This window comes from Ambystoma mexicanum, chromosome 7q, assembly GCF_040938575.1.
Source record: "Ambystoma mexicanum isolate Mex_15411 chromosome 7q, UKY_AmexF1_1, whole genome shotgun sequence".
NCBI lineage: Eukaryota > Metazoa > Chordata > Amphibia > Caudata > Ambystomatidae > Ambystoma > Ambystoma mexicanum.
In genome coordinates, this window is record NC_090941.1 from 315,051,869 (window position 1) to 315,196,047 (window position 144,179).

The window sequence follows — 144,179 nt, forward strand, 5'->3', positions numbered from 1 at the left end:
CGTGTTAATCCACAGGAGCAGTCACCGGCGGCAAAGTGGGACTTGACGGGGCTTCATGGGTGCGCGCGCGCAGTGCGCGCACGCCCACGTATTTATAGCCCTTCCCAAAAGGCGTGTGACAGAAGGCCTGATAGGCGTTGTAGTCCGCAGTTCCAAAACGCTGATTCCGTGTTAATCCACAGGAGCAGTCACCCGCGGCAAAGCATGATTTTGTCTAGCATGGCATGTTGGATGTTATCGCACCATTTTTTGTCTTTTTCTGAGGATTGGGTGGAGGTGGGAGGATTGATCAGCTCCTTATAGATGGTGAATAACTCTTTGGATTGGGAGTTGGCTTTCTCAATTCTATTGTTATAGGTGGCGCTTTAGCTTTAGCGATGGCTTTTTTGTCGTTTTTGGATGCTATGAGATAGGTGTCTCTTGTAGTGGCGGATGGGTTGGTTTGCCATATTGTTAGTGCTGCTTGTTTAGTAGTTCGGGCCTCCAAAAGTTCTTGTGTGAACCATGAGTTCAAGTGGAGATTTTGTTTGGCTTGTTTCTTTTCTAGCGGGGCTACAGCATCTAGTACCTCTTTAAGAGTGGTGTTGTAAATCTCCACAAGTTCAGTGGGGTCATTAGACATGGGATGGGCCAGTGCAGAGGTTTCAAGGAGGGGGAGGATTCTGTCCGCCGTAAGCAGTTTCTTTGACCTTGCCATAGTGGCTGGCGCTGGTTTGTTAAGGTTGCCTGCTATTTTGGAGGGTATGAAGAAATGCAGTAAGTGGTGGGCAGTCCAAGGACGAGGGGTGTTGGAGCTGATATCGGCTGCACAGTTGTGATCTGCAATCCAGTCAAGTATCCGCCCTTTGGTGTGGGTCGGGTCATCGACTCGTTAAGTGAAACCTAGGTCCTGGAGTGCTTTGGCGAGGGCTTTGCCTTTCCTGTCTTTTGGGTCTTTGAAACCCAGGTTGAGGTCTCCTAGTAGGATGACTCTTGAGTTTGTTTTGAGATTTTCCCCCTAGGGTGTGAGTGATGTTGGCTTGGAAGTCCAGGGTTGGGCCTGGGGGGTGGTAAACAATGTGTAGAGTTAGTCTGTCTTGGGTGAAGGAGATATTTTTACTGACAGAGTGTCAAAGTTGGTGGCCTCAGGGGTCTTTAGTTGCCTGGCGTTAAGGTTCTCTCTGATGATTAGGACGACCCCTCCACCTTTACCGGTGGTTCTGCCTTGGTGAAGGATGAGGTACCCGGATGGAAGGGTTTGGCAGATTGCTGGGCCTGAAGCTTCGTGTAGCAAGGTTTCGGTGATTGCTAGTATGTCTAGGTTAAGGTCTGTAATGAGGTCGTGGATTTCTGTAGCGTGGGCTGGTAGGCAGCGTACGTTTATGAGTGCGCATTGGAGTTGTGTGTTCTGGTTGTTTCCTGGTATACATTTAGTGGGAGTGTTCTTGGAGGTGGTGGTTTTATTGAGTACTTTTGGCGTGGGGATGGTGGTGTGTGCACACAAGAGATGGGCTTGCTTCCTGTGTTGAGTGATAGGTGAGGTAGAGAGATAGGAGGAGCGCAAGCTTAGCCTAAGATTTCTTTGGTAGAGAGGCATGGGGTGATTGTGTGCAGCTTGAGTACTGACTGAGGGTTTGGGCAGAATGCTGGAGTGGATCCGCAAGGGGCCCGAGACGTTGGGTTTAGCATTGGGTTCATGAGGGCTTGTGGTAAGTACAGGTAAGAATGGTGTATGCGGTACGTTGCTGGAACATGGGAGTGTGTGTGACATGTTTTTAGAATGGGTACTACTGCGTGGTGCAATGGTGAATTAGTCAGTTGTCTTGAGCTAGGATCTAAGAGTAGGCTGTTGGATAGGTGCGTACTGATGGTTGAGATAGTGAACTAAACAGCAGTATTACACAATTTGGCAGTGGTAAGGCATAATATGGCCGTGGTATTTCTGACGTAGGTTATAAGCATTTTAAAAAGAAACAGAAGGCAGTTTGTGTGTTAGCGTATGAGCTACACATTAAGCAATTGTAAGGAAAAAGTGGACAGCATACAAATCGGATACAATACACATTAAGCAATTGTAAGGAAAAAGTGGACGCATACAAATCGGATACAATACAGATTAAGCAATTGTAAGGAAAAAGTGGACAGCATATAATTCGGAAGTAGGCGCTGTTCCTCTACACTGGGCGCTATTCATCTGTAGGGGTTGATAGGGTTGTTGGCGGCAAAAACAGTTCAGAGCATGCCACTTACGTTACCAGGAGGTGTGCAATGGTAGCCTGCAAGTATTTTAGAGTGGGTAACAACGCAGCTACTTGTGGCAGGGCGGTTATTATTAGATCTTCGTCTAACCTTCGTGACGCTGCTAGAGGCAGATAGCAATGGGGGAAATGGTGGCCCTGGTGTATATGCACTCCAGAGTTCTGCAGCAGATTGATATGCTGAGGAGGGGGGTGGTTGGGGCGTGCAGAGTGGAGATAGGCGCGAGTGAACAGTGTTTAGGCTGCTACGGTGGCAAACCTGATTATGCACATGATAAATGGGGCCAAAGCTGATTACGGTGGCGTACTTGTATGCGCTGGATGGGGGTGGTGGACTTTGGCGCTTGAGTGTACCTTAGTAGCGTTGGCGTCCGGTTGTTGGTGCACTCCAGCATGGTAGTAGCGGGTGGTGCCACTAAAGTTGCAGAGTTTCTGGCTCACGGCGTGTACGGCTGTGACAGGCTAGGACAGGCACCAGCCTTTCCGATGTAGGCCGTCCATTAGGTGGGCCGGCTCGCGCCTCCGTTCACGAATTGGTGCAAAAATGGGCAGCATCAGCCAATGGCTGTGCGGTCTCATGAGTTATGACTGCAGCTGTTGTTCGGCAAGTCAGAGGCAGCCATCTTGTAGTGGGTAGAGCCTCGTGGAGCCTGATGGTGGTGTAGACACTCACGGCGAATAGGGCAGATGGTAGCAAGAGATAGGGAAATTAAGCAGACTTGCTTAATTGTGCTTCATGCAGTGGGTGATTACCGCGAATGGAGCGCTAAGAGTAATCAAGACAACACTTTTCGTTGGACGACGGGTATAGCCAGCTGGCTAACCTCTATCAGCTGGGCTTGGATGCGGGCTGATCGACGCTGCTCCTGCAGCGTACAGGAGCTCCTGCTCTTTCGCGATTCACTGAATACAGATGAGCATTGTGGAACCCCACAGGTGAATGTGCGTGATGTTGAGCCAATGGGTGGTAGCCAGGTAGTTTCCATTCTTTCTGTCAGGAAGGATTTCATCCACTGTAGTGTGGCGTTGCTTATCCATAGTTCTTGTATCCTTGACTGTGTCAAAAGTCCTTCAGGTGCAGGGTCACATGGTCTCCTGTGGCTAACTTGTCCCTTGGGCTCAGTTGCATTTGAGGCCCCTGCTGTTCCACCTCCACAGGTCCCAGAGGATTTTCCATTCAGGACATTTGCAGGGCAGCAACCTGGGCTAATCCAAACACTTTCATTTGCACCATCAGGAGGCAGGGGCCTTTGGTACTGTGGTGCTGATTGTGGCACTGCTGTAATTTACTGGACATGGAGCAGTTGTCCGTTGGTTCTTGAATAAATCTGGCGATGATGGGTGTGCAAACCTCAACCTAGTCTGGTGACTTCTGTTCCAGGCCCACTCGTTAACCAGAGTTGGTATACCTCAAAGGTAATTACTAGGAAGAGGGACGTGGAGGTAACGCTCGGATTACATACCAGTAATCTTCATTATTTCATCCCAACTCTCCTCCTTAACTAATACTATGGCGAATGGGCCTTCCAGGGCAGTTGATAATAACTTGCTGGTCGGAAGGGGAGGAGGGTTATTATACCCTGGAGAGAAAAGGGTTTGCCGGAAGAAGAATGAAAAGTGGTTCCTGAGGAGACATAAGGCATATCATAGGTAACTACTGGGTCGAGGAAGGGTAGAATTTGGAGTAATGGAGATTACTGGTAAGTAATCTGAGCATCAGTTACAAAGAACAGAAGAGATATCTGTATCTTGCCCGTTCAGATGTCATTTTCGGGCTCAGCATGGATAGTACTACAACAATCAATTGCTTGAAAGCTTCTAGAATGAAGGCATGCGAGAGGGAAACGATAAAGTGCCATTGACGAAGTGTTTCACTTGGAAGGCCTTCTCTGCCTAAAAAAGTATGAGAAAGTATCCAGTGCTCACTCCAACCGCCCTCCCCCGCCCCCAGACAAAGCGTGTGGCTGCGAAGATTCTCGGGTACTCACTAACTTTGAGTCACGGACTCAATGAGGACGAAGGCCTGACTGGATCTGTCGGTGAGCGCTTTAGCGAATCTTTCAGTGCGTGCTTTCGGCGGGCTCGTCTGGCCGCGCGCTTTCCTTGCCAAGTCTTAATTGTGACCACAAGAATCTGAGGAAGCTGCTTTCTATAAAACATGGGAACGCAACCAAAGTACTGCAAACCGGAGGCCTGCGAACGAGGCCAGAGCTTTCAACTCCACTTCAGCATAGGAGAGTTTCCAAAGAAGGCAGGCAGAATGGCCCGGCTGTCTCTCCGTACATAAACACGCAGCACCCTGCAGCTCCGCGCATAGGCAACCAACTACCCACCCCCTCCCAGGGACAACATACTGTGCGGGTTGCATAGCTGCTGACAGGCGCTCGCGGGATCGGTGGTTCAGTTCTCTTCCGAGTTTTTATTGCGCCTTCTAACAGAATGAGAGAGCTCCAACTCTTAACCCGCGCTAAATAGGGGTATTTGATTTCCTAGTCAGTTTTTGCTTCCACTGCACTTTAATCTTGGGGGGCGAGTTCAGACTTCACTCATCTGCTATTCCTGCACAGAAATGTGTGGCTTCTTGTCACGCATGCCGACGAATTACAAACACTTGAGACCCTCCCCCTAATTGAAACATCATTCACGCAAGAATACCAGGTTACAGGGTTTAGGCATTCCACTGGGAAACTCACATTCATTTCTCACCCTTTTAGTTTGAGCTATTGGGTGTGCTACTGCTACACCTATACACCGAAACTAACGCATTAGATGAGGGAGACGCACTGCCTGTAGGTGTTGTTTGGTTATGTGCCCACCCATTGTCTGCCATGGCCATGCTAATCCCTATGGCCATTCCCACCCAGTTCCTGCCCCTGTCTGCCCAAAACATCTCATCACAGGAACTCTTTGAGCTCCCTTTAATCAATCATTACCATTGTACTTTGCAGTCCACTGTGCCTGCCAGTGTTTTTCCAAAGCAGCCTTCTGAGAGTTAATGACTTAATTGGAGTTGTAAACTCGCTACAGGTCTGCCTCCTGCCACTCGATTTATAAACACTCTGCATGGCCTTCACTGAAGTTCTGTTAAAATCAAGCATTGGCAAAGCCAACAGTTTTGGCTTGTGTGCAACTATTAGGCATTTGCCAGGTACTGCTATTAGATGCCCAGGCGCTCGCACCATTTGCAACTGCTACCAGCAATGGGCAGTTAATACCTCTACCGCTTTACCTAGCAAGTGCCTTTCCCACACCTACACAAAAGCCCAAACTGTTGGCATTTCCAATGCTTCTTTGTATGGAATTTGGACTATAATAAATTCCCACCACCATGCATTTGGCTATTAGCACTGTGTATAGTTTCATTACAGCAGCTTTAGCATCAAGAAGGTGCAGCGCTTTAAGTGGCCCAGGGCTAGCTGGGGCAGAGCCCCCCCCCCCCGGCAGGCTCAGAAATATGGTTCTGAGACGGCATGTGCGATGGCTTCACGCTTTAGGAAACAAGGCATTTTCTTTATAATGGTGGCACCGGCACCTGCGAGGCATCCCTTTAACCAAGAGATGCCTGTGGACCGTTGCCACCATTATTGAAGAAAGGGTGAGGCCGCAGGTAGCCGAGACCTTTTTTACTAAAGCCTGTAGCTCCCACTCATTCGCGCCAGCTTCATGCTTTAGGAAAAAATGCCTTGGCTTCCCGCAACCTCTCCTTTTCAGCCTTAATGGTGCCGCTGTCTCTCGCCAGGCATCCCTTTAGCTAAGGGTTGCAGCGATTACCCTAAGGGTGATCGCTGCATCTTTTAGCTAAAGGAACGCCTGGCAAGGGGTAGTGCCAGCATTAAGGCTGAAAACATGTGGGTGCTGTCCCCCGCCAGGCTTCCCTTTAGTTAATAGATGTAGAGATCAGCACCCTCTCCCCCAGGGGGAAGAGGGTGCAAATCCCTGCACATGGCTACAGAGAAGGGGTGACTGTAGCCCATTAAGCCAGGGATCATCAAGGGGGAGTGACCTAATGAACTGGCAGGTGAGCTCCCCAGCCCCCGTCGATAGTCCACACCCCCTTGATGAGCAGCCCTGGCTCCTTTTCCCTTGCAATTTAAGGCACCGTGAAGGGGCATATCTCCCACCTGCACCCCTTCAAAGGAAGAGTATCGACTTTAAGGAGACAATTTGATCATGTTTTTTCATGCAGTTTCATTTTGTGTGCCTCTTTAAAAATCCATTCTGCCCAATGCATTTCAAGGAAGAGTTGCAACATCTCCTTCTTTCTGATCCCAGATGCTCCTCATTCCAGCATACTGCTGTTGGGGTGTGTGACAAAATGACTTCTGTTCTACACGAGTAAAGGGATGAGTATTGGTTTCTAAACACTTACTAGTCCAGCCATGATCTCAGCCATAAAGGTGAAACAGGCACAACATGAATGTTAGTTACCCTTTCACCTCTTATGGAAACATGGGCCTAAGGTAGGCTCTACGCTTCGAGGGGGTGTAAGTAAGCACAGAAGCATCAAAACAACGATAGTAGTATGGTATCAAAATAAAAGAATGTCCAATCAAGTGTCTATAAAAAAAGAGTCTTTAATCCAGCTAATTAAACAAATACAATAATAAACACAATAATAACCCACCCCCCAACAGGAAGACACATAATGTGCAGACTTTGTAATGAAAGGGGTCACTCTGGGTTTCAAGACAGGGGCAGAGAGGCAATAGTCCCTGCAGCAATGTTCAAGTTCAAAGTATATGACTTTTAGAAAGGTAACGAGAGACGTCCTAAATATCATTGGGGTTTTTAAAACGAGGCCAGGGAGGCAGAACCCCCACAAATACCTTTCAGTCTAGTTCTTTGGGCTCAACAGTGTCGATTTGGGAGTCCTGAAACTTTATAAGGCGGGGCTTTGGCATTGGTTGGCAAGCAGGTCAACTGTGTCCAACACGCAGTGCCGTTCAACAAGCATCAACAGCACTTGGCACAAAGAATCTTGGGACTGTCAGGCGATGTCAGGGTCGGTGTACCTCACAATCGGGTTGAGCCAGGATCTAGAGGTGCTCCTTTATCCCTGGGTTGCTTTGAGACACAGCCTATAGTCTCGAAGGATAAGGTGAGTCGTTCTACCCTTAGAAAGGTTGCCAGAGAGCACTTTCTGGGGTGGCCACTTGCAGTGGACAAAGTCTTGGTTAACAGTGTCCAGGCAGCAGACAAGCCTTGTCCAAACAACAGGTCACCCCAAATGGTCCTCTGGGATGGGCGAGGGGAGGCTCTGGCTCCCTCCTTGGAGTTTTTATCATCATCTCCATGTCAAAGGAATTTGCACAGACTGTACCCCAGAACATTTCCAGGTGAAACCTTTTCTGATGTCCAAAGAAGATTCAACTAAGGGGTTGGGGGTTCAACCTCTTATATAGTCAATTTGCCACAACAGATCGGTCCATATTAAGCTTTCTGTAAGGTCTCAATCCTGGCTACTGTGACCAAAGTCTTTTCCTGCAACAGTGCGCTGTGCATGAACCTTTAACATAACATAGCATAACATAACATAACATAACATAACACAATGGCCCTCATTACGACCCTGGCGGAAAGCGACTGACCGGAGCGCCACAGCGTAAATAGCGTTTCCGCCATTGCACGAAGGAGCAAAGTGCGGCCCATTCCGACCCATCGGGCACGAGCACCACGGCATGGCGGAAGTGCAAAGTCCGCGATGGCGGAAATGACCCCAAAACTGCCCACACCGCCGCCGTACGGCGCCCTAGGTGCAATACCGCCACCCCTCTTAGCGGTCACCGCAGTGTGCGCCTACCGGAAAGTACGGTGGCCGGAAATATACGGAAACGGAAGTTAAAACATGGGCCCGGAACGGGAAACATCCCGGCGTACACCCATAAATACACTAAAACCACACAACCACTAAAATCACTACCCTGAAACACACCCCAACCCGTCAACCACCCTAGCGAAACCAAGAAAAATGGGAAAAGTAGCGAAGAAAGCGTGCGACCGCAAGCGGCAGGTCCACTTCTCCCGTGAGGAACTCACCGTGCTAACAGAGACCCTCCAGGAGAATGCTGCCGTCGTCTTCTGCACGCAAATGACCAGGACGGCACTTGCAAACAAGAAGGCCATATGGGCTCTGGTGGCACAGCGGGTAAGTGCGGTGGGGACCGCACCCCGCACCCCACAGCAATGCCGCAAGCGATGGGACGACCTGCGGATACGCGTCCGCAGCATACTCTCTGCCAACCGCAACATTGCCACAGCCACCGGGGGAGGTCCTGAATCACCCATCAAGTTGACCCCCTGGGAAGAAATCTGTGCCTCCACCATCGGAATGGAGAGCATAGAGGGAGTCGGAGGGATGGAGAAAGGAGTGCAGACATCCGAAGATTCAGGTAGGTGGGCCAGATAAAACAATGCCAAATCCACACAGTCCATCCATGTGAAGTACCATGCGTCCACATAGTGCAACAGAAACACATGTCCAGGAGAACGTCCACACACATCGGCCTGCAAGCGCACGTTAAAACCCACAATAAATACATAAATAATTAAAAACCCCTAATACACGCACTACATGTGCAGCAGGCACACCCTAACTGCAGGCTGCCAGACAACTGCACCCTCACTCCACACACAAATCAAAGCACCTCCAAGGCCCCGACCCAAATCACCCTCAGGTACCACCCCAATGCATGTGATACAATGCCATTCCAATTCCCACAGACCCATCAATAACCCTCGCCCTCCTTTACTCCACCACAGGGTCCGATCCAAACGACGAGCTACAGGACACCCCTACCAGCACACCTGCAAAGAGGGCCAAGACCAACGGCCAAAGACCCTCCACCTCAGCTGCACGCATCAAGACACGGCAGCAGCACAAATCAGGTGGCAGCACAGAGGAGGGAACATCAACAGGCACCCCAGCAGCCAGCATGCCCACAACACCACCACCACAGGTCCCCCCAATGGATGCCACAGAAGGCACTGCCTCTGGTGGCAGCAGCACCATAGGTGACACCCCATTGATGGCAGCATGCTCCGACACAGAAAACGGGGATGTCGAAGTCAGATCCATCCATGACCTGTCCCAATCCCCCTGTCTGTCCCATCCCGTACAACATGAGGATACCACGCAGGGGCACCCACCAGACGACGACTGGCCATCCCCCACAAGCCCTGTGGCAAGGCAACATGAGGACAACAGCCCCTCTGTGACACCCCCGCAAATGGCCATGGCCCAGCAGAGGCAACAGTCCCTCGACCAGTTGATCGAACAACAGCAGCAACTGGCCACACTCCTCAAGGACCATGCCGATGAATGTGGGGGCACTAAGGCAGACATAGAAACATCAACTGAGACACTTAGGGCAGAAATGGCGAGAGGTACAGAGACGCTAAGGGCACAAATTGAGAGAAGCACCGAGAGCCTGAGGGGGGAACTGCATGCGACGTCCAAAGACGTATGTGCCGAACTTGCCGCAGTGCGCCGTGTGCTCACTGAGCTCTCGCAAACCCTTAGGGACATGCATGGACGTGAGCAGGCAGACACATCATCCGTTGCAAGTTCCGTCCAGGGCAGCCCCCAACGTAGATCTGGGAGGAACCTGCGCTCCACAGGCAGGGGTGCCCCTGATACCCGCAGAGGGGGCTTGCAATAGCGACAGCCCACTGACAATGAGCATCTTTGGACACTGGTGTTCGGGGGGGAGGTAGGAGGGTGGAGGGGGTGTGTTGGGCTCACTTGGGTGGCGGGTCGATAGGGTGTTCAACATGATATCACATATGCCATAAACAGTGCACGATCAACCAATGAGATGTGTGGACATTGATCTTTGTGTACTAGGCCATCATAGGCGTACAGTCCATATTGTGCATGTCCCAGACACACACAGTGCCACGAGTCCCGTGTCCATGTATCAGCCACCAGGCGTGAGTGCTAGAAGCATGCATCAATGAGATGCTGACGAATGTCACGGGCCTCCGATGCCTCGCAGACTCCATGAGGTGCTGCCACATCCCCACCCTCATCATGACCATCATCAGGTGCTTGCAGTTCTGCGTCAGGGGGCATGGGCACATTTCTACGTACGCACATGTTGTGGAGCATGACACATGCCATGACCATCTTTGCAACCTTCACATGGCGGTACAGGAGTGCCCCGCCAGACCTGCTGAGGCAGCGGAAACGACCCTTCAGTAGGCCGAATGCCTGTTCAATGACTACACGGGTACGTGAGTGGGCATGGTTGTAGTCCTCCTCATGCTGGTCCCGTGGGTTCCGGACTGGTGTGAGGAGCCATCTCTTCAGTGGATATCCAGCATCACCTGTATGTGGACGAGAAACGTATGATGTGGAATGCCATTGATACGTACGCACACCCCCCCCCCCTTCCTGGCAGGTCAATGCCAATTCACATACCCCACATCATCATGCATGTAATGAGACTCACCGAGTAGCCAGGATCTGTTCCCTGCGTGTCGCTCCATGTAGCGTGGTATTGTAGAGTTCCTCAAGACCATAGAATCATGGGTTGATCCAGGGAATCGGGCACAACAATGTGTAATGATCCTGTTGGAGTCACACACCATCTGTACATTCAGGGAATGAAATTGTTTTCGGTTGCGGTACTGGGCCTCCATGGCATGTGGGACGACCAATTCAACATGGGTGCAGTCGATGGCACCAATGCAACCCGGTATGCCGGCAAGTGCATGGAATCCCACTTTTGTGTTGGTTATGTCCTGCTCCGAGCGTGGTAGAGAGATGTAGTCGTCTGCGTGCTTCAGGAGGGCATCGAGCACTTGCAATAGTGTCCGTGAGAACAGTGGCTGAGAAATGCCATGCAACTGTCCGACTGTGTGCTGGTAGGTGCCTGTGGCCAGGAAGTGTAGTACAGACACCACCTTCAGTAGGGGTGGGATGGCGGTTGGGCTATCTATCATGCTGACAAGGTCAGCCTGTGTCATGTCCACAATGGCGGTTATGGTGTCCCGGTCCAGACGGTAGAGGGTGTGGATCTGCTCATCAGTGAGGTTGAACGGATGTGCTCGGAGGCGTGGGATTGCGGGCTGCCTGCGTGGTGGTAGTGGCTGTGCTGGCAGCCCTTGCTGGCCCTGCCTTGGCCTCCTCCTCCTCCTGCGTCTCCTCCGTGCGGCTGGTTGTAGTTGGTGTTCGTCTTCTTCTTGGAGTCGGAGCGCTTGCAGTGCTATCAGGTCCCCCAGGGCCAACATCGCGAGTCCTGCCGGTAGCATTTCGGTGTGGTTGTGGGAGGAGACTGGCTGTGCAATTTATGTGTTTTCAGGCTGTATGGCCTCCACCTGTGGTGATTGATTCCACCTGTGCAAACTGCTCTCCCCTTTGGCCGAGCACGTCCCGCGCACAACGCTGCAAATCGGGGAATTGTATCTTGCTATTGCAACCATGTATTTGTACCCGATGGCCGTGTAAGATTGGTTGATATGTTCATTCTGCTGTGGTCCCATTGTTTCACATACTATCTGTGCAGTCGCGAACTGACTTGTGAGGGGTCAGTGGAACGTAGTACTCGAGTAACGGTGGACCCTCATGCATCACTGCACCGAGGTTCAACGACGGGCGGGGCGTCCCATTCGTGGGTGAAGGCAGTTGCCATTTTCACACACAGCCGCACTCGATGGAATAATTAGTGATTTCAAACGGCCACAGATGCCTTTTCGACGTGATGTTGCAAATGAGGAATTCGAGGGGCGGCGCTTTCGGTTTCCAGCTAGCGGCGAGGAGATGCCCACAGGTCTGACTGCAAATGTAACGTTCTATTGTTCTATGTCCTTGAGACAGGGCCCATGGCGAGGGAGCAATGATTGATATGAATAGTTTGGGATGCGCAATAGCTACGTGGGCGATGAGGCCGTCCGTTCCCAAAAACATGTTACTTCACAACACTGGAATTACGGGCTGGGGCACTGTGGATTTAGCAGGCTGCATAACGCACGGACTCAATGGATGTTTCTAATGTTATGTGAGTAATTATTCAGGCATTTTGATCCCGGGATGAGGGAATGATGGATGGATGCATGGGCAGGTGATTTGATACAGAGTTTGCCATGTACAGGGCTTCTTGGGATCTATCCGCCTCCCCTACGCTATGTGATGCAGGGCTGCCATTGTGGGACCATCGTCCATCTGGCCTTGTTGAGCCCTCCCTGTCTCGAGGCGCCCTCAGACACTTGTGTCCATGCACGTTATCATTCCCATCTGATGGAATCTGTTTTGACAGACGCATGCACAGGTACACTCGTTTGTGATGGTGTTTGCACCTCGATATAGATGGCTATGAGTCGCAAGTGGTTTTGGGGTGGTGATGATCCTTTTGGTTGGGCTAGCATGCATATGGCTGTGGATTTCGTGTGATCATTGAAGTGAGTAGTTGGAATGTAGTTCTGATGGCCATTCTGTTCTTTTTCTTTTCTTTTGGTTGACAGGTATCTCCTCCCCTTTTGCCACTGCCATCTGTATGCCACTCCTGCAGATGGATTTTACTCCCGACACCTGCTGCTTCGTGTTAATCAGTGGAGCAGCATTATGATCTTATGGGACGATCGCCAATGGCCCACATGCCCTTACGCAGTACTGGTGGCTCGGAGCAACATTTCGGCCTTTCAGCTGGACTAGTGCCTCCCCATTGGGACGGGCATGCGGTTCTGTGCGCTTCCATGTTGCCTTTTCGTACGTGATTGTGGCTCTGTGTACCATGGGGGAACAGGGCGACACACAGGTAGTGGCTGGTCATTTCTTGCGGAAGCAGCCCACAATGGTGATTGGTGTTTTGGAGTTCATGGCCTGATGGCTGTATGGGCTTGGTGATTTTGATGTGCATTAAATTTCTATTCGGATTTGGCCCGTGTAGCGTTTTCTTTGCAAGTGATGTGGCATATGCCAATTTGGGGGGCGATGTATTGTGAGGAGATCTGCATCGGGTTCCGGCTTCGGGGTTTAGTTGCGTGGTACTGTACTGGCCGCGTTTGCCTACGAAGCCCAGTGAGGTCAGGGATGGGGGCTGGCAATATGACAGTTTGAATGTTGTCATGCTCAGGGGCGGGGGATTGGGTTTTGTGTGACAGATGCCGGTCAGCCAGGTGGACTGGTGGAATGATGTGATTTTCGGAATATTGCTGGTCACAGGTGCCTGTGTTTGCGTGCGTTTCTTGGTGGGGGACTGTGGTCATGTCCATTGGGATGGCTTCTGTATTCGTGCCATCTGTGCCCTGCAGCTCCCATTGGCCCCTGTTGTGTTTCTTTTGTTCGTTGGCATGCATGGGTGACTTGTACATTTCAATGGTTGCATTGTGGCTTCATTGCACCTACGGGGAGTTGTACTTTGTGGGCAGGGAGCGGTGTACAGGCACTCAGTGGGGCCGTTTACGGTTGATTCGCGATGCCGTACTTCTCGCCATGGCGGAATGGTACATTACGCCATGCCTGATGGCGTTAGGTACATGTCCGCTAGGGTCGGAATTGGCGTACCGTTGCACCATGGTGGTGTTTGCGGTTTGGCATGGCGCGCGCGCGCGTGCTTGGTGCAGTTAGCGTTGGCGTTCACTACGGTGTCGCTAATGGCTTCGTACTTTGCGGTGACGGGTCATAGTCGCACCGAGCGCTATTCGATGGCGGTATTGCATTTCCGCCATCGTTTTTCGATTTCCGCCAGGGTCGTAATGAGGGCCAATGTCAGTCCCAGAGTGCTTTGGCTGCAGAACGTGTGTGTGTAGGGGGTGGGAGGGAGATACACTCGAAATTTGAGTGGCCAAAGAAATCTAGATATGGCGGTACCCCTCTTTTTGCTGCAACCACTCTCCCGGGCCACTGTAACCCAGCCCTCTCCCATGTCTGCCCTGCATCAAAGGGACTCCAGGAATTACCCCCCTGTCCCCTCCCCCGGCGTGAGCGCTACATTTCACTGGCAGTCACTGGTTCCCAGCTAACCCAATGGGGGTATTTTCTATCATCTCAGGAAGGTGATAAGTCTTCCCAGAGAGAACAAAAGGGGGTTTCTAGAGCTGGCCCCAAATGGTTTGTTTTGGGTGAACCTCAGCCCCAGACAAGGACACGAAAACACTTACTATTGATTGAGTCACTAGAAACCAGATTGACAATAAAATTACATCAGTAGGGTTTGGTCAGTATAACTTTTTATTTCTGTACACCACCATATCAAACCAGCTATGGATTATTTGCATTTGTTAATCAAACTGCCACGAGCCCTAGGAGATGTACACTTATATTGAAAACTGTTTGTTTTCTTTTAAAGGGATTCGTGTTTTTATTCCAAAAAAGGCTAATACAACATTTAGAATAACTTTGGTTCTATAAATGCCAGCAATAAATCATCCGGATTGGGTATCCCCTAAGTAGCTGTGAATATCCCCTCCCATTTATAGACTGCTACCCATTGTCTAGTCGATTTGGCAGCCAAGAACGGGTTTACACGTTTTAGTGAACAAGTCGGCTGTGCACTTTCTAATAGTGAAGCCCTATTGATTAACATGCTGCTGGCATGCCATTTGCTGATGTATACATAAAGGTCTGGGAACCCCCTTAATGAGAACGAACACAGACAAATACCTGTTTTGGGGTAGGTTCCCACTCGGGAGGGTCAACAAACAAGTTTTAGCTTACTGTACCTTTCAGCTGTGACCCCTGTGGTCTACCTTGCAACCTTTTTGTTTTAACGAAAGCTGGTATTTCCAGATTCATGGCTGTTTTGTTAGGGCCCAGGTTTCCGTAGTCCAGTATCCGTGCAAGACTACGTGGATCTATACTAGACAGTTACGTTCGTGATGTGTGGTCACTCCACACTATGCACACACATAGGGCACGATTCATATAATTATTTGCGTGGAAAATCGGGGACTTGTGCGCAAAAAACCTGTTCGTCGATTCATGGAACACAATGTGCGGGGCTTACCTGGGACTTGTGAGGAATCTGCACCGATCCAACACGTAACTGCGACACCATGAACACCTTGCGTGAGACTCCAAGCGAAGGGCCAGCCGGGTCTGTGCAGCCACCCAAAAAAGGGGTGGAACACGTGGAATGGGGAAGAACAAGTGAAAATGTGGGCATTCGAGGGAGGTTACACAGTCAAACAATCGCAACGCCCATACGTGTGCAAAAAAAACATATTCATGGATTTCAACAGGGGCATAAGAAATAGTATGCGCAAATCCCGAAACACCTACGCCACGTGATAGCAGGTGTAAACGTCAATGCGCACACACAAAAATGCATAAAAAGCACAAGCAAACTACAAACGCACGTATACGGCCACGATGAATGTACCATTTTTTGCAGCAGTGATCGTGGGAAACCACAGGAGGAGGAGGATGCCCAGGGCCCAGATATTCCACCCAAGGCCAAGCCTTTTTGGGATGCCTGATGACCAGGTCTATGCCATGTATAGGTTCCCCCCCCTCATATCATCTTAGACCTGGTCACAGAGTGGGAAGATGACCTTACATCACCCACCCTGTGCTCCCAAGCACTGCGCCCCTTGAAAAAGGTGCTCAGTGTACTGCATTTTTTGGCCACTGGCTCATTCCAGCGGACCAACGCCATAGTTGGGGGCATTTCACAGGCCACGCAGTCACGCTGCCTACACCAGGGGTTGGCAATAATGACTGCATGCCCCTCAGTCCGCTGGCATATCTATATGCCCAGAACACCTGCAGAAAGGCAGGCCATAGTCCAGGAGTTTTATGGGGTGGTGCACTTACCAAAAGTGCTCGGTGCCATTGTTTGCACCCATGTTGCTCTACGTCCACCTCAAGCAACAGAGCATATATATCGCAACCGGAAACACTGGCACTCCATCAATGTTCAGGTTGTATGTGATGCCAAGGGCATCATTACTTCTGTCTATGCAAACTATCCTGGCTGCACCCATGATAGTTACAAATTCAGGATGTCCCTCCTACACCGGGCCATGGAAGCTGGGAAGCATGGCAACACATGGCTCATTGGTGAGTATCAATGGTCCTGCACATGCATGCATGTCAGACACAGACAAATAGACACTGGCAACTAATGACAAACATTCTAACCTCTACAGGGGACAGGGCCTACCCTCTGAGCACCTACATGATGACACCAATACAGAAACCCACCACACCTGCCCAGGTGAGATACACCACTGCACATATTGCAACTCAGGCCATAGTGGAGCACACATTCGGAGTGCTCAAGCCATGTTTCCGCTCCATTGACCACTCTGGTGGTGTGTTTCTATATGCACCACCAGTAGTCTGCAGGATCATTGTGGCAGCATGTGTCCTGCACAATGTTGCAACACAGGGTGGCATCCCAGTGGACATTGTGGTGGCACCCTATCCACACACACAGGCTGTTACGCTCACCTGGTCTCTGCAGAGGCGTTGGGGCATGGTTGCAGCCCTCCCGGGAGTGAGGTCGCTCGGGTCCGACTTTGCCCTCTGCGCTTATCTGGTGACTGGTGGTAATAGGTGATGCTGCTTGGAACTGCTCCTGTGTGGAGAATAGGGGGCGTGAGTATGCCAGCTTGTGCGCCTGATCCCCTTCCTGACCCCTTCTCCCAAACTGTGGTACCCGTGTGATGCGCTGTCCCTGGAAAGCTCACCTGTTGATTAGTTTTGGCGAGCACTCCATCCTGCTGCTTCTGGCAGGGGCGCTTGTATGATCTCGACCGAGTTCCTTCACTGGTCCCTTGTACGTGATAGTTCAGTCCTGCTGCGACTAAGCTACTATACTTCAGGCAAGTGTTCCTGTTTGCCTTTGTCTTTCCCTGTCTGTTTTTGTTGTATTGTAAAGTTTGTTGTCTTGTATTGCTGTCCGTTCCGCTTTTGATGTTTCCCCTTTTGCTTTCTTCCCTTGCAGGTGATGTTGCTGGCCCGGCAGAAGCTGCAGAGCTCGAGGCGGCAGCCGGAGGGAACAAGGAACGAAGCTGCAGCAGTGCAGTAGCTGGTAAATTGTTAACTAGGGGGAGCGCATGGTTCAAATGCGGCGCAGCCCTAGGACGGATGTTCTAACCTTGTCTTTCTTCTTCTTCGCAGGGTCTGAGTTTGTGTATGCGGAGTGCAGTGCTGCGGCATCGGGATCAAGATCACTGGATGTCAGGAGATGAGTCTGCAGATGAAGCGATCAAGCACTGGTTTCCTGGAGGTGAGTATGCAGGAGAACGCCTGGTTTCAAAGGTAAGTAAACTGGTCCAAGCGGCGGTGAGCATCACGTTGCATGCAAGTGCATGGTAACGTGAAGCACCGGGCTTAAGGATGGAGCAGCTTATATAGCTGTGCTTCTGAAGCCACGCCCACCAGGTTCAGCCTGCCTGCCACACCCTGCCACACCCGATGAGTCAGCAGATGAAGACCAGGCCTAGGGAGCCACACCCGATGAGTCAGCACATGAGGATGTTCTCTGGAATAAAGGCTTTCAGCCCCAGGAAAGTTCTTGTAAAATAAAAACACTCCTGCACTGAAATAAAGTAAAAGCACTCCTGCACTGAAATAAAGTGTTCCTGCTCGCATCTCTATATGAGCCTGGTGCCAAAGGCGCCAGGACTTAGTCCAGCCAGGGCCCCTGTGTTTATGGGTCCTAAAGGGACATAAGTGAGTCAAGTGACCCATTGCCCCCATCACTAGATGGTGTGGTTTTTGTGTTCTGGGGCCTGTGGCCATGACAGCACTCACCCTCAAGGCCCCGCTCATGGGTGGTTTCCCCCCTGGCCCTGGTTTAGTGGGGTTATTGTGGTGGACTGCTTGATTAATCGTGGAGTGTGGACATGCTCACTGGGTTCCCAGGTCCGATCTTGGGGTCCATAACCTTTCCAGTCTATAAGGTAGTATAACTTGGACCAGACCATCTTAGAGTCTAGGATCCTTTTAACTTCATATTCTGGTTCTCCTTCAACTATTTCGGGATACGGTGGAGTATCGATCCGCTTACCTGGTCTCAATGGTTTTAGGAGGGAGACATGAAACACCTGGTGGATCTGAATGTGGGCTGGTAATTCTAATTTCATGGCCGCAGGGTTGATCACAGCCTTGATAGTGTAGGGTCCAGATATCTGGGACGGAACGCCTGTGGTCCTTTCAGGGGGATGTTTTTGGATGCTAACCAAACCTTGTCTCCAACTTGGTAGTTGGGAGCTTCCCTTCGGTGTCGATCCGCAAACTGCTTCTGTTTCTCTTTGGCTCTGGCAAGATGCTCTGCTGCTTCCTTAAGAACCTGGGTGATGGTTTTGTGTAAGGTGGTTACAGCGGGCATTTCTAATGATTCGACTGGGTCGAAAACGGATGTCCATGGATGTCGACCGTACACTATGTAGAATGGGCTTTGTCCCGTACTGGTGTGAATGGAGTTGTTCTATGCGTATTGCGCTAACCAAAGTATGTCCTTCCAGGTATCCTCGGTTTGTTGCAGCATACACCTTATGTATTGCTTGAGGGTCTGGTTAGTCCGTTCGGTCTGGCCGTCGGTTTGGGGGTGATGGCTTGTAGATAACCGGAGGTCGATTTTGGCAATTTTACAACACCTTTTCCAGAATGCAGAGACAAATTGAGTTCCTCGGTCTGATATCAATATTGATGGGAACCCGTGTAGCCGGACAATCTGTTCCAAAAACACTGTAGCCAGAGTAGAAGCAGTTGGGAGACCTTTCAGGGGAATAAAGTGGGCCATTTTGGAAAACAGATCTACGACGACTAAGATGGTATTGTATCCGTTACAGGAGGAAAGGTCTGTAATAAAATCCATTGATAGCGTATGCCAAGGTGCTGGGGGTACTTCTATAGGACGTAGCAGACCTGCAGGACTTAGGTTTTGGGACTTGTGTTGTGCACAGGTGCCACAGGTTGCGATGAACGGGACAATGTCCTTTCGCCAAGTTGGCCACCAGTAATTTTTCTTTATTTTAGCTAGAGTTTTGGCTATTCCCGGATGCCCTTCTACTAATGAATTGTGATAGTTTGCGATGATTTGATTCTGTAATTTCTTATCCGGGATGTATAATCGTCCTTGGTAGTATGGTAGATTGTCCACGATCGTATACCGGTCTCCCTTCCCTAGCAATTCCTGTTGCGCTGGTGGACTCATCAAGTGTTGCAGGTCAGATTTTAAGTTGTCTAGAGTGGTGGTTGCGGCAATCATGCCTTGGATTCGTCCTTCCGGGATGATGGCCACGGGGTCTGGTGTAGTGAATCCCTGTTCTCCCTCACTCATGCAAGACAGGGCATCTGCTTTTCCATTGCATACTCTGGGTCTATCGGTGATGACGAAGTCGTATTCTGCAAAGAAGAGAGCCCAGCGGAGTTGGCGTGATGATTGCGCTTTAGAGGTATTCAGATATTGTAGATTGCGATGATCCATGATGACAGTGACTGTGGCCCTCATTACAACTCAGGCGTTAAGGGTTAAACGGCGCCATCGGCGCCATTAACCCTTAACGCCTGATTACAAGTGTCCCTTTGCGGGTTGGTGTTTAACGCCTGCTTTTAGCAGGCGTTAAAAATCCAACCCGCAAAGGGACTTTGGAGCTAATTACGGCACCGTAATTTACGGTGCCGTAATTAGCGCCTTCCCCATTCCCATTATGCCCTATGGGGGCAAAAATGGGAATGGGGAAGGGCAAATGGTGAATGGGGAATTACCGCCCCACTCACCTTGGAATGGGGCGGTAATTCCGCCATCCACCATGGCGAAATCGTAACCTTAGCGGCATGGACCATGGTGCTAAAAGCACCATGGTCCTCCGCCAAGGTTGTAATGAGGGCCTGTATGTCTAACTCCAAGAAGATAATGTCTCCAGGCTTTGAACGCTGCCTTCATTGCTAGCAGTTCTTTATCAGTAATTGCATAGTTCAATTCAGGGGCTGAAAACACAAGCATGCCAGGGGATGCAACTGACCTGTTTCAGGGTCTCGTTGTGACAGGACTGCTCCCATTGCTATGTTGGAAGCATCAGTTTCGACCACGTATGGCAGTTCTGGTCGACAATGCCATATAATTGGTGCTGTGGTAAATGCTTGTTTTAGCTCCTGAAAGGCTTTGTTTGCCTCTGCGGACCAATTAAATATTTTTTTTTTTCCGTAGTAAAGAAGTGATTGGGTGGACGATCTGGGAGAACCCGGGAATGAACCAGCGATAAAAGTTGGCGAACCCGAGTCCACTCTGTACTCCCTTTATGGATGTCGGTGAGGGCCAGTTAAGGATAGCGTCTACCTTGCGCATGTCCATACGTACGCCCCGTGGTGTGAGAATAAAGCCGAGGAATTCTACCTCTGTCACATGAAAGAAGCATTTCCCCAATTTGGCATATAGCCAGTGTTGCCGCAGTTTCTCCAAAACTGCCCGGACATGGTTGATGTGGTCCTCCTTAGTGGTCAAATAGATAAGAATGTCATCAATATAGACAAGAGCGCAGAAGTCCAACAGTTCGCGGAGCACGTCATTCATGAAATATTGGAACGCCGCCGGGGCATTATATACTCCAAAGAGCATAACCTGATATTCATAAAGGCCATATTTCGTGCGAAAGGCCGTCTTCCACACGTCTCCTTTTTTGACTCTTACTAGATGGTAGGCCCCTCGTAAGTCTAGTTTTGTATATATCTGAGTGTTTTTGACTTGATCCAAGGGCTCAGGGATAAGTGGTAACGGGTACCGTTTTTTTACCGTGATCTGGCCAAGTGCTCTGTAGTCAATGCAAGTTCTCAGTTCTCCCTCCTTCTTAGGCACAAAAAAGAGGGACGAGGATACAGGCGACTTGGACGGAAGAATGAAGCCATTTGCCAGATACTGATCGAGGTAGGGTTTTAGATGTTAGTTTTCCTTTTCTGTTAGGGCGTAAATCCAGCGGCAGGGAACTTGAGCTCCAGGTACCAGATCAAGTTGGCAGTCATACGGTCTGTGCAGAGGTAGGGTGTTCGCTTGCTCTTTTTGAAAGACATCTTGGTAATCCAGGTATTCAGGTGGTAGTGTCACAACCCTCAGCCCTGATCCCCACTGGCAAGCCCATTGGCCAGGTGGAATCAGACTTCTGATCGCAAATAAGGCCTGGCATCCGCTTCACAGGCCCTCTTGGGGCAAGTCCAGGCGCCTTTGGCGCCAGGCTCATAAACTGTGAAAGACATCTGCTTAAGGAACTACTTTATTTAGGCTTTCAGCCAACATGGAGGCATCCACATAGCTTGATTCCTAGAACTAAGCTATGTGGTATAGTGTTTTGGGTGTGGTGGCCTAGGGACTACTTTACCTGGACTACTTTGCAGAGGCTATTTAAACCACACCCGAACAAGACAACACGCTTCGCGTTACTTTGCTACTAGCAACGTGACGCTCACCATGTCCAGCTTCTCACGAGCCTGGCAAGATCCGGACCTGCAGAAAAAACAAAGAACATCATTAGCAGCAGAATTTTACCTGCAATCTCCATCCTTCACTGCTCGCAGCTCCTGGGCAGCTCCATTTGGAGGGTTCGCCGCCCGGATCGAAGGACCTGAGAAAGGAAGAAAGACATCATTAAAGAAGGTAGTAGAGATATTTCAACCACGAATTGCTTAGAGACTTACCTGGCTGGTTGTTTTTTGACCGGTATAGCTCCGGAACTCCACCCGCACTGGGAGCACACCGCGACCTACGAAAAAGAGAAAACACAGATCAGTGAAGACAAGACATCACCGCGCTGCGCAAAGCACCTACTTACCACATCATAGCGCTATTGTGCGCCATCATTTACCGGTGAAAACCAGCCTACCCAGTTCGCCAAGCGGACGCTCCGTGCACCTAAGGGAGAATAAAAAGAGACATTATCGAACAGAGAAAAGGCATGCAAGAATAACAACGCCATAAATCGCAATAAGACCTACCTGAAAGACATTACTTGGGCCGTTGTCATGAAGTAACTGGACCTCAGGCACCCACGAAAGACAATGCTCCCCTGCCCAGAAAGCAGGATGGAGAGCCCACCAACTTTGATAACAAGTTGAGAAGAGAACCCGGAGGGGCTGAAATCACAAGGGAGGTGGGGGAAAGCTTACCTTGGTCCTCCAATCCTAAACATAGTCTTCATTTCCAGGCAGAATTCCACCGAGAACCGCACCAGGGAATCATTGAGAAGGGCATCAGCAACCAGCTGGCTGGGTGGCGTCCCCGTGGATACCAGGTGAGCGTAACAGAACGCAAAGCATACCATAAATAATCCACCTGGGTGCCATGGAGACATCAGAAATCGACTAATTGGCCCAATTGTTGGGGGACCTTCCTGCCGAGGTTCATTCAACCCGACAAGAGACTAATGCACTCCGAAGAGACCTAATAGTGACCAAGGATCGCACCGAGGAGATCGGCAGATAGTTCCTGCAATCGCAGGCAGGTCAGACTCCTCTGCCTGGGGGAAAACCCCCATGCAAAATCCTATCTCATCATCTCATACCCCCACACCAGTACAGATCACGCTGCCTGGAACAGTTCCCCTGGCACCACCAGAAAGGTTTTCGGGTGACCCACGGAAGTATGCAGCGTTCATAAATCAGTGTCGCCTTCATTCCCTTTGTCGCCCGGGGGCATTTCCAAATGAACAAGCTCGGGTAGCTTTCGTCCTATCATACTTGAGTGGAAGCACAGCGGATTGGTCGGTGCCGTTGGTGACCCATAATGATCCATTGTTACAGGACAATGGGGGGTTCCAGAGAGAAATGGAAAAACATTTTGTTCGCCATACCCAGGAACAAGCAGTGGATAACTGTTAGGCAGAAACCTGTGCAGTTCCCTCTAGGACCACTGCAAAAGATTTAAGACTACAGGTGGTTGGCAGTAAACCCAATTGGTAGCAGTCTGTACCACCCAGATTTACCTGGTAGCTGTGGCTGAGCAGTCAGACTTCTCTCAAGAAGAGTTAGGCAGTATACAGAGTATTCACAATAAGTCAAAAGAACACCGTAGAAGAGATATAATTATTTATTTAAAAACACATCTAGTTAAGCACACTGGCACCAATTTTAAGCAGTTCCGAAACACGGTCACTAAAAGATATACACTCCCTTCACCGATTATTAGACAAGTCTTAAGTAAAGCAACACTTATTTTCAGACAGCGGTGAGCGCTTAACGAAGATGGCACTCTAATCAATCGGTTAAAAAGGGAGAGAAAGGCAGAGCAAAGATAGAAACAGATCCCAACACTTTCGGAAGAACACAGTAGGAGAAGAAGGCAGATTAAAACCGTAAAGTCAAAGTTAACGAGGCCGGACCCACTTTAAGAGGCTCCGGACGAAATGTGTCCAAGGTCACACGGTTGAAAGTGCCCAAAAGTCTCGCAAGGGTTCAGAAAGAGTTGGACCAATAGAAAGGGACCAGTTAGATGGTCAAGGCGGCCAGCCCAGTCCAGAAGGTTAAGGGATTATTGTTACCTTGTAGCAATCTTTAGAAAGGGAGGCCTGGCGGACACAGTACCTTAAAAATGGTGAGAAACGCTCCAGCGGGGGCAGTTGTTCCAGGCAGCAGGTGCAAGTCGGTGCTTCATCCGGGGGAAGAGAGGATCTCGTCGTGGAGGAAAACAGGAGTCAGTTGCACTGCCAGGGAAGAAACCAGCCACGGAGTTCTCAATTAAAAGGAGCGGTCCTTTTATTCGCGGTCCAGTGGTAAGTGGCTATCCGGTTGCCGGGGGTGCTTGGCACAGGCAATTCGACCACAAGACATCCTGGGATGCGAGCAAAGAAGGTAAACTGGTTGTGCCCACCAGTCAAGGGAAGAAGACTCTCCAGCCGGGAGATCTCCTCTGTCGTCGGGAAGTGGTGAGTCGGTTCAGCAGGGCTCCACCGGTGGTGTCGTCATAGCAGGTCAGCTCAGCTTCTCCCTCGTCGGATTTTCAGGTCCTGTGGCAACTTCTGAAGTTCCAGTCCCAAAAGCCCTGCTTTTATGCAAGAAACCCCCATTCATTCAGCCTAGCTGTCAATCAAACACGCTAAGTGGTGAGCCGGCCGGCTCACCACTTGGGCCAATCACACAAGAGTGCGACTTGAGTTGCCAAGGCAACTCAGTCCAGGGTGCCTAAAGCCCCTCCTACACCCCCTGTGGTACCCAGACAGAGTGGCACCACTTTGGAGGGCTTCTGTGTAGAAGCCCGCAAAAAGTGGAACAAAGGGCTCGACCTTTGGTTTGGAGTTACAGAGGCGAACACAAATGCCATTTTAAAACCGAGTTCTGGCAGAAAATACCAACCGGTGAATTAATATTAAATAAATAAACCGGCGGTATGTTAGAGGCTATGTTAAAAAAGTATTAGCCTCGAACAATGGGAAAATCCCATAGAGATATATTCGCGGTTGAATATAAAAAGTAGTATCCACTGCCACCAGCCAAAACTCGACGAGGGGGGACAGGACAGTACTCCCTCGAACAACAGACCCAGGGGCAATCAAATTGCCCCTACCAGTACATCCACAATATAATGGTTTGTACTGGTTCTGTTAGTAATTTGGGGCAAGTTAAGCCAATGGTGACTTTACATGCCCTGGGAGACAGTAGTCAGTCCCAGGGTATGGAGTCTATGGTGGGGGGTTACTATAACACCCCGGTGTTACTGCACGGAGGGTGCGGTGTAACACACATAGAAAAAAACATATCAGACCCTATGGAGTAAAAGACCCCATAGCCCATGAAACACATTAACATTCAATGGAACACCACACATCATGTCCAAGAGTGGGAGAAAAAGAGTCTCACTCTTGGCTGGAGAAAACAACAAACTCCAGAAATCCAGCAAAGCTGCTGGGGGACTCACTAGGTTAGGAAATTCAGCCTAAACAGAGAATTCTCCCTAACAATAACGATCTCTTATCCCTCCGGCAAGGGAATCAGGATTTATTAACATACATTGCTTCCTTCAATAGACTGGTTGCTGAAGCCAGGTGGCCAGAAAACAAAAGAACCACGTTATTCCATCAAGGCTTACGAGGCGAATTAAAGGACGTCTTGGCCCAGGTAGTTGATCCCCCCAGAGACTGTACCGAATTCATAAATTTGGTCGTGCAACTGGACCGAAAAGCAGACCGGTCTAAAGCGGACTCTCGAGTAGTTTATGTTTCGGTCTAGAGACAATGCACCACGGGTGCCATTCAACGCCGGAGAACCCATGCAGATCGGAGGGATCCGACCTCCACTAACAAAACAAGAGCAGGATAAAAGAAGACAACAGCAACTTTGTTTGTATTGTGGAAAACCCCCAAGGAGGACATTCGGGGCCACAGAAAACAATGAAGTTAAGGAATCGGAAAACTACCAAGCTAGGCAACTGTAGAGGTCAGTTTGTTGAGTGATAAGAAAGAGCCACTGACCTCGCACTTTGCAATACCCATGATCTTAATAAACCACCAACAATCGTCAAAGATGCATGCCGTAGAAGCGTACATTGACAGGGGAGCAGTTGGGAATTATATAGATCTAGAGTTGGCAGCAGGGATGGGGCTCCCTTTGTGTTCTAAGTCTACCAGGGACAAGTGACTACCGTGGATGGGACAGAAATTGCCTCCGGACCAGTAACCCAGTGCACAGCTGCAGTACCCCTTGCTGTGCCAGGATGGACATAGGGAGTGCATTTCGTTCGATCTCATTAAGGCACCTCAGTTCCGGTTAATACTAGGGATGTCATGGTTAGTTGCTCACAACCCTTCGATAGACTGGGCGGCACGGAAATTAACCTTCTCCGGCAACTGCTCCCTGGCCTGCTACTCTCCAGAACCGGAACCCGACTCCTGACTCCTGTATCTCCAAGCTCCCAATACAGTAGCATCTACCCTAGGAGTAACTAATACTTTGCCAGATGAATATCATGACTTTCAGGACCTATTCTAAAAGGACCAGGCTAACACATTGCCGCCGCATTGGCCTTATGATTGTCAAATTGACCTTGTTCCTGGGGCACAAATCCCATGCGGCAGGATCTACGCTCTCACCGAACCAGAAAACCTTCACTTGAAATCCTATTTGGACCAGTACCTTGCAAACAGATTTGTCCGCCTATTAAAGTCCCCGGCAGCCAGTCCTTTGTTCTTCGTACTGAAAAAAGAAGGGGACTTGAGGACCTGTATTGATTACTGCACAATAAACCAGATCACCGTGAAGAACCACTGCCCCTTACCCCTTCTCCCGGAAATGCTAGACCAAGTCAAAGATGCCCAGATTTATACCAAATTGGACCTTCGGGGAGCATACCACCTGGTCCGGGTCAGAAGCGGAGATGAGTGGAAAACCGCTTTCCGTACCAAATATGGCTTGTTTGAATATAAAGTCATGCCTTTCGGCTTGTGCAACGCTCCTGCAGTGTTTCAATATTTCATGAATGACGTCTTGAGAGAACTGATTGACGTTTGCGCCTTAGTGTACATAGATGACATCTTGGTGTACTCAGCCTCAAAACAAGATCATATCAGGCACGTTCGTTCAGTCCTCACCAAGCTCCGCCAACATCGTTTATATACAAAGCTGGAGAAATGTTTTTTTCACGTCACCGAAGTAGAATTTCTTGATTTCATCCTTTCGCCAAAAGGCATCAGAATGGACGTACATAAGGTTGACGCCATTCTAAAATGGCCATCACCAACATCCCTGAAAGGGATACAGAGCATCCTAGACTTTGCGAACTTTGACTGCTGATTTATCCCAGACTTCTCTCAGGTTGTGCACCCGATCACAGTACTGCTACGGAAAAGCAATACAAAGTTTGCTTGGACCGAAGAGGCAGAAAGAGCCTTTCAGGAACTGAAACGAAGATTCACCTCCACTCCAATCCTGCGACACCCTCGTCCAGACCTCCCTTATGTCGTAGAAACTGATGCTTCCAGTATGGCAATGGGAGCGGTCCTTTCACAGAGGGACCCAGAAACTGGCCAGCTGCATCCTGTGGCCTTCTGGTCAAAAAAGTTCCCACCCCCGGAAATTAATTACGCCATCACGGACAAAGAACTCCTGGCCATCAAGTCCGCTTTCAAGACGTGGCGACACTATCTTCTGGGAGCTAGACACACCATTACAGTCATCACAGACCACCGGAACCTGCAATATCTCAAGACAGCCAAAGCCCAGTCCTCACACCAGTTACGATGGGCCCTTTTCTTCGCTGAGTATGATTATGTGATCAAATTTCGACCAGGGTTCAAGAATGGAAAAGCTGACGCCTTATCTCGAATGGGCATCGATGAAATGGTGTGTACAGCCCCAGACCCGGTAAACATCATACCCGAAAACAAACTCTTGAGTATCACGACAACCTTATCACAAGCAGAATTAAGAAACGAAATTCGACAGTCAATGAACCCAGATGCTTTCCTCGCATTGCAAACTAAAGGAGAACAATATTGCATCAAGGATCAGTTACCTTTTTTTAGGGACTGGCTATATGTACCCAAGAAGGAGTTACAACAGCATTTCATTTCAGATTATCATGACTCTCTGATTGAAGGACACCCTGGGATCGAAGGTGAAAAATAACTTTTGGTGGCCTACCTGGCGTAAGGATATTGTCCAGTTTTGTTCAGTCCTGTGGTGTCTGTGCACAAAATAAATCACAGAAACAGAAACCATCGGGTCTCCTACAACCATTGGACATCCCTCCTGCTCCATGGCACACTCTCTCCCTTGACTTCATCACTGATCTGCCCCCTAGTCAAGGCTTTAACACCATTCTTGTAGTCGTGGATTTGTTCTCTAAGATGGCACATTTTATTCCTCTCAAGGGCCTCCCGGACGCATCCACCTTAGCAAATGTATTTCTGGAAAACATTGTCAAGCTACATGGTTTCCCATCAGTTCTGGTCTCTGATCGAAGCAGCCAGTTTGTATCCAATTTTTGCAGAAGATGTTGCGCAATGGCACAGATTGACGTCCGGCTATCTACCAGTCACCACCCCCAAATGGACGGCCAAACCGAGAGCACCAACCAGACCCTCGAGCAGTATTTACGGTGCATTCTGCACCATGAATTAAGAGATTGGAAGGACTTACTTTGGATAGCCGAGTACGCATACAACAATTCTGTACATTCTAGCACGGGACAAACACCTTTTTATACCCTGTATGGCAGACATCCACGTACCTCAGAACTCGACCTTCCGTCCAGCTTGGAAATGCCTGCAGTAAAGACTCTTCACACAACCATCACTCAGGCTTTCAGAAAGGCAAAGGAACATCTTATTCATGCTAAAGAAAAACAAAAGCACTTCGCCGACCAGCATCGGAAAAAGGCCCCAGACTATCAAGTGGGAGACAGGGTTTGGTTAGCCGCCAAATATGTACCCATCAAAGGGACACGGACCTTCCATCCTCGATACGTAGGACCCTATACCATCAAGGCAATTATCAACGCGGCTGCCGTCAAATTGGACTTACCACCTAATCTACAAATCCATCCGGTATTCCATGTGTCCCTCTTAAAACCAATGCAACCCGGTACACGAGTTAAGACACCACCTAAACCCATACTTATTGATGGAGAACCAGAATTCGAAGTCAAAGGCATCCTGGACTCTAAATACTCTAGAGCCAAGTTATATTATCTCGTTGACTGGAAGGGATTTGGACCCCAAGATAGATCCTGGGAGCCCAGTGAGAACATCCATGCACCACGTCCGATCAGGAAGTTTCATCAGAACTTCCCAACTAAACCTGGACCAGACAGGAGACACACCATGGGAGGGGCATTGGGGGGGAGTGCTGTCACGACCCTCAGCCCTGATCCCCACTGGCAAGCTCACAGGCCCTCTAGGGGCCAGTTCTGGCGCCTTCAGTGCCAGGCTCATAAACTGGGAAAGACATCTGCTTAAGGAACTACTTTATTTAGGCTTTCAGCCAACATGGAGGCATCCACATAGCTTGATTCCTAGAACCAAGCTATGCTGTATAGTGTTTTGGGTGTGGTGGCCTAGGGACTACTTTACTTGGACTACTTTGCAGAGGCTATTTAAACCACACCCGAACAAGACAGCACGCTTCGTGGTACTTTGCTACTAGCAACGTGACGCTCACCGTGTCCAGCTTCTCACAAGCCTGGCAAGATCCGGACCTGCAGAAAAAACAACACAAAGAACATCTGTCATGATACCTTCCCCCAGGCATCCGGATTGTGTCCATCAGCCCCGGGAGCAGGCATCCAGATACTCATTAAAACCCCAACAGCCCCGGCTGGGGGCTGTTTGGATTCAGTCCTGGCGCCTTAGGCGCCAGGCCCATAGACTTTACTTACCTTATGCAGACCATGCTGCAAATGAGTCCAAGCCAACGTGAGGCCTGGATGGGACTATTTTATTACAGGGACTATTTTTCACTCGGGTGTGGTTCTGGGGAACTTCTTACCTGGGACTACTTTGCAGGCTATTTAAACCACGCCCGAACAGCAATCCATGCTTCGCGTTATTCTGCATCCAGCAGCGTGACGCTCACCGTGTCTGCAAGTCAGCATCCAGTCTTCTGCCACGCCCGCCTCGAATCCGGAGCTCCTAGACAAAAGGAAAAGAAAGGAGAAGAGGTTAGATCACGGACATTATTTGATTCCTTACCTGATTCCGGACCCAGCACATCTCCGAGCCTGGAAAGGACATTATTTCAGCATGCATCGCTTCGCCAGCAGCAGCGCCACTTTATACTCACCAGTCCACCGCATCTTTCGACTCGGCGCTGCCTCCATCATTTTCTTTGTCGAAATCCAGCACCTGGGGGGAAAACAAAAGGAATAACAAGGTGAGCCGAGAAAACCGACAAAGACAATCTCTTTGCCACCATAGGCTTACCTGCTTTACCACCGGAGGTATTATTCTTTAATTTGCCGCATCTTCCTATGCCGCACCTATAAAGGGAGAGAAAACAGCAAGTTAAACTCATGCAACTTTTACCGGACAGCGTTTGGTAATACAGACTCTTACCTGAACGCCATCAGCTGCCTCCAGGCAATATTCTTTTTGTCCCAGCTGCAACCTAACGAGGGAATGGAACAAGAGTGAACATCGGACATATTGAACGCTTTGAACTTTATAGACACTGGAGTTAATATGCCTCCAGAACTCCTCCAGTACCTTCAACCCAGTGAAGTAACTGGTATCTATGCACCCCTGTATGCCATGCAGGATGGAGAGCTCATCATTTAAAAACATAAGGTGAGATTACCAAAAGGGGATATCGGAGGTGATTAGTGGGGAGAACGAGAACTGTTGGGGGGCCATCACTAAAGTCCACGGGTGGCTAAATCCCTTTCTCCACTTGCTGGAGAATACTTCTACAAGTCCAGCAGACAAGATTAGGCGGGCCAGTCCAGACTGTCATCTCTTCACTACGCATCACGTTGGTGGAGACCGCAGCTGTCCGGGTCCGATGGACGCCCCTGTGGGAACCAGGTGAGCGTAACAGAACACGAAGCCTATCTACAAATCCCCACCCTGGCGTAATGGAGAACTCAGAAACCGACCAACTGGTTCAGGAGAACTTAGGGCAGAAGTGCACTCCGCGTGCCAAGAAACTAATGCCCTCAGGAGAGAACTGATTGTGTCAAAGGAGCGCACTGATGATCTTGCCAGACAACTGCTGCAAAACCAAGCCGGGCAAACACCACTACCTGGACTTGGGGGGAATTCAACCCCCGTTTCATCGAGCAGCCCTGTGCAAGTGGTTCTACGAGGGAGCATTCCTTTAGCTCTACCCGAACGCTTTGCTGGGGACCCGAAAAGGTTCGCTGTGTTCATGAACCAATGACGCTTGCACTTTTTATACAGACCAGGAGCTTTTCCAAACGACCAAGCCAAAGTAGCCTTTGTACTGTCATACCTTAGTGGCAGCACAGCGGATTGGTCAATTCCATTAGTCAACCAGGATGACCCTCTTCTTCGGGATTTTCAGAGTTTTCAATTGAGCATGGAAAGATTATTCGCCAGACATTCACAGGGACAGGCCCTGGATAACGAACTTCTATCCCTACGACAAGGAAACCAGGACCTGCTAACTTATATCGCAACCTTCCATAGGTTGGTGGTGGAAACCGGATGGCCAGAGGTAAAGCGAATTACATTATTTCATCGTGGACTTCGGGGTGAACTCAAAGATGTTTTGGCCCAAGTTGTGAACCCAGCTCAGGATTGCGCAGAATATATAGACTTAGTGGTCCAGCTTGACCACCGACTTCAGAATAGAAAAGCTGATCGAGCTAAGTTCGAGAATCGGGCATTGGTTAAACCCAATGTTACTCCCAAAGGAACAGATGCATCAGAACCAATGCAGATCGGGGGAGTTAAGGGACCCTTAAGTCAAAAAGAAAGAGAAAGGAGATGATAGATGCAGTTGTGTCTGTACTGTGGGGCCTCAGGACATTTTCTACGGGATTGCCCTATAAAACCATCCAAGAAAGTAGTCGGAGTTGCTGATAGAAATCAAACAGAGCCTGATTCGGGAAACGACCACGCCCGACAAGCATAGAGGTCCGCTTGCCGAGCTTAAAGAAGGACACTCAGACCTTGCACCTAATCATACCAATGGTCCTTATTGATCCAAGGCAGCCATCACGTGTGCACGCAGTTAGGGCATACATTGATAGCGGGGCCGTAGGAAACTATGTGGACCACGAATTGGCTTCTAGGATGAATCTACCTCTCTGCAAAAAGACCACTTTGGATGTTATCACTACAGTCGATGGAACTGAAATTGCCTCTGGGCCTGTAACTCATTCCACCACAGAGATGACACTGTTGGGTCAAGATGGGCATCGAGAGACTATTGTGTTTGACTTAATCAAAGCCCTGCAGTTCCAAATAATACTGGGGATGCCTTGGTTGGAAACACATAATCCTTGTATTGATTGGCGAGAGAACAGAGTAACCTTCCCGGAGTGTGCACACACCTCTTACCCAGAAAAAACCTTGAACAAAAGCCTGGCCACAGTCGATAATCCAGTAATGCACTTACCTAAGGAGGTTCATAGTGATAATCTCGAATGGCAAAATCTCGAAAGTCAAAATGTCGAAAAAAAATGTCGGAAAAAAAAATGTCGAATTTTTTTTATGACGTTTTTTGTTTGAAAATGAGGGGGTTCCCCGCCAACACCCCTTTTTTGTTTTTACCTATTTTTTATATATATACTAGAGCCAAAAAAAATATAGAAAAAAAAATAATTCGACATTTTTTTTTGACATTTTTTTTCTTCGACATTTTCGTCTTTCGACATTTTATTTTCGAGATTATGACTGACCACCACCTAAGGAATATCAAGAATTCCAGGATGTTTTCCAAAAAGAACAGGCAAACACCTTACCACCTCATAGATCATACGATTGTCAAATCAACCTCATACCCGGTGCACAACCTCCATGCAGTAGAATCTACGCCCTTACGGAACCCGAAAACCGTCACCTCCGACAATACTTGGACCAATACCTTGCTAATGGGTTCATTCGTCCATCTAAGTCCCCTGCATCTTCAGCTTTATTCTTCGTGCCCAAAAAGGAAGGTGACCTCAGAACGTGCATAGACTACCGCGCATTAAACCAGATCACGGTGAAGAACCGATATCCATTGCCTCTGATCCCCGAACTACTAGACCAAGTAAAGGATGCTTGCATCTACACTAAATTAGATAAATAATAATAATATTATTATTATTTATGAACGATGTCCTTCGTGAACTCATTCACGTCTGTGTTGCCGTATACATAGACGATATTTTAGTGTACTCCTCCTCAGATTCAGACCATGTTAAGCACGTTCGTGCAGTCCTTGAGAAACTACACCAGTACAAGTTATATACAAAATTGGAAAAATTTGTTTTTCATGCTACAGAAGTTGAATTCCTTGGATTTATCCTGACTCCAAAAGGAGTCCGAATGGACTCTCGAAAGGTGGACGCAATTCTCAAGTGGCCATCATGGCCATCACCCAGTTCAGTTAAAGGGGTGCAAAGCACACTTGGGTTTGCTAATTACTACCGCAGATTTATTCCTGACTTCTCATATGTTGTACACCCCATCACAGCACTTTTGCGAAAAAACAAACGCTTCTTGTGGACCGAAGAGGCTGAAAAAGCCTTCCAAGAACTGAAATTAAAATTCACGTTGGCACCTGTCTTAAAGCATCCACACCCCGAGCTCCCATACATAGTTGAAACCGATGCATCCAGTTTAGCCATGGGGGCTGTCCTGTCCCAGAAGGATCCAGAAACCGGTCAACTTCATCCAGTAGCATTTTGGTCCAGAAGATTCTCGGCCCCTGAATTAAACTATGCGGTTACCGATAAAGAGTTGTTAGCCATCAAATCCGCCTTCAAGGCTTGGCGGCATTATCTTCTCGGTGCCAGGCATACCATTACTGTAATCACCGATCACAGGAACTTGCAGCATTTAAAAACAGCCAAGGCCCAATCTTTGCGTCAACTTCGATAGGCCTTATTCCTTGCCGAATTCAAATTCGTGATCACTTATCAACCAGGTTGTAAGAATGGTAAGGCAGACTCTTTGTCCCGAATCGGGATGGGAGAAGCATATTCGAACCCGGAACCAGTGCCTATAATTACTGAACAAAGAATTCTTGGGATAACTCCTCTACAGACCTTAGAAGATATTCATTTAAAGATCCAACAACTTTTCGATCCAGAAGCCCTGCAGGACTGGGTTAAAAAAGGCCAAGATTATTCAGTTGTCAATGACCTACCTTACTCTCAAGGGCGTCTATTTCTACCACACAAGGAACTACAAGAACAAGTCATCTCCAATTACATGAAGCTCTGATGGAAGGGCACCCAGGTATTGCAAAAACTGAAGCTAAAATTAAAAGACAATTCTGGTGGCCCACCTGGCGAAAAGATGTAAAGTCATTTGTACTGTCTTGTGGCATCTGCGCCCAGAACAAAAGTCAAAAGAAGAAACCAGGTCTTTTACAACCTTTAGCTATCCACCCGGACCATGGCACACTTTGTCTTTAGACTTTATTACAGATCTACCGCCATGTAATGGATTCAACACCATTCTAGCTATTGTGGATCTTTTTCCAAGATGGCCCACTTCATTCCATTAAAAGGATTACCTTCTGCTTCAATCTTGGCCAAGAAATTTCTCGAAAATATTGTTCGAATACATGGATTTCCTTCCGTATTGATCTCTGACTGTGTCATAAATCTCCCCCCGTCTCACCTGGGATCGCTTCTTGCTCTGTTCCGCGGGAGGATTCCTCTTGTGGACGGATCGGGTCTTATATAGACTCGCTCGAGTCTCGTCCGGCTGCAGAGCGCGTTCAGAGTTCCGGGAAGGCCGCTGTTCCAGGATGTCCAGGAAAGTAGGTAGCAGTCGCTAAGAATGGGGATTCCAGGAGTCTAAAAGAGGGAAAGGGAGAATGAAGGAGGAAGGGAACCAGGATCTTGGATATAAGATTCGCCGAACAGCACACACACGTCAAGTCACTACCTAATGATAGCGTTGAGAGGCGCGGGGCTGCAGGGGCGTGGCCAATTTATAGGATGTGCCGTGTGCGACGTGAAAGCTGGTGTGAGGCAAGTCGCTTGTTGAGGCCATGCTGGGAGTAACAAGGAATACAAGCCCCGGCGCGATAAGGACCAGGAGGTCCAGAAGGGACAAGTTCTATGGGTCATGACAGCATGCCTCCTCCGAACACCTGTTCCACCAGGTTTGCCCGGGTGTATGAAATGGAATCTTCTAAGCAGTCAAGGGGTATTTAAGTTGGAAACTGGTTCCCAGATTCTCTCGCTAGGAGGGTATCCTTTCCATTCAACCAGGTATTGAAGTCGACCCGTTTATACCTGGAATCGCATATTCGGGACACTTCATATTCTAGCTGATCATTCACAACAACAGGACTGGGTCTGCAGGATTTTCGGGAGGATTGGAAGTAAGGTTTCAATAGGGAGGTGTGAAAGACTGAGTGTATTTTCTTCCAGGAATCGGGTAGCCTGAGTCGGAATGAGACAGGATTGACGACTTCCTTTATGTAAAATGGTCCATAGTACCGAGGAGCCAATTTGTTTGGCCGTAGATGTCGGGGTAATAGTTTCGAGGACAACCAGACTTGATCACCAACAGAATAAGAGGGCGCTGGTCTTCTCTTGGAATCCGCATAGAGCTTAGTGCGTGTTTGGGCCTCTTTCAATTGTTCCTTGGCTTCCTTGTGAATGTTGATGAGAGTCTGTATCCAAGAGTCGAGAGTAGGTACTGGAGTGGGATGTGGAAGAACAGAAGGTAAAACGGACGGGTGAAAACCTTGACTGCAATGGAAAAGGCTGACCTTGAGTGCTGAGTGGTCGGAATTGTTGTAGGCAAACTCGGCCAGGGGTATGAGGAGAGACCAGTCATCCTGAACCTTGGTGGCAAAACATCTAAGATATTGCTCCAGAGTTTGATTTACACGTTCCGTGTCTCCGTTGGTTTGTGGGTGATAACCTGATGAGAGAGCGCGTTGGATCCCTAGAATACGACAGAGATGTTTCCAGAATTGTGAGACATATTGAGGTCCTCGGTTCGATATGATCTTGGAAGGAAGTCCATGGAGACGGAAAATATGTTCCAGGAAGATTCCAGCAAGTTCTGATGAGGATGGTAGTTTATACAAAGGTGTGAAATGAGCCATATGGGTGAACAAGTCTATGGTTACCATGATGGTCGTGTGCCCTCGGGAAGGTGGTAAGTCCACAATGAAGTCTGTAGCAATAAACTCCCATGGTCTTGTTGGCAGCGATGGTTGCAGTAGAAGACCCGCCGGTCTCTTGTTATCATGTTTGTTTTAACTGCAGACAGTACAAGCCTTGACGTACTGTTGTACGTCGGTCTTCATTTGAGGCCACCAAAACTGTCTTTGTATAAGACGAAGGGTGTTAGTTATAGCACGACGACCGGAGTGAGGGGTATCATGGCAAAGGTTTATAACCTTGTGTTGTAATTTCTGCGTAGGAATGACCAGTGCATTGTCCTTGAATAGATATTCTTCCTTGACTCTTAGATTCCATGGATTCTTCCTTGAAATTTCCTTCCAGAGGTCAGAGGACTGGGTTTGCGCTCGGATTTCTTCCAGGAGGTTGATTGCTTGAGCTACAAAGATAGTTTGGGGAAACATCTTTGGATAGGCCTTGTCCTCAGTGGCTGCGTAGTCTGGACGTCGAGATAAGGCATCAGCAATCATGTTTTGTGATCCGGGAACGTGAGTGATTTTTGCCCTGGTATTGGGCAAAGAAGTAGGCCCAACGGGCCTGACGACTGTTCCTGCACTCCAAAGTCTGTAGGATTTGGAGATTCTGATGATCTGTGCGGACCTGGGCTAGATATTTAGCACCCAGAAGTAGGTGTCGCCATTCAGTGCAGGCTTGGCGGATGGCCAAGAGTTCCTTTTCCAGGACGGAATAGTGATTCTCACTGGGGGTCAGGGTTCGTGAAAGGTAAGCAATGGGGTGTTCCAATCCATCCTCAAGTTCCTGTTTCAAGACCGCCCCTATGGCGTAGTAAGAGGCATCCGTTTCCACTAGAAATGGGTGATTTGTGTCGGGCTGGGTCAGGATGGGGGCTTGTGTGAACTCTGTCTTCAATCTTTGGAATGCTTTATCTTGCGATGTAGACCAGATAAAGGGGGTGTCCTTCTTCAATAGAGCTACGATCGGCTGAACAATCTCGGAAAAGATAGAAATAAACTTCCGGTAGAAGTTGGCGAGCCCCAGGAAGGATTGCACCTGTTTCACAGAAGTGGGAGCGGGCCAAGCCAGTATGGCCTTTACCTTCGAAGGGTCCATGCCAATTCCTTCTGGGCTAAGGATGAATCCTAGGTAGTGAACAGAAGTAACGTGGAACAAGCATTTTTCGGGTTTAGATAACAGTTTGTTTTCACGAAGTCGTTGTTGTACTGCCTTTATGTGTTCTTCATGTTTTAGAGGATCTTTGGAAAAAATCAATATGTCATCCAGATAGACAATGACGAAGAGGAACAACATATCAGAGAACACTCTGTCCATAAAACGCTGAAAGACTGCGGGAGCATTGGCTAGTCCAAAAGGCATGACTAGGTATTCAAAGTGACCAAAGGGTGTTCTAAAGGCTGTCTTCCATTCGTCCCCTTCCCGGATTCGAATTAAATGGTAGGCACCCCGGAGATCCAGCTTTGTGAAAATTACGGCTCCTCTCACAGCTTCCAGGATATCCGAAATCAGGGGCAGTGGGTATCGATCTTTGAGGGTGCATTGGTTTAAGCCTCGATAGTCGAGGCAAGGTCTGAGTTCCTTTGGTGTCTTTCTTGGGAACGAGAACAACGAAGCACCCGCTGGAGATTTCGAGGGTCGTATGGTGCCGTTTTCAAGATTGGTGTTGAGGTATTCCCGAAGGGCCTTTTTCTCAGGTTCAGAAAGGATGAACATTCGGCCGAAGGGAATTACAGCTGAGGGATCTGTATCTATGGCGCAGTCTTCAGGCCTGTGAGGGGGATAATGCTTGGACTATGGCGGTAGAAAATACATCAGTAAACTCCTGATAGGACTCTGGAACTTGTATGATATTGGAAACCATGAGCGGTGTTTCTTGGTCTCTTGGAGGTTCTTTAGGAGTTATTGAGGAAGGGTCCAGGGGGAGACAGTGGGACATACAGAACTCTGAGCCCAGGAATAATGATCCTGCTGTCCAATTGATATACGGATTGTGCTTTTGTAACCAGGGCATACCCAAAACCATGGGGTAATGGGCTGACTTAATGATGTCGAATGTAATCCGCTCTTGATGATGATTTATGGAAAGTTGGATCTCTTTAGTCTGTGGGCTTATGGGTCCTGAAGAGAGGGGTCTTCCGTCAATTGCTTCCACCGGCTGCATGGTGTTTCGTGTCTCGTACGGAATATGACGACTAACAACCCAGTCTTGATCAATGAAAATTCCCATAGCTCCGCAGTCCACCAAGGCCAGAATGGGATAGCTCTTGTCTTTGGATGGCGAGAGGAAGGCCTGTAGTATCACCAAACTATTTTGTCCAGGAGAGTTCATGGATGGAATTGATGTGGAGCAAACATCTCTCTTCCGACACCTCGCTCCATCTAGGATCGGGAGCTGGCGTTTCCCGAACGCCGTGGAGGGACTAGAGGGCATTCTCTAACAAGATGTTTATCCGAGGCACAATACATGCATAGGCCTGTGTGGATCCTTCTCATCCTTTCTTGAGGGGAAATAGGCCCACGGAAGGCTCCGATTTGCATGGGTTCCGGATCTGTGTCAGGGGTTGGGTCAGAATCGGTTTTAACAGAGCTCTCGAGGGAATTCTTTTGAAAAGGTGTCTTGGTCTTCCTCCTTTCAGCCTTTCTTTCCTCGATTCAAAAATCTATCTGCAGGGCTAGATCCATAAGAGCCTGGAAGGAACTAGGACGAGCCACCCAGGCTAATTCATCCTTAAGTCCTCGTTTAGACCCATGCGAAATAGAGTGAAACTTGCTTCAGAGGACCAATCCGCTTCCTTGACCAGTTGTTTGAATCTAGTAACATAAGTTAGCATATCCTGGGTACCCTGTCGGAAATCAAGTAAGCGTTCTTGAGCACTAAAAACCTGTTCTGGGCGGTCGAACATAGTCTTGAGTGCCTGAATGAATCCTTCATAATCATCCAGGAGGGCATCCCCTGAGCTGACTAAGGGCGTAGCCTCAGTTAACGCGTTCCCTGTGAGGTGCGAGATAATAAAGCCCACCTTCGCCCTAGAAGTAGAAAAATAATATGGCTTAAAGGTAAAATGCACCAAGCAGGAATCCAGGAATCCACGTAAGGATTTTGCCGATCCATCCTATTTGTCCACCACTCCACCAAGTAACACACTGTCCTTGTTAGCGGGGTCGCGAGACAAAACTAGCTGCTGTAGCGCAGCATTCTCAGCCTTTAAGTTCTGTACTTCAGTTGTGAGCTCTTGCATGCCACGCATAAGGTCCTGGACTGCTTTCTCCATAGCTGTATCTGTGTCGGTCGTTTGGCGTCTCAAACTGTCACAAATCTTCTCCCGTCTCACCTGGGATCGCTTCTTGCTCTGTTCCGCAGGAGGATTACTCTTGTGGACGGATCGGGTCTTGTATACACTCGCTCGAGTCTCGTCCGGCTGCAGAGCGCGTTCAGAATTCCGGGAAGGCCGCTGTTCCAGGATGTCCAGGAAAGTAGGTAGCGGTCGCTAAGAATGGGGATTCCAGGAGTCGAAAAGAGGGAAAGGGAGAAGGAAGGAGGAAGGGAGCCAGGATCTTGGATAGAAGATTCGCCGAACAGCACACACACGTCAAGTCACTACCTAATGATAGCGTTGAGACGCTCAGGGCCGCGGGTGCATGGCCAATTTATAGGACGTGCCGTGTGCGACGTGAAAGCTGGTGTGAGGCAAGTCGCTTCTTGCGGCCATGTTGGGAGTAACAAGGAATACAAGCCCCGGCGCGATAAGGACCAGGAGGTCCAGAAGGGACAAGTTCTCTGGGTCATGACAGACTGAGGTAGTCAGTTCATTTCGCAATTTTGGCAGAAGTGTTGTCAATTGGCACAAATCGACGTAAAGTTATCAACCAGTCACCATCCCCAAACCGATGGTCAGACAGAGAGAACCAACCAGACTCTTGAACAATACCTACGTTCTATGCTCCACCAAACCAAAAGTAATTGGAAGGACATTTTATAGATTTCTGAATACGCATACAACAACTCTGTACATTCAGGAACCGGACAAAGCCCCTTTTATACCATATATGGACATCATCCTCGAACCTCAGAACTCGATTCGCCCCAGCATTTAGAAATGCCGGCAGTAACTCATCTGCATTCTACTATTACACAAGCCTTTAAAGAGGCAACAAAACATTTGAAACAAGCAAAAGAGAAATACAAGAAAAATGCTGATCAACATAGAAGTGAGACCCCACCATATCGAATCGGAGACCAAGTTTGGCTGGCTACAAGACATATACCTCTGAAAGGAACTCAGACTTTTAATCCTAGATATTTGGGACCTTACACCATTAAGGCCATTATCAACCCGGTGGCCGTCAAATTAGAACTACCCTCTAATATGCGGATTCATCCTGTCTTTCATGTTTCACTTCTAAAACCAGTTCAACCCGGGACAAGATTAACCAAACCACCTGACCCCATCCTAATAGATGGAGAACCTGAATTCGAGGTAAAAAACATCCTGGACTCTAAAATGGTTAAATCAAGACTTTTTTATTTAATCGACTGGAAGGGTTACGGACCACAAGAAAGGTCATGGGAACCTAGTGACCACGTTCATGCTCCTCGATTGGTGAAAAAATTCCATCGGGACTTCCCAGACAAGCCAGGGCCAAGGGGAAGAACAACTTTAGGAGGGGCCTTGGGGGGAGTGCTGTCATGATGCCTACCCCCGGGCATCTGGATCGTGTCCATCAGCCCCGGGAGCAGGCATCCAGATACTCATTAAAACCCGAACAGCCCCGGCTGGGGGCTGTTTGGATTCAGTCCTGTTTTCTATGATGAGCCAGGCTCATCATAGAAAACAGTCCTGGCACCATAGGCGCTAGGCTCATAGACTTTACTTACCTTATGCAGACCATGCTGCAAATGAGTCCAAGCCAACGTGAGGCCTGGATGGGACTATTTTATTACAGGGACTATTTTTCACTCGGGTGTGGTTCTAGGGAACTTCTTACCTGGGACTACTTTGCAGGCTATTTAAACCACGCCCGAACAGCAGCCCATGCTTCGCGTTATTCTGCATCCAGCAGCGTGACGCTCACTGTGTCTGCAAGTCAGCATCCAGTCTTCTGCCACGCCCGCCTCGAATCCGGTGCTCCTAGACAAAAGGAAAAGAAAGGAGAAGAGGTTAGATCACGAACATTATTTGATTCCTTACCTGATTCTGAACCCAGCACATCTCCGAGCCTGGAAAGGACATTATTTCAGCACACGTCGCTTCACCAGCAGCAGCGCCACGTTATACTCACCAGTCCACCGCATCTTTCGACTCGGCGCTGCCTCCATCATTTTCTTCGTCGAAATCCAGCACCTGGGGGGAAAACAAAAGGAATAACAAGGTGAGCTGAGAAAACTGACAAAGACAATCTCTTTTCCACCATAGGCTTACCTGCTTTACCACCGGAGGTATTATTCTTTCATTCGCCGCATCTTCCTATGCCACACCTATAAAGGGAGAGAAAACAGCAAGTTAAACTCATGCAACTTTTACCGGACAGTGTTTGGTAATACAGACTCTTACCTGAACGCCATCAGCTGCCTCCAGGCAATATTCTTTTAGACCAAGCTGCAACCTAACGAGGGAATGGAACAAGAGTGAACATCAGACTTATTGAACTCTTTGAACTTTATAGACACTGGAGTTAATATTCCTCTGGAACTCCTCCAGTACCTTCAACCCAGTGAAGTAACTGGTATCTACGCACCCCTGCATGCCATGCAGGATGGAGAGCCCATCAGGATGGGGATATCGGAGGTGATTAGTGGGGAGAACGAGAACTGTTGGGGGGCCATCACTAAAGTCCACGGGTGGCTAAATCCCTTTCTCCACTTGCTTGCAGGAGAATACTTCTACGAGTCCAGCAGACAAGATTAGGCGGGCCAGTCCAGACTGTCATCTCTTCACTACGCATCACGTTGGTGGAGACCGCAGCTGTCCGGGTCCGATCGACGCCCCTGTGGGAACCAGGTGAGCGTAACAACATCGTTAGCAGCAGAATCTTACCTGCAATCTCCATCCTTCACTGCTCGCAGCTCCTGGGCAGCTTCGTTTGGAGGGTTCGCCGCCCGGATAGAAGGACCTGAGAAAGGAAGAAAGACGTCATTAAAGAAGGTAGTAGAGACAATTCAACCACGAATCGCTTAGAGACTTACCTGGCTGGTTGTTTTTTGACCGGTATAGCTCCGGAACTCCACCCGCACTGGGAGCACACCGCGACCTACGAAAAAGAGAAAACACAGGTCAGTGAAGACAAGACATCGCCGCACTTCCAAAGCGCCTACTTACTGCATCATAGCGCTATTGTCCACCATCATTTACCGGTGAAAACCAGCCTACCCAGTTCGCCAAGCGGATGCTCCGTGCACCTAAGGGAGAATAAAAAGAGACATTATCGAACAGAGAAAAGGCATGCAAGAATAACAACGCCATAAATCGCAATAAGACCTACCTGAAAGACATTACTTGGGCCGCTGTCAGTGAAGTAACTGGACCGCACGCGCCCACGAAAGACAACGCACTCCTGCCCAGAAAGCAGGACGGAGAGCCCACCAACTTCGATAACAAGGTGAGAAGAGAACCCGGAGGGGCTGAAATCACAAGGGAGGTGGGGGAAAGCTTACCTTGGTCCTCCAATCCTAAACATAGTCTTCATTTCCAGGCGGAATTCCACCGAGAACCGCACCAGGGAAACATTGAGAAGGGCATCAGCAACCAACTGGCTGGGTGGCGTCCCCATGGATACCAGGTGAGCGTAACAGGTAGTGAACTGGTGAGGCCCAGTATGGTTTCTTTCTTCGACGAACCTGGGTTGGTAAGACCTTTTAATGAAAATCCCTTGCTATAACAGGTGTCGGCACTGTCTTGGGGAAAGGTCAGAACTCGTTTATGGCAGTCAATCCTGGGATTGCTTGTCTCCAGCCAGGGCATTCCCAATAACATCTGGAACTGAGGAGCGCCAGTGAGCTCGAAGGTGATGTCCTCTTGGTGACCGTCTTGACACAGAAGCGTGACCTTCTCGGTATAATGAGTCACTGGGCCGGATGATAGCTGAGATCCATCAACGACTGTGACGTTTTACTAAACCTGCTTCTGTCGGAGAGGATGACCTATCCGGGTAGCCAGATCTTGGTCCATGTCATTTCCCACAGCCCCACAGTCAATGCATTCCTCCAAGGCATGTATTTTCGACGGTTGCTTGTGGTTTACCAGGAGCACAGGGATGACTAGATGTGAGGTCTGTATAGGTTCCTTTTCACCGCTCGACAAGTGAACCCCTACGCTTGTCGGGCGTTGGAGTTTCCCGAGTCCTGTTCTTCTTCTTCACCATTGTCAGTTGCTCCAGCTGCTTTCCTGGGTGGTTTCACTGGGCATTCTCAGAGATAGTGACCTGCCTTACCACAGTACAAACAAAGCTGCTGCTGTCTCCTTTTCTCCCTTTCTGCCTTGGTGAGTGAGCTCCGCAAGCCTCCGATTTGCATTGGCTCGGACTGATCGTGGGATTTGGTTTTATTCTCATGGGGTCGCACATAGACCAACCGCCCCTCGGCCTTGGCCCGATCCATCTTCCGATCCTGCAATCTGTGATCGAGCTGCACTGTCAGGTCGATGTATTCAGCACATCTTTCCGGGGGATTTACTACTTGGGCTAATACGTGCTTAAGTTCCCCTTGCAAGCCTCGGTAAAAGAGCATAGTTCTTTTCTCCTCTGGCCAGTTAGTTTGTACTATCAGACAATTGAAGGAAGCAATATATGTTAGTAGGTCTTGGTTACCCTGCCGTAGTGATAACAGTTCATTGTCCAGAGCCCGTCCTTTAGTATGCTGTGCAAATAGTTTCTCCATTTCACGCTGGAAACCTCAGAAGTCTCGAAGCAAAGGATCATCCTGGTTTACCAAGGGTATTGACCAATCTGCTGCACTACCTCCCAAATATGAGAGTACAAATGCCACTCTCTCTTGATCGTTGGGGAATGCCCCAGGTCTGCACAAGAAATGTAGGCGACATTGATACATAAAGATGGCGTACTTATTCGGATCGTCTGTGAAGCGTTCTGGCGGTGCCACGGGACCACCCCCGGAAGAACCACCTGTGGTGGCGTGGGCTGTGGAGGCGCAGCAGGAGGGGCATACCCCGGCAGTGGGACCTGGCCTGCCTGTGCCTGGAGCATTTGCCTTGCTAGTTCATCTGTCTGCTCCCGGTTCACAATTAGATCCCTCCTTAGGGCATTGGTTTCCTGTCTTGAGTCATGAACTTTTGCCCGTAACTCTCACAGTAATCGGGCCAACTGGTCAGTTCCAGAAGTTTCCATAATGCCCAGGCAGATATTCGAAGTGGCTTTGCGTTCTCTTACGCTCACCTGGTCTCTGCAGAGGCGTTGGGGCATGGTTGCAGCCCTCCGGGGGTGAGGTCGCTCGGGTCTGACTTCGCCCTCTGCGCTTATGTGGTGATTGGTGATAATAGGTGATGCTGCTTGGAACTGCTCCTGCGTGGAGAATAGGGGGCGTGAGAATGATATGATATGATACGATATGATCATTTATTTACATAGCGCCTATACACAATGTGTTTCAAAGCGCTTCAAGGCAAGGGAGGGAACAAGGGAAAATACAACCATATTCTTACAGGCCATGAACAGTAAGGATGTGAAATTAACTATCGTACTCGGCCTGACGACATTTCAGATAGTGCAAGAGTTAAGACATAGATAAGGAAGGGGGGGAGAGTGGGAAGGAAATGGAAACAGACAGGCGACTACCGTACTAGGCCTGACGACATTTCTGGTAGAGCCGGAGAAAAACAAAAGGTGAGGGAGAGGGGTGCAGAAAGGGAGGGGAGGAACAAAACAAGCGACTATCATACTGGGCCTGACGACATTTCAAATAGTGCTAGAGAGGTGGTGGGGAGGAAAAAAACAGTAATGGGAGGGTGGACGAAACAGACGAGGTTGTTATCATATTAGGTCCAGGGACAATTCTGATAGAGTAAGTGCATAGAAGAAAGTAAGGGGAGGAGATAGGAAAAGGGAGAAGGGAAAGGGGGAGAGAAAAGAGAGTAAGCAGTCAAAAAGAGTGGAGAAGCAAGAGTGGAGTGGAGAGCGAATACAATTGCAGAAGTCAGTAGTAACACATAATGTTGCAAGCCAGGATACAAGATGAAGATGGGAACAGCATGATTCAGGGCCACCATGAGTACAAGATGCAAAGGAAGTCCAGCATGAGAGTTGAGAAAGAGTGACGCACTGTGAATGAATGAAGTCCATAAAAGTCAAATCCAGCATTGGCCACAAGACAGTGATGGTGAAGGAAGGCACCAGGTGGGCGGGGCTTGCTAAGTGGTGAAAAAGAGCAGCAGGCAGGAAGGTACCAGGTGGGCGGGGCTTAGGCCAGGTGACCTAAGGGGGAGTATGCCATCTTGTGGGCCTGATCCCTTCCAGACCCCTTCTGCCATATGCTGCTTATTTCCCACGGTGTGTGGTGCTCATTTATCGACCTGAGAAGGATGAAAGGCTGAGTTTGGCCCTGCCAGGATTCGTACCTGCGTCAGCAGGCTCTGCACAGATGTCAAAGTGAGCGCTCTACTCGCTGTGCTATCTGACCAGCTGCAGTAGAGAGGCTGCACGTACCCAGCTTGTGGCAACATATTTCACCTAACTAACCCCCCACTACCCCTGTGGAGTACACCTGAGACCGCTACATCCCAGGTGCCATTCAATGATGACAATGGGCCAAACCCCTGTGCCCACAAAACCACCCTTTGCATATGCCCTTAGAAGTGCAAATTGTGTGCATCCCTTAGAACTTAAAAGACATTTCTCTTTGTGTTTCCAAAAGGAACACAATGACACCACTACCACCATGCCAAACATTTCATTAAATCACCTCTGTCACCCAAACCATCCCATATGACATGTAAAATGATCATTAGACAGTGTTATGGCATGGCATGTTATAAAAAAGTATATCCCAAAATGCCAGATACACAAGGCAAGTGTCTCAAAGCGCTCAAGGATGGCTGGAACAAGGGGAAAAAGAACACTCGTACAGAGCCCTAGAATCACTGAAACCATAATAGTCACTACCAGTGCATATTATACAATTAACAGTGGAGGTAACATTGAATAGGTTTGACGATGAAGGTACGGTTTTATCATGTGCATGAATGTGCCACCATGCAGGGAGCGAGGACAGGGTGGAACAGAAAGACGATCTATAGGCATGGTGCAATCAGAACGAGCAAGTGCACAGATGTTTACGAGGGGAGTGGTATATGGAGGGTGGTAACAAGTCCGGGGTGGTCCAAATGCATCTAGTCAGTGGAGACGGGGTAAGTGCAGAGAGATGCAACTCTCTAGGGTCATTCACCAAGTGCAGTGATGATGAGGCTAGTGCAGGTCCCGGAGGAAAGTGTACAAAACACTGCTGATGGTGCCATGGGCCTGTGAGACCCTGAGGTACATCAGGCAGCCAGTCATTGAGCTGTAAGGAAAAAAGTATGGAGAGAGGGAGCAGAGGGATAAGTTCGCAGGGAGAGAGAAGGAAGAGTAGAAGAGAAAACTCCTGATGAGTTCCAGGAACTTAAGGATATGAGGCTCCACATGGAGGGCGGCAGGGAGGCTATTCCAGAGGGAGGCCCCTGCTGACGATAGAGATCTTCCTCCGAATCTCTTCATCGAGAAAGGGCTCACTCCAAGAAGGTTGAAGGTACATGAGGAGAGGGCCCGGGAGGGAGAGTATTGAGGTATGAATAGTTGCATATAGATAGTTCACAGGCCCCACAAAGCCTTGTATACAATGCATAGTTTCTCAAATTCGACCCTTGCAGCCACGGGTAGCCACTGGAGGGATATCAGTGCCAGATAGATGCAGTCCCTGGTCTTGAGTCCAAGGATAATTCTTGCGGTCATGTTCTGCATGAGTCATAGGGCCTCATTACAACCCTGGCGTTAAGGGGCTAACGGCGCAAAAGGCTGCGGCACCGTTAAACCCTTAACGCCAGATTCACACTTTAACACCTGCTTTTTGCAGGCGTTAAAGTCCATCCCGCTAAGGGACCTTGGTGCTAATTACGGCACCGTAATTTACGGTGCCGTAATTAGCGCCTTCCCCATTCCCATTGAGCCCTATGGGCCAAAAATGGGAATGGGGAAGGGGCCATGGTGAATGGGGATTTACCGCCCCGCCAACCTTGGAATGGGGCGGTAAATCCACCATCCACCATGGCGGAATCCGGCATGGACCATGGTGCTAACAGCACCATGGTCCAACACCAGGGTTGTAATGAGGCCCATAGAGTGTGCGGATTAGGAGCACGCAGGTTGAGAAAGAGGAAGTTGCAGTAGTCCAGCCTGGAGATAACCAAGGCTGTGGAGACAGTGACCTGCTGGGGGAACGTGAGAAAAGGTACAGTATCTCTGAGGAGGTGTAGGTGATAGTTGTACTTTCTAGAGATGAATGAAATGTGACATGAGAAGGAGAGAGTGGAGGTGAAGATGACACCAAAGATTTATATCCGTGCAGGTGGTTGCAGCTGCAGGGCCAAGGGAGTCTGGCCACAGAGAAAGTGGGAAAGCTGGACCAGGGGTCTCAATGCAAATTGACTCAGTCCTGCTAGCGTTAAGGCAGAGGATTTTTGCAGCCCACCATGACTGAAACGTGGACAGACAGTCAGATATGAGTGATGAAGAGGAGGCGCTGAGGGTAGCCTGAAAGAAACTTCAGTGTCATCCACATAACACTTGAATTCAGAGGTGAAAGTGCTAATCACATGTGCAAAGTCAGTCATTTACACGTAGAAGAACCAGGGGGATAGTTTACATCCCTGGGGAATGCCACAGTTTGAAAGAGCCATAGAAGAAGGAAAGGCTTTGAGTTCCGCCTGGGATGGGTGGTCAGAAAGAAAGGTGGTTAACCACGCCATAGCCTGATCCGTGAACCGTGTGCACCATACCCACTGTAGTGGACCCATTCTGCAGTGGTAGATGTGAATAACTAACATACTGGTCAAATGTGTAACATTCCATAACAATCAATATAAAGAAGATCTTACCTGTCCAGCCATGCAGTTGACACCCTAATTTCATTACATGAAATAGCCATCATTACCTGATGTAAGGATCTGCATACAAAGAAAAACATGAGCATAGTTCATGTACCACAGAAATTCATCAAAAAACTTGAACAGCCACGGGCATTCCTCAGTGAAATCAAACACATGCAAAGCACACGTCCCAATACAGACATCAACATGTGTCCCTGCACACATGCACAAACACCTGCACACTGCATGCAATTCAAACACACAATACACACACACTCACACCCAACAATATCACCCACACTGCCTGTCCCCCTCAATGACATGCAGCAAATGTGCATGCAACACATCCCCATTCATTACACAATGTCACATACACAAAGCACACGTCACTCCCCAAGCTGCATGAAAATGTGAAGACAGCACATATGCATATAATTTATCCCAACCAAAACATGGCCCACCCTTGGAAGACTACCAATGTCATGATAAGGCTGGCCATCACCACCGTAGTATAGAGACAGTGCAAAGCACACAGTCATGGAAGCACATTATCAATAAACACATGTGTTGTTCATTGCTTACGCATTCCTCCAATAACCCCAAAGGTTGCCAACTGCACACAGGGCAACGGTTTCGGGACAGGTGAATGTAGACATTGGGCCTCAATATGACCTGGCCGGTAAGTGAACAACTATGCCGGTAAAGGATTACCGGCATCGCTTACCGCTCCGGCTGATTAGGACACGATAACCCGCTATTAGCGGCACCGTAATTAACGGTGCCGTTAATAGCGCCAGGAGCACGGGCACGCGACCATCCGCCAATACCGGCATGGCGCAAACAGGGGAACATCACAAGTCAGGCGGACATGCAAACAACGCCCTACTGAAGCCCGAAAAGTACCTTACCAGCATGGAGCTAATTCCAGCATCGCGGACCACCCGTAAACGGCCATGTGCAGTGTTCCCAACTGCCACAGGTGCACACAATCAGCACAGGTGGAGGCAATACAGACTGGGCCAGCACAAAAGGAGCACACCCCACCCCTTCCACCATCCAGTCAGACTCCACAATGATTCCAATACTACTAGCAATGCTGGGGCTGGGGACATGATTGCAATGGAACTGCTGCAACAACACCAACAACAACTGGCAGCACAGAGGAGACGCAGGAGGAGAAGGAGGACGAGGCAGGGCCAGCATGCCCCACCAGTGCAGCCAGTGGCACCACGCAGGCAGCCCCCAATCCCTCGCATCAGAGCCAGTCCATTCAACCTAACCCCTGAGCAGATCCACACCCTGTACCGTCTGGACCGGGACACCATCACCACCATTGTGGATATGATACATGACGACATTGTCAGCCTGATTGAATCACGCACCGCCATCCCACCCCTACTGAAAGTAGTGTCTGTGCTCCACTTCCTGGCCACAGGCACCTACCAGCAGACAGTGGGGCACATGCATGGCATATCACAACCATTATTCTCACGTAAGCGGAACCAAGTGCTTGATGTCCTCCTGAAGCACACAGGAGACCACATTTCCTTACCACGGTCTGCCCAGGAGATCTCAAACACCAAAGTTGGTTTCCATTCACTGGCCGGCATCCCTGGTTGCATTGGCGCCATCGACTGCACCCATGTGGAATTGGTGGTCCCACATGCCATGGAGGAAGCGTACCGCAACCGTGAGCTATACCACTCAATCAACCTGCAAATGGTATGTGACTCAAACAAGATCATCACACATTGCTGTGCCCGATACCCCGGATCAACCCATTATTCAATGGTCCTGCGGAACTCCACGATACCACGCTACATGGAGCGACATGCAGGGCAGACATCCTGGCTTCTCAGTGACTCGCATGTTAGGCCCATGGAAATGTGATGTGGGTAGGTGATTGGGGTAGAGATGCATACTTCACCTGGCTGAGATGGGGGGTAGAGATGCATACTTCACCTGGCTGAGATGGGGGGGGAGATGCATACTTCACCTGGCTGAGATGGGGGGGGAGAGATGCATACTTCACCTGGCTGAGATGGGGGGTAGAGATGCATACTTCACCTGGCTGAGATGGGGGGGGAGATGCATACTTCACCTGGCTGAGATCGGGGCGGGGATGCATACTTCACCTGGCTGAGAAGGGGGGGAGAGATGCATACTTCACCTGGCTGAGATGGGGGGGAGAGATGCATACTTCACCTGGCTGAGATGGGGAGGGAGAGATGCATACTTCACCTGGCTGAGATGGGGGGGGAGAGATGCATAGTTCACCTGGCTGAGATGAGATGGGGGGGGAGAGATGCATACTTCACCTGGCTGAGATGGGGGGGGGAGATGCATACTTCACCTGGCTGAGATGGGGAGGGGAGAGATGCATACTTCACCTGGATGAGATGGGGGGGAGAGATGCATACTTCACCTGGCTGCAAGTGCCTGAGAGAATGGACCATGCTGATACCCCAAAGCAGCCCAGACTGGACCTGACACCTGACCACATAATGCAAGATGAAAGCTTCCCTAACATGTAAATGATGCAGTGACACAACCATTCCATAGCCATCTACATGTGCACTGTAACTAATCAGACCGTATCCCCCTCAACACAATGCAGCTACAAGCAATTACTATGGCCAATACACAGCACCAAATACCATCAACTGAAAGGACAGTCCCCCATTACTGCGTACAAAGGAGTCACATGAGGGCCAAATACATTAATACACAACTACACTGACACAGAGGTCCAACAAAAGTGCATTTCACCATTTGTTGTGCATAGTGACATCATCATGAGGCTGACATCAACGGTGCCAGGATGAAAGCATACAAATTACTGGACATCAGCCAGATCATGGGAACAACCGGCGTGGACTAACACAGTGCATGAGCACTCACAAGGAACTGGACCCCAATGCGCCCACTAGTCGATGGCAAGCACACCAGTCCATAAGAGGAATACACACATAGCAGTCACATCGTGCGTCTCCATTCATGCATGGGAATGTGGTTGCAATCAGGAAATCAATGCATGCTATGGTGTCATTGATCGAGGTCCCATATGATGTGATGACTTACACATATACATTGTTGCCCACATGCAGGTGATGCAGGCTATTCCTTGAAGAGGTGGCTCCTTACCCCAGTCCGGAACCCACAGAACAGGCACGAGGAGGACTACAAACGTGCACATACACATACCTGTGTGGTGATTGAACAGACATTTGGTCTCTTGAAGGCACGGTTCCGCTGCCTCAGCAGGTCTGGTGGGGCACTCCTGTACCGCCATGAGAAGGTGGCCAAGATCGTCATGGCATGTGACATGCTACACAATATGTGCATCAGACGGAATGTGCCCCTGCCCCCTGACGCTGAACTGCAACCACCTGACGATGAGGAGGGTGGGGATGGGGCAGCACCTCAGGGAGGCAGCAATGCACAGGAGGGACGTGCCATGCATCAGACTCTGATCAACCAATGTTTCTAGCACACATGGATGGGGAGTGTGACATGGATGTGGCACTCGGGGCACTGGGTGTGTCAGGGACATGGACACTTTAGACTGTTCACCAATAAAGTACACGTACGCAATAAGCAATGTCCACACATGTGAATCATGAGTTACCAAAATGTGTATTAAAGAATCATAACAAAGTGAACAAGCCCTCCACCCCACACACCCTCTCCCCTCTCCCCCCTCAACTCCCACACACACAGCCTCTCCCCCCTCCCCCCTCAACTCCCTTACACACCCTCTCCCCCTCAACTCCTCCACACACCCTCTCGCCCCTCCCCCCTCATCTCCCCAAACAACCTCTCCCCCCTCTCCCCTTGACTTCCCCACACATGGTGTGCAGTAGCGTGCACCAGTAGTCCACATGGCACCAGTATGCATGGCTGTGCCTACTGCCCTCCCCCTCTTCCAGCACCAGGTGCCCCCCTGTCCGATCTGCGCAGGTTCTTGCCAGACCTACGCACAGGGCTGGTCCTAGTAGAACTGGCATTAGATGATGGTCCAGATTGTCCTGGCAACTGTGGTGGATGCATGTCCCGCATTGCTGCCACCATTTCCGAGAGGACATGCTGCACTGCTGCCAGTTCGGCGCAAATGTCCTTTGAGGTGGACTCGATGGCTGCTTTTAGGGATGCAGCAGAATCCCTAATGTCATCCCTTGCACGGGTACATTTGGTTATATGCTGTGTCAACAGCCCTGTGAGTTCCTCCTGGCGCCTCTGTATAGCCCTGATCCCCTCTTGGCTGGTTGTCACTGGGGTGGAAGTGTGAGGCGTTTCCACCATGCTTTGGTCATCAGGCACAGTTGGCGTGGGGCTGAAACTTGCCGGCCATGAATCTCCAGGTGACAGCCCGTGCATGCTGCCGTCCAGCACGCTGCATGGGGATAGTTGTGGTGAGTGCAGGGGGCCTGTGGCGGGTGTTGCGCCAGGCCGCTGTACGTCTGCCTCGTCATCCGATATGGCTGCTGTGGCAGCTGTCTCACCGACTGTGCTGCTGGCAGCTGATGGGGTGCCCTCTGCCAATGCCTCCTGGGTGATGGTGGCTGGTGTGGGTGTTGTTGTGGGGGCCGTGGTGCACATTGGTGCTGTGGCCTCTGTGGTTTTCTTGGCCGGTGGTGCAGGTTGGCCTCTGCCCCTTGAAGTTGAGGGGCGGTGTTCTCCCTCCTCGGCCCTGGCCTTCTTCTGTGGTGTGGCATCTTTCTCCCTGGTGTCCTCATCACCGCTGTCAAAATGTGTGCCTGTGGGAGACCAATGGAGGGAGAGGGTTAGTGATGGGTCTACGGGCATCGGGCATGCATTGGGGTGGCTGCATTGATATGGAATGGTAGATGATTAACATTGGGGGAGTGACATACGGGTTGCTTCACTCTTGGGTGGGTGATGCATGGAGGCGTCTGGGTTACAACACATATGGGGTGCATTATGTATGTGGACAAGGTGATGCTCTGCACTGCCTGTAAGCAGTCTTGTACTTATGTGTCTGGTGGACCCTGCTCTACATCATTGCACTGTCAGTTCAGGTGGACATCATCGTGGTGGTATTAGCATTGTTTCATTTGAGACACCTACCTGCATCGGCTGATGACGGGGCTCCTCGCTCCATGTCCCCGACTCCCTCTATTGCCTCGGTGCCTATGGTGGTGGCGCATATCTCCTCCCATGGTGTCAGTTTGATGGGGGACTCCACACTTCCGCCTATCGCCATCCCCAGGTTGCGGTTGGCGGAGAGTATGCTCCACACGTGTAGAAGCAGGTCATCCCAGCGCTTGCGGCATTGTTTGGGTGTCCGGGGTGTGGTGCCAACGGCACTGACTCTCTGGGCGACCTCTGCCCAAATCTTCTTTTTGCGCTGCAGTGCTGGACAGGACATGTCGTTTGAGAACACCACCTTCTGCATGTTCCTGCAGTGTCTCCGCTAGCATGGTGAGCTCCTCTCTGGAGAAGCGCTCCTTGCGCAGGTGATCTCCCGTTTATTTCACTGCTTTTGGCATAGTAAAATGTAGTAGTGGTGGAGGTGTGTTGGAGTTCTGGGGGTCAGATGGCTCCTGGTTGTGGTGGATGGCAATGGATTGTGTTTTTAAATATGGTCACTGTGTTCTTTCCCGTTCCTGTGCGATGACGCTACTTCCGGTTCCGCGTATTTACGGTCACTGCTAATAGCGGTTACCGCTATTAGAGGTGACCGCTATTAGTGGTCACCGCTAATGCCGATGGCTTAGAAGCCGGAGGAGCTATTTCCACTACAGACGGTGCCGGAAAGGGGGATTTTTTGGCCTTTTACAGCATGGCGTGGGGTCATTACCGGCATTGCGCAAAGCTTGTGCCCGCGAACTCGTAATGGCCCGCTTTTAGTGGTCTATTGCCAGCACGGACACGGTACATGAGCCATGCCGGTAATGACCGGTACTTACCACCCGGGTCGTAATGAGGCCCAATGATTTACCAACAGAGATCAATCATACAATCAATACTACCAAGAAATCATGACAATAACTGTCAGGGGAGACAAGCCCACAATGCCTTCTGAGTGTTCACAATGTGCAAGTGTACAGGTGATGTTGTTAAGGGAAAAGATTTGGATTAGAGCATGGAGAACATTTTGTGGTGAAAAGGGCAGAAAATAAAACACAAACGGAAGTGCTAACTCACGTGGTGATGCTGATCGTGAGCAAGTACAGTATACAAGCAGTACATGACATGATACATGTGCGGGGTCAGGGCACCAAGGACACATAAGGGCCATGGACATGAGGCACACTACTGCATGAATAGCACAGAAGAGAGTGGGAGAAGGAATTGGAGAAGAGAAAGGACTTGATGATTAATGTGAACTTAAGGAGTTCATGCTCAAGACGCAGAGGGAGAGTGAGTGTATTACACAGAAGCCATCAAGCATAGGAAATGGACCCACCACCAGCCCTTTCAATACCGAAGTGCTTCACACACAGGGAGTAGTTGCCAGAGGAATGCAGGAGTATAGAAGGGGAGTATTTAATCAGGAAGCGTTGAAGGCGGTGTAGGGACCCAGACAGCCCTGTGGATGATATACAGGGATTACAATATAATCTGTGCGGAGTCTGTGAGCCTCTGAAGCCTTTATATAGCAGGAGAGATGTGGTCCCTGGCCCCGAGTCAAATAACGAGTCTTGCAGACCTAATCTGGGTAAGCTGTAGGGTTGCAGGGTGGACCAAGGAACACTTAGTAGTAGGATCTTGCAGTAGTGTAGCCTGGAGAGTACAACAGCACGTGTAACATTGTGATGGTGTAGAAGTGTACAGTTACTTTGAGCATCAAGAGATGAAAGTCGGACTTCTTGACAATTTCACGAATATGCAGCATGAAAGGAAAGGGGATAGCCAAAGATGAATCCAAGATTCCTGCCTTGGGATGAGGGGGCAAGGAGTGAGCCCATGTAGGCAGGACAGAGTCAATGCCAGAAGTAGGCTGCAGGGGAGCCAACTGGGACACTATAAATTTTGAATGGCACACAAGACATGGTCATTTGCAGTGCACCAGGCCAGAATGGCTGAGAGGCAGTCATGGTGAATGAGGGTGCAAGTGTGTCAGTAGGAACATTGCTGAAGAGTAGTGTGTCGTCAGCATAGCACATGAATTTGTTGTACAATGAGTCAAAGAAGCATTGCAGCAGGGAAATGTATATGTCAAAGATAAAAATTATAAACAAAAACGCGCTCTACCCCTATATGTCAAAGATGCATGGCAAAAGAATGCACACCTGTGTGATGCCACAGGTGGAGGGTGAAGTAGGGCAGAAGAAAGGACACAGAATGGTTTATTTGGAATGGTTGTTTAGGAATGAGCTAAGCAAGTCCATTGGTTCTTCATGGAGCATCTTGATGAGGATGGAATGCCTGACTATGTGAAAAGCAGATGAGATATCAAGGGGGATGAGGACAGCAGGGGATTATGAATTGAGGGATGCTCCTATGTATTCATGTGTGTCCTGGAGAGCAGTGTCTGTGGCTCTGGACAGTTTCAATCCACACTGATGTCCATGGACATCCCCAACAACGACCTCATGGGTGTCGATTTGACGGAGGGCAAACGTGTCAAGCAGTTTCCCACGGAAGGTGTTGAAAGAAATGTGCCAGTAGTTTGATGGTCAGGAAGGCTCTGCATATGGCACAGCAAGGATGGTGCGCACAAGGGAGTGCTTGATGGATGATGGAAACTAAACAGCAGGAAAGGAGTGGTTTCAGAGATCAGCAAGAACAGTTGTCAGAGAGGAGATGTTGCCATTGATGGTTCTGTAGGAGCACCGGCACACCAGTTGGGATTATACCTTCATGGAGTTATCAACTCTGGTGACTACTTATGGGGAGACATGGGTGCATGAGGAGAATGAGGAATGGTGAGGGTCAGTGGTAGGGGGGCAGAGGTGCAGAGGGTTGTGTTTGAAGAGCCTGTCACAAGTAGGTTTAGTCAGTCAGGTGTATTTGCAAAACATATGTGATGCAAGCGCATTTCAAAGGTACTGTGAAAGAGCTGTTGCAGAAGATACAGTGGATGGGTTGGCAATTACTGAAATACTCACCTCTTGCACCTCCGCCATAACCATGCTTGATGTCAAAATGTACTGCTGCACACCGAGGGAGCCGCAATTGAAGACATAAGCAGACAACACAAAGCAATGTGATACATCAATCAACAATAAAATCATGCTAAAAGTACACTGTTAATCACCAGAACATTGTCAATGCAGACTTCATTGGCACAGAATACCAATGGTCAAATATTGCATTGGTTCAAATGCAGGTTACCATGCCCCCAGCCGCGTTGCACTAGATGCTGCAAACACCATGGTGCAGCATGCATGGGAAATCCATGAAAAAGCACAAACACCACTAACCCTAATGTGCTGGTACACAGCATATGCCACAACAAATCATACATAGCAACATGTTTGTGGCTTTAAACTGCTGCTGCACACCTCAATAGCTGATCCATAATCTAGACAGGCCAAATGCAACATAATCCCTCTAACCCTGCTAGGGATCTGAAGTGTCACTCATTACACATGATAAAAGTTCCATGATACACACATGAGCCCAACCATCAGCACCTGGCACAGGCCACAAACAGTTTACCATGCTAGCCACTCCCAAACAACCATGAAAGCCGCACAGTTATAATTCACAGTTTTCATAATCAGTGAACAGTGGCCCCAGCAATCCATTTTAAGCACATAGCCATACCCAACATTAGAAGCACCCCCTGTGAAACATGCCCCCCTTAAGAAGTAGTGTTGGACCATATGGTAAGTCAATCCAAAGCGAGCACACACAGTGCCACACTCCCATGCAAACACCACACAAGTGTCAGCAAATGCCTTTCACTTACCTGTCAAGGGAACCAACCTGCCTTGCATATGATGCACATCATCGGGAGACGCTTCCCCTAAATTGAATACTATGCATAGTAGCAGCAGAAACAACATGCACATACATGACAACACATGCTTACCTAAAGAAAATATGCAGACACCACCAACTGCAGGAGCAACACTGGGTGCGACATGGTGAATGGAAAGAGATTTTGATAATCCCAGGAGTACAGTGTACCACAACAGAGAGAGGCAGAGAGAGTGACACAGAGAGGGAATTCCAAGGAAATGTCAGATCAAGGAGTACACTGCCTAGTTTCCAGATGTACAATTACATGCTGTACAGCACAGTAGGTGCGCCCATAGATGAATACACATAGGTAGGTAACACAGTGACATGAGCACCACTTAAATTACCATACCGGCATGTCAGCATGCAAAGGACATATAAGATAAGCAAGACATGCAGCAAATATGCACACCAATGACGCATGCTCAACATGCAAGACAGTGCTAAAGCTTACCCGCTGACTGTGCCTGCATGGTGTTAATCCCGCATCACCTTCACCAGGAATTGTGTTTCCTAATCAGGTACAGGAAGGACAGTGCCTGGTGGAGGGCATGGGGAGCATGGACGTCCAAGGGTGCAGGGTGTCTCTCCCGGGACAGCAGTCACTGCAACATCATGTATTTCCGAAACAACATGGAGAGAAGACATCAAAACAGCCATTGTGATTTACCAATGACACAGCACACACCAAACCCATAATTACCTGAACATGCCATCCTGTGCACCAACATGCAAACATGCTAGTTGACTTCACTATGCATGCCTGCATGTACACCACTGCACACGTCTTTGCCTTGAGGTTTTAATGGCACACCTCATGAACAAAAATTAAAACCAGGAAAGGGCAAATCAAAATATGCAATGCCAACATCTGGGGGTGTACAATATCAAATAAACAAAAATAAAGAATAAAAATGTCCATCATGGACCCTGAGGGTCAACCCAGGAGGGGGGAGGGGCAGGGTGCATGTAACTCCCACATGGGTGGATGTTGAAATAAAACAATTCCCTCCATGGGCTCATGGACTGCACGGCTATGTTGGACCGGAGGCATGTCTGCTGGCAACACCTTCCTGGGTAGAATTAGAAGTTGGTAGTGGCGCCGGAGGCTCACCACGTAGTGCCCTGGCCTGTCAGTGGCAGTGGCCAGGTGGGACACTGATGAATGCACCAGCACCATGAGGTCACCATGCATAACCTCACGGGATGCACAGAGTTCCTCCGAGATGGTCTCCCTCAATAATTGCATCTCCTGTCGGTGCAGTCTCCTGCGGGCTGCCTCTTCCTCTTCGATTGAAGCTCTGAGGGCCAACAACTTTTGCCTCAGGGCTTCCCTGCGTGACCAACCTTCTACAAGCAGGGATGCCTGCAGAGACCTCAGATCGGCCCATCGACTCCTGATGTTGTCTCCATGTACAGCCTGTGTGAGCAGCATGTGGACCACAATGCCTGCAGCTGGTGCTCCACCTGTGTTGCTGGTGGGATCATGGAACTGGCCACCCTATCCATGCCCTCAGCCAAGATATCATTGGCTGCACTGTGTTGATGCGCAGTACGCAACATCGACTGCTCCCACACTGTCTCCCCAGCCTGCACAACTCCCCCATGTGTGCGGGGCCCAAGCCTGCCTGACCCAAGGGAGTGTGGCCCTTGATGCTATGCCACTGCCTCTGGCTGCAGGACTGCATCCCTCCCTTGGACATCTGGCCCAGGACCAGAACTCAATACTTGGGAGCGTGGCCTTTCAGCCGTAACAAACACAGATGGCCGTGACACCACTGACTGGCCTTGTGAATGCACCTGACCCCCTGCAGACTCACGAGCCCCAACTGCTCCAACACTTAGTGCACTCACCTGAGACAGCATTGAGGGTTGGACATCCGGTTCCGTACCAGAGCTACTGGATTCATAGGAGTCAGTGTCATATCTGGACATTCTCAGGATGGTCTGTAACACCAGTGGATTCTCCTGGGCTGCCACACCACGTCCTTGACTGGTGGTCGGGGCCGCCACAGACTCTTGTTCCTCCCCTTCCTCCTCCTCTGCATCTGGTGCCTCATCACCTGCACAAGGACATATACAGACATGCAGATTCATGTTAAGGTGTGGGATGTGGAGAGAGTAATTACATGCACTGGGAGATAGGAAGAAGGGACAGTGACACACAAGAGGGACAGGGGCATGGACCCATGGAGTGTGTGCTGAGTGTGGGAGGGTAACAAGGATGAATCCTCTCAAATATTTGACAGCAGGGCCATTGCCATAGTTGCTGCAGGGATTTGCACAGTGTTGGGAAATGCTATGTCAATCATGGCACACTGTGAGGCCTGCTGGTAGTCTTCATGGAAGTTATCTGTAGCATGGAACCACCTATGTACATGTGTGAATGGACAATCTACACCATGCACAATCTACACCATGCAGTGTATGATGTGTAACACGTGCTTCAGACACAAGTACTGGTCTAGTAGAGCAGAGTCACTGACATCACTGATGCAACTAACTAGATGGCACATTGTGGTAGCATGTTGAAAATGTTTTTGCATACTGGTGGGGGATGACTACTGTCACAATGCCATGTGAAATGGATGTACGCCACATGGGTTGTATCCATTCTACAGGACACCGGCATGAATCAGTACACCATGAAATGGTACAGCCAGGGCACGTCATTCAAATGCAGGCAGAAGTGCAACACAATCATACATCTTGGTTTTGTTTCCCTACACATACTCAGGATGCACAAGCTTGGTCACTCAACAGACGTGCCCTCGTAATCTGGCAGGTCTCCCACGCCTTGCACCTGATCCATATGATTGAACTGGCTCATAGCCTGTACATGCGGGGTGAGCTCCTGCTCCTCTGGTGACCCCCCCTCCAGTTGCCATAGCAGAGGGGAGGTTTGCACCTAGCTTGGACTTGGTGCGACAGTTGAGGTCATTCCACCGCTTCATGACCTGAGTAGCAGTGCACTTCTCATACCCTAAGGCATTTATCTCATCCATGAGATGCTGCCAATGCACCATACACTGAGCAGGTGTATGCGTGCTCCCTGGTTGCAGGCACATGTCACAGTGGTGATCGGCCACGTAGTCCACAAGGATCTGGAGTTCGTCATCATTGAAGTTCCTCTTCCACAACATGCCAGTGTCCTGTGCCGTGCCATGGGGTTGAGCCTCTTCATGCTGTGCAGGCTTTGCCTTCTTGGCACGTGGTGCTGACCCTGTGTGTCTGGGGCCACTCAGGGCACCAGATGGTGGACTGATGCTGGGACAGCAGCTTCCACTGCAGGTCCCTGACCCTTCTGGACAGGGACAGCAGCTTCCACTGCAGGTCCCTGACCCCGGCTGGGGGGGTGAGGGGAGTTGAGGGGGGACAGTAGCTTTCACTACAGGTCCCTTACCCTTCTGGACAGGGACAGCAGCTTCCACTGCAGGTCCCTGACCCTTCTGTACAGGGACAGCAGCTTCCACTGCAGGTCCCCGACCCCAGTGTGGGGGAAAGCAGCTTTCACTGCAGGTCCCTTAGCCTTCTGGACAGGGACAGCAGCTTCCACTGCAGGTCCCTGACCCTGGGGGGGGGCAGCAGCTTCCACTGCAGGTCCCAGACCCCAGGAGAGGGGCAGCAGGTTTCACTGCAGGTACCCGAACCCGGGAGTGGGGGGGCAGCAGCTTCCACTGCACGTCACTGACCCTGGCCACCTCTGCCATCTTTCCCAGGTGGACTTGAACAATGGAAGGCACACCAAGCAATTGTCCTGGGCAATTCAAGTCAGGGAGAAGTGTACCTGATGGAAAACGTACTTCTGTGGTCCAGCAAGGTTCAAAAGTACCACTGGTGACAAAAATACGGGTAACGCACAGGCACCCCAAAAAACAAACAAAATGCATACGCGAGACCTTGATAGCTTCCGTAAAAAGAAAAAGCGTTACGCGATATGCGGTGGCACCCAGCAACACAAAAAATGCATACGTGAAGCCCGGAACGCTACTGTAATGGTAAGAATGGAGGTACACGATACACAGGGGCACCCAGAATATGACAAATGCATATACGACTCACAGTTAGCCTCTGAAAAAAGAAAAGTCAACGCGTGTATGCGGGGAGGCCAATCCCCCTCCAAAATAAGAAGTTTGTACTGTCCCAGAAGTGAACGAATTGCGTGGCACCCTGAAAATCACAGTAATTCACTTGTCCGTCTACTCCCAATCGCAGGTACGGTCTGATTTTCTTCTACTCATACTTCTATATCCCTGATTCTGGCATAATGAATGCCAGCGCGCAGTGCGTGTCACGTAAGTTACGCGCTGAGGGCCTTTCCTCGGATTTCACGTGTCCGCGCTAATTTCGAATGTGCAAAGTAACCGTCACTCTTTTTCCCGGCTGCCCACGCGTTAGACATGGAAGACCCACGCTCCTGCCGACAAGCCTTTAAACCTGCCTACTACTGCCCTGAGCTGCCTCCTACCGAGCCATCTGCTGCTGCCTGCCCAGTGTGTGTGCCTGCTGCCCACCTGCCCTGCATTTTGAGTGCCTGCTGTCCAGCCATTGCCAGTACTCCTGTCCTTGGTCCTGTGACCACCTCAGCTGATTCACCAGACTCCCAACGTTCCATACCATCACTACCGCTCCACAGCCCATCTCCAGTGCCACCTTGCCCACCCACAACTGCCGCAGGGATTACGATGTCAGCACCATCATCTTCTGACCAGAGTGGCAAGCCCATGGCAGCGAGGCAGAGGAATTGTTTTGTTGGGGGGGGGTTTGTTTTGTTTTATTGGTCGAATACATTTTTCAACCTTTAACATATAAAAAAAGATTCCAAGTTCCAGAATCATCTGGCTCCTTAAGCCTCTTTAAAGTCTTCCAGATTCTCCTTTTCTTCAGGGGATTGTTCCTTGATCTCCGAGAGAGATAGACAAATTCGTTCCACCAATTTTAAGGCATTCAAAGTCTGTCCAAGTTTGTTGACTGTCATTAGACACTCCCACCATTCTTCCTCGACTTTGGCATCCAAAGGTCCCGTGGGATTATTCAGATAAATGGTCCTTATTTTTTTGAATCTCGGACAGGAGAGTGTCAGATGCCTCATTGTTTCCAAGATTTCTGGTTTCCTACAAAAATGACAGCCCGCATCTTGAATCGTGAGCTGTTTTCTTAAATACTGCACTTCTCTTGTTTAGCTGTTTCCTTTCCCATATAATGTTAAGGCAATAGATATTTTACACCTTATGCATGTCCGTATCTATCCAGTCCTTCTCGCGTAGCAATTTCTTAGCCTTTTCCGGATTATCCTTGAGTGTCTCTGTAAGGATATTGTTTTGTTGTAGTAGGTCGTTAAATTGCTGTTTCCACTTACACAAGATTTTTTTGGGCTTGTTGTTTCTGGGATTTGCCACTATCTCAAATGGAATAGGCGGTGAATCCAAAAGACATTTGCGATAAAGGGAGATGGTTTTCCATAGGACTGTCGAGGCCATGGATTGTAGCCTTAACTCATGTCTGATCGTTTCAACTTTTAGGCAATTTGGTAGTCTTAGAATTTTCTGCCAGAAATAGGCTTCCAGCTTCCCCCATTCAGCCCATGCCAAGTTTTGACAGGTCTCAGCACCATGGGTCAAAATAGGAACAACCTTTTGCTTGTAAAAGGTGATGATCGGTAACATGGAGCAAGTGCTGTATCTCTGGTGAAGAGCTCTCCCCTGATTTGTTAGTTTTTGAAGCCGTTCTCTGATGAAATTGATTTGGGCCTGTTCATTTATATTTTTGTTGATTTTGACCCCAAGATAGGTTATAGTATCCACTACTTTCAGCTCCTGATGCTCAATTCTCCACGTGAAGGCATTCTTTTTCTTCCTTGTCCCTAAGGCAGATTGCATAACGAGGATCTTCGACTTATCGGTATTGATTTTCATTCTATTTGTATCAAGGTAAGCCTTGAATTCCGCTATTCGGCGCTGCAGTCCGATTGCCGTTAAGTCTATGAAAACAATGTCGTCCGCGTAGCGAATCCAGGAGAGGTCAGACCCTTCGAGCTTTGGTGGAAAAGCTCTAATTTTTTCCTGTGAGTCTTTTATGTCTGACAGGTACAGGATGAACAGAAAGGGAGCAAGCGCACAGCCCTGTTTGATGCCTTTTGATGTCAGGATTTTCTCTGTTGTATTCCCACCCTTCGAGACAATTATTCGAACTGAGGTGTTCGAGTACAGAGCTTTTATAGCTTCCAAGAGGTATCCAGGGCAGTCCCAATTTTCATGTTTAGCCCATAGGTGTTCTCTGCTAACTGCATCAAAAGCTTGCTCGAGGTCCATGAATCCCAGGTAGATTTTTCCTTTTGTTTCGAGGGCTCTCAGTTTTAGGAGATTTAGTAGAAAAAGATTCAACGAAGTTCCCACTTCACTCATGAAAGCCGTCTGGCGCTTATCCAAGATTTCTGCCTTAATAGCCCAGTTTTTCAAGTCTCGCAGTAAGATTGAGGTGAATATCTTACCAATTGAATCTAAAAGAACAATAGGCCTGTAGCTCCTCTGATTAGTCCGGTCGCCCTTCTTAAAAATAGGAACTATTAGGGCTTCTTTCCAGGATTGCGGGATAATTCTTGATTTCAAGATCTGCTGGAACAAGGGCAAGATGAAGTCCGCCCATATCTCCGCATTATCTTTCAGCATGTAATTTGAGATGCCGTCTGGGCCTGCCGCTCTTGAGGAGCTCAGGAGTTTGATTCGTTATAGTATGTCATCTCTGTCTATCTCAATCGACCATGGAGATTGCGTGGTCTTTTTGTTGGGTGGGTTGGTAGTTTCTCCCCCTCCAAATAAAGCTGTGAAATGCTTCACCCAGTCTCCTTTTGAGACTTGGTTGGTAGTTAAAGCCATCTGAAAGTCTTTGCCCTTATTTATAATTTCCCATAGGGATCTAGTATTAGCAGTACTTATTGCTGCTAACATATGTTCTGCATCGGCCGGGGCTCTCCAGATCTTTGAGGATTTTAGCCAAAGTTTGTAGCGTTGTTTATATTGTTTCTTCTTTGCCTCACTTTCGGGCGAATTTCTTCGAGATAGGCTTCTTAGGTCTGCACGCAATTCTTGTCTCCTTATGACCAATTCTTTATTGTAGGCATGTTTTCTTTCCACTGCTACAGAATTGTTAGAATCTCTCTTAATTTCAAATCCTTCAGCAACCATCTGGATTCCACTGAATTTCTGGAGTTTTTGAAATTGTCCTCTAGTTGAGACCTGAGTTTTGGAATAGCAGATGCTTTGATTCTAAGTCTGTTGGTGCTCCACAACAATTCAATTGGGCACACATATTGCTGCTTCGTGGCCTTGGATTTCCAGCTGAGTTCCAGTTCCAATAACGCATGGTCGCTGGTAAGCTGTTTTTTAACAGTAAATAGCTCAATCCACCTAAGTGTGTTTTTTCCTACAAAGCAATAGTCCAGACAAGCGCTACCTCGATTACCAGACCAGGTATCCGCACCTTGGATGTCACCCTGTGTCTGCCCATTTAGCATTTCCATGTCTCTAATAGACATTTCCATTGTCCATCTGTTTCCCCAGGGTTCCAAGAGTGTTCTTTGCTTCGGGTGCCCCCTTTTATCGAGGAGCTTCAAATTCAGGTCTCCAGAAACTAGGATCAATTGATTTGGATCTTCTAGCATGGACTCAGCAACAGCTTCCATGATGTCTGAGTGATATTTTTCTGTTTCACAATCTTGGCTACTCCGGTAGCTGTTGATAAGAAGCAGTCTGGTCTCGTCGCTCCCTCTATTTTTAACCAGTTTCAATATCTGAGTGAATGGATTGGGTGTCTGATGTGCCAATACCTGTAGTTCGTTGCCATCCTTGATTAAAGTCAAAAGCCCCGCTCGGGGTCGTCCCAGAGGTCCTTTTAATTCAGGGTTGATGTAAATTTGGTACCCATGGCATATCAGACTTGTTATCACCCATGATTCCTGCAGGCAAATAATTTCAAAGTTGCTCAGGAAGTTACATTCCCAGGAGTAGAGATGACTAAAACCCCTGGTGTTCCAAGAGGCCAGAAGAGATCGTACCTCAGCACCTTTCTTCGGGCTCTATTGCTTCTTTTTTCCCACCGAGTGTCAGTCTTTACTGAGGTCTTTTCTTCACGGGCCTCTTTAGAGGGGATTGCTCTTGGATAGTTCCCCTTGGAGCTCGAGTTGTCAACCGTGAACCTTAGCTTAGTCATGGGGTTGTTGGCCGTTTTCTCGCGGTCATCTTTCAGAGGGCGTTTACTAGATCTGGAATTACTGGGTTGTTCCGTGCATGGGGATCTGTTAGAGTGTGGATTAGATGGGAGCCTTGTCCTTGAGTTTGATATATTGGCCCTCCTTACTTGGGATTTATCGGTGTACCTGATGGGTCGGGATCGAGAATGGTCCTTGTCCCGGCCTCTTCCCTCATCTGGCATCAGTTTTGTAAGCCTGAAGCCCAGGTCCCCCAGCTTGTCCCCTGTGTTCATCACCTTATCCATTATTTTCTGTGATCTAAAATGGATGGTGATAAGGTCTAGTCTACACTCTTGTGTAAATTCAATGATCGCAATATCATCAGGTTCTAGGGTCCCGGAGACCATTACCTGGTTAAACAGAGTTAGTGTATTTTTCTTATTTAGGAGGATCATTTTCTGATCTTTTGTAGATCTTTCCAGTTTCACCTGAAAAGTTTTCACGATATTTTCCCTCCTGTGATCGGACCGAATCGGTCGATCATCAGGCACTGTTCATGGGCTCCTTCTCTTTCAGCCTCTCTTTGTTGATAGTTGGTCTATTATCAGACTTTCCTTTGTAACGTCTTTGGTGTCTACGAAGCTCCAAGCATCTCAGGAGATCCTGAGATTTTGTATATGCGTCATCTTGGACTTTTGTAGACGAGGAGCCCTCGACTTTCATCTGGTTTGATCTTCTTTCTGGATGAGATTGATGTTTTGTTCGCAATGATCTTTTATCCTCAAGTTGCAAGGAGATTGTTTAATTTTCCCACCTTAGATGGCGGTCTTTTACCGCTGCCTAGAGTCTTGTGGGCTGGCCTTTGTTTCTCTTCCTTTTTCGATGTGTATTTCACCTCAGTCGTTGTCCTCCTGATTCGAGTATCTATCTATTACTTGCCAGTCCGTCAAACTGATGTCGCCCAAGATTCTTCGTCCTGATTGATTTTGATTATTTCAATCAGGTCGCTTAGGGTGCCCGATGAGTCCAGGTACACTACTGAACCTTCATCCTTACAGTTACAAGTCCGTTCTTCAGGAGTGCCACTTGATTTTTGATTGAATTTTATTTCTCGTCTTGATTTTTTTGCTGGTGGTTGCCTTTCATCCTGAGACGGAATATGGATATTCCTTAAGAAAGCCCGAGAACCATTAGCTTTACATTTAGTAGGTTGTTTTTTTGTTTTCTTTTGAGAAGGAGTCAGAGGAGCTGACGATAAGATAGATTCGGCCAGCCCTTTGAGGGGATGCATCAGTAGGTTTGGGTCTTGGAACAGTGCATAACTTGGTTTGGACCCCTTTGCATCCAGTTTCGCAGAACAAGCTTGGTTTCCTTTCCTTGAACCAGCCAGGCCTTTACCCAGTATAATTGGTCCCCCGCTCTGTTTAGGGGGCATCTTCATTGTTGAAGATTTGGGTAGGGGATTCTCTTGATGGTTTGCTGATGGATTAATACATATGGAGGCCTTAGCCTCTGTCGATTTCCTGATCCACTTATGATTCTCCAGAATAGCCTCCATGAGTAGATGTTTATCATTCGACTCCTGTCGGGCCAAATCGCACAGTCGATTTTGCCACTTGCAAGAGTTATCTGATTCCTTTTCGGTTCGAGCATCCAATTTATTCACGAAGCTCGTCAGTTCGTGGACCTGGTCCTTAATGTATAGATTGGATGCATGGACCGAGTTCAGTGAGTCATTGATATTCTCGCATAATTTCAGGAATGGAGCAATCGCGATGTTGTGGATAAAGTCATCCATCCTTCCTTTACTACAAATATTGCAGATTTTTGTCAAAGAGGACTCGTCAATCACCAGAGAGGTTACATCTTTAACCCCATTCGGCACTGGTTGGTTCAGTATTTCCTCTGATTTTTTCACTTGAACCTCTGGTTGTATTGACTCATGGGCATCTAGAGTCAAAGGGTTGAGGCTCCCGGGTGAGCCCTTGTCCAGGGCCGCGATTCTGTCCATGATGAACGATAGACTTCTCCTTTTCTCCGACATAATTCTCTCCGTAAGATTCGAGATATCTTGAATCAGTTTGTTGGCCAGAGAGGCATTAGATGGGAGAGGTGTTCCTAACCCCGGAGGCCACCATGGTGAAACAGGAGATAGGGGCTCCTTCACTGGCGAAGTTGGAGTCCTGACAGCTGTTGGAAAATCAGATTCATTTTGGCAAAGTTCCTCAGAAAAGTCATGATGGATTGAAGGATCCAGCGAGTTTTCCCAGACATCATCCTCACCTTCAGGGGGTTTGTTATTTCCTGGGTCTTCATCGCACTTACTTATCATATCGGGGCACCTAGATCCAGTCGAGCAGTCAGAATTAACTGTCCAGGTCCCAACGGTCCTCCCCCACACAACTGGGAGAATCGGGATTGACATATCGACCGATTCGACTTGTTTAGCGAAGTCTTCCAGTTCTTCTGGGAGCTTTGGGTCCTGGGTGATTGCGATTTGGATTTTAAAAGGTGGCAATGTGTGAGGATATAAGTCACTAGTGGCAGTTGGATCAGATACCTCGTTAGGTCTAGATTTTTCCAAAAGTGATCTTGCCACTCTGTAGTCTTCCTGGTTGGTATTTTGCTGTTCCCTCAGCCTTTGAGGGGAGACAATGACATTGTTCAACGGGTTCCCCTTTGCATCCAGTATAAATTCCGGAAGAGGTAGCTGATTCGCCTCGCCAGAGATGTCTAATATGGCGATGGCAGGGTCAGTTGCCGAGATGGTATGCTCAGTTAAGTTCGACCCTCCTCTAGATTTAAAGACAATCCAGGAGCCCATATTGGGGGTGCCCCTCTTGGCCGGACTTCTTCCATGTCCTTAGGGGTGTCCACCAAGATTAGGTCTCCCAATATAGTCAAGGGCCCCGCCATCCCTACCTTTTCTAGTGATTTATTAGAGAATGGCAGGTGGGATTGCTTCAGAGATGAAAGAGCTTTAAGATTTAGTCTGGTAACAGGCGACTTCATAGTCGAGGGGGCGGGACAAGAGGCAAGGCGCTGCTTTACCTGTTGCCTGGTCTTGATCCTGGCATCAGTCTCGACGGCCGCCGAATTGCTCATTCCGCGCTGTGTTATTCTCGTAGTGCAGCTCCTCTTATAAGTAGGGTGTGGAGTAGCGCTGTCAGTCACCTGCACCAGCGCCCCTGGCAACACCGACAACACCACTTGCGTACCACTTCCACTCCGCTGACGCGGTAGTGGGCGGTTTTGAGTGTTGGTCAGGTCGGGTCACCATGGGCTCCACCTCTTTTCCCTTAAAGGAGACTCCTCACCACACAAATCCAAGAAAAAAAACGTCTGTGAAGAAAGTCAATTTCTTTCTTTTTGCAGCAATTGAAATGAAGAGGCAGCAGCAAGGGAGTCCAGTACCGACACCGACAACACCACTTGAGCACCACTTCCGCCGGGGAATTTGGATGCCCTCTTCAATCCATCAATGCAACTTGGCAAGGAAGGACGTCAGCGGATCTGGGACGGGATAAGGGATGCCATCAATGCAGAGGGGGTGGCATCCCAGACCTTCAAGAACATGCACAAGTGCTGGGAGGACCTTAAATCCAGGACTCACAGCAAGGCCCTTCGCTTCCTCGAGGCCGGTGCCACTGTAGAACATCACCAACATGCAAGTCCTGGAGAAGTTTTACCCGGTGCTGCACACCCAGGTCTGCGGGTTGCGCCAACGTCTGGAGTCGTCTAGTGAGCAACCCACTGACCTACCGCCTTTGGCCCAAGCCCAAGCTGCAAGAAAGTTTGACGGATCTCCCAGAAAGGTGAAAGAATTCGGAGATGCCTGTCTGGTATACTTCACCTTCCGACCTTCCACGTATGCTTCGGATCACTCCACAGTGGGTTTTCTCATCTCCAACATGAGGGGTAATGCCTTGGCCTGGGCTATCCCAATTGTGACTTCCGCTAATCACATCCTCCAAGATTATAACGCCTTTGTGGCGCTTCTTCGCCAGACCTACGAGAGGCAAGAAAATGGATTCTTGGCTGGAGAATCCCTACTTGACATAAGAAAGGGTTCCATGTATTTGATGACTTACATGTCTGCTTTCAAACGCCTTGCTAGTGAAGTAGGGTGGCCTGAATCTGTCCAGTTTACGGTCTTCAGAAGAGGACTGCATGAGGAACTCAAAGACGAGCTGGCCCGTCCGTATACCTCGTCCCACATCACTAAAGGATCCGTTTTCCCTGGTTCTAGAGATAGAGTATCTAATTACTGAAAGAAGAGCTGAAAGAAGGAAGGGGCGTACATCAAATCTCCCTCCATCTGCACACCAGACGCCCTCTCGTTCCAATCCAAGTCGTTCTCAATTAGAACCAATGCAAGTGGGCACTGCTCAAGGTCCTTTGACCCCAAAAGAAAGACAAAGATGTAGAGACAAGGGTCTCTGTCTGTATTGTGCCTCTGACACTCATCTACTATGTGATTGTCCCGATGTACCCCTTAGGAGACAGGGAAACGACAGGCCCTGTTCTTAGGAGGAACCACTACCTGGGGTCCCACTGAAGGTTCCAAGTCCTTCTGTCATGCCACAGGATCCAAAGAAGACACTTGTTTGATGGTGGTCCGTATCAGTTTGTGGTGGAATAGATTAACCATCAGAAAGATATTAGCCCTGGTTGACAGCGGCACTGCAGGCAACTTTCTGGACATCAATTGGGCGAAGTCCGAAGGAATGCATTTACTTTCTAAAGAGGAAGAATAGACAGTAGAAGGAGTGGATGGTCGTCCCTTGTGTTCAGGCCCCATCAAAAAATCCACCGGACCACTTTAGGTTACCATCAATGACCATCACGAAACCATAACCTTCGACGTCATAAGGGCTGCTAATTTTGCGGTCATTCTGGATATTCCTTGGCTTCGCAAGCATAACCCTGTCATTGACTGGTCTCTCAATTCCACATCATTCGGATCTGAGTATTGCAGAAGGCAACGTGCTTCTGCTCACCAAACTGAGAGCATAACAGTGTCATGTTTTCCTCAATCATCAATAGGAGTCAACTGTCTTGCATTCATTTTACAGGAATACGCATAGGTTTTCGAAGACAAGATCCCAAAGGATCTCCCACCTCACCGTCCAGAGTACTGCGCAATCAACATCCTACCCATTTCCATCGTTCCCTTTGGTCGTATGTATTCCCTGACCATCCCTGAGCGAACTGCTCTCCGGGAGTACCTAGACTACAACTTACAGAATGGGTTTATTCGCCCCTCAAAGTCACCTGCTGGAGCATCCCTCTTCTTCATAGCCAAGAAGGACTCAACTAAACTTAGGCCTTGCATTGACTACTGCGGCCTGAACAAGATCACCATAAGGGACCGGTATCCAATGCCTCACATTAAGGACATATTAGAGGCGGTCCAAGGATCAGTGATTTTCAGTAAACTGGATCTAAGGGGTGCCTATCATCTTCTGAGAATTAACAGCAGGGATTAGTGGAAAACGGCATTCCGGACTCCCTTCTGGCTATAGGAGTATTCAGTGATGCTCTTCGGGTTGGTGAATGCTCCAGCCGTCTTTAAACCGATCATGGACTGGTTATTCTCTGACCTTTTGTTTCTCACGGTAATAGTTTACCTTGATGATATTTTGGTAATTTCCCAACAAGTCAGCCTACATCAAGAACATCTCACAGAGGTCCTGGAGCGGTTGAGGCAACACCATTTGTTTGCCAAACCAGAAAGGTGTCAGATTGCCGTCTCTTCAGTACCCTACCTCGGATTCATCCTGTCCTCCAAGGCAGTAGAGATGGATCCCAGGAAGGTTTCTTCGATACTCGACTGGCCAGCTCCCACTACTGTAAAGAAAATACAAGCTTTCCTGGGTTTGGCAAACTTTTATAGACGGTTCATCAACAATTTCTCTGACCAAGTACTTCCAATCACTGTTCTCCTTAAGAAAAATGTTCCTTTCTAGTGGGATTCCAAGGCAGAGAAGGCGTTTCAAAATGTAAAACTAGTCTTCTGTTCGGCACTGATCCATAGGCAGCCGAATCAACTGCTGCCATTCTTGGTGGAAACAGATGCTTCTGCCTGTGCCATAGGGGCGGTTCTCAAACAAGAACACGGAGGGCAAGAACATCACATTGCCTACTACTCGAGAACCCTAACCCAGAGTGAGACACACTATTCTGTAATAGAAAAAGAGCTACTGGCTATCAAACAAGCCTGTGCGGAATGGTGCCACCTTCTATTAGGTAAGCTATGTATAGGCCCCAGATGTCTGGAGGACAGGCATGCAAGGGTAGTGTCCTGATGTAACTGGATTCCACATCCTGGGAATATGTGACGTCTCGTAGCCATTGCTGTAGATTCGGTGGTGGTCCCCTCCCCCATTTGCATGCTATTCTTCTGCGTGCTAGGACAAGCAGTAGATCTGCCAATCTCCGAGCAGGGTCAGGTAGTTGGTTGGTCAGGCTCAGCAGGGTCAGTACCGGGTCGGAGTTCAGTTGTATTCCAATTATTGCTGATGTTTTCTCCAGTACAGATTTCCAGAATGCCGCCACTTCGGTACATGACCATGCGAGATGTACGAAGTCTGCCTCTGGAGAGCCACATCGGGTATATCTTTCCAGTCTTCTTCTGATATTGTGATATTTAGAGACCTTTCCCATCTTCTTCTGGGGTTTGGGGACAGTGGGAGTTTTTCGGCCAATAGATCTTTATAGATGTTTGCTACTAGTCAGCCTTCTCCTTGGGCGTGGATTACACCATGCAGCAGTGGCCAAGTGGGGGGTTGAAGCGGGAAGGTGGAAATAACGGCCTGCAGGGCGTGTCGGAGTCCGTAGTAGATGAACGTATCGAGGGCGTTATTACATCCCATGTCACGAGCTTGTTGCATGGACAGAAACGTGCCTTTTGGAAAGAGGTCACCTAGAGTATTCACATGTCGTTTTTTAGTCCATTGTTGGAATACCTTTTCTGAAGTGATTGGAATTCCTGGTATGCTTCTTACTGGGAGGAGCGGGGAGAATCTGGTTTGGATTCCGCTTCTCTTAGCCATTCTTTTCCAGATTGTGAATGTTGTGAATACGGTGTTCATTGGTTTTGAGGGTGCTTGTTGTTGGCCGAAGATACTGGCGCGGAGGAGATGAGGAGTTGCCAGGGCTCTCTCGATCTGTACATGGGGTCGGATGAATTGTACGGCGTGCTAGTAGCTAAGATATTGAGCCTGAGCTGCCGAGTAGTAGCGTTCTATGTCCGGGAGAGCGAGACCGCCCTGTGATACAGGGAGAGTCAGAGTGCTGTGGGCTACCCTAGCAACTTTGCCTGCCCAAACCAGGTCGAGGATCATGATCCTGATTCGGTGTAGGAACCGCTGTGGCAATATTAGGGGGATGTTTGTGAAAAGATATAGCAGCTTCAGGAGGATCACCATTTTAGCCAGAGATACCCTACGCCAAAGTATGAGCGGGAGCGATTTACACCTGTTCACCTTGCTTTGAATTGTATCCAGCATACTTTCGTAGTTATCTTGCATAATGTCGCTGCTGGATCTGGACATAGGGATGCCTAAGTACCTGACTTTTGAGTGCTGCCATTTAAAACCAAAGTCGTCTGTAAATTCCTTGGTTGAAGCGGTGATGGGGAAGATTATCGATTTTGAGTTGTTGATTTTTAGCCCTACGAAGTTGTCTAATTTGAGCACTGCTCGCATCACAGGGTTTAGGTTTTCTTGAGGGTCATGGAGAAAGAGTGCGACGTCGTCGGCATATAGGGATACAGTCATTCTGTGTGGTCCCAAGGCGAGGCCTCTGTGTAAATGATATGGCCTGAGTTCCAATGCCAAAGGCTCCATAACTAGGGCAAATAGCAATGCCGATAGAGGGCAGCCTTGTCTCGTTCCTCTTCGTAAGTATATTTCAGTGGAGCGCTTGTTATCTAGTATTATGTTGGATGTTGGTCGTTTGGACAAGAGGGCAATCATTTGTATGAACCGTTTGCCAAGGCCCATTCGTTCCATATGGCATAGAGAAAGAGCCATTCAACCGAGTCAAATGCTTTTTCTGCAGCTAATAAAACATCCAATGCTTGACTTTCTGGGTCGAGGGCTCCCATCACTCTGAACATCCATCTCAGGCCGAATGATGTATTTCTTCCTGGGACACAACCTGCTTGATCCGCCAATACCATAGCGGGCATCAGCGGCATCAGCCTTCTGGTGAGGATTTTTGAAAAGATTTTATTATCCAGGTTGATCAGTGATATAGGTCTGTATGAAGCACATTCCTCTTTTGGTTTGCCAGGCTTGTGGAGGAGAATGATGTTGGCCATTTGCTATGGCTTCATATATACTTGTAACAGAAGTGGAGCTAGGAGGTCTGAGAAGAATTTGTAGAATTCGCCGTTAGGCCGTCTGGGCCGGGAGCCTTTGTGTTTCGTAGTTCTTTAATTGTTTCAAGAATGTCTTCTTTGGTGATAGATTCGTTTAGTGGCTCACGGAGTTCGGCGCTTGTCCAATAGAGCTCGAATGCATTCAGGTAGCGCCAACTCGTTAGGGACCGCGGTGTAGCAGTAGTCGTATAGGTTTTGATAGAACTTGCGGAATGTTTCCACTATGTCGTCTTCGGAGTAAACGGGATTGCCTGTATGGTCGAGAACTGATTTGACCATTGTAGGTTTCCTCTCTGCTGTGACAAGTCTTACTAGGAGTCCTCCAGGCTTCTGTCCCTCGCCATATTGGCGAATCTTGTGATGACTAGATAGGAATTTAATCTCTCTCTCTGCTGCTGCTCTAAAGGATTCAAGTTCCACTTTGAGTGCTGCCAACGTACTGGGGTTGTTCACGGACAGATGAGATTGTTCAAGTGTTTTTAGACGGGTCTCGCTTGTGGCTAGTTTTCTCCTTATCATCTTGAGGATCCCGTTGTCTTTCGCTAAGCATACTCCTCTGACAAAGCACTTTAATGTTTCCCAGAGTGTGCCTGTTTAGGACACGGAGCCTTGATTTGTTTCGATGAAGGACTTTAGTTCAGTTCTTATCTTGTCGGCGAAGACCTGGTCCAGGAGCAGTGGTCGAAGTGGGCGGGAGCGGTGCTCCTCTATTTCTTTTAATTAAGTTTTAGTGTTCCTATATTTTTTTTTTTTTAAAGATTTTATTAATTTTAGTCAAACAAAACAGCAATACAACCAAACACGCAGTGAATTTTGAAACAAAATAATTATATTAATTCTCAATCTTGGTCACTGCTTTCCCCCCTCTCCCCCCCTTCATGAGCCTGTCTGTTCATCGTTCTCAGTGTCTGACGCACGCGGCGGGGTCACGCTGCCTGTAGATTCTGTTCAATCTTGTATTGCTCCAAACAATCCCGCTATTAATAATTTCCATGCCATCAGGGTCCCTGTCTCTTCCTCCCCCCTACCATGTTCGACTCTTGCCATACCATTGTTTCTGCCTCTGCCCATTTCTGTAACTCCTTCCACCACACCTCCACCCGTGGCCTATGACAAGTCTTCCATCCCATGGCAATCCTACGTTTAGCAAGCACATACGCCAGATCTTTCAGTTTACCGACATGCTTAAGTTTTGATGATCTAGGGAACCCTCCCAACAAGCAGGCCCAAGCTGTATCTATGAGTAACGTGACCCCCTTCTCGGCTAGCTTTTGTGCCACTTCTCCCCAGAAACGCTCAATTACTGGGCATGACCAAAACATATGTGTCATATCAGCTTTCTCCTCGTCACATTTGGGGCACGCTTGTCGTCCAGCGTTTTCAAACTTGGATATCCTCATAGGCGTCATATATGCTCGGTGCGTTATATATAACTGTATTTGCTTTAGTCTAGCATTCCTTGACACCTTCTTATGATATCCCAGTGCCCGTTCCCACATCCCATCCTCTATCGGAATTCCCACTTCCGCCTCCCAATCTAGCCTCAATTGCGTCAAGTCCTTCCCAATCTTGGACATCACCATCTCATACAGCCTCGAAATCTCATGCCCCCCATCTGATATATCATATATTGCCTCTATGATGGCATCCGGTTCTTCTGCTAATACAGTTTCGGGCCACGTCTCCCGAATTCTCTGCACAATTCTGTGGTATGTGATTGTGAGGCTGGAAACCCCGGTGCCCGTGGGGTTGGCCGGCAATGGCCAGGAGAAACAGAAAAACCACAAGGAAACTCCAACCAGGGAGTTAAGTCGAGTAATTCTGAGTCACCAAGAACAGTGACTCCCACTAATAAAAACACGAGAAAAGTCAATATGTCACTGGTAGGAATTACAAGAAGTTTTCCAACAGGGGATGTCAGACCACGGACTACATCTCCCATAATGCCTCTGGGTCAGCACAAATATATCCCTTTTAAACTAAAAATGAATAAAAGGGGGTTGCATACCAGGAAGGAAAGGTTTCCTTTTTCCTATAGCCGTGGCAGGAAGAGATACGAGGTGGGCAAAGTACGGGATATGGAAGTTGCACTGAGCCATGATAAAAACAAAGAAGCAGAAAAACCAATGCCTCGGGAGGTGGAGAGGGAAAGGGAGGGACTGACTGGGGAAAGGTGGAAGGAATTGCGCACACCTGAAGTTGAAGAGGGTGGAAGGGAGGTGCGGTTAAAAAAAGCCACCTGGAACTCATTAGCTCTCCCGATTTTTTCATCTAGGAGCCGAGTGCAGGCACAGAGGAGTGGAGCCCGAACGTCAGTGGATTCGAGTGGGCATACTAGGTCAATCTATCCCTGGGACCGAGGAAGCCCCTACAGCCGCACATTCAAACCAGGGATCCGGACAACCACAGCGAAAACAAAGACGGCAAGGAAAGGGTGCTCTTGGAACTCCTGTGACATTTTACGAGCAGAGCTCTAATTGCGAGAGCACAACGCCGTCTGGGAGGAACGTTCGTGGTTTTGTTTTCTTTATTTTCCTTCTTTGTTCAAACACGGCTCACGAGGAAAAGCCGGCAGAAAAAAGGGGAATGTTCCGTGATATGGCCAGTGCAAGTGAGGTGCAGGACTGAAAAGCAGACAATGAACATTTGAAGTTTGTTTTGCTCCTCGCCAAGATTTATACATTTCTTCCCCTGGACACTTGAACTCTGATTTAAAGAAATCGGAGGCGGGACCTTTCTTTACTGCACAGTGCCAGCGAGAAGCCTATTTATTTTTGCATTATTGGTGATGTAAGTTTCAAAAGCTGCAATTTCGTTCTGAAAGCACAGTGCCAGTGAGAAGCCTATTTATTTTGCATTATTTGTCATATGAGTTATACAAGCTGCAAATTCGGTCGTAAAACCTGAATAAACCCCTTCTTTGATTTAACCTGAATTACTGACTCCTGCCTGCTATTTAACAGTGATGTACTGGCCCGCATGCAATCCTGTTTCCTCTACAAGGGCCTCAAAGTCCAAAATGGCCCCTGCCTGCAAGACATCTCCTAACGTTACTAGCCCCACCGATTCCCAATGGGTCCTTATTATTGCTCTTAACTGCATATCTCCCCCTGCCAACGCGACTAGCGGTACCTGCGGGGAACATGGTAATGGGTTCTCCATCAACCTGCACGCCCGACGCCACATCTGCCACCCAAGCATCATCATCCTAGGGCGCTCTCTCATTTCAGACCTGGGCAGCCAGATCATCTCTCTTAAGTAAAATGGGGCACAATGATGTCCAAATAATCTAGATTCAGGGGTCGCCTCGTCTGAGAGCCACTGAGCCACATATTGCAGCTGACTTGCTACGTAATACACCTCAAAATTGGGCAGTTTTATCCCCCCTTTTTCATAGAAATGTTGCAGCTTCCACAACGCCACTCTGTTCCGGGTGCCATGCCACAAGAAATCCCTACACATACTGTCAAGTTTAGCAAAAAACCTCTTGGGTATCATGTATGGAATGTTGCTGAAGTAATGCAGAAGGCTAGGCAGGACCACCATTTTTAGCATTGCACGCCGTCCCATCATTGCTAAGGGCAACTTCACCCAAAATTGCATACACTTCTCGATTTTCTTGAGTGCCACCTCAGTGTTATGCTTGTGCTCCTCCTCCACCGTATGGTATACGTCTAGCCCAAGATATCGGAAAGAACTAACCTCCCATGTTATTTGTAACACCGGTAACCGTCTCTTAGGGGTCCCCTTATAATCGCCTAGCGGAAGCATACTAGATTTTTGGGGATTCACCGCTATCCCAGACATCCCTGCATACCTCGCCATCACCTCCAGTATGTACTGGAGATTTTCTTCCGGATACCTCAGGTATAGCAACAAGTCATCTGCGTATAAGGAGATCAAATGTCGCTCTCCCCCCACTTCAATACCTATCGTATCATATTGCTGTCTGAGGTATATTGCTAGGGGCTCCAGGGCTAATATATAGAGCATCGGGGACCAAGGGCACCCCTGCCTAGTGCCTCTACTAAGTTGCCACCTCTCAGATATTACTGAACCCGTTCTAACTCTGGCCAGTGGCTCACTATACAGCATCTTCACCCACCTCATATAACCAGGCCCCATACCATACTTCTCCAAGGCCGCCAGCAACCACGGCCACTTGACCGAGTCAAAAGCTTTGACCGCATCTAAGGACACGATCGCCATTTCGCCCTCAGCCGTACTACCCCACTCAACAACTCGTCGGAGTCGCCTATGATTATGAGTTATATTCTTATTCGGGACGTAGCCCGTCTGGTCAGGGTGTATTAGCTTGCTAATCTCTCTCTGCAATCTGTTTGCCAGGGCAGCCGTCAATATCTTGCTGTCCTGATTCAACATCGAGAGAGGTCTGTAAGAGCCGCAGCTGTGTGCAGGTTTATTAGGCTTGGGAAGCGGTATTATGACCGCCTCTCTAAGTGATTCTGGCAACCGTCCCACCTCAAACGCTTCATTGAGCATTTCTAACATTGGGGGGAGCACTTCCTTCCTGTATGTCTTAGAGAATTCACTCGGGAGCCCATCCGCCCCGGGAGTCTTGCAAGTAGGTAACTTCCTCACCACTTCTTCTAGCTCCTCCAGGGTGATTGGTACATCCAGCTCCTCCCGTTCCTCCTCACTTATCGTGGGTAATCCTATATCTTCTAACGTATCCATTATCTCCTCTCGGCTGCCCCCCATCTTGTCTGCATACAGCGCTTAATAATATTCTACAAACTCCTCATTGACACCCTCTTGGGTGTCCGCTACGCTGCCATCTTCCCTCATTATCGTTCTGATCGGGAATCTGGGTGCCTCCCTCTTGTATAGCCATGCTAACAACCGTCCTGTTTTATCCCCTCCCGCATGTTGTCTCTCAATGTACTTTTTATAATTAAGATTGCAGAGCCTCTCCCAGTGTTCCGCACATTTCTGCTGCAGCCCAGGTACCCGTTCCATATCTTCGCGTCCGCCCTTTAATACTCCCTCAAGTTCCTCCTCCGTCTGTCGTAGGTCAGCTAGAACCCCGCCCTGCAGGCCCTTTGATTTCGCTATGGCAACCCCTCGCATCACTACCTTAAAGGCTTCCCATAACGTGCTTGCCGAGTCAACGCTTCCCGTATTCTCCTCAAAGTAATTGGCAATCTCCTCCCTTATATCTTCTCTAAAGACTGGATCCTTGAGCGCCTCAGCCCGAAGATGCCACGTCGGGATCCGCGCCCTCGGGGGGCGGTACTGCCACCCCAGAACCAACGGCGAGTGATCTGAGAGGACCCTCACCTTATATTCCGCCTGAGTAACCTCTGCCATCACATCCGACGTGGCAAAGATGTAGTCCAGCCTCGTATGTAGCTGTTGTGGGGCGGAGTAATGTGAGTATTGCCTTTCTTGGGAGTACTTCGTTCTCCACACATCCGCCAGACGAAAGTCATCTAGCAGTGTCTGTAGTGCTTTCGCCGCTGAGGAAGGTCTATCAGTCTTACCATCCGATCTATCTACGTTAGGATTCAGTACACAATTAAAATCACCACCCCAAATCACTGCGCTACCCATACAGACGCCGAGGTTGGCACTCAGAGTCCTAAAATATGCTGCCGTATCCCGATCGGGGGCATATGCATTTACAATGCTTATCTCCTTATTCTCCACCAACCCTCTAAGCATAACCATCCTCCCATCCGTCTCCGCCACCTCCTGCAATGGTTGGAACGGAACATGTGGCGCCACCCAGATTAGTACTCCCCTGGCATATGCAGAGTATGTCGAGCCCACCACCACTCCTTTCCATTTCTTTTTCGAGGTTGGCAACCTGCTGCTTAAGCACGTGGACCTCTTTCGCGTTGTTCGTGCTTACTTCAGTGTTGGTCTTCACTGCACTTTCCAGTCCGCTAGTCCTTTCCGCTAGCGCTCGAACGTCCTGCCGCAGCAAGGTAACTTCAATCCCTACGGCATCTATTTTATTTTCCAGGGCTGTCCGCATTTCCGCCATTGCCGTGCCCCACTTCGCGCTCAAGTCCGTTATAGCCGCAAGGACTTGTTGATTTTCACCTCCAGGGGGGTCATCCCCCGATGCCTCTCCCGTCTTTTGTATCGAAGTTGAAGGGGTCTGCTGTGCCTTTGCATAGGTATCCATAGTGGGTTGTTTACTCCTGGACTTCGACCCTTTCACAGACATATTGCCTACTTGCTGCATCTAACACCGGCACACCTATGTCACTGTAACTGCACCATTCCAGGCAGTGTTTGATGGTCTCGGTGGGCCACACCGTCAGGCTCAGTCCGTGAGTGGGCTGCTTCCTCTCACGTATCCTCCTTCTGCCCCGTTTTCAGTGGTGCGCTTCTGGGGCCCGCGCTCCTAGCGGTATGAACTTTCCAAGTGCTGCCACCACAAAAAGGATTCCTGTCGTGTTCCCTCTTGTTGTATTGCGGCCGTTACAATCCGCCCCCACCGTTCATGTGTTCTGCGCCAAACGTTCCAATATATGGAAGTGATAGTCAGCTCCTTTTGAAGCTCTCTGCGCACTCTGGTGCGCACGGTTGTAACTAGTAATCACAGTGCCTCCATGCCGCACAACACAAGTCATTTACGGAATGTCTTGGTCCTGGGTGGGGTCTGAACATGGACGTGTGATACAGCCAGGCCAGCTTCCACTGCACTATGGTGCACTGTCGTTGCCCAGTCGATCGGCTCCAATTGCAGCCTGTTGTTAATGTGGGCAGTACTTAATGCACAGTCACTGCTATGGAAAAAGCAGTTGATGTGTTACTCCATCCAGTGTACTGCGGGCTCGGTGCATCGGGTCGTGTGTCTTGGGCATAGGCGTAACGTTGCTGCCCACGACCCATAGGACCACACCACCTACCAATATGGGCCACTTAACGTTATTGGCTTCTGCCCGCTTCCCCGGCCGCAGCCCGCTCGTGCAGTCACCATGACCAGCGATCTTCACACGCTGCTCTGCTTCATGAACGGGCGCGAGTCTCCCAACCACAAGATCCGTCTGCGGGCGCTGCGCAATGTCCGGGGGGGCACTGCTTCTTCTCTCGCAGCACAGAGCAATGAGCGGCTGCGCTCACCGCCGGCACAGCAGAGACTCGTTGTTTCCTTCAGCAGCGGGGAGCCTCCTCCGTTCACAGCGCTCCCTCATAAACAATGTAGCAGTCGCGGCTGTTACTTGTATCCGAGCTCCGGATACTCATAAAACACAAGGTAAGGTTTTCCCATCCTTACTGCAGGCAGCCACTTCGCTCGCGCACCGTGCCCTCCAACAGCAATCCGATTTCTGTAAGGCCGCAGCGCTGCTCCCTTTGTTGTCCGCCATTTTGGCAACAATGTTGCAATGCGGCCGCCACACGAAAAGTCAATTATCTGTCGGTCCGCAGATCCGGGCAACTTGCATTTCAGGATTCCATGTGTAAACACTTTCCAACGACCTTTTCTTTCATTTCAAGCCTCGGATGGCATTTTTGTAGCGTAGTTCCACGGATGTTTGTTGGATCATCAGGAGCACTGCACGGAGACACAACCTAGTCCATGGCTGGCTAGCCACACCCCCCTGTTCCTATACTTTTATTTTAAAAAGAAACCGTTCCGGAACGGTTTCGTTTTAAAATAAAAATGTAGGAAGAAGTTGAAACTTGCACTTTCAGTGCACTGCACTGGACGTTGCCTTAAACAGCAGGTGCAAGTGATTGGGGGTTTTAGTGTGCATGGGAAGGGGCATGGCGATGGGGTTTGTGGGGAGCGGTGCAGACCAGTAGGGAACATAGTTCCACTACTTCTTTTCGTACACTTCGACCACTGACCAGGAGGGCTCCATGTTTGAACCTCCAGTGGGGTCTATTGCTACTGTTTCGGGATGTGGTGCATTCGAGAGTGACTGCTGAGTGGTCTGAGAGAGACCTGGGCAGGATCCGGCAGTCTCCCCAGTGGAATCTGCTGTGTGTGGATACGAGAATATAGTTGATTCTCGAGCTAGATTTATGGACCTAGGAGTAGTAGGTGTATTCCTGTGAATCCCAGTGTTTACTTCTCCAAATATCTTTGAGATCGTAGGTTTTGCATATTTCAATAATTTGTAGACTCGCCTTAGAGGGTGGAGTCGTTGTGTTGTGTGATTTGTCTTTACGGGGGTCTAGTGGTGTGTTAAGATCACCACCCCAAATTATTGTGGTTTCTCTGTTGGATTCAAGGTGTGTCAGCACCCAATCAAAGTTGTTGGAGCCGTCTGCATTTGGCCCGTAGGAGTTGATCAGAATAATGTCTTCCCCATCAATAGTTCCATGGACCAGTAGTGATCTGCCTTCAGAATCCTTCCGGGTCTGTATCATCTTGAAGTTAGTTGTTTTGTTGATCAATATGGCAACCCCCATGGTGTAAGAGGAGAAGGAGGTGAAATACCTGTGGCATCCCCAATCTCTTGCCCAGAGGTTTTCAGAAGCAGGGCGTAGGTGTGTCTCCTGGATGAAGCCCACATCGATTCTGTGCTGACGCAAGTATTGTGTTATTTTCCTCATTTTGGTTGGTTGGTTGCTGCCTTTAATGTTCCATGTAGCTAGATTGAATATGTCGGACTTTCTCTCGCTATTTTGGCTGAGTTTAATTTGATTGTCTTGCTTAATGGTTCAGAGCGGTCTTTCTTTGTTGTGCGTTGGTTAGGGATCAGCTGTTGCTGCGGTAGACGTGGGTCTGGGGAATTTAAGTGGGGTCGGGCGTGGGGCGCCTCGGCTTTGGTCGGTGCATGTGTCAAATAACTAACTTGTCTTAACTGGGCAACCCTAACTTGCCTACTTTCTCCCACCCTAATTCGCGAGCAACCCCCAACTTGGTCGTCATCTTTACCCTCCCAAGTAACATCCAACTAGTAGGCTATAACTGGGCTGTGCAAGGGGTGTTCAGAGCTTCCCAAACTGTGTGGCTCTCGTTTAATTATTCACATATTATGCCCGGTGGTGTATTTTCGGAGTTCGTAAGGTTTCTGCATTTCTTGGCGTTTGATCATTGTGGATTTCTTTGTGTTCTATCTCTCTGAGGCATGCCTGGGTTGACGTTAGGCGCTTTATAGCCAGCTCGGTCAAGATACATGCTGGCTTCCTCAGGTGACTGGAAGAATTGGGCTCTTTCATTGTGTTGGACTCTAAGTCTGGCAGGAAAGAGCATTGAGTAGGGAATCTGGTTATCACATAGATGATGTTTAACATTTGTAAAGGATCGTCTCTGTGCTTGAACGGCTGGTAAAAAGTCTGGGTAGAAGTGTATGGTATAGCCGTCGTACTGTAGGTCTCCCTTCTCTCTCGCGAGTCTCATCTTTGTAATTCAGCAGCTTTGCGATGATTGGGCAAGGGGGAGCTCCTGGAATTGGTTTTGTTGACGGGATTCTGTAGGCTCTTTCAATGACGAAGAGACGTGAAAGTATATCAGATCCGAAGAGTTCCGTGCACAGTCTTTCAATGTGGTCTTCCATTCTCGACTGTAGTTGTTGTTCTCTAACCCCTACTATCCTCACATTATTTCTCCTTGAGCGCCCTTCTAGATCTTCATTTTTGGCATTCACAATTTTCATTTGAGTTAACACCCTGGTTGTTAGAGACGTTGTGCCATCGTCCAAGTCGGACACTCACTGTTCCGCTGCGTCTAGTCGGTCGGAGTGTTTGTCCATCTATTTGGCTGTCAAGGTTCCCTATCTCTGCCTTCAGTTCGAGCAACATTTCTCTGATATCTAGTGGTTGGGAAGGGTTTTCTTCCTGAGGTGCGTCATGTGTAGGAGATTCTGGTCCATTGTTTGGTCGAGGGGTTCTGGATGAGCCCCCAATTTCAAAGTTCAGCTTGTGTTGTGACTTATCTGACTTCCCCATGGTGTGTATGAGCGGGTCAGTGGTTGGCCAGGGATTAGCGGTGGAGGTGGGATGTCTCCCCTACCCCTGATGCTGGGTGGATCTCCGGGAGACCTCTTGGATATGGCTCCATGTGCGACAAAGTGTCGTTGTGTTGGTGGGGCGAGTCAGGTCTGGATCGGCCTAGGTGTTGGTGCCACGATACCCTCTTGGACCGGGTAGGTTTGGGAGTGATGAATTCAAGGAGTGCGTCGCCCAGATGATAGTTCGTGCTGTAATCGCGAACTGATTTATCAATTGCTATAGGAAGTCTTCGTGCGAGTTTCCTGCAGGATTGCAAGATAGCTGCTTTCGTTTCAGTGCTGGTGGATGTTACACGGCCCCCGGGGGCTGCAGTGCGTGAGAAGCTTTGGTATTTCTTCTTTTTCGCTGGGGTGTTGGGGGAATGTCACATTGCCAGGGTTGGTTTGCCTTAAATCGATCTTTCGGGGTGGTGGGCTGATTCCAACGTTGGGCGAACAAAGACTGAGTTTGTGGGCCCCTTGCAGGTGCACAGTTCCAGTGGGAGCCAGGAGTAGCGCGGTAAGGGTCGAGCAGGGCTATTTTTTAGTATAAGCTGGTGGTGGACGGGCAACTGAGGTCTTTACAAACACCCCCAGGTGGCTGAATGTTCATTAATTCTTATTACTGGAGGGTAGGATAGCGTGCCCAGTTGCCCTTAGCTACAGTCTCCTCAAATCATCTGCTATGGTCGCACCGCCGTGGGGGGGTGGAATGAGAGCTTTGCAGTGCGTGGCGCCGGGTTCAAGCCAGCCCGTGTTGCCGGGGCGAGGCTTCTATCAGGGCTAATAGAGAGCACCGCGGGCGCAGCGCGCCTGGGGCACAGTACCTTCTGGGCGGGCGAGGGCCGCCTCCGTGGATGCCGCACACCTCCCCTTCTCGATTCACAGTGTGCTGGTCAGAGGGGGCGAAGACTCCCCAGGTCGCCGCCGGCTATGGCTCTGGAGGTTAGGGATGGTGGAGGGGGTGCTGCGCGACTGCCGCGCGACTGCTGCGTTTGCCCGTTCCTGTATGTGGCACTCCTCTTCTGCTGCCACTCAGTCTGGGATAGGATGCAGGACGGGAGGGTTTTAGGCCAGCAGTGGCGGCTCTCTCCGCGGCCTCGGCCGGGGGGTTGGCCCTGCAGTCGGGCGTTCGCTGGTATGCCTCGGATGGGCTGCGGATCACTGCTGCGGCACGGAGCGGTGCGCTGGGAGCCTCTGTTGCGACGCTGGTTTAGACTGCACAGTCTCTCTCCCCACTTCGCAGGGATCACATCAAGCCAGGAGCTCCCAAAGCACCCCCCGCGGCGGGCGTGTCACCGCAGCGCTGGCTCCGGATTACTGCTGGAAAGTTGTGTCAGAAGGGCCTTCAGTGGAGTAGGCGCAGGCACCCTGCAGCACCTCTTCCGAAAAGTTATACTGCATGCTGTCTTTGTCAGGGGGTCTGTTCGTCGCTGCGTTGGAGGTCTTTCAGGCGGCAGCAGCGCACCGGAGGCTCAATCACCCGACACTCGCACAGTTCTACAGCGAGGTTGGGTTACGGTCCTGGGAGGTCTGAAACTCTGCAGTGACGGGCGGATTGTGAAGCTGGCTTCTGGTTTTGCTCAGGGGTGATGAATTAGACTGATTTCCCACCGGGTCTTCAGCGATGAAACAGGATTTATCGAGAGCCATATGGGAGCTCAGAGGAGAGCGGCCATCTTGGTCGGCTCTCTAGTGCCCTCTATTTCTTTGTACAATATGACTTTCGGATCACATACTTGCCCGGAAGTAAGAACACTGTGGCTGACAGCCTGTCTCAATGCCCATTGCTGTCCCTTCAAGCCCCGTTCAAGGAGGAACTGCTCCTCCAGGACGTGCCATTTGTTGGAACTATCTAGCTTTTTACAAGAAGTTAAAGCTGCATCTAACAAGACACTTGGATCCCTCTCTGATGAGACACAAGCACTGATGTCCGTTAAGGACGGATTGCTCTTCCTCAAAAATCGACTATAAACACCTGATTGTAACGCTTACCTTAGGTCTCCGCGGGAGAGTAATCCCTTTTCAGCTGAGGACCTGGTGTCTGGGCACTGATTCTGTGGAAACAACAATTATAACAAAACCACTATTGTAATCCCCATCCACAAACTAAAACTGTGTTACAGTGTACCTTGAAATAACCCACCCTTCTCACCTGTGCTTTTGTTTTGTGGAGCTCTCCATCCTGTATTCCACAGGGGCGCGTTGGGTAGGTGACTTTTGATCTGAGGGGGCTGTGGTGTCAAAAAATTCTTAACTGAACAATGTCCAAAACGTCTTCTAAAGGTATCTTGGGCAAGTCTTTTGGTGAAAATAGTAATTATATACAGTTCATCAGATACTGAATGGTCCCTACTTTGGAGAGATCGCTCGTGCTAGAATTTCCTTTAGTTTTTGCAGGTTTGTGGTTCCCTAACAAGGGCTGATGCTGTGGTATGGCTGCAGCTATACTCGTTTTGAGGAAACATTAATTTACATCAGTTCGTCAAAAAAACGGAGTAATAGCTGCCTTCAGAAACAAGTGCAGTAAGAAATAAGCGAAGAAAAGCCTTGCTGAGACTTCAGGTAAGCACATATGTAACTTTTTCTTTCTTTCCTTTTTACAAGTTCATTTATTAAATACCTTTGTTTTGCAGGTCTTCGGAAAAACTGTTGTAGAAAATACCTTTGGGCGATGCAGAGACTGCTCAGAAAAACTTTAGGAAGAGTACACTGCGACCGCGGACAAAGGCTGCTGAGAGAAGAAATGCTGCGGCTGCGACAGACCTTCTGACATAAGATGCAGAGACTACAAATATAACAGCGGACTGAGGAAAATACTTGGAAAATACTTTGGTTGGGTAAGGCTTTACAATTCTACTGCTATTCTGTTGATTTTGCTGTGGAAATTAATATCTTTGACTCTTTTTTTTCTATTGACAGGTTCTGTCAGAGATTGCTGGAAGCGTTACCCGCTGACAGCGGAGAAGACGTGAAGCGAGAGCTTCGGCAGAGGCGGAGCTTAAGTAGCTCCCTCTGCAACAGGTGTAGAATGCGCTGTGAGTTATCTATGGACTTAGCGGCGGCCATGTTGAGGGTAGGGAAGGCAATGTGAGTGTAATGAGCCTATGGGTACAATGCTAGGAGTGAGGTAAATGTCTCTTGCACCAAGTTTGAAGCCACTGTTGGCCCACTGATGGATATGAGTTCCTTGCCTCCCTAGTTTTACTGAATGGAATCTGTATTCCTGTGCTGGGATCATGACACTGATACAGGTTTACAGCAATTTAGGGTCATCACTCCAGAATAGCTGGACATAAGGGGTTGACAGCCACCTCAGCCCTTATCACGCAGACTTTCTGGTGGCCAACCATCCTAACAGATATCAAGCTGTACGTTCAAGCCTGTACCATCTGTGCCCGCAATAAGTATTCAACCTCTCCACCCATAGGGTTGTTGGAACAACCCAAACTCCCTACAGAACCTTGGTCCCACATCTCTACGGATTTTGTAGCAGAACTGCCTCCATCCCAAGGTTATACAGCCATTATGGTCACTGTAGATAGCTTCAGCAAGTTGGCCCATTTCTTGCCCTTGAAAGGGAACCCTTCAGCCCCTGAAATGGCTCAGGTCTTCCTAAGAGACGTTGTCAGACTGAATTTATTATCAGATACCATCCTCTCTGACAGAGGGTCTCAATATACATCCAAATTCTGGAAGTCGCTGTGCGGACTTTTGAGCATTGAGCGGGCTGTCACATCGGGATTCCACCCACAATCAAATGGTCAGACGTAATGCCTAAATGGCACCATGGAACAGTACCGTAGATGTTTTGCCAATAATGAGCACGACAATTGGGCTTCTCTTCTATCCACAGCAGAGTTTTCCTATAACAATGCTACTCACTCCGCCACTAAAATGTCTCCCTTCTTCTGTATATATGGCAGGCATCCCGGTACCTTTCCCACCGCTTCTCTTCCCCCCAATACTCTAGCCACTGTTGATTCTCTGGAGGACTCTATCTCCACAGCACAGAGGACCGCTTTGATCAATCTGGAAGAGAGCTGCAAAAGATACAAAACACAGGCGGACACACATCACCGGCCCGCGCCGGAATGGAAGAAGGGTGACCTAGTGTGTCTTTCCACCAAGTATCCCCCTAGGTGGCCTCATCCATCCAAATGAACCCCTCGTTACCTGGGTCCATATGCCACCTTGTCTCAAATCAACCCGGTGGTTTACAAGATCAAGTTACCTAAGCAGCTAAGCCGCATCCATCCGGTCTTTCACACTTCCTTATTCAAACTGTACATTCCCGACCGGTTCCGAAGAAAGGACTCCTTTAAGGTATCTTTTAAGGATCCTTCTTCGGACCTATATGAGGTAAGAAAAATAGTTGACTCTCAGTTCTACAAAGGAAGGCTACAGTATTTGGTCAGATGGAAGGGGTATTCTCCTGTGGAGGATCCCTGGGAACAAGTTTCCAACATATGGGCTCCCCGATGTCTACAGATCTTTCACCGTCTTCATCCAAGGAAGCCAAAAGTTTTCGCTCCTGGAAGGGGGAATACTGTCATCAGTGGCCCGGCCTGGAAGATGTGGAGTCAGTGGAGGAGCCATATTATATATATATAAGAGACAGAGCGCATAAACAGGTTTTACACTGAACTCTAGAAGTAAAAAAAACTTTATAAATCTTTAATCAAGTACACATAAAAGAATATTAAATCACTCTACAAATAACAAGGACTAGTTCCTACATACAGAAGTTAAGAACAGTAACTAAAAAACAAGGATTTCATCAGAGACCATCAAATGGTTAGGTGATACGTATTTCTATAGTACATTCAACATTCAACAAACAAATAACAATGTACTTCAGTTTCTGATTAATATAAGATAACATCAGTTATTCTAATCCTGTACATATCCAGGACATTGTCTCGACATGTTTCAGTTCTTGAAAGGATTACTCAGAGAACATTCATCAGGAGAGTTATTCACGATCACGAAAATCCACTTTTTGAAAGCATCAGGTGTTATATTAATATAACAGTGTAGTGTACATGTGCAACCTTTCGCGATGCTCGTGGGGACTCACAACGTGAAATAATCAAGTTGCAGTCTGCTCAAACATATGCTGAAGCACTGATAGTGATTCAGTACGTGCAGTCGTGGCAAAAAGAGATTAGGAGGGGCACATCAGGTCACTCCTCGATAAGAGATCAAGCTTGGGTCCCTCTTCTGAGTCACCAGAAATGTGAAGACTGGCTTCCAGTCGGAAGACTCGCTATTCAGTTAATCTGTGCCGTAACAGGTGTTACTCTGATACTGGAGCCTTGCGTTATGCAGGCCCTTGATCATCGGCCAGTTGTGGAAAAATATGTCTTCAAAAAAGCCTTTAATGCTGTGTCCGTAGTGTTAGGGCAGGTTAACACTACGGACACAGCATTAAAGGCTTGCCTGGTACCCGCGGACCGATTTATATCTGATTTATAACTTTTTTGAAGACGTATTTTTCCACAACTGCCCGCCTGTTCTATTCTTTTCTGGTTTGCTATATCTAGTGTTCCTTCACAGTCTTTACCATCCAGGCTCCATATCTTCATTTCTGCCGAACGCACACATGATTTCTGTGGGCTGTGGGCTGCATACACATACTATGAATCTTCCTCTTCCTCCTGATTTATTCCTCCTCTACACTCATTGTTGAGGCACATTCTTCTGTGCTGGCTTAGTACTTCACTCCTCAGTCTTCTCTTTGGAATTCAGTAAGGAGTGTCATCCATACAGTCAAGGAATACCATCCATCTGACCATCGTTTAGAACTGGGTGTTTTTCCACCACTGGCTTTTTCCCCAGAACCTGGTCTGCACAGGGGAGACGTAACTTTTGTCGTTGTGGTGCTTCATCAGACGACAGTGGTGAGTTCCGGAACATACCCTACCTCTTCAAGAAGAAGGGATCACCAGAGGAAACCATAGTTGAATTCTCTGCATCAGACGCCTCGAACAGTGAAAGCGATTCAGAGACTCAGGTGAGATTTGCTCAAATTGACAGCCCCCTGCCTCCCTAAGTGAGCAGCTTCTCCTCTCTACCTGCAGCGATGGGAGGAAGGTGGGCGTCTAATTTGTCCAGTACCAGATTTAAATCCCCTCATGGTGCCACTTCCCCCGCTCCCTGCCCCCCTTCTTCCTGTTACAATGACATGGCTTTGATGGTTCTTTTTTGGCTCTTAAGGTGGCGGAGGGAAGGCCGCACTAGGTGCTATGTTTTCCTGCCAAGGCCTAATCAGCAGGAGATATACCAAATTAGCCTGCTGAGTGCTCAGCTCCTGTGCCTCACCGGCGGACTGGAACTGTGTCAGCACTGAACCCACCACTTGTTCTTGAACGAGCGCTAAAAGTGCTCTTAGCTGTCCAGTGACCTCCCTGCTATCTTACCGCCTCACCAGCCACTCATCCTGATGAACGAATCCCCCACCCTGCGGTCTCCCACCACCAGGCCCCTGTCCCTCATATCTCCGCCCACCATGGGGAGATGCCAAGATACTGCTGCTCCGAATGATCCTCTTCCCACCTTGGGTGGGCTAGAGCATGCCACACAGCGCCGGATCCAGAGACGCCTTCAAGAATGCACCAACAGGACTGCAAGGGGTGAAATGGAAGATGCCAGCTGTGCTAGCAAGAAGGACACCACAAATGAGCCAGGAGGCGGAGCGGGAACTCAAAGAAAATCCTCTCGTGGCGGGGCATCAAGGAGAGCGGGCAACAGGCAGGACCATGAAGGAAGGCAGGCAGCTGGTAACTCTTGTCCCTCTCGGCCGTCTTTTAAGGTCCATTTCCTGCCACTGCCTGCCAGGACCATGCCCCCCCACTGCCCTCGAAATCTACCTCACGCCCCCTTTATCACACCCCCTCTCATTGTTGTGCCTGGTCTCGCCGGACCCCCTACCCCTCCCACACATCACCACCATGCCTGAAACACGGCTTCCCCAAGGCAGCAAGCGAGGGGAAGGCAGGAGGAGAGAGAGGGGGTGCCAGACAGGTACTGCAACCTCCGACTCGCACCTCCCTTCCTCTGTCGGCACAGCCCCACCCCCCGCAAGATGGTCACTCAGGTAAATTTGCTGGGCTTCCCGCCAGATGGCTTCCAGCAGCAAAGGAGCAGATGTCCAACTTCCTGGAAGCACTATGGAGGCTTGGTGCTAGACACTCCCATGTCTAATTGGGGCATCCCTCACTCCAAAAACAAAAATAGCCCATGAGATGGCTGTTAGGCTTTTTTGTGACTTTTGCCAAGAGGAGAGGAGGTTTTTTATGTTTTCACTAGAGGAGCATTTGTGCTACTGTTGTCTGAGAAAGTTACCCATCTCCTTTTTTTTAGTCCGGTATTGCCACCTCCTTTAATATGTGGTCTACATCCAAATTTGTAGATCCAAATTTAGTTTATCAGCCTTCTTTTGTAAGTGGAATGTTTTCAAATCTTCAATCTCTCAGGAGATTGTAGATTTCAAAATATTCAACCTACACAAGAAGGTTGATAAACTAAAGAAACATATTCACATTATTTCTAAAAACAAAATCTGTCATTACTTGTCTGGGGGTTATTATACCCAATTTGGCTCTACACCGCATTGTATATAAGGTGGCAACACCCAGACTCAAAAAAACAGATTGGTCAAATTGTCAGATACCAGGGGTAATAATGCTTCTGATGAGGAACAAGCTCACAGTTCAAATCTAACTCTAAATCAGTCTTTTTAAGAAGAAGACAACCAAGAGGAAGGAGGCAATTTCAACATCAGAACGTTCTGAATTAACTGAATTGAATTGATTGTTTATTTATATAGCGCCTATACACAATGTGTTTCAAAGCGCTTCGAGGCAGGGAGGGAACAAGGGAGAATACAGTGACATTCTTACAGGTCTTTGATACATTTAAGAATGAGAAATTAACTATCATACTCAGCCTAGCAACATTTTTGATAGTGCAAGTGCATTTGACAATAAGGAAGGGAGGAGGGTGGAAGGAGAAAGAGACAGAGACAGACAAGCGGCTAACTTACTATGCCTGACGACAATTGAGATAGTGCCGGAATTAAACAAGAGGTAGGGGGGAGCAGGGAGATGGAGAAGAACAAAACAAGCAATTATCGTACTAGCCCTGATGACATTTCAGATAGTGCTGGAGGGGGAGAGGGTGGAAGAGCAAATGAGGTGGGGGTAAGGGGAAGGAGACAAACAAGCTGCTATCATGCAGGTCAGGCAACATTTCTGATAGAGTAAGAGCTATTGACAATGATAAGGGGGGCATGGGGGTGGGAAGGAGAATGAGACAGACAACCAGCTACCTTACTATGTCAATTGAGGTAGTGCCAGAATTTAAAAAGAGGTAATGGGTGGGAGCAGGGAGAAGGAGAAGAACAAAACAAGCAACTATCGTACTAGGCCTAACAACAATTCCGGTAGTCCTGGAGGGGGAGGAAAAACAAAGAGGGGGGGAGACAGACAGCTACTATCGTACTAGGTCAGATGACAAATCAGATAAAGTAAGGGCACTAATAAGGCAAGAGGAAGGGGCAAAGGGGAGAGTGGAAGATGATGAGAAGGGGAGAAAGGGAGAAACTGAGTACAAGGTGAATGTGGTGAAAGAGAAGAAGAGGCAAGCAGAAGGGTGGGGAGGGGACGGAAACAGGAAAACAGAAAGGCAAAACAGAGATCACAAACATGAAACAGGGGTGGGGCAACGAAAATGACACAATAAGTTTGCACAAGAAACACAGTCAGGTGTGAAGTAAGCTCAATGCATGAAACAACAGGCCAGAATTGATCCAGGCTAATAGCATACAACACAGGCCAAACCTGATCTAGGCTAAATGCATACAACACAAGAACAGAATTGAATTAGGCTAAATCCATACAACGCAGGCAAGAATTGACTAGGCTAAATAATAATGTGTCAAGACGAACTCCAAGAGGGTTTGATGTAGGGAGGTGGATAGAAGGAGAGGGCAAACAGGGGAGGGGTTTGGGGGGGAGAGCGGGATAGAAGGGATTCAAGCAAACAGGTGAACATGCATACGAAAAGGGGGGCAAGGAGCAGCACACACACCACGCAGGCAACCGGAGGGGGGGGGCAAGGAGCAGCACACAGGCCACTAAGGCAACCGGAGGGGGGCAAGGAGCAGCACACAGACCACGCAGGCAATCCAGGGGGGGCATGGAGCAGCACAAAGACCATGCAGGCAACCAAGGGGGGGGGGGGGGCAGCCAGGGGCCTTTATTGTGGGCCTTAGGTGTTCTGGCCGGCACCCGCCTCCCTGTTGCAGTGATTGGCTGAAAAGCCATGAACAACCAATGGGAGGGGAACAGGGCCAGCCAAGGCAGCTGGAAAGATAGCAAAAATCTGTGCAGCCATGTTGGAAGGCCAAAGTCAATGAGGCTGGGTGGTGGGGTTGTCAAGGAGTGGCACGAAAAGCAAAAAAGGTGGATGCACAAGAAAGAACAGCTCATCCAGGGTGATCCATCCACGTGTGCAGCAATAAAGAGCAATTTAAAAGCATTTCTTTTTGTTGAAAAAAATTGCTGCGCTGCGTGTGCTTCGCACAAAACCACAGGCTTACCCCAGTAATTATGTGGGTGTTGCTGGAAGCCAGGTGGGGCAGGTGGAGAGCCCCCAGTGTTGTCCATCGTCAGCAGGATGCAAGAAGTGGTGGAAGATGAAGGCTCCACCAGACTTTTTCAGACTCAGGGGAGAGCATTCTAATGCTAAACACGCCCATGTTTATATGTATCTAATGTGATTCTGTAACAAGAACACAGAAATGTTTTATCAAAGGTCTGTCATTTGTTCCTACACAATATGTGAACAAATGACAACTAGAGTTAGAGTTTGAAGCGTTCTTTAGGAAAAGATAATACATTTTTTTTTAAACCACCAAAATGAGATTACTAATTTGACAGGTCTTCAACCAAAATCAGACTTTAGCCCCCTGAATTGTTAACATTTAAAAAGCTTATTTGGAGAGATTTGCCTAAGATGTTTGAGAACAATAACACACCTTTAACAATTGGAGTAGAACAGAAAAGGCGGCATATAAATCAGTATCGTATGAAATAAAATGAAGATAAAATGCCGAACACACTTTTACTGCACATTCAGCAGAAACGAAAATGCTGAATCTGATAATACCAAACAAGATGATTCGGGTGTCCCACACCCCCCTTGGAGGAAAAATGGGTTTGGGAGTTGCGCGTGATGTCCGCCACTTCCACTACATGGATTTGGGCAGAAAATAAAGATTTAGAAAATAGGAAAAAAATAAAGCAGAAGTTCCAACCCACATTAGGGATAGGGAACTGATGCTGCATGGAGACGGGCGAGGCGATGCACAGGAATGGAGGTAAGTGAGCCACCAAGAGGTAGGTATGGGTACACGGGTTGCAGGGAAGGGGAAGGTAGAGTGTGATCTATGCGATCACTGCACGCCTCCATTTTCGTGTACAACATTTTCATTTGCAAAATATCAGGACGCGCAGTGATCACACAGATACTATAAATGACCTGAAAATTACTGTGATTAAATAAGCAAAGCCAGGTTATAAGGATTGGGGGTGGTTCTTATTAACAAACACAAATATGAACAAATGGTTCATAGACTATTAAACAATACATCTCATTAGAAAAAACAAAATCTGTTACTCAGTAACTGTAGAATAGAATTAAGAACATCTGTGCAATAGGACTTTAAACTGGTTTTCTGAGTAAATAGGAGGCAACTTTTTAAATTCCTCCATATACCCGATATCCAACATTGTACGCTCTCCCTAAAGTACATAAAGACATTTCAAAATCGCCAGAAAGACCAATCGTGTCCCTATGTAGTCCCATTCTTGAACCCACTGGAAATTATATCGACACATTTCTTCAACTATTGGCGTGTAAAACACAATCTTTTTTGAAAGATACACGAGAATTCTTTAAAATGGTTGAAAACCATCCTTTTACTGGTCACCAACCTTCTGGTAATTTTGAACATCACCTTACTATATACTAATATACCCCAAGTAGAACTATTGAGTTTGTCCGAAGCACACTTGGAAGCAGATGAGAACCACATATCATTAAAACTTACTTCATCATCTCACTTTTTGAAATAGCCCTTTGTAATAACTTTTCTTAATTTCAATAATGAACTTTAGCATCAAGTGAAGGGGTCATCAAGTTTGCCAAATGTATATATGGCTACCTTTGAGGAACAATTCGTTTTCTGCTTTAACCTTTTTCTTCAATGTTGGAAATGCTACATCAAGGACATTTCTGTCATTTGGAACAACAGTTTGTTTGTGTTTATTTGATATGGCGCTAGTCCAAAACCCTCAGGTAGCTGGCGCAAGCAATACAAGAATACTTAAGAACTTGGTTACAGAACAATACAAGGATACTTAGGAACTTGGTTACAGAAGAATACAAGAATATTTAGGAACTTGATAACAGAGATATACCATTAGCAGTAGAGAGGTGTATGCATGGTATACTTAGTTACAGAGCAATAGGAGAATACTTAGGAACTTCATTTAGGAAGGAAGATAGTCATTTAACAAAGGGGAGGCAGTGGCGTGCGGGTCATGGCAAGGGTGAAGGTCCTAAGGGAGGGAGGTCAGGTTTCGATGTCATTAGCTCGTAGCCAGGTAGTGACTTTCCGTTCACAACGTTCACACAATGGCTGAATACTCACACTACTAATTTAGAATTCATCTGCAATTGTACTAACTGCGGAATTCCTCTTTTGGACGTAATGGTTAAAATCAATAATAAGTTATATACATCTTTATTCCAAAAACCAACAGACACAAACACCAAGTTGCATTACACTAGCCATGATCCGAAATCACAGACAGATGATTTGCCATAAAGTCAATTTCTTCGTTTGATAAGAAATTGTACTGTGAAGAAAGATTTCATTAGAAATCCAAACCAATTTATTGATAGATTAATGGAAATAGGATATCCATAGTTTACTTAAAACAGCTGCAACAAGAGTGTGGTTTTCCTATAGAGAAACAAACATTTTCCAAAAGGAACTGTATCGGAGGATAGGTCCAGAAGACCCCCCTCCCCGACATGCCCCACCTATGTGAGGTTCGTGGCTCGTCAGGGGCCCCCCTGTCACCAGGGTCTACTGATCGACACACAGGACTGATCATGCTGTACTGTAACAGACCATGGACACCATTTTGGAAAGCATTAGGACTCCATTTTAGATACCGACATCCTGAATCCCAACGAGACAGCCTGCCTGCGAATGCGGCAGCTTGCCCCCACTCACAGAGAGCCATGCCCTTCCCCTGGCGCCTCCGCTCCATGGCAGATCCGCTGAAGGCCCGTTCTCACGAGCAACCAGACACAAACAAGTATCAGAACAAACACTGTATCATTTACCTTCCGCAGTACATCACTGTCCCCGAAGTGACCTGACTCGCAGTTCAAGTCTGGAAAATAACAGAAAACCATCCTAACAGAAAAGGCCTTGAGCCTGCATCTAACCCCAAACATGTAAAATATATGATGTCAATACCCTCTTTGTATGAACCCTTGTCGATGTCCAACCACACTCCAATGCCTGACGGTTTACAAAGATTGCTATATTAAATATAAACATCCATGTTTAAGAAAGGGATAAAAATTCATAAGTATTGGTAAAGCAAGCATGGCCTCAGCTCATACACGATACCATGTGTCTTAATGAAAAGAAATTGATACAGACCGCCTAGGGCTAACTAACAAATGCTGCTAAATACAAAGGAAGGCAAACAAAGCATTACTGCAAGCATGTGTGTGTGTGTGTGCATAGAGCGACACGTTTAAATGTACAAGCCAGAATGAAAATTTATTATCGCCTCTGAATGTATTGCTTCTATGCTCCTGAGTACGCCACCAAACCTAATACTACCTCATGTGTTATTCAGCTACTAACGTGTGACATTGCTAAAATATAGTCGTCCGATGGTTAATGATGTATGAAACACTGCCAAATTATTGTAGACAACTATAAAATAATATATGAATGTATAGACAGTAGAAATGTGTAAACGCTTTAATATTACCAACTTTATTAATCATTTCCTTGTTTTACATAGTGTGCAGCCCAAGCACAGAGAATTCCTCACACACACACACACCCAAGGCCATATCCCCTCCCCTCCCACCAAGGCACGCCAGGACAAGCTTGTGTGCGAGCAGCACAGCCTCACCTTCCCCCATTCTGCAAGACCCGCGTCAAGTATTCGCCTCCCCCCATGTCCCAGACTGCCATGGTCGGCCAAATGAATTATTTACAACCCGGTCCTAAAACCCCACCACCCCAAGGGGCCAGAGGTACACCTTAGCTGTTCCAGTGGTACTCCGGTTCACCCTAAGTTAATGGGCCTTGGAGAACAGATATTTAACCCTGTACTAACACATCATAAAGTAATTCTTTACTACATCTAACGAGACCCGAATGACAGTGCAGCTCACCCCATGCCCTCAGACCAGACCCCCAGGTTTATGACACCCAGTCAACAGGTCAGAAGTAACAGTGTCTTGATGTATTGGTAGAGCTTCACATTATATGTATTCCTCCTGTGTCTTATTAACCCTTAGAGTAACCTATTGTAGGATTTACAGGACAACCAGAATTATCTGAATGAATGAATGTTGTGTGTGTGGCCACAAGGGCAGAATGTCAGGGCACCCGTCCATCAACGACACTGACCGCGCCTGGCCTGGCAGCCCCAGCCCGATGAGCCCAGCTGACCTATCCGCCCCACGTTGGCACCACGCTGATGTCCACCACACCACCCACGGAGCGGCTCGTCACAACTGCACCTATAGTTAGTCGACGCCATCCAATCCCCAAGATTATGTGCCCCCTATAGTGTATAGGTTTCTATGACGAAATTCTGTAATAAATAAGACTGTCTTTGCTACTGTCAGACAGAGCGCTCTCGGAGCTTGCAGAGTCCTTTGCATGCCCTATTTGATTAGATAAAGAACCTTTTACTTTTACCCGCACTTGGTCTTGGCCTCATTCCCTCTTGGGGTGTGTCCGTTACTGCCTCTCATTGCATGGAGGGTAATGCCTTTTGGGGATGCTTGCCTTCAGAACGCACAAATAATATAGACCAATTGATATTTATCTCTACCTTTGCAAGCCACACTCTCAATCTCACTCAGTTTATAAACAAGAACTGAAAGATTTTGAAGATCTGTCACAATACATTGCCAAAGGCAATTTCAGCCCTAAAACGGGGAAAGAATCTCAAGGATCGATTAGTACATGCACATTATTCTACAAAACCGACGCCCAAATTGATTACTTATTTTTGTAATCCAAGCACTTAAAGGGCCGACTCCATGCGGTCAATTTAGTACATGTCAATTTACTTAAAAACAAATAGCTATAACTGTAGGCACTTTCAAGTGGCAATTTGAAAATCTAACAAACTGTCGAACCAAGAAAGCCATATATGTAATTTTCTGGCCTTGCAGGAAACCATACATAAGTATGACCACTCGCCCATTGTCAACCTGAATCGTGGAACATCGTTCAAAAATACTTACAAAAAGCATTCAAGCACCCATGGTAAACCATTATGTAGAATTCCACCTAACCGGGATTGCTTTTATCTACAAATCTACACTGCTAATGGTATCCCCTGTGATCATGGGGTTAAGATGGAAGCCCTGTTGGTTCATCTTCTTGCCACTCATTCTCGATCCTTTCATATCTTAATGGTCTACCACCCTCCTTCTTATGACTCTCTTTTTTGTGAGGCATTTCTAAATTTGGTGGCTGAATTGCATCTTAAATTTAACAATCTGATAATAGTGGAGATTTTAATCTAAAGATAAACTCTCTAGTCTCTTTTGCGTTTCCTGTCCGGAATGGGGGATCTGGATTTAGCCCACCTGGTATCAGGTGCAACTCATTGTTTGGGGAATACACTTGATTTTATTTTTTCGCCACCCTCTTCTGTTTCGGTTTTCTCTGCCCTCCAATTGGTATGGTCCGACCACTTTGCGATTCCCTTCTGCATTAAGGTAGAATCCCCCTCCCACACCCGCTCCAAGCCCAAAATCTGGAAACATAGCTGGCAATCGGTTGACGCAGCTGCAGTGTCTCAGTGCATAGTATCTAGGTTCCAGGACCTGCCTGTGGTGGACCTGATGTATTTGGCCCAGGTGTTCACTGATACAGCAGATTTTTTTCTGGCCCCTGTCAGATTATCTAGTCAGCCAGCTCGCCAATCTGAACCATGGTTTGATGATGTGTTAGAACTCCTTCATCATAAGCGGCGGCAGGCCGAATATAGAGATGCTCTTACCTTCTGGCAGATTGAGCCCTTTTGTGTCAGGCCACAGCCGTATTTCACAGTGCAGTTGTGGCCGCAAAGGGCAGATTCTACTCTGGCAGAGTGGAGGCTGCTCTTAATCAGCCTAGGGAGCTATTTGAGCTGGTACGTTCATTATCCTCCCCCACTGTGGCCCTGACAGGGGTTCTCGCTCACAGGAGCTCTGTGACTCACTCTCTCAAGCAGCTTTTAGAATATTGTGACTATTCGCAATTTAATTGCACTATCGGGTCCAGGCCCTGGGGGGGGCCCCCTGTAGCTGCGTCTGACTGCCCCCCTTTTTAAGTCATGGGCTACCTTCCCTCTGTTCTCAGTGGCGGAGATTGTGAAGGCCAAATCCATGCTTAAATCCTTTTCAGCCTTGGATCCTATTCCTTTGGCGGTGTGTAAGGATATAATGCCAACTATTACCCCCTGGGTGACTCAAGCGATTAATCACTCGTGCCAGTCGGGGTCTATACCTTCACAGCTAAAACATGCACTGGTGATCCCTCTCTTGAATAATCCCTGAATCCTTCTTGCCCTTCTAATTATCATCCTATTTCACTACTCCCTTTTTTATGAAGCTTTTGGAGTCTTTGATCTGTCCTCTCCTGAGCTCTTTTCTGGAATCCTCTGTGTTTTTTTACCCTTTCCAGTCTAGTTTCCCTCCCGGTCAAGGCACTGAGAGCGTGCTGGTTTCGGTGGTGGACGATCTGGCACGTCTCTCAGATCAGGGTCGAGTAGGGGTCTTAGTTTTATTAGATCTGTCTGCGGGGCTTCGACACTGTCGGCTACCCCAACCTGCTTGCTCGCCTGTCCTGGGCGGGGATTACTTGACAGGTTCTATCTTGGTTCTATACTTTTCATGCTGATCGGCACAAACTTGGTCTCTCCCACCTTTTCGTTCAGTGTCTGCTTCTCTGTCCTGTGGGGTTCCCCAGGGATCGACCCTCCTACGGCCTCCGCTGCTACTCTTGCGCTGATGATGCCCAGATTATTCTGTGGCTCGATCTTTCCCATCCTGATCCGGCGTCTCAGCTGCGAAGTTGCCTGGAGGACGTAGGATGTTGGATGGGGCAAATTTGACTGAAGCTAAATGGGGACAAGACTGAGATCATGGTGGTCGGCCCCACTTCTGTTTCTTCTCTCTGGACCCCTGCTTTTTGGCCTTCCTCACTTGGCCCCTGCTCTAGGCCAGTCTCCATTGTGAAAAACTTGGGGGTAAAAATCTCCTCCTGCTCCCTCTCCTTGGAGGCCCAGGTGGCCTGCGTGTGTCAGTCTGGGCATTACAAGTTGAGAGTCTTGCGTATGGTTCTGGGGTTTCTTCCCCCATGATTCCATGCACCAGACTAGTGCAGATCTCTCTACCATGCCCAGCCATTATACCTGATCCACCACCTTCAGGTTCTGCAGAATGCGGCAGACAGGCTGGTGGTACGTACCCCTTATCGGATGCCTATCTCTCTGGTGCTCCCGCAGCTGCATTGGCTCTCTGTGGCCCAGAGGGTGCTGTTTAAATCTATGTGCATTGTTCACCAGGCCTTCTATGGCCAGGGTGCTGAGTACCTACAGTGCAAGTTTCGCCCCTATGTCCCAAACCGCCCTCTTCGATCTCTTGAGTCCTGTACCATTTTTACTCCCTGAATACGGCTAGCACGAATTTGGGGGGGCGTGCATTTTCTGTCTCTGCAGCTAGGTGCTGGAACTCTTTTCCAGGTTGTCTTCCGGCAACTGCTGATCATCTATCTTTCCGCTGGCTACTTAAGACATTTCTCTTCGTCTAAACTATTGCAGAAAGTCTGAGCTTTGTAAGTACCTTGGTTAGTGCCATGATGCCCTTGGGTGAACGTGCACTTTATAAATTCATGTAACATAACATAACTGCAAAGGGTCATTTTTGGTGCATTATTGATGAAATTATAACAACATTGGATGCACAGAAAACAAACTCACATTGTGGTCTTGAATGGCTGAATAGAATGGTCGATCATTCTATAGTTCATAACATCTTTAGGAGGCAACCAACTTACCTCGAACAATAGGACTACATTTCCCATCAATCCCGGATCATTACGGCAGTGCCGTCGAGCAGTACCAGGAGCTTTTCCACCTTTCGAATTGCTTTTGCTACATTCATGTTCTTTAAATCTTGTGCGCTTTAACATTTAACGCCTGAGTCTCTGACATCACCAAGATGACTGCTCATGATTACCAGTGCTGAGATGTAAGCAAGTGAACCCTCACATGGGAGAATTACATTTGAAAATGGGACCCAGTAGATAGGATTGAGTGGATTTGTCTTGCCTTTATGTCAGAACGCCAATTCCTACTACACGTTCCCGCGTACCCGACAGACTTACGGGAGTCAAAATAGCTAGGAACAGCAACAAGCGCTTCCATCCCTCTAAAGGCTTGTTTCGAAGGCATTGGGGGTTGCCATGGCGACGATGGCCACTACTACGCCTGCAGTCACGTGTTGCTCCGGTTTCCCGGTCACGTGACTCCCGCGTTGTGGTCACGCAAATTTAAGTCCGCCCAGTTCGCTGTTTCGGTGCTTCTGATTGTTTTCCTTGGATTACTACAGTGGCGCTTGATATTTTTGGATCTTGTCCCTTCTTGACCTCTGGCCTGTCTATTGGATTTTGCTCTTGTCTTGCCCTCGGTACTTCTGCTTCGAACTCCAGCTACGAACTCCTGCTACGACCCGGACTTCCTTTTGACTTGGATTCTTGTCTCATGCTTTGTTTTGTCTGATTACATGATTCTGACCCGGAACTCTTGGATCCTTCATCCTAGGCGTACGCGTGCCGGCGGGAATAGGAGACAAGTGCTGGACTAGAGACTGCCTGTAGCACTTCTGGGATTCTTCACTCTAGGCGTACGCGTGCCGGCGGGAATAGGATACGAGTGCTGGACTAGAGACTGCCTATAGCACTTCTGGGATTTCCTAAACTGTCCAGGCGTACGCGTGCCGGCGGGAATAGGACTTGTACCGGACTGAGGATTTCTTCAACACCGTGAGTCTGGGCTTCATCCTACTTTCCTCGTTGCTTCCCGTCTCACGGATATACAAGTAAGAGTCCTTATTTCCTGTTCATTTTCCAGTTATTGGTTCTTTTGCCTTTCCTTGTCTTATATAGTTCTTGTATCTTTACAGAGGCATTCTACTTCCAATCTGTTGTCGTTTTCTTGTCGGAATGTACCGTACCTTACCCTACTGACAATAGTGAGTTGTCAGTCTATCTTGTGAAATTACCAGTCATCGGGAAGGAACTTGCAGTCATCAGGAGTTCCAGAGGGTCCTGTTCATTCTTCAAACATCTTTCAACCAATTGACCGCTCAGACTGTTTTTATACACAACTGAGTGTTACATTGGTGGGAAGAATATACTACTGCACTACGGGTTCAACAGCTTCTCTTCGGTCACCAGGCGCTTTACCCTGTTTAGGTTCAGTGTTCTGACAGAATCAGAAGCCTATAAAATGGACACAGCCAATGATCCTTTGCTACCTTGGTTCAATTAGTGGCTGATTTACGTGCTGACATGCAAACTGCCCATGATGCCACTCATCGCCGTATTGATGATATTCAAGCGGGATTAAGGGTTAGCGCCATTGAACCTCCATCAGTTGCAGTGGCTTCCGGGTCTGGTACGGCCGGTGCTCAGGCCAGGGCAGACCCGGTTCCGGTAGTTATGACACAATTCCCGTTGGCTCCTCCTGAACGTTTCTTGGGCGATCCAAAAACCTTCAGAACGTTCATCAATCAATGCAGACTGCATTTTCTTTGTAGACCAACATCATTTCCCGATTCAACCACTAAGGCCGCTTTTATATTATCTAAGCTAGGGGGTACTGCTGCAGTCTGGGCGAATCCTCTCTTGGAGCAAGGTAGTCATTTGTTATTTGACTGTGACGCTCTCATAGAGGCGCTTACCAGAGTTTTTGACTCCCGATACAAATCTCAGGCAATTGATTTGGAGTTATTGAATTTACAGCAAGGCGATTCTACTCTCTTGACGTATCTGGCTAAGTTTAACCAATTGGTTGCTGAAACCAACTGGCCAGACGAGAAGAAGGCAGCCTTGTTTTATAAGGGTTTGTCCGATTCCCTCAAAGATGTCATTGCTACGGTACCTGTGGTCCCCGTCTCCTTTCCTGACTTTTTGGATCTAGTTCTTCAGATCGATGCCCGTAAAGCGGAAAGGAAGGGGGAAAAGAGGATTTTGCCCCCGGTCCCTGTTAGTCTGACAAGTTCAGCTTCAGGTAATGGGGAACCCATGCAAATAGGGGCGATAAGAGGACCATTATCTAGCGAAGAAAGAGAGAAGCGTAAAAGAAACAAGTTATGCTTTTATTGTGGTTCTTCTGGTCATTTTTTGAGTCTATGTCCCAAGAAACCCGCGAAGACGGGAAACTCCAAAGCCCGACAATAGAGGGAGCCCCTATGTCGAGCATTGATCTTCCGGGCTCCAAATTCTCAGTTCCTTTCACTATTAAGGTCGTTGTTGCTTCTCCGGACGGCGAAACCTGGTCCTCTGAAGCGGTTTTGGATTCTGGGGCTACTGGAAATTATGTTGATCTCCAGTATGTGAAAGACTGGAACATTCCCCTGGTACCAAAGGAACAACCCGAGGTGGTCAACGCAGTTGATGGTACCACACTACTCTCAGGGTTTGTAACGGAGTCGACAGTGCCCCTGAATTTACTCATAGACGGCTGTCATAGCGAAGTCATTTCATTCGATGTCATTACTGCACCTCAATTTCGACTGATTCTGGGTCTACCATGGCTTCGGCTCCATAACCCCTTAGTAGATTGGGTTGCAGGGTCTGTCTCGTTTACCTCAACTTATTGTTCGGGACATTGTGGCCCAACGACTCAAGAGAAAAACAACCCCTGTCAAGCCTTATTGGAATCTGTTTCAATGGTAGGGGGTATTGTCAATACTATTTTACCCCCAGAATACAAGTCTTTCGCAGATGTCTTTGACAAAGGTGAGGCAGAAAGGTTACCGCCTCATCGTATTTATGACTGTCCCATAGACCTTAAGGAGGGAGCTAGGATCCCCTCTGGGAGGATTTACTCTCTTACTTTAAAGGAAGATGCAGTTTTGAAGGAGTATTTGGACAAGGCTTTGGCTTCTGGTTTCATTCGCCCCTCCCGTTCTCCTGCTGCATCTCCCCTGTTCTTTGTTCCGAAAAAAGAGGGGGACCTGAGACCATGTATAGATTATCGGGACCTGAATGCAGTCACAATACGGAATCAGTATCCCATACCACTGATTTCAGTACTTTTGGATCAGCTAGACTCTTCAGTGATATACACCAAATTGGACCTCCGGGGTGCGTATAATCTAGTGAGGATAAGAGAGGGGGACGAATGGAAGACGGCATTCAAAACCAGATACGGCCTCTTTGAATATTTTGTCATGCCGTTTGGGCTATGTAATGCCCCTGCCACATTTCAACATTTCATCAATGACGTTTTTCAGGACATGATTGATCGGTTTGTGATCGTCTATTTGGACGATATCTTGATATATTCCCCTTCTCTTGTACTACACCGTCAACATGTTACTGAAGTACTACAACGTCTGCGTAAGAATAAACTATACGCAAAACTAGAGAAGTGTATTTTTCATACTACTTCAGTTGAATTCCTGGGCTATGACATTACTAACCAGGGTGTTCTGATGAGCCAAACCAAGGTCAAGGCTGTATTGGAGTCCCAGGTACACTAAAAGCTTTGCAGTCTTTTTTGGGGTTCGCAAACTTTTATCGGCGGTTCATCAGGCACTTCTCTAGCATTGTGGCTCCACTTACTGCTTTAACAAGCAATAAGCATCCGTTTCAATGGAATCCCGAAGCACAGAAATCATTTGAGACTCTCAAGGAAGCCTTTACTTCAGCTCCGGTACTTCAACATCCTAATGTCAAACAACCGTTTGTTGTAGAGGCCGATGCGTCTGACGTGGCAGTAGGGGCAGTTCTCTCCCAGTTTTGTCCTGACACAGGGATCCTCCATCCTGTCGCGTATCATTCACGCAAGCTTACTCCGTATGAGGTAAACTACACCATTACCGAACGTGAACTGCTATCTGTCCGGGAGGCTTTTACAGTTTGGAGACATCATCTCTTGGGAGCAGAGACTCCGATTCAAGTGTTCACTGATCACAGAAACCTACTGGCCCTTCAATCATTGAAATGCACCACAGCGCGCCATGCACGTTGGCATGAGTTCTTCTCTATGTACAACTTTGTATTGACCTACCGTCCGGGGACGTTGCACTCCAAGGCAGACGCCCTGTCAAGACTTTTTGAAAACCCAGTGCATCGGCCACAGGAGGGTCGACTACTCTTGCCCAACCAGGTCGTGTGTGGCTGCACATTGCAACCATCCCTGAAGACAGCCATTCAACAATGGGTCTCAGAAAAACATCCTGAATTGGAGGATCTTAATCTGGATGTTATTAGTCCTTGCCATACGTTCAAGGTAAAATCTATATACCTGACTCTCATACCCGCAGGATTGCCATGTCTTGGTGTCATGACTCCATGTTGGCCGCACACCCCGGTCATCGTAAGACTTTGGAGTTACTCAAGCGCTGGTGCTGGTGGCCTTTCATGTCAAAAGACATTGTGCTGTACATCGCAAACTGCGCAGTCTGCGCTCAATGTGAAACCGTCCCGGCCAAACCAATGGGTCTTCTACAACCCCTGCCAGTACCTGCTAAACCCTGGGCCATGCTTTCCATGGACTTTGTAGTGGAACTACCTTTAATTGGTGGATTTGATACTATTTGGGTGGTAGTCGACAGTTTTACTAAGTTGGCCCTTTTTGTGCCTTGTCGGGGTCTTCCATCCGCTACTACTCTGGCGGACCTGTTTTTACGCAATGTCTTCCGCTTCTTTGGCCTTCCTGAGATCATAATAACTGACAGGGGTGCGCAATTTACCTCTCGTTTTTGGAAACATCTTACACAGTCCATGGGTATTGACGAGAGGTATTCTACGGCTTACCATCCACAAACTGATGGCCAAACCGAGCGACTCAATGCCACCATGGAACAATACTTGAGATGTCTTATTCTACAACACCAAGAAACCTGGCTCTCCGTATTGCCTATGGCAGAGTTCGCTTATAATAATTCTGCGCATTCTTCTACGGGGGTCTCTCCTTTCTATGCCATGTATGGACAACACCCACGCTCTCTACCCTTGGATTTTTGTATATCCTCGGATTGTCCAGCGGTCCAATCTTGTCTTAGAGACCTGACATCGTTGCGTAAGAGCGTTATGGAACACTTAATACATGCGCAGGAACAGGCTAAGAAGTATGCCGATCGCCATCGCCAGCCAGCACCGCAGTATACTACAGGTATGCGTGTTTGGCTTTCTACCAAGAATCTCAGTATTCCAGGTCGTAAAACCCTGTTACCTCGCTTTGTGGGTCCTTATGTTGTTAAGGAGGTGATCAATCCCCTTGTGGTCAAGTTGGAATTGCCTCCTACTTGGAAAATACATCCCGTTTTCCACGTGTCTTTGGTCAAACCATGTTCTGAGCAGGTGAGGTTACCTATCCGTCCCCCCCCCCTGTTGGTACAAGGGGTGGAAGAATATGTGGTTAATGCTATTTTGGATACTAAACTATCACGTGGTGTACGTTTGTTTTTGGTAGATTGGAAGGGTTACGGTCCGGAGGATCGCACTTGGGAACCTGAGTCCAACATCCATGCACCCGTGCTATTATCCCAGTTTCTAGCATCTCAAGGTCTCGGGGGACCTTTGGGGGAGGATACTGTCAGAACGCCAATTCCTACTACACGTTCCCGCGTACCCGACAGACTTACGGGAGTCAAAATAGCTAGGAAAAGCAACAAGCGCTTCCATCCCTCTAAAGGCTTGTTTCGAAGGCATTGGGGGTTGCCATGGCGACGATGGCCACTACTACGCCTGCAGTCACGTGTTGCTCCGGTTTCCCGGTCACGTGACTCCCGCGTTGTGGTCACGCAAATTTAAGTCCGCCCAGTTCGCTGTTTCGGTGCTTCTGATTGTTTTCCTTGGATTACTACAGTGGCGCTTGATATTTTTGGATCTTGTCCCTTCTTGACCTCTGGCCTGTCTATTGGATTTTGCTCTTGTCTTGCCCTCGGTACTTCTGCTTCGAACTCCAGCTACGAACTCCTGCTACGACCCAGACTTCCTTTTGACTTGGATTCTTGTCTCATGCTTTGTTTTGTCTGATTACATGATTCTGACCCGGAACTCTTGGATCCTTCATCCTAGGCGTACGCGTGCCGGCGGGAATAGGAGACAAGTGCTGGACTAGAGACTGCCTGTAGCACTTCTGGGATTCTTCACTCTAGGCGTACGCGTGCCGGCGGGAATAGGATACGAGTGCTGGACTAGAGACTGCCTATAGCACTTCTGGGATTTCCTAAACTGTCCAGGCGTACGCGTGCCGGCGGGAATAGGACTTGTACCGGACTGAGGATTTCTTCAACACCGTGAGTCTGGGCTTCATCCTACTTTCCTCGTTGCTTCCCGTCTCACGGATATACAAGTAAGAGTCCTTATTTCCTGTTCATTTTCCAGTTATTGGTTCTTTTGCCTTTCCTTGTCTTATATAGTTCTTGTATCTTTACAGAGGCATTCTACTTCCAATCTGTTGTCGTTTTCTTGTCGGAATGTACCGTACCTTACCCTACTGACAATAGTGAGTTGTCAGTCTATCTTGTGAAATTACCAGTCATCGGGAAGGAACTTGCAGTCATCAGGAGTTCCAGAGGGTCCTGTTCATTCTTCAAACATCTTTCAACCAATTGACCGCTCAGACTGTTTTTATACACAACTGAGTGTTACATTGGTGGGAAGAATATACTACTGCACTACGGGTTCAACAGCTTCTCTTCGGTCACCAGGCGCTTTACCCTGTTTAGGTTCAGTGTTCTGACACTTTAATTAGAGTTGGAACCATTCTTTTAAGACTGTATACACAGGGCGTTTGTTGTTCTTTTTCAGTCTGAACAAGACACCATGGTAGCTCATCCAAGCCTTGGAATTTAAAGACATTGAATAAAGTCACATCAGCCTTAGGTAATCAATGTTCTGAACCTCTAATTTCCAAACCAACTCTGTTACACATTTTTTAACAGTCAGATCTCATCATATCATCAGTGATGGGCATAATTTTGATTGCAGGTAGACCAGCTACAACTGAAGTTGTCTCTTTTATGTATATTTTATGAAACTTTGGTCAACAAACAAATCAAATTTTATATTATTGTAAATGATTGATGAAATTGACTTAATTGTCTCTGTCTAATGACATCCTTTGTTGTTATATTGCATAGTTTATGTTTCTTTTTTTAAAAATATGACATTTTATATGATCAAATTGTAAAATGTAAAATTGTGACATTTTAAACTGTGAATTGAAAGGTTCATTAATCAGCCCAACAATACAAAAAAAGAAAGAAAAGGAAGTTGTCTCTTTACCAGAAGTGGCTAATGAATTCAACGGCTCTTCAAATGCAAACGAACAGATCCTGCAACTTTCATTCAGTCAATGTTTGTGAGCTACTTGGAAGTGGTAGGCTCCCTTAGTTATAAATATTTTGTGAACAAAGATTGCGCCCAAAGGGGCAAATAACTTCCAATTTAAAGTTACCATTTATAATCCCTTTCAGATTTGACATATGACAGTGCAACATAGCTATCTGATCCTGAAGAAGGGTGGGGGCTACAGAATAAGACCCCTGAGATCCGAAAACTCCAGTTGATCTTGGCAATAGTTTTCTAAATAGCCTCATGCACATAAGTGCTGACAAAATAACACTGTCGACCTTCATATAGTTATGCTGATGTTCATTTGACACACACTGTCTTCCTTATGCAATATATTTATATACGAGACAAGTAATTCCATGTATAGCATATAGTTCGAAAAATATGACATGATTTTTCATTGATTTCATTTTCTGTCATATATGGTTGATGTGCATTGTTTTTTTGGTTTCTATTTTGCACTCTATTGTATATTCGCTAAATGCACTTTTCTCTACATTTCTACATTAAAGATCAAATCCTTTTTCACAATTCTTTCAGTATTTATATATTTTGCTTGCGAGGGTGACATTCCCAGCAGCCATCGGGGTGTTTGCCATGTGAGTGGGGAGAGTGCCTATGACCGGTATGTCCTACTCACTATTGCGATTTAGGAGACACAGAGACAATGACACTGGTCTGATTGTAAACTGTAATGGAGATTTGACATCCTTATGTGCACCTAGTGGTTATCCTGAGGTTTGGGGCAGGCTGGTGAAGATCCTGGGCTGGCGCTTGTGGGAGGGTAAACTGGTAAAGACTGGTTGAGAATGTTATTTCAAGAGGGGTTGCCATGTCTCCTCCATCAATCCTGGGGTGTCAGGAGGTGCCCGGGGGTGGTAGACATCCTACTGTGCTCGCTGGTCTTACTTAGGGTTGAATTGATTGATGAAATTTGAAGTTATTTTGAAGTGTGTTCTTTGCGTACTATGGTGCCTTCCATTTTGTTAGAATAGGAAAACCAATTTTGATGTATAGACACATAATTTTTTGTTGCATGAAATAAATAAGCCAAATTAATTGCCAAATAATTGGTGTTGTTCCATCTTTGCAGGCCCTGCCCCTTGTATGCCCCAGTCTCAGGTGTTCTTGTTTTCATCCAGTCTGCATATTGTAGATACATTACTCGCTGGTTCAGTTTGTAAATAAATCACTTTCTGTGCACAAGTCACTTTCTCAACATGAGTCAAACACCTTGCTTCTATAAATAAATCACCCAGGCCTAGCATCAGTGTCATCTTAAAAGCTCTTCTTAAGTGGTCATTTCGGGTTTCATATGCCTGTTGGCTGCCTTCCTTTGTTCTGCTGTGCAGATTCCACTACACCTGTCCCGTGGTAATCCGCAGCCACTCGCCCCCATTCGCCATTGCTTTATTTTGGATTTTGACACAGAATGAAGCCCTAAGGTGGAGCCAATGGTATGCACATATTCTATAAGGAGGCACCAGTCTTTCACAAATCGAACGTCTATAGACTGTGTCGCTTTAATTGTGCATCTGCTGGCCAAAAACAGACCTCTTTAAAAAGTGTTAACTTATCATTGACATGTTTTGCCCTGCTTTCAGCTCTTTGGTGTGGGGCACGAAAGATGCTTGAGGAATAATGAAGCTCAAGGTAGGGCTCATGTTATGCCCCCTCAGTGATAAAACCAAGCAAATCAACCGTTGGAGTTTGCTTTAATAAACATCTCTATTAAAATATATGCACCACACATCTTCCTCAGAGGGGGAAACAGGGGTTGGCACCAAACATCATTTTGATACAGGCCCGGACTATCTTAACTTGGCCGTAACCACCTAAGAAAAATATAAGCTACTAGCTGCTGCTTTGCAGCACATTTTGGGAATTATGACCATTTTTTTTTATATTTGCCAAATATGTTGGTTACAGTCATTCAAGCCTGCAACCCATCTGAGCACATATTACACACAGGATGTGCTGCTCATTTCATTTGTGATAACACCCTAATAGTAAAATGTTTGCAAACCCCAAGTCGTATATGCTCATTTGAACAGCCTCACACTTTCGGCATGATGTGTGGTCTGTCCTATCTGGGTGGAAAACGGCTTCTGGTTTCCCTTCATGTACTCCCTTTGACAGTGTGGGAATCAGGGCAGTAGTCGAAGTTGATGCTGAAAGAACTTTATTAAACACGGGTTAATGTTCTGTGTTTAACCACTAAGGTTGGTTCCACTTAGTCCCAAAGTTACTTCATGGCGGGAAAAAGAAGCAGGGTTTGCACTCCTTGGGAAGTGCTTCCTATTCGCTCGGACCCGGATAGGCCCACCAGTTGCCTTCGCTCTCCTCTCCTTCTCCCTGCAAAAAGCAACAACACTGCCATTAGGCCAGTCCCCTTTATACCCGTGCCTAGGAGGGGAAAAAGGAGCAATCAGGGACACTTTCCATCCTCCCCTTCTGATTGCTAGAGCCTCAAGGAGCCCTCCCTCCATAAATGGTGCTGCCGCCTCCCTTCCTCCTCCCTTCCTGCTAATGATTGGATCCAGCTCTCCTGCCATGTTTCCAGCCCTCCCCCTGCTGTCCTTGCAATCGAGTGGAGCTTGCCATGCGGTTTCCCCATAGGTCCCGCCCCCCCACCATGGTGCTTCACAGTCTGCCTGTCTTGAGAGAGGCCCCGCGTCGGCCGCCTCTTCAGGTAAGGAGGGGGCTCTGTTGGATGTAACCCCGCTCTCCCCCGTATTATGATTATGATTTCCTCTGGCGTTGAGAGGTCGGTTTGAGCCTGGTTCCTTGTACCCTAAGCTCCGCCACCGCTCAACGCCGAAGGCGTCAGGCCGTGTCCCGCTGAAGGGCCGTGCCTCTGGGCTGCTCTGCCGCAGCGTCAGTGTCCCGGGCTCCTGTGAGAGGGGCCGGCGCTGCGGCAGAACAGCAGGCGGCCTCGCCGCGGAGCGCCAGTGTGACCTCCCCGTTGTCAGAGGCCCCTCTCCGGCGCTCCCCTCCCACACCACCCCCGGCGGCACCTCATCCGCGTCCCATGGCTGTGCTGGCTGAGGCGCAGCAGGTGTTGCCTGCTCCGCCTTTTCCCCCGAGTGTCCAGCATTAGGCCTGGGCCAGCTCCCTTGCGGCTGGGGTTCTCCCTACTATCCTCACATACCCCCACCCCAGATCCAGGCCGGTCGGGCCGGATCGAGCACCTGGACAAGTAGTCCGCCGCCAACTGAAAACTGGCAGGTCTATGTAGGGTGACAAAGTCGAAGGGTTGGAGGGACAGGAACCAACGCAGCACCCGCTGGTTAGTGTCCTTGTGCCTCGCCAACCACTGCAAAGGAGCATGGTCAGTATACAGCGTGAACCTCCTTCCCAGTAAATAATAACGCAATGTGTCCACCGCCCATTTGATAGCGAGGCATTCCTTTTCTATCGTGGAATATGCCATCTCATGCGGCAGAAGTTTCCGGCTCACAAAACAAACAGGTCGCAGGAAACCATCCATCTCTTGCGTCAAGACAGCGCCCACCCCTAGGCCCGAGGGGTCCATTTGCAGGAAGAAATGTTCCCGGAAGTTAGGACACACCAACACTGGATGTGTGGATATGCTGCGCTTCAACTCCTCCACCGCCAGGATGGCCGCTGAATTGTTAGATATGTCTGGGGATCTTCCATTCTTCAGAGCTTCGGTCAGCGGTGCGGCCATGGAGGAGAAATTGGGAATAAAGCGTCTATAGTATCCAATAAACCCCAAAAATGCCCTAATCTGCTTTCTGTTGGTTGGAACCGGGATCATCTGGATTGCTTCGATCTTAGACACCTGGGGTTTGATCACTCCACCCTCCACGACATGTCCCAGGTACTTGGTTTCACGGGCCCCGAGGACCGTTTTCTTTGGATTTATATGGAGTCCGGCCCGGGTTAGGGTGCAGACCACTTCCTGTAGATGGCCCAGGTGTTCACTCCATGACACACTGTAGACTACGATGTCGTCAAGGTAGGCTGCGGCGTACTGATCGTGTGGTTGCAGAAGAACATCCATTAGTCTCTGGAAGGTGGCCGGAGCCCCATGTAACCCAAAGGGTAGAACCTTGTATTGAATTAGCCCCTGAGGTGCCGCGAAGGCCGTCTTTTCCTTGTCTGATTCTCGGAGGGGGATCTGCCAGTACCCCTTGGTGAGGTCCAAGGTACTGAGGTAACGGCCAGCGCCTAACCTTTCCAGTAATTCATCCATTCTGGCCATGGGATAGGCTTCGTACCGTGAGATCGTGTTTAGCTGTCTAAAATCCATACAAAACCAGACACCCCGTCTGGTTTGGGTACTAGTACGATGGGGGAACACCAAGCACTGGTTGATGGTTCGATGATGTCTAGTTTGATCATTTCTTCGATTTCCCTCTTTATGACCAGTCTCCGGGCTTCTGGGATCCTGTAAGGTCACAGTCGGACTATTTGTCCGGGTTGGGGTTCGTTCGGTGCTCTATGAGGTAGGTCCTTCCAGGCCATGGGAGAATGCTTCGTGGTGAGGTTTGAGTGTCTCCCGGATCTCGTTCTTCATGTGCTCCGTCAAGGTTTTACCCCATTGTACCGTTTCCAACTGGCTGGGTGTGGGATTCACCCCAGTCCCATACGTGGTCATAGCACTGATTGGGGCGGCTTCTGTCCATTTCTTCAGGAGATTGATATGGTAGATTTTATGCGAGGGGGTCCGGTCAGGCTGGTGTATCCGATAGTTCACCGGCCCCACTACATCCTTTACCATGTATGGGCCCCTCCACCGGGCTAACAACTTGTTGGTGCTGGTGGGTAACAACACTAGTACCCTCTCCCCTGGTTCTAACTTCCTTAGTCTACTTCCCTTGTTGTACGCCCTCTCTTGCTGGTCTTGTGCTAGACCTAGATGGGTTTCTGCTAAATTTCTTAGTGTAGATAGATGTTCTCGAAGATCTTCGGCATATTCGGTTAGGGACGTTTCCTTGGTGTTCTCCCAGTCTTCCTTGACCAGGTCTAGAACGGTCCTGGGTTGTCTCCCAAATAGCAGCTTGAATGGAGAGAACCCGGTCGAGGGTTGGGGAGTGTCCCTCAGTACCATTAGGATCAGAGGTATGACTCTATCCCAGACCTTTCCCTCTGGTACTATCACTCTCTTCATCATTTTCTTTATGGTCTGGTTGTACCTCTCCACCAAACCGTCCGTCTGGGGGTGGTATACGGAAGTGCGCAACTGTTTGATTTGTAGCCTTTCACAGACTTGTCGCATGATAGCCGACATGAAGTTCGTACCCTGATCGGTGAGGATTTTGGTGGGTAGGCCTACCCGTGGAAAAAAAGGGATAAGTTGATCGCATATCTGGTTAGCCGATGTCCCCTTTGGGGGGAAGGCCTCAGGGTACCTGGTGGCGTAGTCTACAATAACCAACAGGTATTGTACCCTCGACTGGCTGGTTCTAAGGGGCCTACCAGATCCATGCCTATCCTTTGGAATGGTATGGTGATCAGTGGCATCCGTTGTAAGGGTGCCTTGGCTGGCTTCTCCCCACTCGTTAGTTGGCAAGTCTTGCACTCTTTACAGAATTTTGCCACCTCCCCGTAGACCCCTGGCCAATAGAAATGTTTAAGGATATTCTGCTTTGTTTTCAGGGAGGCCATATGGCCCCCGCATGGGTGGTTGTGTGCAGGGCCGGCCTTAACGGCAGCAGCGCCCTGGGCGAATTGGCGCCCCCCCCTCGCCCACCGTGCCCCCCTAGTTAACAGGGTGGGGCGGAAGGGGGCGGAGCCAGGAGGGGCCACTTTTTTTTTTTTTACCTCCTCTCTCAGGTGAGGTTAAATAGAGCGCATTAGCACCCCATTGCCATTGAATGAGCCCGCTGCCGCGGGTCATTCAATGACAATGAGGCGCATGTCACGCCTTCTGACACCATGCCAGCTCGAGGGAGCCCTTGAAAGACTCCCCGGAGCTGGCGTGGTGGGGGGCTAATGGCGCCTTTTCTTGTGAAAAGTGCCCACAGCGGTGGGGTGCATTTAAATGCCCCTGCCACCGTGGGCACATTTTACAGTAAAAGGCCGCCTCCTGCACCTTTTCCCACAACGCCAGCTCGGGGGAGCCCTTGAAAGACTCACCCGAGCTGGAGTGGTGGGGGCAAAGGGCGCCCTGGGGGGCGTGGCGCCCTGGGCGGTCACCCGGCTCACCCCCCCTAGGGTTGTGTGCCAGTTGGAGAATGATTCCCCGGTGGGACTTGGGTAGGAGGCGCTGCTCCTTTCGCATTCCTTCTTCCGTCTGGTAGACCCGATAGAGTAGACCCTGCCTAGAGGTAAAACCAGCTCCCTTGGTGAGGTCTGGATCCTCATCTAAGGTGGCTCTTTCGCAAGCCATTTTTAAGGTAGGGTCTGTTAGGGTTTCTCCCCGGATGGGCTCCTCATGATCCTCAGGGGCCCATGCTATCCGCTAGGTAGCATACATGTATGCGCATTTCGCAAGCCGGTTTTCCCTTCTTTCCGCACTGGTTCTCTTATGGCCCTGGGTGCCGGGGGGTATTGGCTCTCTGGAAAAGGGTGCCCCGTCCCACCATCCCTGGCCCGTGGCCTTTATGGCCTAGTGGAAGTGGGGCGATCGGTTCCAATCACCACCGGGGCGGGTAAGGAAGGAAGGACAGCAGCTCTCATCTTTGCAATGTTAAGGCCCACTTCTAATGTTATGGTTTTCATGGGGTATGTCCTTACATCTCCATGTATGCATCATATTGGAATGCTAACATTAGTGGGGTAAGGGGAGTCACTTACGGTTGGTAGCACTGCTGTCTGCCGGCTTCCACTGTCGATTAAGGCTCTGGTGGGGATCCCTTCCACCCGGATGTCTATGTTGTAGGGTTCCTGTTATCGTGGACCCTGTTCCGTCTTCATAAATCCAATTTCCATTGGCTCTGCGCCTCTTTTCCTGGGGCAATACCGGGCTATATAGCCCCATTCACCACAGTCATAACATTGGGGTTGCCGGAATCAGGTGGGCAACGGGGTGGGCCGGCCCTCGGGACTGCCCTTTCTTTCATCTGCTCTAGTAGGACGTTCCTCCATCAATCTCCATCTAGGTGGAGCCATCCGGGGACCCTTGAGTACGATGGGTTCCATCAGGGGTATCGGGCTGCAGTTGGCAGAGCCGGCTCCAAAGGGTTTGTTCCCCCCCCAGTCTTTTGGTAGGCGGATGCTATGTCCACATCTTCAGATAAGGTGGGTCGGTGATGTTGTCGGACCCACCTTTCCATCTGGGGGGGTAGGGCCTCAATGAATTGTTCTAGAGTGACTTTGTCCAACGCATCCTGTAGGCCTGCACCTGGTGCTTGCAGCCATTTTTCTGTGAAGTCTTTAACCCAGTAGAAGAGCTGCCGGGGGTTCTCCCCAGGTTTGAGTCTAGTGTCCCGTTGTCTCATCCTGTAGGCCTCCTCATCTAGCCCCAACCGGTCTAACACTGCCTTCTTGATTTCAGCGTAGAGAGGTTCCGTTTGGGTTGACAGCCTGGTAGGCTCCTTGCATTATGCCTGATAGCAGGGGTGCGACGTACTGCCCCCAGCGGTCCACCGGCCATTGTGCATTTCGGGCTATCCTCTCAAATATGGTAAAAAAGAATGCGGGATCTTCCCCTTCCTTAAATTTTTGCAACACTGCGGAGGGGACCATAGGCTGGTTTCGGGAGCTGGTCACCGCATCCGTCAAGTGCCTGATAGTCTCTTGATGTTTGTCCTGTGATGAGGACTGAAGGGTGCTCTGAAATTGTATTGCTTGTTGGAAGGCCTGGCGGTCAGCCGCCGCCTGCTGGTCCTGTAGTTGGAGGAGCTGTTGCAGTTGCTGTTGCCCCTCAGACAGCGTTTGGAGGATTTTCTCCATGGCGTTCTCAATCCTGCCGACTACGCCACTTGTGGGAATCAGGACAGTAGTCGAGGTTGATGCTGAAAGAACTTTATTAAACACGGGTTAATGTTCTGTGTTTAACCGCTAAGGTTGGTTCCAGTTAGTCCCACAGTTAGTTCACGGTGGGAAAAAGAACCAGGGTTTGCTCTCCTTGGGAAGTGCTTCCTATTCGCTCGGACCCGGATAGGCCCACCAGTTGCCTTCGCTCTCCTCTCCTTCTCCCTGCAAAAAGCAACAACACTGCCATTAGGCCAGTCCCCTTTATACCCGTGCCTAGGAGGGGAAAAAGGACCAATCAGGGACACTTTCCATCCTCCCCCTTCTGATTGGTAGAGCCTCAAGGAGCCCTCCCTCCATAAATGGTGCTGCCACCTCCCTTCCTCCTAATGATTGGATCCAGCTCTCCTGCCATGTTTCCAGCCCTCCCCCTGCTGTCCTTGCAATCGAGTGGAGCTTGCCGTGCGGTTTCCCCATAGGTCCCACCCCCCCACCATGGTGCATCACAGTCTGCCTGTCTTGAGAGAGGTCCCACGTCGGCCGCCTCTTCAGGTAAGGAGGGGGCTCTGTTGGATGTAACCCCGCTCTCCCCCGTATTATGATTATGATTTCCTCTGGCGTTGAGCGGTCGGTTTGAGCCTGGTTCCTTGTACCCTAAGGCTCTATTGTCGTGAGACCAACAGATATGTATGTCCATGGATGTTCATGGAGTGGGAGCGCATGTGGGCCAGTGGCGTATGGGAAAGATCCCGGCCCCCTCAAATTAAAAGAAATGGGACGACCAACAGGATAGGAAGTAAAGGAGTTAAAGGTAAATGTGGTTGCTGAAACCACATAGAACCGAACAGGGCACATTGTTTATAGTAGCAATTATAGTGTATACTATTGTTGGTGATCCAGGGTTTAAGTGCAGCAACTAATATACTCCCTCTCTGTGATTTTGTCTGCGATACAATTTGGGATCAATTCAGCGCAGATTTCAATAAAGCAGCATGCATTTTTTAATTCTGGTAGTAAGAAAAAGGCGTGACTGTTTGCAGGTATGCCAGTGGATAAACATACGCAACAAAATAAGGCTACTCCAAAAAGGCACTGGAGGTGGAGAGATTCCAAACCAAGTCCCTCACTACTCCCTTTTCAGAGGCGAGGGTCCTAACCAATTCACAGTAGCCACAACATGAAGAGTAGAGCGGTGACGTTAGTTTCCAGTGAGGCCTACGGAAATGCAAACAAAATAAATATATGAATCAGAGGTACCTTGCTGTTAAAAAGAATTTCATATGTGGTGGGGGGCTTAAGGGTGCGCCATGTGCTGGAGATAGTACTCCAAATGTTGATAACTGAAGTACCATAGAAGGATTGAATACAAAAATTGCACTGTACACAAGGACCAGAGGAACTGTTTCCCATGCAACAATTCCAGAGGGCCCAAGACCTGGCTGTTCTGCTGGTACGATACATTGGCACATGATGCCTCTATGAAGTTGGCATTGGTGGGGTAGTGTGTGTGCCAATTTAGTTTGTGCACGTTATAAAACCCCTATCACAAATCACAATCGAATCAGCTGCTACCTCGCCCTTTGGTTGCTGTGCCTAGCCCGACTCTTCTCGAGTCGTCAGACCACGCCCTACCCCTGTTTATCGTCACACATCTTTGACTGATCCTGCCAGGCCCACGCCTCGTGTTTCTCTTACCTCAGCAGCGTTGCATCCTCAAGCACGCACTTTTTATTTGTACAATCCTCTCAACAAGGCCTTCCATGGACACCGCTTGCTAAACTTTAGCTGATACAAGCCAAAAACGTGACCTCTGAAGTCTCGGGCAATGAACACAAATTTGGAGCGTGGGGGCGGGGGCTGTAGGAGCAAACCTAAGGTGCCTGACTTCGCCGTCCTTGTTTTTTTTAAGCAACGGGAGCTATGTGTTTACGATAGAGATTATCAGCACTTCATGGCTACTTGGATTGGGTGAGAAAACACATTACTAGAGGCTGGGAGTGGCACAGGCGTCTATTTTAATTGTTTCTAAAATCAATCATCGCCCTCATTATCTCAGCACTAAAGCTAACGAGAGGCCCAAGGGGTGCGATTGTGTTTGGAGGAGTCTCTCTGAGCTTGGGGGAAGGTTTCTCTTGCGTTTTCCGGCTGTCGTTTTGTTTGTTGTTGTGTCTCTTTGAAACTTCCCTTAGCTACAGCGTACGCCTGCTTGTTCCAGACAGTTTTTTTTAAAAAAAAAAGCGATTCATCGCCAGATTATTTTTTCAAGCACCGTGTTTTTTTTTAATTTCATATTGTTAGTTCTTTGGGAACCCATTTGAAGACGAATAAACCAACACATCCTTTCACAACGACGTTTACTAACAAGCAAAAGTGTTGTTTTCCCAGACTCCATCGGGCAAGCCCAAATTTACTGTCAATAAATAGTCTGAAATGGGGTGTGCCCAGTGCTTTACGTGGGATAAGAAATCGGGGAGCACCTTAGCTTGTGGCAAAGCAATATTTGCGGTGGGGCATAAGAAGTGTCCAGCTCGGACTCAGGATCAGAATCGAAAGTGGGTGAGGAACCGTTAAAAGAGGTGGGGCTCGTGTAATTAAAGGTGTGTCCCGGAGATGAGAGTTCATACCTGGTCTGAAGCGAGTTAAAAGTTAAATGAATTTTGAAAGGTCTGTTAATATGATACAGTTAACGTCCAGTGAAAACAATCGATTGAAATAAAGATATTCAAATATAAAATTTTAAAAAAATAAAAAGTTAAATTCCTCAGTTCTTTTGAAGGAAGTGTACGGTGCCTATGCATTTTATTACATCTTTTTAATTACTGTAGTTCAATATATGTTGCAAAAAATAAAATCATTATGCTCTATTATACTTCCCCTTCCGTTCAGTGTTAAAAAACAAATAATCTAATTTCAAATGTCTGTAAATGATGACGCGATTCTAAACATGGCTGTGTGTCGCATCTACTGGGCAAGGGCAATATCAGGCAAATAATCTTGCGTTATGCCTTGAGGGTCATTTTTGGGTCTTGATTGGGGTTATATGAAGGAATGATGTGTGATGAGTGAGGAAAATTCAGATTTTCCACACATTCGTTACAGAAAGTCATAATTCTATTAAAGACACGGAGGCGAAGGATTATGCTTACTCTTCAACTTTACTGTTCAGCAGCAAAGAAACATTACCAAAGAACATGAACATGAATACAAATCTGATAAAAAACTACAATAACCATGTTTTTCTGAGCATTTGTAGTTCATTTCTATTGGTCCTCAACTGACCATGTGACAATTCCAATAACCAATAAACAAGTCCTCAATGAAACAAAACTCCTGTCCTCTTTCCCTTCCTCCTCTTTCTTTGTCCTTGCGAGGATGAGTTCTGTACGTCTTTGATATTCTCTTCCATTCTCAATTTCCTGCTTGTTTGCCATCTGACATCGTCCCTAAAGAAAACATAAATTAGAAAAGTGACTATAAACCGATACAGGTTGGGTCAATCGTAAATTCCACATCTAGTAATAACCTGTATAATCATTGATCATTAGCAACATCATCATAGTCATTATACCTCTTGTATGATTTGTTACATAAATAACAACAGAAACATGTTATGTAAACATCTCATTCTTACGATTGATCGGGTGGGATAATCCTTCGCCTCCGTGTCTTTAATAGAATTATGACTTTCTGTAACGAATGTGTGGAAAATCTGAATTCTATCTCAAGACCGGAGGCTCGGATTATGCTTGTTCAAAGCTTACTTACCACTAACGATGTTGCACTTTCCAAAGGTTTAAAATAGAAAGTTTTAAAAATCGATTCATTCGACCAATCCGCAGACCTCATAATGTCTTCTACTCTAGCACCTATGTTATATGCTTTAGTAGCCATCGCTCCTCTAGCTGAGTGGGCGCCATACCTCTCAATATTTATGCCTGCTTCTGCCATCACCCACCTAAGCCATCTGGCTATGGTAGCCGGTCTAACCGCTTTAAAGGTTTACAAATTGCTATCAATAATTGAGTTATCCCTTGAGGCCTTACTTCCCTCGTCATATCTTCGTATGCCGCTAGGCATCTGACTGGACATATTTTGGTTGGTTTGGAAACGATTCATATGAAATAGATCTCAATCCTGTTTTGGTCCTCTTTGAAATGAGAAAAGTCACTCCGTTAGGGGACATACTTTTCCTATTAACTTCCAGAGCTCTAAGATCAGAAGATCTTTTACATGCTAAAAGACATAAGAGCATAGCTAACTTTCCTGAAATTGCTTTACGAGTCAAATCTTGATTATCTGGCCATGTCAAAAATAATCTCAGGACCTTATCTACATCCCATAATTGACTATATTTCTCGCTAGGAGGTTTAATCATCTTTACTCCTCTTAGTAGTCTACAAATGAATGGGTGTTCCCCAATCGCTAAGCCATCAACTCTAGGATGCCCAGCCGATATCGCAGATCTGGGCGTGTTAATGGTCCTATATGCCTTACCCTGCGCTGCCATCTGCGCTAAAAAATTTGCTACATGCACTACATCCGTTCTATTGGGATGTATGTTCCTCTCCAAACACCAGCTACTCCATCTAATCCATGCTGATCTATAAGCCTTATGTGTCCCTGGGGCCCAGGATTCGTTGATGATGTTCTCAGCTTCGTCCGATAGTCCTGGCCTAATCCAAGATCCCCTGAAATCGCCCACGCTAAAAGGTTGATTCCGCCTGACTTCACCAAAGGGTGACTGAGACCTCTGGGATCTCGAATGATTAATTCTCCGTTGGGTAAAGCCAGTGGGTTCTGGTAAGTCAATTCCAGTAGACTGGGAAACCACACCTGACTTCTCCAATCCGGAGTTACTAGGATTAGGGATGCCCTCTGACGTCTCACCTGAGCAAGCGTCCTCGTTATCATGGAGAACGGAGGAAACGCATAGTTCCTCTGATGACCCCAGTATTGCAGAAAAGCATCTATCGCTTCTGCCTCCGGGTCCGGTCTCCAGCTGAAGAACCGGGGTAATTGTCTGTTCAATCTCAATGCAAATAGATCGATCTGGCATGGACCCCACCGAGACATTAGTTCCTGGAACACCCTTTCGTCCAGCTTCCAATCGCTGGTGTCTCTGAGGTATCTGGAGTTCCAGTCGGCCACTTCGTTCTGTTGGCCCGGTAGGTACTCTGCTCTCACTGAAACTCTCCTTTCCAGACAAAGTTCCCAGAATTCCTTTGCCAGTTCCGCAAGAATTCTGGATCTTGTCACTCCCAGTCTGTTGATATATCTGACTGCCGAGACATTGTCCATTTTCAGTAGAACACAACATTGAACTTTCTCCTGTGTCCAGCATTTCACTGCAAAAGACCCTGCTAGTAATTCCAGGCAGTTGATATGGAGATTCGTCTCCTGATCCGACCACCTGCCCCCTGTCGACAGGTTTCCGCAACGGGCTCCCGAGCCCCATCTGCTGGCGTCGGATTCTATGATCAGGTCCGGGGATGAACCAAATATGGCTCTCCCGTTCCATGCATCCATATGAATGAGCCACCATTTCAGCTCTTCCCTCACTTCTTGGGAAATGTTCACCTTTGATTCGTATGAAGCGCCCTTCCTGAGGTGATAAATCTTCAACCTCTGGAGTGCTCTGTAATGAAGTGGCCCCGGAAAAATCGCTTGTATTGATGCCGCTAGGCGCCCTACTAATCTCGCAATGTCCCTCAGCGATATTTCTCCCTTCGCTAGTGTGTGTCTCAGCTGTTTCTTGATCTCGTTCACTTTGTGAATGGGTAGGCTGAGGGTTCCCTGATTCGAGTCCACTATGAAGCCTAGGAATTCCATTGCTTGAATTGGAACTAAGCTGGATTTCTCCCAATTTATAATAAAGCCCAGGCTTTCTAATAAGTCTATTGTTAACTGTACTTGTTCTACCAATGTCTCCTTCTCTTGGCACATCAGACATATATCGTCTAGATATATTATGAGTCTTATCCCTTGAGCCCTGAGGTGTGATACAACTGGCTTCATCATCTTGGTGAAACACCATGGTGCTGATGCTAGGCCGAATGGTAGACATCGAAACTCCCATGTCGTTTCCCCCCAGATGAATCTCAGAAATCTGCAGTGTTCCTCTGCTATGGGGATAGTCAGGTATGCATCTTTCAAATCTATCCTGGCTAGCCAGTCTCCCTGAATTAGAATATCCCTTAGTAGGTGTATCCCTTCCATTTTGAAGTGTCTGTACACTACGTAATTGTTTAGACCTCTTAGGTTGATTATTGGTCTTGTCTTGTGTTTCCCTTTTACTAGGAACATATTGCTTATGTAACCTCCTGACTGATCTGATGCGGGACGTATAGCTTTTTTGCTTTCCAGACCTCTCAACTCTCTTTCCAGTAAGATCTTGTCTTCCCTGTTCAATACTATCCCTCTTGGTGGTTTCTCCTGCTGAGGTGTATCTAGAAAATCTATATAGAAGCCTTGCGCGGTCTGAATCACCCAGGTATCCCCTGATATTTTCAACCAATTCTTTAAAAACTGAGCAGTTCTCCCACCTACTTCTATGATATTTAGATGTGGGATTGATAATCTCACCTGGGTTGTTTTGCTGACGTTCACCTCGCCAGTTTCTTCCTCTTCCTCTACCTCTCGATGGGAAGAAAGGTGTTTGTTTGCGCTCCTCATAATCTCTCCATTGTGTCCTGTCATGGTAGGATCGATTGTATTGGAACCGGCCAGCCGAACGACCCCTTCCTCTGCTGGCCCGTCCAAAAATCTGCCTTCCGAAAACCCTCTTAAGGGAGGCTTGAGCCTTATCCAAAGCTGCATAGGAGTTTACAAATTTGGTGAGCTCCTTGATAAAGGAGTCCCCAAACAACTTTCCCTTCGCCGAAGTGGCAGATTCTGAGGAGGCTAACTCGCTCAATTTTGGGTCGATCTTTACTAGTAAAGATCTCCTCCTTTCTGTAGTTATGGCATGATTAGCGTTCCCTAACATGCATATCGCCCTTTGGGCCCATCCGATAAGGATTGCCGGGTCTATCGGCTCCCCTTTCATCTTCGCTTCTTCTCTCATCTGGAGAATCTTTGTGAGGGGTCCCGTCATATCAAGCATCTTGTCCTGACACGAACGCCAGGATCTATCAAGGCCCTTCCTCACATCTTTAGTAAACTTACTCATAAAAGTTATCATTTTTTCATCTATTACCGGCGTGTCTGCCGCCCCCTCAGGGAGGAGTGGTCTGGGGCATTCCGCCCTCATCTTGCTTCTCGCCTCTTTGGCTAATGGCGCCCTCAGGCGTTTCTTTAAGTATGCCGAAATTCTCTTGGGGGGGTTCCCATTCTGAGGATCTGGGATGGATCAGAGCTTCTGGATCAAAATCCCCCTCATCGGCAACCTCCTCCTCCTCCTTCTTCCTTTTCTTTAACGCTTCATGGCTCTCATCACCTGAGGAGGATATAGATAACACTTCCTCTTCCTCTGGGTATTCCTCCTCCCAATCATTCTCACCCTCGTCTGAGGAATCTGAGGATGACTCTCGTCCCCTGCTAGGCACCGTCTTACCCTTTCTCTTTCTTTTGCCACCTTTCTTTTTAGGTGGAGAGCCCGGGGGGGTGTGGGCTTCATCCGCCCTACGGGCCAATTTACTGCCCCCTTTTGTCTTCATCCGTGCCTTAAGGCTCTTGCCCTCCTCCAGGCCCTGGGATAGTCTGAGCCAATCCTCCATCAGCGCTATCTGCTGAGGATTATGTCCCAGAGAAGCCCCCATGGCTTTCTGGAAGACAACATTCATGTCCGAGTGGCTCCTCTTTTGGCTGACCCCAGCCTTCCCCTCATCACTAGAGGAACTCATGATTCCCAGGCCCTGGGGAGTAGTATTATGATATTATATATATATATATCAAATATATATAAAATATATACCAGGGTTCTCTCAGTACAGAGGTCAGATATTATTTAAAATTGTAATTTATAAGTCTTCCCTGGTTTTGTTTATATCAAAGATATAACAGTATTTCCAATTCACAGGTTTTACCTGGGACTGTGCCCGTTTTAGGTGCGGTGTCAGAAGATTGCCTGCAGGGGCGCTGCTGAGCTCGTAACAGGACGCTACGCTCGTGCGATGCGTGTTGTTAAGCCCTTATTTGTATAAAAGGATCTTTCTTTCGGCTCAGTCACACTCGTGTCCAACTCCTAACGAATACATTTTTGCAATGAAAGAAAACGAAGGAGAGAGCGCCAGAACTACGCGGTCCCGTCGCGCTCTCCCTTCTGTTATGTAGTGCCCTCTTTGACGGTTCGTAGGAGCTACGGCCGCCGGAGCACCAGCCCCGTCGCGGTCGCGGCCCCTTAGAACCTCCTAACCGTTGCGGAATGTTCCGCCTTATACAGTAAACACTCTCGTCACACGTAGTGAAATATCATGCACACCAACATTCACAATAGGTAATAAAGAAAGTACTTAACTCGCTGCCGAGCAGCAAAGAAAGAGGAGGAAGGGAAAGAGGACAGGAGTTTTGTTTCATTGAGGACTTGTTTATTGGTTATTGGAATTGTCACATGGTCAGTTGAGGACCAATAGAAATGAACTACAAATGCTCAGAAAAACATGGTTATTGTAGTTTTTTATCAGATTTGTATTCATGTTCTTTGGTAATGTTTCTTTGCTGCTGAACAGTAAAGTTGAAGAGTAAGCATAATCCGAGCCTCCGGTCTTGACATAGAATCAAATGTTCCCAAAATGCATCAGTTTACCAAATGACTTGTTCAAAACACATCTAAACTCTGGTAATCTGTGACATGGCCCTCCTTCCTAGATCCTTGATGTCCTCCTCAGCCATTCCATAGAGATGGAGCCAGTCTAGTCTGGTAGGGCAGCCTTCGGCCAGTGTGACAACCTGCACAACATGTCTACTTTTTTATTTTATCATTATGTTTTTAGTACCGTAGAACCTTTACATAATTTCAAATATAAAAATTACATAAAACACATTTTAATATATCTAGTACAAACAAACACTAATACTAATATATCAAAGTATAACCATAAAATACAATAATAATACGGTAAAAATACGGTAAAAAAACATCAAATTAATCAATTCAGTTCAATCAATTTAATTGGGCAACATTTGGTAACAAGATTGAAATCACATCAAACCAGCATCACTATAATATACACATATTGAGAGTTGAGAGTTGATTAACAAGCTACAGAGATATTGTTGCATGAGGTACAAACGGATGCTAGCAGCTTTGTCAGTCTTCCCGTAGCTAATATTCCCTTGCATACATTATAATGTGCAACGTGCATTGAATTATGTTCCAAATTCAAACAATAAACCCAGAAGCCATCACTTTTGATATTATTATAGTCAGACACATACAGGCTCAACATCTTCATATATAAAGTGCCATGTTCGCAGCACTCAGTAAGAACCTGTTGTGCAGATTCCATCTTTCCTTCCAGACCACATAAATGGCAGGTCCTATCTGCATAAGAGACGCCATAGTGGCCAATTAAATAAGCACCAGCTCAAGTCGGATAATTTCTACGTGTACACTGGGAGCCAATCCCAGCATTCCATGCCAAAATGTAACCTCCAATACATTTAACCAAGAATAATCATCCATACGTAAAGCTTCCAGCCCATATAACATTGTAGCGCAGAAACTCTGCTTGTATAGAGTACGTATCCCTAGTAGACTTTAGCCCGAAACCGCTTTTACACATCTATGAATCGTATTCATCATAGCAGTAGCTTTTTGTTTCTTAGTGGCTATTAAGATCTTATAGTCTACCTGGGCAGTCATTTCTAAACCCAAATATTTAAAACAGGTTACATGTTCAATGTGATTGCCATCAATGACCATACTTGGGACAGAGACTTGATTATGTGCCAATTGCATTTTTTTGGTCTTCTCGTAATTAATAACGAGATCGTAGTCCTTAACAAATCTTTGCAATTTCAACAATGATCTTTTTTAGCCAGAGAAAGTGTGATCACATAGGACTAAATCGTCCGCATAAGAAACACTCACTACTTTTTCTCTGGCTAAATTTGGTGGACACATGTTAATTTGCAGAAAGTAAAGTGAGAGATCTGCGATATATATATTAAACAGCAGGGGGGCCAGCCTACACACGCTGTTTCACACCCCGTCCAGTTTCTATAGGCAAGGACACAGACCCCTGCTATCAAGTCTAACCTGCACCCTAGTATTTTCATGCAAACCACACATAGCTAATAAAAGGTTGCTGGGGCAACCTAGGCTCTCTGTTTTAGCCTTACTTCTATTAACCATATCAAAGGCAGCCTTAAAGTCAATCATAGGTAGGTGTAAACAAGGTTGCCCCTTAGACTTGGCCGACTTCGTAAACGTGTCAAGTAGCCATAATCAATGAGCCGTTCCCAAACATGATCTAAAGCTCATTTGGAACTTGCCTAGTATGTTACAAGAGAGAACCTATTTTTCAAGCCGATCAAGGAGTAGGGAAGCAAAGATTTTTCCCGTAGTATCTAGCAAAGCTGGAAGTCTAAAATTCTCTGGCCTCTATCTTTGGTATAACTTATATATTGGGACTAATATGGGTCTGCGCCATGAAATTGGTATTAACCCCTCTTCGCACACTTTGTAAAACAGAGAGAATAGGTTACCCCAAAAGTCTGGTGCATTTTTAACCAAAACATTTGAGAGACCATTTGGGCCGGGTACTCTAGATTCTTTAAGAGAACAGACTGTACTATCAATCTCTCCTCTTCGATGGACATATTAAACTTCTTACCACTATTTTTGGTTTTCGTATGTGAGAATTGGGTGCTTTAAATGTGTCTTTTATATATTGTGCCCAACCTCCACAGTTTACGTGTGTCTTTAGTGTTGGCCACCGCAATAAAATGTTGCCACCTGGCATTTCTGCCAAAGCGCTGCCATTCTTTCACCCAGCACCGATATCTGTTCTTAGCTAAGCGAGATGCAGTAACTCCGTCGTGTATTTTACCCTCTTGTTTCTTAAGAAGACGCAGCTCCTTTCTAAATAATGTTTTATCATTTTGTATTGTTTTGTCGTAGTGATGTTTGCCTTTCGACTTATCCAAGAGAGCATAGAACTCTTGGGTCAGAAAGCGGACACAATTTGAAACAGAAAATATCCAAGCTTTCTCTATGCTTCTCTCTGTCTAATGTAATTTGTTACCAGCAGTATTTATCCCGAGATCTCCCACCTGTATTTGAGAATTCTCGATAGAAGGAACTTCAGTGTATAAAGGGAGGATGGCGTGATCGCTGTACACCGTATCTTTGACATCCAGCTTCCTAACACAAGGTAGAGCCACATAATCACAAAATAAATAGTCTAATGTAGAGACTTTATCCCGCATCTTCCAAGTGCTTTTACATGGTATGTCACCAGCCACACGCCCATTCAGCAAATAACACTCCCAGCCAAATAGTGAGTCAACCCATGATTTTCCTTTCAAAGACAAGGCATTGGATATCATAACAGACTTCCTAAAGACACAGTCAGAGTCCTGAATTTTATTAAGGCCTTAACAGCAAGCATTGAAATCAACCCATATGAATATCAAGTCTTGTTCGGCGTCACTTTTGATATTACAAATCAATTTGGTTACTGCTTCAATGATGTATTAGTAGAATCTGGGGATGGGGGGTCATATATATATTTATAACATGAATCCCCCTGCTGGAATTAAATTGACTAACTCTAACAGCCAAAATGGATGTAAGTTCTACTCTGAGCATAATTCTCTCAGCCTTCAGCCCTTTATTGAGCAGTATATGAAAAATGTGCTAACTGCCCATATTCAGTCCAGAGAGTAGCCAATATTCCTGCCAGAGGAAAATGTTTTTTTTTAGATAATAATTTCAAAGACCCTTGAGCATCCCATATGTGGGTAAACCCACGCATGTTCCATGAGCTAATAGACAATAATCAATTTTCGGTGGGTGGTACACAGTCATTATTCTCTATTAACCAGTTCAAAATACCCAAAATGTTTCCTTGTAGGGAGGTGGTGTAGATTTCAGAGTTTCCCTCAGCAATTGCATATATTGTACTGTGTTGCCTTTAGTGAGCACCTTCTGCTCCGCAGTGTCAAGTTCATATGCAATTTCATCATATCTATCTTTGTAGAATCTTATACACCTCCGCAGGGCGTACCTCTAATTTGTACCCCTCCCTGGAAGTCTTTCAAGGATGGCAACCTTCTCCATATTGCCACTCTCCACTCTCGCTCTGCTGTCAAACACGCCTCTGACATCAGCCGTCTCCTGGAAGAACTTGACCTTGATGTCCTTGGTTTCACCGACACATGCTTCACGGCTAATTCTGTCACAAGCTTTGACACTCTCCTCCCGGATGGCTACAAGATCCTCTCTGTGCCCAGATCCAACCGTTCTGGAGGGGGTGTAGCCCTGATCTTTCCTGAGTAGATGCCTGTCTCTGTCATTCCTACGCAGGCCTACTCCTCTTTCGAATGCCTCATCTGCTGGCTCTCTTTCTCTCTCCTGGCCATTCCCTTACTGTGGCTACCATCTATCGGCCACCTGGTCAGATCTCCTCCTTCCTCTCTGAGTGGGCGGACCTCTTCTCTTCCCTCCTGGTCTCGACCACTCAACTCCTCCTGCTTGGAGACTTTAACATCCACCTGGATGCTTCCTGTCCTTCCTCTGGTCTCTTTCGTGACCTCTACTACATTGATCATCCAAGTGGCCTTCTCTCATGAGCGCAGGCCCAGGGAGACAGGCTGTATCTCCCAATCTGGAGGAAGAGCCATCTTGACTCCACCACGTTCATGTATTTCGCCACATCAAGAGGGGTGCTTGTTTCGACATTGGATGTCACCATGGACTGGCCTTTATACCTGCATCATGATATTGCCTTTTGGCTCACGAGTTTCCTATTTTTAACCAGTGGTCGAAGTGGGTGGGAGCGGTTGGGAGCAAAAAGCAGGCGGATTTCAAAGGGATTTTTAATAACGGCTGCCTGCCATGAGTAAATGGCGGGCAGCGTGTTCACATTTTTCACTGGGGAATATAAAAGAGAGGCGTAAAGACATTTTCACCATCACTTTAAACTTCTCTTTTGCACCCCATATGTGCATAGGACAAAAACTGCCTGGAAGGACCCGTTTGCACGTAAGTGCAAACGGAAGTGGTCCGCTGGGGGCACTTTACGTCTTTGTATAAAATGAGATGTATTAGGCCCATAGTGTGTAAAGTTCACATTGGCCAAAGAAGGAGTGAATCTAGTTTGCACCCTTGAACTGCTTCTGTGATAAGGAACGGAAAAAACAGCTTTTACTGCCACCCATCTCACATGTGTGGCACAAAAGGTGCAAAATGATTTGCTGATTACAAAATAGAAAATGGAGCAAACCGAATGTGCGTCAGCAGAAAACATTTTTCGTTAAATTCATTTTTGCATAAAATGCGAAAATAGTGCGGATTATCATTTCACTCATTTGTTTCCTATGCAAATCTTTATTTAATGTTATTGTACACAAAGCAAACATGTGTCAAAGTGGATATACACCCATTTTTTTTGCAAACTTTAGGTCCCATGGCGGACAACCCTAATTAGACTTGGCTCGAGCAAAAACTGTGAGCCTTCAGGGGAATGTGGTGTTCCGCCATGGATGGAACACATGATAGAAAGACATGGAGAAGAGGTTAACTTGTTGCAAAACCAATAATGTAGGGTCAGGGCCGTGTAAACCATTTGTTAACCTTCCATAATCTGACAAAACCTCGAGGGACTATGTGTTTTCGTGTTTATGGCTCGCGTTGTTGAAATGGCCTTCCTTAGTCCCCTGGAGCTTAAGTGTTGGCGCAGCTAAGGTTACAAGAGAAGTCGGTAAATAAAAAAACAGGGCAGCTTTCCCAAAATGCCCTCCCCTGTCTTTCGCCAGTCTCGGCTTCGTCTATTTTCGTTCTGAAAACAAACAAAAGGCTATCGGGTCACTTAGATGGTAGCGCCAGTGACATGTCCCTTGAATGTTTCTGACAGGTCCCCTCTGGTGCCCCCCCACCCACCTCCCACCCCAGCTGTGTGTCCAGAGCTTCACGTGCCCCAGCGGAGTCTTAGTTTTGTGAAGACCGAGTTTTTTGTAATTCCTTCAAGGAATGGCCTTGCTGTCCTATGATGAGCTGAATGCTTGCTGCGTCCGCGACCTCAGGACCACGTGGCTTGCATGTTCACACTCACAAGGCACTGATGTACGGCTGCATGCGTTCACGTGCACCTCCTTGTGAAGTCAATTGTCTGAAGTCAAAAGCAGCTATGTGCAGAAGCATTCTTACTACACAGACTCAAAGACACATTTAACAGTGCAGTGGCAACTCTGAATCTATGACTCATAAGAGCTAAATGAGACTCCTACAATATTAACTTCTCGTGCAAATTGCATGGATCTGTACAACTCTACCTTAGTCCCATAGGGACTCAGTATTCACCATGTTGCCACTTCTAATGCACGGAGGTAACTGCAGTACAGGGAGCAATGCACTGAGGCAGAGCTGGTTTAAGGGTAGGGCGGGCCTGGCAGCCGCCGGGGTGCCCTGCCATAAGACCCCTGCCACATCAGCTTGGGGAAGTCTTTCAATGTCTCACCTGAGCTGGCGTGGTGGGAGAAGGCACAGCAGGTGCCCTATTGAAATTAAATGCGCTCCACGAAAGTAATCTCTGGCAACCTTCCTGTCTGTCAAGGGCAAAAGAAGGACTCAACATATCCCTTGATCCTCTGGACTTGGTCTCACAGCAAGCCAGGGTCAAAGGAACAGCCCTGGGCTCTGTTTCCCACCTTGTACCACTTCAGAGCTGCACCGACCCATAAGTCACCTGCCTGTCACAATCGTCTTCATGCCAAGTAGAGCTGCCATTTGGTGAACCACACCATGTATTACACCCAGCCGACCCACTCATCATGCCAACGCTGCATCACCACCTCCGAAAACTCCCATACAAGCCTAAAAGGGACCTACGGACAATTAAAAATACGCTTCCTACCATTTTAAAGACATATTCTTTGAAGATGAACATTGCTGCTGAAATGATTGCCTAACTACCCTGTCTTCAGATCCCGAGTGCCCCTTTTAATTCCAAAGTCTGCATTTTTGTGTCTTCTCTTAGTGGTGTGTTGTCACTGTTCTTAATGGTGGTGCATTGTTTGTTTAATTAAGAATTTCCTTTTTATAGGAACTTGGTTGGACATTGCTTTATTTTTCTATCACAGTACATATCCGTTGTTTGGATGCTTCTTTGCTAGCTCACAGCGCCCTCTTGAAGAGTATAACCTGCCCTCGGCCCATGCGACCTTAAAGAGGCAAACGAGGTGTAGCATTCATGTTGTTGCAGTTTCTGCTTGATTAGCAGTAGTGTGGTGGGGGGGGCGGCGGGAATAGGAGTTTCAATCACCCTTTACTCCTGCAAAGCAGTAGTCGTTCTGCCACAAAAGGTAAACACATGCATTGGGGATTGGAGATTCCTCCTCTGGCTCCAGTCATCATCATGGCTGAAAGCCAGGAGTAGGCAGAGGGTCTAATGGGGACACACCCCATGTACACACACAAGAGAGGCTCCCTCCTTCAGAGCGAGAGGCAGAAAGGAATGCATACTAGGGAGTGAGTCATGTTGCACCAATGGCATTGTTTTTTGTGCCAGCAATCATTATGCATTGATAGTTAATTGAAATTTCAAAATCTTATTAAAGACAAATTTGGCAGTACATTTACAAAGCTCCATTGAGGGTGTATGGGTGGCAGACAGTTCACCAGCTAGAGGAAATATTTGCAGCCAACGATGCTAGCTGAGTTAATGCCACCCGTAAAACAGGTTATTTTGTCTGCAAGAATTGCCATTTTGTAGGTGTGATAGTCATTGTAGTAGGTTTTCCTGTCTGCTGTGTCTTAGTTGACCCACCACCTGTACTAAAAGATGTATTCTGAGTTTAAAGGTTTTCAGATCTGCCGTTAGCCGCTTCCCCCTTAAGAAGATAGTTAGAAACTGGTGCCCCAGGAAATAACTGATTAAGAAAGGTTGCAATCCATGTGGTAAACTGCTCGTATGCTAGAGAGTGATCCTCCCAACTAAAATAGGTTTAGAGCCTAAAAGAATTTCAGCAATCAGACTCATGTACAAATGTTTCCAATAACAGGTTAAAAGGTACGGGACAGATTATGAGGATTTGGGAACAGGGGTTGGTAGCTACACAATCTGCAATCTAATAGCATACAAATTGGTCCACAACATATCATAGGAGAGGTGGAGATGCGTTTGGTGAAGTTAGTGGAAGAAAGAGTAACTCCAATGACTAGCTGGTGAAGTTTCATGTGGGCCAGGGTGTTCAGGAGATTTGTCGTGGCAGGGAGGAAAACGTTTGCAGCCAAAACATTGATGTCTCCTAGAATGATAAGCGGTTCCAAAGAAGGTAGAATTTCAGCATTGAGATCTGAAACTGTTTGGAGACAAAATCTGGATAAGAACCACATGGATGATAGGCTAAGAGAATAATGATTGAATAACCGGAGGTTAGGTTAAAAACCAAAGGTATATTTTAAAATGGGGGCCAACTCACCACGAGGGAGATTAGGTCAGTTAGAAAAAATGATGTTGTTGCCAATGGCTACTGCTTTAGCGATAATGGTCCCTCTAGAATCAGTTGACCATTTTTCAGTACCAAATATTGTACAATGAGTTGCTTATGATGTCAAAAACATCAAGCTTCTATTGAGGAGAAGGCCGTCTGAGGAGCGCTGCATGGATCTTTGAGAGTGTTGAATTGGAAGGCATAAGTAGCTCCACCTCAGGGTCTTGCTTGATGATACAATGGATGCATAAAAAGCGAGGACACCTGCCAGTGCTCCCTGTGATTCACCCATCTTGTTGATCTTTGAGGCCTGCTTCCCATACCTCTTAGATACAGTATTTTAAGAGACACACAGTGTTCCTTTTAAAGTACAAATGCTGCTTCAGGCTGCACAATTTATGCTGCGTCCTCTGCATCTATGAGTGTGGGGCAGGGGGCTGGAAGCAGCCCTGCATGTACCAAGCTCTTTTGTTGGCACTGCATTGGAAGCACGTTCCCATGATATGCCAATAATGATTTCTGTGACGTCCTGTAATTTGTGCACATCCAGCACCTCTCTATCCCATCTTCAAGTTTGTCATTGTTAGGATGCTATGAACTGGGCTCCGGATATGGCCTGTACATGACTGCTGGTGACTCTTGTGGAAATCACAACAGAAATGGCTGGGTAACTACATTTCCTAGGGTGATCGTGTCCAGCGGCGTCATCATGTGGTATCCGTAACGTCATCACAGTTACATTTGCGGAAGTTAAAATAGAACGGAGACCGCGGCGCAGTGCTTCTCAACTGTTTTCTCAGTGAGTGGCCTCCTAGTTCTCTACCCTTTATGGATCCCTAAATCTGCCTCTCTTCTGACCTTTTGTACCTTAATCGCTTGGACGGATTTCTCGTAATTTGGACCTTGCCTGTTTCCTGGATTGATTTTGTTTGCTGTTGCAGGCTGAGGTGCTTCTTGTTGTACGACGTGTGCTGCTTGGAATGGGTATTAGCGGCGTTGTTCTCTGCATTCCCTTGGTCTGGACGTTACCTAGCTTCCTGGATGTCTCCGCCTTGGATTTGCTACTTGCTGCCTGCTCTTCTGCCTTGATCTTGACGTACAACAAGCTCACCTTTCCCCGCCTGCTTCCCCGGATTGTCTGGCTTCCTTAGGCATCGTCGGGCTGGCAGGTCTTAGGACCCTATAGACTTTTGGTCTTCTGGAGCAGGTTACATCAGCGCTTGGAGCATCGAGCGGTTCCTCTGACCTATGGACTTTGACACATTAGGCTCTTCAGGAATTCAACATAACAGGAACGAATAATTGGCAGGTGCTCTGTATATGTTGTGGGAAGCATGGACTGCCGATTGTCTACTAGGGAATAACGTGTGTGTGTGTGTTTGTACTTTCCCTTAAAGGATCATTGCCATGCCTTCTGGTCCCTGACTGTTCAGTGGAGCTGTGTGTCCTGGCTTCACTTTCTGTCTGATAATTTGGTGGAGTGACTTATTCCTTAGCCTCTACCAGAGTAACAGAAGAAACGGTCTTATTCCACGTCTACTGGAGGGCTCTCTGCTGTACCGACCTGACTCATCCATACTTCAGACTTGACAGTCAGCGGGTTGTTCTTGACCCCTCTCTCATTACTGTCATTCAAAGGATTGGTCTGAAAAACCTTCTCTAAGATGTTTTTCGGCATCAAATAAAAAAAAACCACACATCATGTTAATGTTATGCACACGGTATTGCAGTTGGCACAGTACAGGGACTTCACACCAGATGATTCGGATTTCCATTTTCCACTGGTTTGTCACTGTTAAAGTTGGATGTAGCATTGAGAAACATTTGCAGGGTAAAATGGCTTCCAAGGGACGCTATACACCATAACGTTTTAATATTTAGCACTACTTAAAAACAGTAAATCAGACCAAGGTAAATGTTACAGGAAAAAAGAAATACACAGAATATATCCCAGTCTATTGTATATGGGGTTGTGATGATATATTTTCCAAGACAGGTCACTTCTCACAGTGCTCTGCTTAATCACATTACTAAACGCGTAATGCCATTTTGATTGATCGATAGCATGACATAAAACTGCACCGGTTGTATTTTCCTAATTCTTGGCTCAGTGAGACACACGCCATCGATATTTTGTTTCTTCTCCAGGAAAGGCAGGCGATTTACTTTAAAATTGCACAACTCTCCATCAATCAAGGGACATGTGCAAGAGGGATTTCAACATGTGTGAGATTCCTGGTTCTATCTTGATCCTTCAACACACATAACGAGTTGCGTGAGTCATGTTTTGGTATTGCTTCTGCTCAATTCAGGCAAAGATCTGTTTGAAAGACATCACTCCACACCACATACTAAACTGTATGAACGTTATGACAGGTTTATAGCCCGTTAAGCCCTTAGCTGAAATTCTAACCCTGCTCCAAAAAGTGAACACTGGGTTTTCTTGAAATATCCATGCTTCTTTTTGAGAAGGACAGAGTCTATTTAGCTTTATAAGAGCAGTCACTAGGTTCTTAAGCAGGGAAATGCCTTTGGAGGATCGAAGAGACCACCTCACAAAAACGTTGTTGGCTTGGGGGCACATTAACCACCTGTTATTACTTACAATGTACTGTGGAGCTGACTGAAACATGCAATGCTTTATTCTGCCCCGCCAGAAGCACTGGCTGTCAACTTTATGGATGTCTTCACTCAGAGCTTCTTGACCGAAGGCCGAAACATTCTTCAGTCATTCTGGCCACCAAAAAACAGGTCTGTATTTAAAAACTGAACCTGGCATACAATCAACCTTGGCTTACTATGGTGCAATGTGGCAACAAAATGTACAGTAAATCAAACCCAATACAGGTGCATCAGTGTTTTACTGTGAGAAATCCACACTAGATTGATCAAAGATTCGTTTCTAAATAGTTGTGATCAGATTTGTCTCGGGAGGATTGCTCAGGGCCAACATGCTCGCCTTGGAAGCAAGATGACATGGAGCAACACAGGTTCGATCCTCGGTCCGTGCTTAGAAACCTCTGGGTATTAAGCACGTTATAAATATCATATAATAGCTGATATCTTCAGTGGCATAGCCTTTCAAAACTCAGTTCTGTTTTTCCGTGATCAGCTTCTTTAAGTAATAAATTGAGTTATTATAATTGTCTTTAAGATTTACTATCAGTCAAATACTTTAAAGCTGAATCAAGCCAGTGAAGTTGTACATACTGAATGTGATCATCTAAATCCACATATAAAGTTCCTGATTTGCTGAAATAAACATTGGCAATGTCAGCGATTGAATAATCAGTGGCACACAGTCCAAAGTGGCAAAGGTTGAACAGAACTGCTGAAGCGTTCCCCCCCCCACTAAAAACTGCAGCATACAGCTGCTTGTGGGAATGCCCCTAGATGCTCACACCAGAAACAACACAGCCCACTAGGGAAAAAGGCCCAAAACACCTCTTGCAAGGATAACAAAGTTTATTTCCATACAAAAGGAAAAATCGCCAACAAAGAACTCGGCTGCTGCAGAACGTTCTGGCAAAATCTGCATGATCAGCACATTATAAAAGTACACAGCGTCATCAGTAACATCATTACATACAGTAGAAACCCACGCGGCTGGTTGGTGCAACCCTACACGCAGGTTACCTGCTCCATAGGGGATCCCAGGCGAGTCCCAGCCCCGTCCGTCCATCTTCTTCCACGTGGGTGATGCTGCAGTCATCATCGGTCAGAAGGCAGGCAAGTGGCAATCATATTGCAAGCTAAAACTCACATCTCTATCTATGTAACAGTGTGTCAGTCTAGAAAAAAGGATACCTCTCATGATTGACAGCAAACGTATTTTGGTGGCCGAAGGCAAACCATCTCATGTACGAAACAATAGAAATACAGGTTTCCGAGTTTACCAATGAACGGCCATTTTGATGTAACAAGGATCGCCATTTTCTTTTCTAACGATTGCTCATTGCTTTCTGTTCAAATTGCTTCGCAGCACATTTCCTCTTGCACTGCTCGACTGTTAACATTGTTGTCTGAACGTAAAAGGACAAGGCCGCAAGGCCGCGAGGCTAATAAGAATTCGTTGAAACACAACGTAGGAAGCTCTGGGGAGGAATGCCCGGCTCCCTCCCGAATGTAGCCTTGAAGCAGAGCCGCAGGGCATTTAATCATTTCACAGCTGCCAGCCAGTCTCGTAATATGCTAGAATATGTTAGAATAAAGCAGCTAAAGGCTTGAATTATGCTCTTCTTACGGCCCCCCTTTTCCGAGCCCTCTAGAGCGTGTCGGCTCCCAGGACACGAATAGCACCTCATAGATAGCAAGGTCTGGAATGTGACTCTTCACCCGTATGTAGCTTGCTTACAAAAACAGAAGCAATGTGTTCTGTTCAACAAAGAAAAGATGTCTCCGCACTTGCAAGGTTGCATATTGTTACTAGAATAGATATTTGAAGGTGTCATATTCGTCGAAAGTGTCCATCATCAAACCGAGTTCAAAGAAACCCAATAAAGGGAGGTGTTAAACATGTCACAGCTGATTGTATGATATGCATTTTGTATATATGTAACTGATGTACGTAATTCGCTCTCTTGCGTCCCTCGAGGTCTAGAGATACATGTCGCGGGGCGTGAGACCGAGTTGGCCAACTGAGACTATTTGCTTTGCAATAAACCCTAGCTTTGGGAATACAACCTCGTGTCTTGCGTATCTATCGTGTGTGGTGACTTGCCTTGTTTCCATAATGCGAGGGACCCCTAGTGGCCCCTTTCAAGATGGTGCCCGAATAGGGTCCCTCCCCCACTTGTTCCATTGTGTACGTTGTAATTGAGTAAAGGCGGAGAACGACAAGGACGGGACGATCAAGCCGGGATCAAGAGGTGTTCGGGGCGCCCTGTAGAAGTGATGAGAGATTCCTTTGCAGATCTGCACACATCTGTTCCCTGATCGACGTATCTGGCTAGAGAACAAGGTGGCGAGGGTCCCGAAACGAGGCAGAAGCCAAGAAACGCAGACACGACGTCATTGGTTGCGTCAGTATGCAGACGAATTGCGTCCTGGAGGACAAATTGATTTATCAGGTGAGTCATACCCTGATTCAAAATAATCCTGATATTGGTTTATAGTTGACTTTGCAAAATCAAACACCCTAGGTAAGGTTGATTAACCAGGGGGAAGGTTGAAACATGCCTGGGGTATTGTCCACCCTAGCAGGGTTTTTCCGCTGTGGTAGACAATCTTTGGAATATGGCCAAATTGCACCACCTGGGGGAAGGCCGGCGTATGAGATTATGTGAAGTATGGTGTGGGAGCGATAACATTCTGTGAGACTTGGCATAGGCAAACCAGAAAGCAACAAGACCATCAGTGGCTGATAAATGGTAGTTTTGAGATAGCGAGAATAGATCATTTGGAAAGAGTGTTGATAAGAAAGAAAGCGCGTCCCGCAGCATTTGATATTGTTAAGGACTGGAGAAGGGAAGCAATGCTCCGATTTAGAAGTAGAGCGAAGCATGCGTGCAGGCATAAATCAAAAGGTGAAGTAGCGGAAGAAAAGGAGGAGGAGGAGTGGACTGAGAGTCTAAGGAGGTCAGGTAGACGTGACCAGTTAAATATAGAAAAAATATACCCACAACGAGAATTGAACATAGCAGATGAAGTGATGGAAAACATATTGATCCATACAAAACAAGGCCCAAGATCAGAAGTGAGGCCAAGCACGTCAGTAACTATTGCTCAAGCCCCTCCCGTAGCTCACACTCTCCCTCCCGCAGCACAAGCCCTCCCACAGCCACAGACCGCACACGTAACACTTCCTATTAGCCAACCAGACCCACAGCAGACACTCCCCGTTCCAATTGTCCCATCCGCACCTCCCGCCTTAGATACAGACTCGGTACCGTCCGTTCCTCCAGGGGTTGAAGTTGAAACCGCGGGGGCGAGAGGCGGGACTGAACAAAGTGGATGCACAAGGGTAACTCGCAGTGCGATCAGCAAAGAAAGGAAGGTGGAATTACAGCAACAGGCAGAAATGTATATAGACAGGAATGATGGGACGGCTGCATTGGCTTCGATGTATGACTTCCGAAGAAGCAACGTTAGACAGGTAGTGTTGGAATTCATGGGTGAATATTTGGTGGAGAGATGGAAACAGTTAATTGGGAAATTACCACTGCAGCGATTGTTAGACTTAAATGCATTAGCACGCTGTAGACAAAGAGATGAAGAAGTGAGGGAACATGTGTATGGACTTTTTGAGCTTAAAAAATGAAATGGATAATGAATATGCTGAAATGCTTACTGCATCTGCGTACAGAGGTAAGGATATCGGGAGAGATAGGAAGGAAGTGCTAGGGCCACACAATCGACGGCAACAGTTACCATCGCCGGGGCGAAAGGCGATGGTGGACGAATTATTGTTATTAAAACAGGTGGGGGAAGACTTGAAAGAATGCATATTGAAAACAAGGGTGTTACTGCAGCAAGTAACAGGACATAATAGAGGAAGAGGGAACGCATAATGGAGGAGTAATTTGAATATGCATGGGGGGCCATTGGGACCAAATCAGTGTGCATACTGTAAGGAGGAAGGACACTGGCGAGCGCAATGTCCACATTTACAGAAAAGAAATGGACCCGGTCAGAGAAGACAGCACAGAGGGCACCAAGGAGCGAATGGACCAAATAGGAATAGTATGCAGCAGTACCACAATAATGAAGGTAATCAAAACCAAGCCCAAAACCAAAGCGCTCCTAACCAGAGTCAGGGTCAGCAAAACCAACAGTATGGGAATCAGAGTGGGGGAAATAGAGGAAAGAGTGGGAACATTTTCAATATGCAGCCAAATACGTATTACAGTAATAGTAGTGACTACACATCGGATGATGTGTTATTTCCCCAATAGGACAGCACAGGGCAGGGGTCGGAACCAGTGTCTATTCCCGTGAATCAGAGAGGACCCTACGTAGAAATGGGAGTCGGGAATAAGGAGCACCGCTTCCTTATAGATACAGGAGCGCAAAAGTGTTCAATAGACCATCACTTGGTTCCAGATATACCACTGTCAGGGCAAAAGTTTGTTTCCGTAGGGTTTGCAGGTACACCAGTCATAAACCCAGTGTCCCAACCAGTCCCAGTTACTGTAGGACCATTCACTGAACATTGTCCCTTTCTCCTAACAGAAAATTGTGGGGAGAACTTGTTGGGATTGAACTTGTTGAAAAAGCCAGGTGCGATTATACATTGTACGTCAGACGGAGTGTTTCTAACGATTTGGCCACAAGATGCCCCTGTGTCAGAATTCATGCCTGAAACCTTGCCAGGAGAGTTAAGAGAAGTGCCAACCTGTATATGGGCGATGCATGACAACGATGTAGGATGCTTGAAGATAGAGCCAGTGAGGATCATTTTGAAAGAAGGAGTTACACTGCCAAGAATTCCCCAGTATAAAATTTCGGCAAACGGAGAGAAAGGATTGAAAAGTATTGTTTCAGATTTGGAGAAATTAGGGGTAATTGAAGAAATTACAGGCAGTACATGTAACAGCCCGATTCTTCCAGTGTTTAGGAAAGGAGGCAATGAAGTACCATATTGTTTCATAAATGATTTGCGCGCGCTAAACAAAGTAGTAGATCCACAATTTCCTTTGGTCCCAGACGTCACTACAATATTGACAATGATACCTGCCTCAGCAGAACACTTTAGCCTAATTGATCTAAAAAACGGTTTCTTTAGCATTCCGGTGGACAAGGACAGTAGATATTTGTTCGCGTTCACATTAGGGGGACGATCATTTACATTCACGCGCATTCCACAAGGATATACGGAAAGTCAGAGTATTTACATTAGAGCGTTAAAAGAGCAGCTAGACATGCTAGAATTACCAGTGGGGTGTGTACTATTGCAATACATAGATGATCTGTTGATCGCTGCTGATACAGAAGAGATTTGTAAAAAGAGCACCGTATTACTACTGACACACCTAGCGGCACATGGCCATAAAGCTAGTTTGAAGAAGTTTCAATATAATCGAAAGGAGGTGGCTTATTTGGGCTACCTACTTCCAAAAGAAGAGAGAAGGCTAACGCCAGAACGCATAGAAAGTATTTCTTGTATGCCTATTCCAAAGACACAGAAAGGGTTCAGAGCCATAATAGGCATGGCTTCTTATTGCCGGCAGTGGATCAGTAATTTTGCGTTAATTGTGAAGCCAATGGTGTTATTAACTAAGAAGGATGCGGTGATGCCTTTGCAGTGGAATGAAGGATGTCAGAGAGCGTTTGATCAATTGAAAACTGCATTATGTTCTGCTCCAGTTTTGGGCACGCCAAATTATGAAAAAGCTTTTAGAATATTTGTATGCGAGAATGAAGGATGTGCATTAGCTGTTTTGACACAGGAACAAGGTGGAAGAAATAGGCCGTGCGGCTATTTTTCTTCTGCGCGTGACCCTGTAGCGCGCGCACTACCACGATGTTTGCGATCTGTCGCGGCGGCTGCTGCATCGGTGAAACAAACGGAAGGGATGGTATCGGGGCATACTTTAATTCTGATGGTGCCACATGCCATAGATGTCCTATTAAATAGGACACAGACGCAACACCTCACCTCCGCTAGAATGACAAGATATGAGATTATCTTGTTCGCGCCCCATATCCAAATTATGAGGTGTAGCGCTTTGAATCCTGTAGAATTAATACCACTGCCCATAAAAGAAATTGGTGACAACGAATCACCACCCCATGATTGCTTAATGGTCACTGAGGAAGAAACAAAGGGGAGAGTTGATTTAAGTGACATTCCACAAAAGGAGCCAGATGGAGAGTTATTTTGTGACGGCTCTTATTTTTAACTACCTGATGGCACGACAACTGCCGCTTACGCTATCACTACGCTAGAGAGCGTTGTAAAAAGCAAAATAATCCCCTACAACTCGGCACAAGCCGCAAGAATAATAGCATTGACCAGAGCCTGTGAGATTTCTGAAAATTTGAACGTGAATATCTATACTGATAGTCAGTATGCTTTTGGGGTGGTTCATAACTTTGGTCGACTCTGGGCTGAGAGGGGTTTCTTGACATCGCATGGGGCCAGAATTCAACATGGCCCTTTGATTGTACGATTGCTGTCTGCACTCACGTTTCCAAAGCGCCTAGCAATAGTGAAATGCGAGGCACATAAAAAGGTAACATGCAAAGTGGGAGAGGGAAACGCATTTGCAGACAGAATTGCAAAACAAACGGCCACTGATTTGAATAATAAAATGATGACAGTCCAGACTGAGGAAGTACCCTGTATGATAGAAGATGGAATTGCCACTGTCAAAGAGATGCAGGCCGAAGCCACGGCCGATGAGATACAAGGGTGGGCAGAGGGCTCTGCTGAGTTAGATTTAGAGGGTTGTTGGGTGGACAAGGAAACTAAAAACTGGATGTTGCCAAATTTTTATGTGACTGCAATGGTCACAATGGCTCACAGCCCTACTCACATCTGTGTGAAAAAAATAATACAGCACCTATCTACGGTATGGCAGAATGTAAACATAAAGAAGAATGCAGAGAGGTTGGTGCAGAACTGCATTACGTGTTTACAACACAATGTAGGAAAGGGAACAGTGACTCCACTAGGCAGTTTTGGCCCGCCCTCTATGCCTTTTGGGGTAATCCATTTTGATTTCATAGAGATGGAGAGGTGCCAAAACTTGAAATATGTCTTAGTGGTGATCTGTGCATTCAGCAAGTGGGTGGAGGCATATCCCTTAAAAGACTGCACAACAATGAGTACGGCAAAAGTAATGCTTAAAGAATACTTTTCCCGTTTTGGCTTGCCCCTGCCATATGGCCAGATAATGGTCCACATTTTGTGGGCGCAGTGGTGTTACAGTTATGTGCAGGTCTTCAGATTGATAAGAGATTTCATAGTTCAAGGCAGTCGAGTTCGGCCGGTCTTGTTGAGAGGCACAATGGAATCCTCAAGTCAAAAATTAGCAAGATATGTTCAGGGAGCAAGTTGAGTTGGGTGGATGCATTACCGATAGCGCTATTGTGCATGAACTGGGCTCTACCCGTATGAGATTGTGATGGGGAGGCCGGCGAATGTTTGGTGCGCACCTCAGCCAAAGCGACTGAGTGAAGTGGAACATCCTGTACTTATTGTGGCCTTTTAATGCAGAAATTGCGTTTGATTCATCAGCAGGTGCAGGAGGCTCTACCCGTAAGATATACTGTTTCGGGGCACGCGCTGGAGCCAGGCGACTGGGTGCTGCTTAAGAACCTTGAGAGAAAATCGTCGTTAGCACCTAGGTGGCGTGGCCCCTATCAAGTGCTTCTGGCAACGCAGACGGCAATACGGGTGGATGGGAGGAAGTCGTGGATCCATGCCACCCATGCCAAAAAGATCCCGTCTTCACTGAAAGACTTGCCCAATCCGGACGACCAGAAAGAGACAGCGGTCCCAGAAATGAAAGAACCTGCTGCCAGTCCACTGCTGCTAAATCTGTCCGAGCGGGAAGTGAAACTCGAAACAAAGCCTGAAAAGATTGCTGAAAAGGGGGAAGGGCAAAGAGTGCCCCAACGCTGCCCAGCAGAACCTACATCACTGTGGGCCGACACGAAATCTGCATTGCAAATAACGTCAGATACTAAACGTGTACCCCTTTGGCGCCCACCAGCACTTGCCATTGCGCCAGAGCCAAAGACCGAATCTGCATCACTGTCGCGGCGCACATCAGCATCTGCCATTGCGCCGCAGGCTGACTCTGAGCCTGGATCTGGAAGTGCACCGGCACTGTTCACGGATCACACAATACCAGGAGTGAGGCGATATGATTTGCGGCCTCGAAAGACAGAGTGATCCACAGTTCTTTGGTGTGTATGCTAACCTCTGGTTCCGCTCATGGACGGAGAAGGAACTAGAGGTGTAGAGGAGAGAAGCGTGAAAATTATGCAAATCGGACAATTCAAGACTCGCAGCTCCTCGGTGCGATCATAAAAAGTACATGTGTCCGGAACCAGAGCGGACAAGCTGGGCACACATGGTACAAAGGCAATAGAGAACTGTTCAGAAGTCCTCTGAGCAGTATGAGAGAGGATAAGTGATCTTGCCTAGAACGAATAAGCAAATCAGGCTGCAAAGGGCTGGCAGAATAAACTGTTGACAATTCATTTGAACTTATTGACATCCGGACAAGTGCGACGAAGAAAGATATCCACGACGAACTTTGTCAGGAAGAAGGACGGTGAGAAAAATGTCGGGACCAGTTTCAGCCTCCTCCTGCACCACTGCTGAGAATGAGTTAGTTATAAAGACTGTAAACTTAGGGAAAATGCATAGTAAAAAGAATTGCATGCTGGCTTTGACGATAATCATGTGCTTCATGAGTGTGGTAG